General features: G+C 36.3%; 4 protein-coding genes, 5 long non-coding RNA genes and 1 other non-coding gene across 13 annotated transcripts; 5 read left to right on the forward strand and 5 right to left on the reverse strand.

The window, feature by feature from the left end:
• Positions 1–46,865: 46,865 nt before the first annotated feature.
• LOC147504360 (uncharacterized) lies at positions 46,866–47,303 on the forward strand. The gene has a single exon (XM_086605171.1). It carries the CDS (start codon positions 46,866–46,868, stop codon positions 47,301–47,303), a length of 438 nt encoding a protein of 145 aa, XP_086461297.1.
• Positions 47,304–50,367: 3,064 nt separating this feature from the next.
• Positions 50,368–56,648, forward strand: LOC147504361 (uncharacterized). 2 transcript variants are annotated; one of them, XR_015193038.1, is made up of 7 exons: positions 50,368–50,557; positions 50,806–52,294; positions 52,367–52,432; positions 53,750–53,811; positions 53,913–53,936; positions 54,431–54,626; positions 56,432–56,648. It is a non-coding gene; the product is annotated as an uncharacterized LOC147504361 (long non-coding RNA). The 2 variants fall into 2 exon arrangements; XR_015193037.1 differs by lacking the exon at positions 53,913–53,936 and having other exon boundaries at positions 50,369–50,557.
• Positions 56,649–58,651: 2,003 nt separating this feature from the next.
• LOC147504362 (putative xyloglucan endotransglucosylase/hydrolase protein 8) lies at positions 58,652–71,578 on the forward strand. Of its 2 annotated transcripts, XM_086557272.1 has the most exons (5): positions 58,763–59,684; positions 59,759–59,859; positions 60,408–60,610; positions 71,022–71,065; positions 71,132–71,578. In XM_086557272.1, the coding sequence occupies exons 1-5, from the start codon at positions 59,426–59,428 to the stop codon at positions 71,425–71,427; spliced, it is 903 nt and encodes a 300-aa protein (XP_086413398.1). In that variant the 5' UTR covers positions 58,763–59,425; the 3' UTR covers positions 71,428–71,578. The 2 variants fall into 2 exon arrangements, with proteins under 2 accessions (XP_086413399.1, XP_086413398.1); XM_086557273.1 differs by having other exon boundaries at positions 58,652–59,684; positions 71,022–71,578.
• Positions 71,579–72,899: 1,321 nt separating this feature from the next.
• On the forward strand, positions 72,900–77,574 carry LOC147504363 (uncharacterized). Its single transcript, XR_015193039.1, has 3 exons — positions 72,900–73,316; positions 76,921–77,347; positions 77,435–77,574. It is a non-coding gene; the product is annotated as an uncharacterized LOC147504363 (long non-coding RNA).
• A 24,350-nt stretch (positions 77,575–101,924) lies between these two features.
• Positions 101,925–103,352, reverse strand: LOC147504364 (nicotinate-nucleotide pyrophosphorylase [carboxylating], chloroplastic-like). 2 transcript variants are annotated; one of them, XM_086604058.1, is made up of 4 exons: positions 103,113–103,352; positions 102,758–102,891; positions 102,599–102,662; positions 101,925–102,376 (listed from the first exon to the last, which is right to left on the reverse strand). In XM_086604058.1, the coding sequence occupies exons 1-4, from the start codon at positions 103,306–103,308 to the stop codon at positions 102,360–102,362; spliced, it is 411 nt and encodes a 136-aa protein (XP_086460184.1). In that variant the 5' UTR covers positions 103,309–103,352; the 3' UTR covers positions 101,925–102,359. The 2 variants fall into 2 exon arrangements, with proteins under 2 accessions (XP_086460184.1, XP_086460183.1); XM_086604057.1 differs by having other exon boundaries at positions 101,925–102,662.
• Positions 103,353–103,500: 148 nt separating this feature from the next.
• Positions 103,501–104,167, reverse strand: LOC147504365 (uncharacterized). Its single transcript, XR_015220693.1, has 4 exons — positions 104,047–104,167; positions 103,883–103,959; positions 103,696–103,795; positions 103,501–103,609 (listed from the first exon to the last, which is right to left on the reverse strand). It is a non-coding gene; the product is annotated as an uncharacterized LOC147504365 (long non-coding RNA).
• A 133-nt stretch (positions 104,168–104,300) lies between these two features.
• LOC147504366 (uncharacterized) lies at positions 104,301–106,552 on the reverse strand. Its single transcript, XR_015220391.1, has 4 exons — positions 105,973–106,552; positions 105,761–105,889; positions 104,655–105,559; positions 104,301–104,420 (listed from the first exon to the last, which is right to left on the reverse strand). It is a non-coding gene; the product is annotated as an uncharacterized LOC147504366 (long non-coding RNA).
• A 627-nt stretch (positions 106,553–107,179) lies between these two features.
• LOC147504367 (uncharacterized) lies at positions 107,180–107,958 on the reverse strand. The gene is made up of 3 exons (XR_015193214.1): positions 107,858–107,958; positions 107,358–107,418; positions 107,180–107,275 (listed from the first exon to the last, which is right to left on the reverse strand). It is a non-coding gene; the product is annotated as an uncharacterized LOC147504367 (long non-coding RNA).
• Positions 107,959–126,725: 18,767 nt separating this feature from the next.
• On the reverse strand, positions 126,726–126,829 carry LOC147504368 (small nucleolar RNA R71). The gene has a single exon (XR_015194065.1). It is a non-coding gene; the product is annotated as a small nucleolar RNA R71 (small nucleolar RNA).
• A 14,729-nt stretch (positions 126,830–141,558) lies between these two features.
• LOC147504369 (uncharacterized) lies at positions 141,559–142,281 on the forward strand. The gene has a single exon (XM_086605172.1). It carries the CDS (start codon positions 141,559–141,561, stop codon positions 142,279–142,281), a length of 723 nt encoding a protein of 240 aa, XP_086461298.1.
• The last annotated feature ends 1,898 nt before the right edge of the window (positions 142,282–144,179 follow it).

Raw genomic sequence — 144,179 nt, forward strand, 5'->3', positions numbered from 1 at the left:
TAAAAGAAATGGAAATCGAAAAGATGAGGGGGTAGGGGAGGGGATTTATGTTTGATGTATTCCAGTTATTACGTTAAATGTCCAGAGTCCTTCGGCATGCAGTGGTGCCATTTGATAAAACATTAATTGACGTTATTAGTTTTATACTTACTTAAGTCCGAAGTCCACAGTCCAAAGTCCAAAGACCAAAGTTCAAAGCCCGTATAGTCGTTCGTTTAGTCAAGTTACCTTACTCACGTGGGTTTGGTAGGATAAGTCGAGTAAGGGATCGTCCAAACCTTAAGGCTCGGCAAGGTTCACAACTAGAATTACAACTTTTGGTGAGTAGGATTTTAGGTTTTTTAGTTGGTTTAATTAAATTAACGGTAATGTAAATAATATAAATTACTAACGGTGATTTTGATGTAAATAAACAAAGATAGAGAAACAGGGAAAGGGTTAATCATACTCATGCAAGAATCATTTTTTAACAGTTTATATTACCACATCACTACAGTTCTAATTCGTCTCGAGTTCATAGACAAACCCGAGACGACATCGAGTATTGATCCCTAGCAAAATGCCCACATCTCTGAGTCGCAACACACTAGCATAAGGAGTTGAACTAATATTTTATATATGGAATATCATTTCAGCTCCTGGTTCGATTCTAAATCAGCTTGACAAATTAGAGAGTTGTCTGACACCAGAAAGTCGCGCGCGAGACATTTTGGATCTCTCGCAAGACTATTATGGAGCATCAGCACTCCAAATTTGTACAGTCTCAATCATTTTGGGACCGGATGTATAATCTACACCTAATTCCTAAGCAGTGATTCTAGAACATTGAAGTATCAATCCGGATTCTCACACTAGCAGCATAACCCTCCCCGGGGGGATTAGCTCATGGTCATTGAAGGAATAATTAAACTTGTTGTATACAATAAATAAGTAAATGCAGGACAAGAATTAAACTTGAAAAGAAATTACTTTTATTAAGAAGAAATGACTTACAGTATTGAAGCTGCTGGAAGAGAAACTGACAGAATGTAAAGTACTGGAATGAAGCTATTGACTATAAATTTAAGCTAACTAACTAATGAGCGGAAGCTAAAGCATAAAATATTTAAGGGGAAATACCCTTTACATATATATATAGGCTGGTCTCTCGTGAAACCTTTTAATTGGGTTTTGTCCTTTTGTTAAATTGAGACATTCAAAACTTTGAAATACAAAGTTTTGTCTAGAAACTATTTTCTTTAGTTTTTGTCTTCTTGCTCCATATCAAACCAAATTTTATGTTTGGTTTTGTCTTTTAGCCCAATTCAATTCAAACTTTGAATTGGTACGTGTCTTCTCCTTTTGCAAGGTGGCACAAAATTGTGACCATCACTTGCCACCTGCCTATGCTGACTCGTCATGCCTTTTGGGTCCGCAGAGTGGGTCACTTAGTGTGTCCAGTGGCCGCGCCGATTTTGGCATTTTTATAACTTTCTGTCTTTGCGTAGAGTTCGTCGCCCTGGTCGCTCTGGCAGTTCACTAGCCAACATTGCGTCTAGATTTATAAGATGTGAGCTTCGGAAGTTTGCTGCTTCTTTACATGTGAACCCGTTCTGCACTGGTTTTGTTCCTTTGGAAACTTCGACTCTAGTCAGGCTCTGTTGGGCTTCACTGGGGATGAGTGGGAAGACTTCAAATATTCCAGTATTCCCGTACTTCGATACATGTTTTATCATTATATTCATGTTAAATGCGGAAACCTGCAAAAGTACGAAAATATAATTATTACATGATTATTAAACACATAATCGACCAAAATGCTATGTCTCTCGGGGTTTATTATTACAGTTTTGTGTGCTTATCACACCCTAAGTTTAATTTGCTCAGAACCTACGTTAGGATGATGTAATGTAGTGAGAACTTATTCTATCCTACGCATATGCTGATAAGGCTTTTTGTGGTCTAAACCATGAAAAATTGGTAACAAATTAAAAATATTCAGGGGAATTCGAAAATCCTCCATTGGGTCTGCAAGAACGATGCATGACTTAGGGCCATCGCTTAGGGTTTTATAAAAATCAGAGAGAGGAGTCTCTACTTCTTCAGCCATTGATGCAGGTGTAATATGTGATATTCTAAATAGATGTGTGCGTTAATGTTTACAATAGATAACGTTAGATGGTTTTTTCTTACCAGACCTTAATCTCATGCAAGGCTAAGTCCAATATGAAATAAACAAGAACAGTAGTCAAACAAGCCTGATTATAGTAGAATTTAAACTCCTTTAACATAAGAAACGATTAGCGAAAGAAGGAGAACCTGAATGCCTCCTTGCTATGCTTATGAATAGCATCTTTAATACGAATCTTAGTGTCCTGTAGAAGCATGGAACACCGAACCAGCAATTATTTCCAACGAAAATATGCTTGTAACTAACCTGTAAATCGGGCTTTCTCCAGAGGGAGCAGGCGCGCTCAATTTTAAAGTAACGAGGGCGGGTGCGCTGATAAGAGCCCAAAATTGTAGTTTTAACCCCTTAACAATAATACTTTTAGACCAATTATGCGAGTAATAAATAATAGTTAATGTTGATTACGTGCTTTTATGTATTTCAGGCATTAAAGTCAATTATGTGCAAAAATGTGCCACTTTAGCGAGATAAAGGAGCAAGGGTTGGTTGCTAAGGAGTTCTGTGATTAAAGGCCAAGATTCAAGGAGAAAAAGCCTTTGTAAAGCCCGGTCAAAACCTGAAAAGTCAAAGTTAGCATAAATTCCAAAGACCGTATCTTTGAACTCAGGCCTCAGAATTAGGCCTACCTTATGTCAAAACGACCGTCGGAAAGATCTTTCCAATGGTCCAAACCTTAACCCAATCAAAGGAGTAAAAGTGGACGAAAAGCCTACTAAAGTCAGATCCAGCTGAAAAGGGCCCTGTGGACTGAAGAGATTGGGTTTTGGGCTCAATTTTTCGACCCAAAACATGGCTCCTCAGCCCATTCATGAAAATGTGGATCTAGTCTCCTCCATTTCCACACAAAAAACTTAGCTCTTAAGTCATACTTAGTTTAGGTAGCAAGTAGCCATTAGAGGATAGGAATTCTAGATCTAGTTTTGAGTTTTGATTTCTATTAATTAGTTTGCATACCTTGTTTTAATTTAGATTATTGAATCATTGTTATTCCTTTGTTAGAGTAATAAAAATAGTTAGTTCTTCATACCTTGTTTAGTTTTTCATACCTTGTTTTAATTTAGTTAATTGAGTCATTGCTTTATTATTCATTAGATCAATAAAATAGTTAGTTCTTCATAATTTCGGTTTTGATTTATTAAAGTACTTAGCTCTAAATTAAATTACTTAGTTGTTAATCAATTCTTAGTTGTTAATTTAGATTTGAATTATTGAATTGAAGGTTTATATTAGTAAAGTTAGAATCTTTATATGATGTCTTGTTCAATTTCATTGGGAAATGATAGTTTTAGGAATCAAGGCTAAACCTCCATTAGAGGGGTTTGATGAAGCCTTGATGAAAACTTGATTGTGTAGTGTAGAATCGTTGTAAGAGTCTATTCCACTCTAGAAGGTAGTTGATTCGCCATGAGAATGGGTAGAATTTCCTCACATGTTAGGCATTAGTTGGTAGAGATTGTCATGAATGATTAGGGATTAGAACGACCAATTCTTATCGTAAGAACGTAAGAATTGGATTACAACAATCTATGCTAATTTATTAAGTTGGATTTAAGGTGGATTCAATCCCCCCTAATTCTTTATCTAGTATCAATTTAGCAATTCCGTCATTTCGTATTCGTATCTTGTTAGCATAATTGCATCGTAGTATAATCCCACCATTACTCTCATTAACTTTGGCTATGACTAATAATATATAGAAAACTTTGAATGCTAAAGAACTAGGAGTGGAACGAATCTTTTACTCCACTCTATTTCGATAGATTCGAGAGTATAATAATCTTTGATAAATTATTCTTCGTAAAGTTTTAGTTTTACTTACGTTTGAATTTCATCATTTATACGTAGGTAGAAATATCATTTTTACATTTATCAAATGGCGTCGCTGCCATCTTAGTTCCCTTTAGCATTGTTTTCTTTAGAATTGTTAGTCTTCCAAAGTCCCATAACCCACCCACCATTGTTTGATTCTAACTGTGGTTGTCCGTTTCAATATTAAAATTTTCCTCGCAAAATTACACAGAACGCGTCCCGCGCCTTAGGCAGCCTAAATTGGAGCGCCACCCGCGCCCAAACGCCTGGAACTCCAGTTTTTAGCTGAGCGCGACCAGTGCCTTGCCTAGGCAAAACTCGAGCGCCCTCCGTGCTGAAGTGCCTGGACCTTGAGTTTTTCCCTGAGCGCGACCCGTGCCCTACCAAGGCTAAGTTCGTTCGAAATGCCAAAAACGCTTAGAACTCCAAATTGACTGAAGCAACCCACGCCCTACCTACCTAGGCCTATTCTCGAAGCCACCTCTGCTGAAACTGCTTGATTTCCACAGGTTTGTTTCAAACTTTCATTTCTTCAAGGTTTTCAGTGTTCTAAATTGTTATATACACTGAGCACACGTATACAAGACACTATTCATAAGCGAAGCAAGGAGGCATTCAGGTACTTCTTTCTTCAAACACCTCGCATCTCCTGTTAGAGGTTCATACTAGCATATCAGGATTGTTTAGAGTGTTGTTGTGTTTCGTTAAGATTGGTCTTAGCCTTGCATGAGATTAAGGTCAGGCCGAAGAAAAACGCCTAACGTAATCAACCAGCAACGTCAATAAACATGCCTTTCTAGTATACCACTCACTACACCTCTAGCTAATATACCACACAACCTTAAAGCTTTTTGGCAACTTCCTGATTCGTTTTGGAAACTTAAAACCTATATAAACTTTCTTCATTCTACACTCACAACCCACACTACACCTCTTATTCATCTCTCACCTTTTACTCCCAACTTTTTCTTCTTTTTCCTTCTTTTCTTACGCATTTCAAAGACCTCGGGGCGCACTCCGCTGTGATGGAAGCGCCACCGCCGTACCCTACAGGCACTGTCAATCAAAATTTCTTTAGAGCGCGACCCGCGCCCTACCAAGCCCAAACCTGAGCATGACCTGCGCCCAAAACACTGGAATTCCAGTTTTACCACGAAGCGACCACCGCCATCCTGAGCAAAAAGTGAAGCGCCACTGCGCCCCAGTGCACGGAACTCGAAAATCACCAAGGCGCACCACATTGCCCCTACCCAAGCATAGGTTTAAGCGCGCCCGCCCTTCCCCGTGGACACAAAAATTCCAATTTTTTAGTGGTCGCTTCAAGATCGTCCTCAGAAGCTGTTCCAAATAGTAGTTTAGTGATGACATCCCTCAGATCATACCGAATAGTCTTTTGAAGACTTGTTCCAAAGTGACACCTATGGTGCGTGGTTTTGAAGTGATCATTCTAGCGGTAGGAGCTTATTGGTAAGTCATGATTAACTTTATTCTCCTGCACTTACATCTTATTTTTATGATAATTGTAAGTTCTTTGATAGACCAGATGGAGAACAAGTGTTCTCCATCACCATCGGGGATGAACCGATGGAAATTTCGAGGTTCTTGCTAGCCTTTTTTGTTCTTGGACTTCCTATGCCCGCTGAAATACAAGACTCATGGGCCTATTTGGTAGATAATATGTACATGTATAACTATGAGGATTTGCATGAGCATTATGGGGCAGGAATCTTTAGGATAGAGGACCAAGGGGATTATAACATCGCCCTTGGTAGCCTGTCTATGAACGTGGGCACTGTTAAGTTTTGGATCATGCTAAACATTAGAGGGGAATGGCGTTATTCTTCTATGAATGACAAAACTTGTGATATTTTCCTTGCTTTAGCTGGGGGACGTACACTCTATGATATTCCCCAGACCCTAATGTCTAGTTTAGCCCGAGCCCATAGCAAGAGGCATAAGTACCTTCTTATGCCTGTTTTAATTTGTCATATTATGCTATGTTTTTTCCCTGTTTTTTGTGCCCGTTTCACGGATTGAGTTGGGGTCGACATTGTGAGACCCATCAATTGTATTATTCGCTCGTTCTGTGCAATGACTTGGCAAGGGTGGAGGATACAACCTCATCAGGTTGCACCTTACACCCCATCCGACCAAGTGGCGCTTGACAGGTTAGCTATAGTAGACGATAAGTGGTGTGAAGCCTGGCAAATTACCATGGTGTGGCAGGATGCGAAGGAGCCTCAGTTCTTTATAAATGAGGATGAGGAGGATGACGCTTAAACGGGAGTTAAGGTTAGTTTTTACTTCAGTTAGTGTCTGCTTATGTCCCAAGCAATTTGATTCTTCTTAACCCCATAACGGGTGGAACTCATATCGAGTTGCGTCAGTTTTTATTTTCTATATTAGTATGTTTTAACCTTATTTTGCAGATGTTCTAGAATTTCACGTGTTTCCATGGTATTTCTCTACCCTTTTTATTTAAATACTTTGAGGACAAAGCATGCTTCTTGTTTAGGGGGGGGGGACATAGAAACACGTGTAATTAAGGAATCTGTTAGGATATAAATATGTATAATATGCACTTGTTTTCTAGTTAAAAATTCAAAAAATTTAAAAAAATATTAATAAAAAGTTTATGTTGTACACTAAGGAATATTGGTATTGTTTTCCTTCTCTAGGCCCTTGATAATCTAGAAATCTCACGTAGCTTTTGCATTAGAATAGTTTTAGAAACTTAGGTTAATATGTAGGTAATAATCCTTGCATCTATCTATAAATATGTTACATGAGTAGCTATGATTGTTTGGCAGTAAGTTTCTGAAATCTAGACTAGAGTACTTATTCTACAAATCATGTGAGAATATAGCCTAAAGCCTTATATGAGTGAAACATCTGAGAAATGACACAAGGGAGAAGTAAAATCCGGATAGAGAAATCACACGTGCACTTGCTTGATCACTATACCATATCCTAAGCGAGAATTTAGGCCCTCTTTGGATCGATATAGCCAGAAATTCAAGCCCTATGAAATTATTTTTCCGCTAGTCGCCCCTTTGAGCTCTTCTTTAGCCTTTCATAAACCATAATTTCTTTACCCTGTTACAAAAACAAAATAAAATATAATATATATATATATATATATATATATATATATATATATATATATATATATATATATATATATATATACCCATTCTTTGAATAAGTCTGAAAATAGAGATGAAGAATAGAAAAGAGAAAGACCTTTGAAATCAAAAATTTGTTAGTCGCTTCATATAAGAAAAGAAAGTTTCCATCCAAATAAAAAATAAATAAAAGAAAATAAAGAGTTAGAACTCCAAAAATATAATCAAAGGAGTCAAAAGCCAAAGAAAAAGAAAAATATGGCTAAGGATGGAAACAAAGTGTAGAAGCAAAAGTAAAGAATAAGGTTTTCTCTAATTACATAATATGAAGACTCTATTATCTCAGACTTGTCCTGTTTTAATATCCATTTCCTTCCTTCTTAACCCATCTCCTAATCAATAAAGACCTTTAGCTCAATTAGGAAAAGGTTAGTGTGATAGTAAGTGGCAGATGTGTTTGATCGACTCCGGCTTCCTTGTGTGTCATTGAGATTGTAAGGTAAAGTGTGCCCACTGCACACTGGAGTAGCGAAACTTGAGCAAAAAAATCAAAGTGGTTTTTGTCTTGACATTTATGTGATGACCTACTTAAGGACGCTATTCCGAGTTTTTAGAAACGGACCTGCTAGTGCATTTCATAGTATTACTCATTGTATATATGTTTATTCGTAGATGATTGATTATTATGCATATATTAGCTTAGGTTTCGACTTGATTATTCTTTATTCATTGCTAGTGAGATATATAGATAATTGGGAGCATAAAAGAGGAAACAATAGTTTTATTTCTTAGTTGTTGTAGTATAGATGAAGTTTGTGAGTACCTTCACTGGAAAACTCTCACGAGGCTATAACTCGTCCACTAGAGAATTCCTAGTGGTTTAGGGTCTTGTTATATATGGTCAATGCAATCGCACTCGGCGAAACGAGATTAGTTAGAACTCCATTTTTGGTCACTTATGCTAATTTCTCATATTTGCTTGAGGAGAAGCAAAATGCTGTTTGGGGGTGGTTTGATAAGAGCCCAAAACTATAGTTTTAACCCCTTAACCATAATACTTTTAGACCAATTATGCGAGTAATAAATAAGAGTTAATGTTGATTACGTGCTTTTATGTATTTCAGGCATTGAAGTCAATTATGTGCAGAAATGTGCCACTTTGGCAAGATAAAGGAGCAAGGGTTGGTTGCTAAGGAGTTCTGTGATTAAAGGCCAAGATTCAAGGAGAAAAAGCATTTGTAAAGCCCGGTCAAAAGCTGAAAAGTCAAAGTCAACGCGGGCAGAAACAGCACACAAAAGTCAGCAGAATTTCCGAAGACCGTATCTTTGGACTCATGCCTCGGAATTAGGCCTACCTTATGTCAAAACAACCAGCTCGGAAAGAGATTTCCAATGGTCTGAATCTTGACCCAATCAGAGGAGCATAATTGGACAAAAAGCCTACTAAAGTCAGATCCAGCTGAAAAGGGCCCTGTGGACTGAAGAGATTGGGTTTTGGGCTCGATTTTCCGACCCAAAACATGGCTCCTCAACCCATGCACGAAAATGTGAATTTGGTCTCCTCCATTTCCACACAAAGACTTAGCTCTTAAGTCATACTTAGTTTAGGTAGCAAGTAGCCATTAGAGGATAGGAATTCTAGATCTAGTTTTGAGTTTTGATTTCCATTAATTAGTTTTCATACCTTGTTTTAATTTAGATTATTGAATCATTGGTATTCCTTTGTTAGAGTAATAAAAATAGTTAGTTCTTCATACCTTGTTTAGTTTTTCATACCTTGTTTTAATTTAGTTAATTGAATCATTGTTTTATTATTCATTAGATCAATAAAATAGTTAGTTATTCATAATTTCGATTTTGATTTATTAAAGTACTTAGCTCTAAATTAAATTACTTAGTTGTTAATCAATTTTTAGTTGTTAATTTAGATTTGAATTATTGAATTGAAGGTTTATATTAGTAAAGTTAGAATCTTTATATGATGTCTTGTTCAATTTCATTGGAAAATGATAGTTTTATAAATCAAGGCTAACCTCCCATTAGAGGGGTTTGATGAAGCCTTAATGAAAACTTGATTGTGTAGTGTAGAATCGTTGTAAGAGTCTATTTCACTCTAGAAGGTAGTTGATTCGCCATGAGAATGGGCAAAACTTCTTCACATGCTAGTCATTAGTTGGTAGAGATTGCCATGAATGATTAGGGATTAGAACGACCAATTCTTATCGTAAGGACGTAAGAATTGGATTACAAAAATCTATGTTAGTTTATTAAGTTGGATTTAAGGTGGATTCAATCCCCATAATTCTTTATCTAGTATCAATTTAGCAATTTCGTCATTTCGTATTCGTATCTTGTTAGCATAATTGCATCGTAGTATAATCCCACCATTACTCTCATTAACTTTGGCTATGACTGATAATATATAGAAAACTTTGAATGCTAAAGAACTAGGAGTAGAACGAATCTTTTACTCCACTCTATTTCGATAGATTCGAGAGTATAATAATATTTGATAAATTATTCTTCGTAAAGTTTTAGTTTTACTTATGTTTGAATTTCATCATTTATTCGTTGGTAGAAATATCATTTTTACGTTTATCATGCGCAATCTGTTAAATTTTTTAGAAATAGGCTTTCGCGCGATTTCCTGATGGCTGGGCCTTGGAACTGGAAAAAATGCAAAACAAAGGTACTGGAGGTCAGGGTGTGCTCCGAGTTTACAAATTTGAATTTTTCTAGTAAGCTTCCCGTGAGTCCAGGAGCTGTTTTGAAACCTGTTTGCAAGAGACAGAAACACAATCAAGAATCGAAGAATATTGGCGGAAATACCCAAACACGTGCGAACAGTAGGGTGGGTGGGTGAATTGGGCTGTTTGTAGAATTGAAATACTAATGGAATTTATTTCTGAAGGCAACTAAGATGGCAGCAGCGCCATTTGATAAGATGAAAATTTAACTTTTACTCCTACTTATGCTAAAGACAGTAGGAAGAATTAAACTATAATTTCTATCTTTTTTTATATCAAAGTTCTACTCTCAATTAATCACATAATATAACTAGAGTAAAGAATTCGTTCCATTCCTAATTGCTTAGATATTAACTAATTCCACTAATGATGAACAATTAAACAACATGAGAGTAATGGTTCTAAATATAACTAATATGGAATATATTCTAAATTAAACTATGATAATTAAATATTAACTTGTGAATATGAAGAAGGAATTAGGGAGATTTGAATCCACCTTGATTAATCTATAACATGCTAGTATAGAGTTTGTCCCAAACCCTAATCTTTATGTTTTCACACAAGGTTCAACATAAAGGTTAGGTCCTTATTATCCCTAATTATTCATGATATCTCTAGCCAACTAATAATTAGCATGAGAGAAAGTTGAAACCCATTCTCATGGTGAATGATAACCCGTAAAAACTCAATTAGATTACTCTACTCTAATTCTTACGGTATCAATTATTTATTTCATACTCTCACATATATATTCATGCAATATATAGAGTACGGAATCATTTCACTCTTAAACTAGCAAGACATAAGTGAATTCAATTAATCAAACACAAAGAACAATGGTGAGAGTAATGTGTGAAGTGTTGTGATTTATTTAAACTAAAACTAATTATAAATTAAACTAATTTAACTAAGCAATTAAAAGGTGAATTTAATGAATTGGAAGAACATAGAGGAGGGAAATTCCACCATGCAATTCGATTGGCTAATAGTTAGTTATCGAATTGAATATTGATCCCTAGTGAATACCAAGTCCTCTCGAATCAAGGTTCCACTAGCATGAGAGTTTAGCTCCACCACAAATCTCTTTGATGGTGGCTCTAAACTCTAGTTCATCATTATGAGGTTTATCTATAAACACTCATAATAATGAACTTGAAATTTTATTCTAAATAACAACTATTCTAACAAGCAATCATCCTCACATGGCTTCTTTAACCTCCTCTAATAGAGTTTTTAGCCTAGTTTCATTGGATGAACAATATCAAAATAATAAGATGAAGACATTAAATTAAAGAGACAAGAATTGAATATTAAACTAAAGGTTTTTATTGAAGGATTTAATGGAGGCTACAAACTAAATTATTCTAACCTAAACTAAACTACAAAAGGAGAGAGAGAGAGAGAACCCTAAATTATTCTAAACTAAAGAGGGAGTAGCCCACTTTGTTTTAGCCTTAACCCTCTTTATATAGGAGAGGGTTAGGTTACAATTTCATGCATGGGCTTTTAGGCTAGGTTATGGACCCGTAAATCAAGTCCATAACCCAATTGGATAAATCCAAGACTTTTAATTTTTGGTCTTGTTACTATAGCATGCGATTTCACCAACTTATACTGCTCTGATCGAGTCAAGGCTTGGACCATTGGAAAGAGCTTTCTGAGCCGGTCATTTTGATATAAAATGGGCCTAATTCTGAGGCCTGAGTCAAAAAATATGGTCTTTTGAAGTTCTGTTGATTTTTCTTCAGCTTTCTAATCCGGTTTGACTTTCACTTAACAGTGTTGACTTGGGCTTTTTAAGGGCTTTCTTCATAGAACTTCTCTAGCAATCACTTTAGCTCCTTTTAGCGCCTAATTAATAACGAATTGACATTTATTCAACTTCGAAGCCTGAAATACTCAAAAGCACGTAATTAGTGATAAATCTATATTATTAATAACATAATTGACTAAATAGAAATACTATTAAAGGGTTTAAACTAGAGTTTTAGGCTCTTATCAGTGAATGACCTACCCTCTAGTCTAGGTTTATTTTACTTATTGCTAAATAGAAAAACCTAGACTTGAAGCTCTTCAAAACAACTACTCTATACTAACATATCAAGTCTTCATCAAAGCTTTAATCAAACCCCTCTAATGGAGATTTAGCTATGATTCATTAGACTATCATGAAAAAAATAATGAGAAGAAGAAGGCATAATTAAAGAATACTTGTATTAAAATAACTTGAAGTGTTTTAATGGTGGCTAGGCTAAGAACATAAACCCTAAAAAGGATATTGAACTAAAGAGAAAAGGTAGGAGAGAGATGGTTAGAGTTTTGCCTTAGTCCTCTTTATATAGGAGAGAGGGTTAAGTTTACAATTTTGTGCATAGGATTTAGAGCTGTGTTTTGGGCCACTAAATCAAGCCCAAAACCTAATTATATTACTTAAGTCCAAAACATGTTTCTCTATTGAAAATTATTGCAACACCCTTTTCGTCCACTTTCACTGCCCTGATTGGGTCTAGGCCTAAACTACTAGAAATCTCTTTCCGAGCCGATCATTTTGACATATAATAGGCCCAGTTCCGAGGTCTGAGTCCAAAGATACAGCCTGCGAAAGTTCTGTTGATTTTTCTGCTCTATTTCTGCCAGCGTTGACTTTGACTTTTCAGCTTTGACTGAGTTTTAAAAAGGATTTTTCTCCTTGAAACTTGGGCTTTAACCATATAACTTCTCTAGCAACCAAGTTGATTCCTTTCTCTTGCAAAAGTGACATATTTCTTCACATAGTTGCCTCCAAGACCTGGAATACACAAAAGTACGTAAATAGTACTAACTCTTATTTATTATAAACATAATTTGTTTAACTGTAATACTATTAAGGGGTTAAGACTACAGTTTTGGGCTCTTATAAGTTCCATAGAGTAAAACTGCTCAAAGCATATGCAAGGTATACGTGGACTCAAGGCTCCAGCACTTACAACCACACACTCCAAGTAGAAGGTTCGGTTACTTCTACACCATTTTTGTCTATCAGGAACAGTGGAAAACTAATCTGGAATGGACTATTGGGCGTTCTTGTTTTGGAAGGACTACGAGGTGTTCCAAACTTACAAACTATTTCAACTTCTCCCCACATAAGGGGTATTTGTGTCATTTAACCCAACTATATAAAATAGATCAAGAAAGAAGAGAGGAAGCCCCTCATTTCTCTTTTCAGCTCAGTTTGTCATCTTCATCTCCACCATCTTCTCCGCCATTGAAGCTCAATGGCGATTCGTACAGATCGTTTTTGTATAAGAAACCTCTCTCCCTCTTTTTCTGCAATTTCTCCCTCTTTTCTTCTTCTTGTTCTAGCTTACTCTATTCTTATGCATTTGCAGATAAGATAATTGTCATAGTCATCTTATTTTTATTCTTTTTCATGCAGTTAAAATTGTGAATTTGCATTGTTTTCTAGTGAAATTCCACATCTTTTTTGTTTAATTTTTGGTGTTAGTTGATTTAATGTTTTATAGATTTCAATTTTGTTAGCTTCATTTATTAATTGAAGTGTTTCGATGATCTTCGTAACATGAATCTGATCGTCTAAGAATGCTTAGATGACCTTTCTATAGGGAACTAAAATGTCACTTATGAGATTGGTTTTTCCCGTCAAGTTAAATATTCTCGTGATACATCATAGGCAATAGATTAAGATTCATGATCGACTTTAACCTTTCACCAGAGTATACAGTTTGCGTCTCATGTAGATAATCTAGCATTGCATCTGTTTTCTCCCTAAATTGCTTCTTGATGTTTAGTAACTAGTTTTGCTCACCTTCACTTGATTTTTATTAGGAGGGGAACAATTCCAATGTGCTTGGTTCAATAGTAAATATTAGGATATCTTACTTAGATGCTACTTTCACTGTTGGTGTGAACAATTGTGTTTTTGCTTCTCAAATAGGGCACTGAGGGCACACTTATAGAAATTCGACAAGTACTTTTGCAATGCTTGGATAGTAATGACTTAAATCATATGGATAGAGCACCCATCCAAGGTTCGTATGGACTTTCCTGGATTTTTCTTCTCTTTATATGAGCTAAATAGCTAGTATGGCGATGAAAATTTATTATGACAGAGATTCATTTCGAGAAAGGTATGAACTTATTTTTGCAATATAGTCACCCTTCTTATCATTTCCTTGTACATAGTTGGCTTTTGAACTTTTGTATGTTTTTGGATGGTTTTACTTACAATCAATGAAACTCGCTCATTATACAAGCTGAAGTGTCATATGTGTACTTATGATGTGTGTTCACTAGCACTTCTTTATGAATTGATTATCTACTATGTGTCTTATATAACTGCTTCAGAGTTATCGTTTTATAGGATCCACTGCCATGGCTCTCACTGTTGCGTCATGATACATAGAAGAGGAGTCTTAATTTCATGTATTTTCTCACTGTTTATTTTTATCACGATGTTTCAAGTGAATGCAAATTTTGGGCATCCTCCCATTTGGTTTTGATATTGAGGTATGCCTTTTTTGTAAGGTTGTCTATCGTTTGATTTTCTTCGTTCAATTTCAACACTACTATATTCAGCTAAACTGATTTGCCTGTTGATGAAAAAGGCGCTGAAAGTTAAGCACATCAAGGTGGTGAGATCAGTAGCTCAACATCTTAGACCAACTCAACTTGGTACATCCCTATCAAAGCTAAAGCTGTTGGAAATAGCAAGGTATTAACTACAAATCCACTTATATCGCGATAACTTGAAATTGTATCACTTGAGCTATGATGCTTTTGCATTATCATTTTTTCTATATTTGCTTTATACTACACCATAATAGGCTATTACTAACAGTCAAAAACCGTTACAAAAAATATTTGTAACGCTTTTTATCCGTAACAGTTTGGGCGTGGGTAATCTGTTACAAATATTTGTAACGGTTTAAAAGCGTTATAAAGAATTATTTTGCTAACGATTATTAAGTGTTTGTAAAAATATTTGTAACGGTTTAGGGGCGTTGGGAAATAATTTATGTTCGAAAAAAAATATTACTTTGTAACAATTTATAACCGTTACAAAGGGAATTGTATTTGTAAAAAAAATAATTATTGTTTTTCTTCGTTTCTTAGGAGACTTGCTGGACCTGCATAAAAATGTCTTCTCTGCATTGTATACAAGGTAAATATCACAATATGATTACACAAGAAATATTCATTTATGGTTTCCGATTCCAACTTACTCAAAAATCCAAAGTCTGTACATTTAGCATTTCACACCGGCCAAATAAAGAAAACTTTTAAAATGTGCAACAAGACAAAAAATACCATAACAATGGTGCAAGTACAAATAACCATCTAAATAACACTTTTAACATCTAAGACTCTTCAATTCATAGGTAACAAAGAATTTAGATGGCTACAAAGGCATTCTCCCACGAGCACCGGAAGACCATGTTAGATGACATCTACCTGATTGAGCTTGGCTGTTTTGAAAAACACCCTAAACAGTCTCATCAGATCACACAAAAGCTTGGGATAAATAAACAAAAATATATGTAAACAAAAATCTAGGAGAGTAAAAGGCTTGTGAGTTGAATTAGTAGTAACCTTAAACAAAAAAAGAAGCAACAAACGTGCACAAGTCCGCTATATCATATGTCTAATGAATAATGAGACCAAAGACAAGGTATATGACACAGACATAAATTCAAACAGGTCCAAGTCGTAAACATTACATTATAGCGGTACTAGAGCCACTAAACTAACTAAAGATTGTGAAAAACAAGCTAAGTGTAAATGCTAACATACGTACAAGATGACATTATATTTACGAGCAACGAATGAACTGAAAGGTAATTATAGTATAAATAAGAAAAGTTATATCATATTCTTAAGTAGTAGCTCTTTATACTCAAACTACGGAATTCAAAAAAGAAAGTATGGTAGCAGACTAGTAGCAATAGAAGCATAGTATAGATATGAAAATTTATGTAACTCCCCAAAACCCTATAACCTTGTCAGACGGCGAAAGACATAAAAATTTCGGCAAAATCTACTCTGTATTTTCAACATTTCATAGACATAAATCCCGTCATAACATGAAAATCAAATAATATACTTCCATAACATATATTAAAACCTCAGACCTCGGTTGTAAACCCAACTACTTAAATATATGTTGATTCGTAGAACCAACTATTTAACCATATCGACCAATACCAATTAAGTCAAATAACCAATCCTCAAATCAAAAGGACACTATAAATTATATACCAAAATTAAAATGAAAACAACATATACATCACTTCCACTTATATCAGTGCTAAACACCTCCATTAGTTCCAACCAAAGATACCACAGTACACTTTGAATATATATACACCATACCTTCACACTACTCACATGTAAGAACCCATCTTCCAAAACAAAACTCATGAATATTCCAACATCCGCATACAATTGTCACATATGAAATGAAAGAAATAAAAGAAAACTACACAAGGACCTTACCTTTCATTAACGGCTAGGTCTCCTGTTGCTGCTCTCCATCTACGTTCCAACATGGAACGCTAAAGCTAGTTCCTCACTCGGAGGCATTTTAGTTCCGTATTCCCCTAACAAAACAACTAAAGTAACATATATGTAATTATACAAAATAACTACATTTAACTTTACTTTTACTTTTAACCGAGTTAGTTTCATAGGGTAGACACAATATCAGCTTCGGTAGGGCTCCACTGCATGAAGGAATTTAGACAACTTTTAAAACGGAATAGACTTCAAATTGAGGACTTACCACATTAAAACACCCACACAAAAAAACAAATAAGTTTGTTAATCAAGTTAGAGTGTACCTTGAGATCCTCAACACTTCCGGCATGTTGACAAACTATTTCCGAGTGAAAAGTGATCTCCTTGCTTTGTCTCAGCAATGAAGAGACAAATCCATCTACTCAAACTCTAAAGACCCACAATTGGGATAGGGGTTGAATAGAGGTGAACCTACTCCGCACCGATGATTGATGAGCAAGCAGCCAATGACATAGGTATTGTGCCTAAAGAGATTAAGGAAGTTCTCAAGCAGGCTGAGGAAGAGATGCCACCTGAGCTACCGAAGACAACCACCTAAGAGGAGGTAGATCATACGATTGAGTTGGAACCAGGAGCCAACCTGCCAACCAGAAGAATGAAGGCAACTCAAGAAATTACTACATTCAAAATTCATTCAGCCATGCGAAGCACCCCATCGTTTTTAGATGGACAGATTCTCACTTTAAGGTATAATCTGTTTATGGGTTCACATATAAGATGGTGAAATAACCCATACTAGCTGCCAAATGATTAATAATAACATTATACGGGCGTATATCACTATTAACAAAAAGGCAACGGACAATATTCAATATTAACGAAGAGGAATCGGACAACATTCAACCCAATACTTACTGAAATAAGTCAAATAACTATATAAATTAGGCAGTCACAATTTAATATTATCCAGAGTAAACTAACATCAGGCCATAGCAGAGCTTTCAAGTAATGAGGCATATAATAACTCTTACCTCATTGTAATGATACAATGCCTCAAGATAGCCTTTTCTCTTTAGTGCATCTTCTCCTTTAGATTTTGCCTTCAAAAGCACCTCCTTACCCTTAAGCTTTATCTGTTTCAAATGTTCAATATTTTCAAAACAAAATTTCCACTATACATTGACACAAATGAATATGAACTACAAGACAAATAAACAGATGTCATTGGTGAATGTCTCTCAGAACTCTAACAAATGCCTTAACATATAAACTTAAGCCTAAGTGAATTGCAAAATGAAGGCCTAATTGCACTGTGCAAATGGAAATGGCTAAATGAAGAAACTAGTAAACTATGATATGAGAAACAGGGAAGAGTCTGAACGCTGAGATCTGGAGTCGATAGTTTGTGGAAGAGAGAAAAGAGAAAAGTAAGAAAGAAAAATATACCAGTTTCTTAACTTGTTCAGAATGTACATACTCCATTAATCATGTGATACTCCAGTCTGAACAAGTTGGAATACACAAGGTAACAGGAAAAAGATATTCAACATCTCCATGATACCCATTAAATGCGGCAAGTTTTATTAGCTTCAAACCCATCATTATTATGCGGTTAACATACAATGGTCAAAGGTCTATAAGTATCACACAATATTTTTAGCTTTTATTATGTATCTCTAGCCCCGCTCAAAGTATCGTTGGAGAAATTATGACCCTAAAAGCTTTCGATTTACATATTACTTGCTAACCAAAGTGGATCGATATGAAGTTCAAGAAAAGCAATAAAAATGAAATTAGAGAAACCCAATGTATCTTGAAGGTTCAAGTAAGACAATCTAGATTTTTATATTCCCCTGAATGGAGAATGAAATATCATATTCAATTATGTAAACGGATGAACAATTGACTTCAAGATCACATTTTGCCTCTCTTGGTTGGTTCCAATATGCTTGTTGTGTGTGCTGTGTACATAAGAAGTTACAAGGAGACGAGGGATGCATTTTTTTTTATTTTTCATAGGTAAAAATAAATATAAAAAATTAGATCAACACTTTAGCCTGAAACTAATTACTAAAGACCCTAAACCCCTAACGCACCCTACAAAAGTCCCAAAAAAGAGCAAAAAAAGCGAAATAAATCCCAAAGTGATTAAGCCAAATAACTGTCAACTCTCACAATCCAATACAGCCACAGGTGATAGGTCCAACGAAAACAATCTACCCTTCTGTCATCCCTCTCCACTACCATCAAAACCCAAATATCGCCGTCCTAACAATCCTCAACTTCCACCCATTGACCACATCCATACTTCCTGCTGCGCGATTTCCTTTTTCCTAATTTGACCACTTTCTTCTCCTACACCTCTAACTACATGAAGTATCTGATGCGGTAAGGTCCTTTATTCTTTTGATTTTTTTTTTCATCGGTAAAAGTATATGCATTATATTGATGATATGAAAATTTTAAGGATGAGATACCATATACATCAAGAGAAAAAATAAAAGCAAGTCTATGTTTATAGAAGAGGAAGTCAGAATAACCTGAGTAGCAATGGAATCTAGTTCATTGAAGAAAAGAACACGGTGCGGATCCCTGAGCCTTGTCAAAAATTTCTCAAACATTAGCCTCACTCTCTACAAACCACATTGTGAGCAGCTCAGGACCCTTGACAGTGATGAAGTTTGCTTGACATTCATTTGCAATTGCTTTGGCCAGTAGAGTTTTAACACATCCAGGGGTCCATAGAAAAGAACTCCTTTTGAAGGAGACATACCAAACTTTTCAAACTTCTCAGGATGCTCCATCGGATAGTGCACAGTCTACATGGATGGAGGACATGCAAGCATCAAAACAAGCAAAAAGAGAGTGAGAAGAGAAAAATAGAACAAGAAAAATAGAATAAGTAAACAGAACAAAGCCAACTATGTTCAAAGTTACCTCTTGAAGTTCCCTTTTTACATTGACAGGTCCCCCAATATCCTCCCAACTGACATTAGGTACTTCAACAACCTGTTCATCAAATTTCAAGGTATGAGACGACCACTAATTGATATACTAACAAATAAATTAGCTTAACCGTCAGAAACTAGACTCACTGTTTTACACAAAGCAAAGGGATATGCTTGCAAGGGTATGAAGATGTGCAAACAGCTTTATGTAAATGTAAATTTGGGAATGGACAATTCAAAGGACTGTTATATTTGAAAATAATGCAAAAACAGGATGTAATGGCAGAAAAATGATTGTAATTATAAAGAAGATAACAAATTTAGAAATTACATTCAAATTAAAAAATAAAAAGCAAAATCAATCAAAATATAACCAACATTGTACCAAACAAAGTAAATATAAATTAAACCACTTTGGTACGTGTTTTGTCCGATTAAGAGATGAAAATGAGATCTGAAAGAAAAATTAAAATCAATTCAACCAAAAAATCAGTAACATCACAAACCCCTAACTCAAAAATTAAAATTTGAAAATTATTGGAGAGAGAAACAATCGAAAATTATGATTGTAAACACTAATTCTCTCACCGGCATATCCTCTCAAACCATAAGTATGAAAAGGAAAAGCGAATTTAAAGAAGATCATACCTAGAACCCGAGATTTCTCCATTTCCCATAACCAAATTAACAAGAATATAGTGAAGGTGAGAAAGTAGAAAGAACCTTTTGTTGAAGACTGAAGAGTTGATGATTTGAGAGCTACCATCTCTGAAACTGACGAGAGTTTGAGATCTTATGTGGTTTTTTTTTTTTTTAGTATTTGTTTTATTTGTTTCCAACAGAAAGTGAGTGTTATAAACTTATAATACCGTGAGAAAATAATTCAATTAGTTTTTTAATATTTACAAACGGAAAAGGATTATGCCTTACGCTTAGATACCGTTAGCAAGCAACTAACGCTTACAAAACGTTGTACATATATTGAATATTCGAATTGTTTCTACAATATTTTTAAGTTTGTAACGAGTGTGTCATATATTCGTGTGTTGTGTGCTAGGGTATTGGTGGATATATTGGCAGCATACATTTTCAAGTTGTCATAGAAGATGGAGTGATCTGGATCAAATAGAACTTGGAAGGCTGAAAAGTGGATCGCCCCCAATAGTGAACCATTTTAACTTTTGTATCGTAACTTGTGTTATAAGTTGTAAGATACTTTTTATGTAAGTTGTGTTATAAAAATAAGTCAATGTGGTTGGGCTTTATGTGTTGATGTTTGGGTCTTGTAACTTTTTGTCCATAGTGGTCTGATAAGAGCCCAAAACTGTAGTTTTAACCCCTTAACAATAATACTTTTAGACCAATTATACGAGTAATAAATAAGAGTTAATGTTGATTATGTGCTTTTATGTATTTCAAGCATTGGAGTTAATTAAGTGCAGAAATGTGTCACTTTTGTAAGATAAAGGAGCAAGGGTTGGTTGCTAAGAAGTTCTGTGATTAAATGCCAAGATTCAAGGAGAAAAAACCTTTTTAAAGCCCGGACAAAGCTAAAAAGTCAAAGTCAATGCGGGCAGAAACAGCTCACAAAAGTTAGCAGAACTTCTGAAAACTGTATCTTTGGACTCAAACCTCAGAATTAGGCCTACCTTATGTCAAAACGACCGTCTTGGAAAGAGCTTTCCAATGGTCCAAATCTTGACCCAATCAGACGAGCAAAAGTGGACGAAAAGTCTGTTGAAGTCAAATCTAGCTGAAAAGACCTTTGTGGACTTAAGAAATTTGGTTTTGGGCTCGATTTTCAAGCCCAAAACATGGTTCCAGGCCCATGCACGAATTGGGGGTCTCTTTCTCTTCTTGAAAGGAGGAAAGGAGGCAGACTCATAAGCTAGACCTATATCAGAAATAAATTAGCTTAGGCTCCATTTTATAATTAGTGATTTACTTGTTTTTAATTTAGTTTATTGAATCATTGATAATTCTTCATTAGATTAATAAAAGTAGTTAGTTATTCATAAATTTAGTTTTGGCTTATTAAATTACTTAGATCTAAATTCAGTTATTAGTTGTTAATCATTTCTTAATTGTTAATTCAGTTGTGAATCCTTGATTAGATCAAATTAGTAAATTTATAATCTTTATATCATGTCTTGCTTAAATTCATATAGAAATGATAGTTTAATGAATCGAGGCTAAAACCTCCATTAGAGGGGTTTTAGGAAGCCTTGATGAAAACTTGATTGTGTTAGCTTAGAGATCGTTATGATAATCTATTCAATTTTAGAAAGTAATTAGTTCACCATGAGAATGGATTTGATTGCTTCACATGCTAGTTATTAGTTGGTAGAGATTACCATGAATAATTAGGGATTAGAAATACCAATTTTTTATGCGAAAGCATTGCAGTTGGGATTACAACAAATCTTCGCTAGTTAATTAAGTCGAGTTAAGGTGGAATCAAATCCCCCTAATTCCTCCTCATATAGACAAATTAGCAATTCCGTAGTTTGAATTGTCGTATCCTAATTAGTAGTTTAGTTTCCCATCGTAGTATAATCCTATCGTTACTCTCATTAACTTTGATAGACTAATAATTGTAGTTAACTATGAATTCTAAAGAACTAGGAGTGGAACGAATTTTCTATTCCAACTATATTGCAATAGCATCGAGAGTAGAAAACTTTGATAATATAAGCTAGAAAATAGCTTTAGTTTTACTTGCGTTTGAGTCTCGTTACTCATGCGTACGTAAAACTATCATTTTTACATTTTATCAAATGGCACCGATGCCATCTTAGTTCCATTTAGAATTGTTTTCATTACTATTGTTAGTCTTCCCAAAGTCCCATTAAACCCATCCACCTTTGTTTGATTCTAACCGTGATTGTCTGCTTCAGAAAATAAAAATAAAATCAAAGAACAAGCCTGAGCGCGACCCGCGCCCGTATAAGGAAAATTTTGAGCTCCACCTGCGCTAAAGCGCCTGGAACTCGAGATTTGACCTGGGCGTGACCCGCGCTCTATCAAGGCAAATTTCGAGCACCCCCTGCGTTGAAGCACTTGGAACTCGAGTTGGACTTGAGCGCGACCCGCTCCCTCTTCTTGAGTAACCCGATTTTCACAGGTCAGTTCAAACTTCCATTACTTCAAGTTATTCAGTGTTTCTAACTTGTTACACACACTGAGCTCGCGTATACAAGACGATATTCATAAGCGAAGCAAGGAGGCATTCAGGTACTTCTTTCTTCCACTCCTCGCATCTCCTGTTAAAGGTTTGTACTAGCATATTAGGATTGTTTTGACGGTTGTCGTGTTTAGTTAAGATTGGTCTTAGCCTTGCATGAGATTAAGGTTAGATAGAAGAAAAACGCCTAACGTAATCAAACATCAACGTCAACAAACAAGCCTATCTAGTATACCACTCACTACACCTCTATCTAGTATACCACACACCACAACTTGTAACAAGCACTCCTCCACAACCGGATCATTTTGACGCCTTTATGCAATCCCAACAACAGATTTTACAAGCCATCCAACTTTCCTTACAGCAGTTAGCACAAGAGAAAGTACAACCAAAAGGTGTGTTTCCAGGTCAAGCGATACCTAATCCTAAAACAACAAACACAGCTTTGAGGTAAACGGTAATACTAGTAAGGACAATGCAAACGTAGGTGAGCTAAATGCCATCACCACTCTCCGTTCTGGCAGAGTGGTTGATAACGCCATAACTATGCCTATAGTTACCCCACTAGTAGTACCTATACCGGATATTGAACTAGATACCAAAATAGAAACTGAAGATCCTACCCCTGTAGAGGTACCAATTAAACCACAACCTAAGAAACAGAAAGCCAAGGTTAAACATCTTGTTGATCCATATGCTAAATATAGAGAGAAACCACTGTTATCCCAGAGATTAGCTATGTTGAACAAGGATACAAATTTTGATGAGATTAGGGAGGTTTTTAAAAATCTAATGATAAACCTATCTTTTCTCAAAGCGATTAAAAAGTTATCTCACCATGCTAAGTTTCTCAAAGAGTTGTGCACTACTAGGCATAAGACAAATATTTCTAAAGACACCTTTTTAACTGAACAGTTTCCAATTTTAACATAACATAATGGAATCGTTAAGTACAAGGGCCCTGGTCGTCCTACTGTATAATACACCTTAGAAGATTCCCTCACGACGACCGCTTTATTAGACCTGGGGGCGAGTATTAACTTACTCACATATTGTCTATACAAACAAATTGGTCTACAGGAGATGCAACCTACTAAAATGACGTTGCAATTAGCGAATTGGTCTATTAAGTATCCTAAGGGTGTGGTTGAAAACGTGCTTGTTAAGGTTCAGGATTTCTACTATCTTGCTGATTTTGTCATCCTCAACACGAAAGTCGATTAACGACTCTATTCCGATCATCTTAGAGCGTCCCTTCTTGGCAACTGCCAACGCGCTTATAAATTGTCGCGATGGTTCGATGTTCTTGTCTTTTGGCCATCTTTCTATTGAGGTAAATGTTTTTAAAATGATGAAATAGTTACCAGATTCGTTTGTAGATGGGGAGGTTAGCATGTGATAGGGTTATATACTAAAAGCATTACTTTTGTATTAACTCTAATTCTTTATATTTTGAATGAGAATCATATGGGCAAATGTTATGCATATTATATATGTTATTAGTTATATGCATGTGTCTAATATTTTATGTTGTAGATGATATGGTGTGAACACACAGAAGATCATATCATCAGTACCTTATAAAGTATAAGTTCACAACCTAGATGGATTTGGACAAACCATTAGTACGGTTGTAGTATAATCTAGTATTAGTCTATCTTGACTATAGGATTATACTAGTACACTTTGTGTGTATTGAACAGGACCAAGTAAGGTTGTTTCTCCTTATACTAACTATATAAGAGAACAAACGCCTCTGTTATTATGGATGCTTGTCCTCCTAATCCGGATATAATAACGGGCACTTACATGTATTGTATATTGCTTTAAATCATCAATGAGTAAGATTCATATGTGAATTAACAAACTCAATTGTATGTAAGGTGTGCTGTTGATTATAGAAGAAATCCATGTCCCGCAAGAAGTCGGGTTGATGATGTCCCCTTGAGGAGCTTAAAAAGATTGTCATGTAAACCCTGCAGGTGGATTTATTCCGACATGATAGTGAGGTTAAGTGGTACTACTCAAGGACATAAGAAGTTGATTAATGTAGTTGTCAGTAACTTGACTTAATCAACAGACATTCGATATCTTAAACACGGGGAGATCAATAAGCATATAATATGAAGCCCATAAACGCTGACACGTAATTTGGGATTAGGGCGGTAGTGCAACAATGGCCTCTAGTGAGTAAGTCAACACCATCTTCGAGTCTACACCTATTGTAGACCCTTTTGTTGCTCCATCTACTGAGTTTGAAGACTTGCTGCCAAAGCAAGTTTTCACTACTCAAGATGAGGACCCTCTATAAGCATTTATCAACATTCCATCCACCCCGGTGCTTAAACCTGTTGATCCAGATGGTAGTCATCTGGTAATTATATCTTCTCTATTATCTGAGGAGGAAGAGACACGTTTGATTAGGGTGATTAGGGAACATCGTTCTGCGATTGGTTGGTCTCTAGACGACATTAAAGGTATTGACCCTAATGTTTGCACTCATCGTATCCATTTGGAGGATAACACAAAGACTTCTCGTGAACCTCAGCATCGCTTGAACCTTGCCATGAAAGAGGTGGTTAGGGAAAAAGTGTTACGGTTACTCGATGCGGGTATCATATACCCAATCTCTGATAGCGAATGGGTAAGTCCCATTCATGTAGTCCCTAAGAAATTAGGGATTACCATGGTACGTAATGCCAAGGGTGAATATGTTTCCACGCATGGTCCTATGAAATGGAGGGTCTATATTGGTTACAGAAGTTTAAATGCCATGACACGAAAGGATCATTCTCCTTTACCCTTTATAGATCAGATGCTCGAACGCCTAGCTGGTCATGCTTTTTATTGTTTTTTAGATGGCTACTCTAGCTATTTTTAAATTATTATTGATATTGATGACCAAGAAAAGACTACCTCCACATGTTCGTTTGGAACATATGCCTATAAACAAATGCTTTTTGGCCTTTGTAATGCTCCTGGTACCTTCTATCGGTGTATGCTTCATATATTTAGTGACATGGTAGAGCGCTTCATGGAAGTTTTCATGGATGATTTTTCTATCTATGGAGACTCTTTCACTTATTGCTTGTCTAAGGTTTTGACACGGTGTGAAGAGAAGAGTCTGGTTTTAAATTGGGAAAAATGTCATTTCATGGTGAAAAAAGGGAATTGTCCTAGGTCATATTGTACCTAGTGATGGCATCGAAGTAGATAAGGCCAAACTAGATAAGATAGCATCTCTACCCATACCACGGACTGTTCGTGATATTAGAGCATTTCTAGGCCATGCAGGTTTTTATAGGCGTTTTATCAAAGATTTTTCAAAAATAGCTAGGCCTTTGACTAATTTGCTTTTAAAGATGCCATCTTTGATTTTAATTTTAACTGTAACCAGGCTTTTAAAACTTTTAAAACTTTAAAAGCCACCTTAACATCTACACCCATTATACAGCCTCCCGATTGGTCTAAACCTTTAGAACTCACGTGTGATGCTAATGATTATGTTGTTGGTGCTGTCTTGGCACAGAAACTAGATAATAAGTCCACTGTCATTTATTATACTAGTAAAACTTTAAACGATGCTCAACAGAATTATACAACTACTGAAAAAGAATTCTTCGCTGCCGTTTATGCTTTAGATAAGTTTCGTCCTTATTTGGTTGGTTCTAAAACGTTAGTTTACACGGACCATGCAGCCCTTAGGTGCCTTCTCGCAAAAAAAATGCTAAGCAGAGATTAATCCGATAGATTTTTCTCTTACAAGAGTTCACATTAGAAATAAAAGACAAAAGAGGGGTCAAAAACATAGTTGCTAACCACTTATCTAGACTTACAAATGACGAGGATAGTGATTCTGAGTCCATACCTGACTCTTTTCTGGATGAGCATCATCCAGCTATTTTTTCTGCACCATGGTATGCTGACATTGTGAATTATTTAGTTTCAGATATTATTCCTGATGATTGGTCAAGAAATGAACGTAAGAAGTTCTTGGCCAGAGTTAAGCTATACTACTGGGATGAGCCCTACATTTTTAAGTATTGTGCGGATCAGATTATTCGTTGTTGTATTCCCCAGTGGGAATATAATGAGGTTCTATCATTCTGCCATGACAAAGAGTGTGGTGGCCATTTTAGTGGTATGAAAATAGCTGCTAAAATTCTTCAATGTGGGTTTTATTGGCCTACCCTTTTTAAAGATGCCCAAGTGCATTGCAAGACGTGTGTTCGTTGCCAACAACTTGAACGAATCACGAAGCATAATATGATGCCATTAAATCCAATCATGATGGCGGAAATTTTTGACGTATGGGGCATTAATTTCATGGGTCCTTTTCCTGTTTTCCACGGTTTCATTTATATTCTAGTTTTCGTGGACTACGTGTCTAAATGAATAGAGGCCATGGCTTGCCATAGCAAAGACCATAAGACAGTTGTGTTTTTCGTTAAGGAGTATATTTTCTGTCGATTTGGCATTCATAAAGCCATTATTAGTGATGGTGTAACACATTTTTGGAACAGAGTTGTTGCATCTCTGGTGAAAAAGTATGGAGTTACACATAAGGTAGCAACTCCGTATCATCCAAAAACTAGCGGACAAGTAGAAGTTTCTAATAGGGAAATCAAAAAAATCTTAGAAACAACTGTAAATCCTTATAGGAAAGATTGGTCTAAGCGTCTAACTGATGCCTTATGGGTGTATAGGACTACTTTTAAAACTCCTATAGGTATGTCTCCATTTAGACTTGTATTTGGGAAATCTTGTCATTTGCCCGTTGAATTGGAGCACCGTGCTATGTGGGCTATAAAAAGCCTTAACTTCAATTTTGATGAGGCAGGTGTCAAATGCAAGTTGCAATTGAATGAGCTTGAAGAAATCCGTAGTGATTCTTATGATCTCGCGAAGGATGATAAAGCTAACATGAAACATGTTCATGATAAGCAAATCTTGCGCAAAGAGTTTGTGGTAGGTCAAAAGGTCTTGCTTTACAACTCCCGTCTACATATTATTCCAGGGAAATTAAAAACCCATTGGTATGGTCCTTTTCTGGTTACTGAAGTCACCCCTTACGGGGCAATCACCTTGGTAAATTCCAAGGACAACAGTACCTTTCAAGTCAATGGCCAACGGTTAAAACATTTTCACGAGCTAATGTCCCCTGATATGGAGGAAGTTATTTTACAGGACCCTGTCTATGAGGACTGACCTTTGTTGCTTGGTGTACTTCCTTTCACTTCCATATTTTGGTTAGTGCACCATTCAGATAACCGAGCCCTCCCTATGGAGTGTGTGGTTGTAAGTACCGGATTCTAAGACCACGTTTAACATAATTCACGTTTTCCACTCCTACATGTTTTCTCGTTTTTTGAGCATGTTTCTCTATGGCGTGAATTATGTCTTTATTGCTTTTCATATTTCTTATATTAAATTTTATTCATAAAAAGAAAAAAAAAATCATAAAAATAGTAATCTAGGAAGTCTCGAGAATCTGACTTTAAAATACCCACGTTTAAAACAAATTCTCTAAACTCTGTCTATCAAATTTGTTTAGGGGTGGGGTGTTGGTTTTTCTGTCCTTGATTGTTCAAATTTCCATTTTTGTTGTTGCATATGCCGTTTAATCATATTTTGATTCGGGCTGACATTATCTATAAATTTAGATTTCATTCGATCGCATAACTTACGTCACGCACGCACATCGAGGCATTTCCCATCTTTTTATATGTCACCCACGATTAGAGTAGCGTGTTTTATGGATCATTGGATTGGAAATTCTCTCCTGATCGTTTCCATATCTCATTCACAAAAATCGGACCAGTAACAAGTCGAGAATTCCAATTTTAATTTTTGCGCATAGGGACAAAAATGGGCATTTCCGAATTTGATTGGGCTTGGGCCCAAGTCAACAGTACAACCCAAGAATGCATCGCGTTCTTCTTCTTCATCTTCTCACTTCCGCCATTAACGATTTTAAACCCTAACTAAAAAAAAAAAAAAAAAAACCACCACGCCAAAAGTTTTAACCCACTCCAAAACTTCTCCACAACATCTCCACCACCATTACCAACAGTTTAAACCACCAAAAATCCAAAAAAATTTAAACCACCACCACCACCACCGCGCCACCTCCCAAATTTTTAGTGAGTTTGGATCAACACCTCTCCTCCACCTTATTCAAACCCACAAATCAACTCCAAACTTCAATGGCTTAAAGACGAAGAATTTTGCCAGAACAAGCTTTTACTTCCGCCCGCTTTACGCCATTTTTTCATGACGAGATGATTAGGAGGGATTGGAATAGGTTGTGGTATTCGACAGATGATTTCTACCACTCCAATTTGGTCTAACAATTCTATAAGAAGAGGGAGTTGGAGGGTTAGAAAATTTTTGTGAAGGTGGCTGGGACCAGGAGAGAAATTTCTAGAGAGTTGTTGGCTGATATTTTAGGCATTACGCCTGAATGCCACCTCAAAGCCACCTTGCAGGAATCCCAATATACTGGAGTTCCTGCATTGGTGAAAGACACTATCATGGAGGGTCAGTACAATCCGAATTCTCATTGTGTTCGACAGTCATCTCTACGAAGCTAGTTGTAGCTCAGTGGATTGGTAAGAACGTCATCGGGAAGGAGAAAGTCAGCGACATCTGTCTGACATGTCTGCACGTTCTCTAGATATTATAGGAGAAGAGGTATAAATTCTGCATCCTTGAGTTTATTTTAAATATGATTAGAGGAGTAGGAAAGAGTATTGTGCCCTTCCCGGTATTGATCACCAAGATCATGATGTCTTTTAGAGCTATTACAAAATATGATCGTATTTTGTTAAAATTGCATTCAAATGCAATTATTTATACGGAGTGTATACAAAAGACTTGGAAGTTGCCGGAGGATGGGGTAGTTGATTCGGATTATGAGAACGAGGATATGACATGTTTGGATGAAACTGCCTTGGAGAGTTGTACTTCCGATTTAGAACGCATGTCAGTGCTGTATAGTGGCTTGCGTTGCGTTTTTGGTATTTGTGAAGATTTACAGACTAAACAGATTATAATTTAAAATAAACAAAAGAATCTTCAAACGAATTATGAGACTCGTGCCCAGCGCGAGGATGAGCGTTGGGAAGAGATGAAAATATTTATGTAGGTACAGCGCAAGTTCCAAGTAGAAATGCTAGAACGCTTGCCACCCCAGGGGGGTTGTTGTTCTGAGGATGTGTCTGAGAGGCATGAGTGTCGTCGCCGAAGGACGGATGGCTCGGGCCCATCTTCATTCCAGGCCCAATCTTTGTCTCAGGGCCCATCTTCATCTCGTGGCTAGTGGCTTAGGAATTTGTTACTTTGATGTTGTTTTTATTGTTTTTTTATTAGTTCGGATATTAAGTTGTTAAATTCAGTAGTTAAATTTGAATTCGGTAGTTAATTGTATTTTGAATTTCGATTTTAATTTAATGTGGTTTTTTTCTACGTATGCGATAATTTTAACATTAATCCCACCTTCCCGAATTGTTTAGGGGTGGTATTATTTCTTTTAGCATTGTTTTTATATAATCCATAAATTTAGAAGTAATTTTGCGATGAGTGTTGGGAATGTTATCGATATTGGCATGGCTATGATTAGATATTATGGTAGGATGAAATTTCAATGAGTTAGGAAGTTGCTATTTTAAATTCAACCTAAAAGATATTAGGTTTGTTTTGGAATAAGGAATATGGGTTGTTTCTGTTTTAGGTTTTGGAAATATTTTGTTTCCGGCAATTGCCTTAAATTTTTTTGGCAACTTGTTAATTCGTTTTAGAAACTAAACCCTATATAAACTTCCTTCATTCTCCACACAAAACCCACATATCTCACTTTCATCTCTCACCTTAAACCTCTAATTTTTCCTTTTATTTTTCACTTCACCCTGCTCAGAACACACGGAGTGCGACCCATGCCCTCCCAAGAAAAACTGTGAGCGCACCTAGTGCTGACACGCCTGTTACTCCATTTACACCTGAGCACGACCCGCACCCTACCAAGGCTAAATTTGAGCACCACCCGTGCCCTAACCTCCGTAGCCACGAAAAATTCCGATTTTTTGTAGGTTGTTCCAGGATGGTTTGCAGCTTTTCTAGAGAGTAGTTTTGTGATGACATCTCCTACAGTCATACCTAAGAAGTCTTTCAAAGACTTGTTGGGAAGCGAGACCTATGGAGGTTGGTTCCGCTATAGGATCTTCTAGTTAGGATGGCATCATCTACTGGTAAGTGATGATAACTCGTATTCACCTCAGCTTACTGCATATTTCTATAATAATATTAATTTCTATTGTAACCATGATGGATAACAAAAATTTTCCCTTGCAATTAATGACACGACAATGGAATTCAGTAAGTCTTTAGTAGCGTTAGTTTCGGGATTGCCTTTGCATGATCCTATACACACGTGGGGATATATGACCGATAATGCATACCTCTATGACTATGCATATTTCCATGATTATTATGGGGGAGGGGTGTTTCGTGTAATGGACCAAGGGCGATATAACATAGCCTTTGGTAGCCTGTCCCTGAATGTAGACACCACCATGTTATTCATCCTGATGAATATTTTAGGGGAGTGGCAGTTTACTTCTGCAAATAGTACCGCTGGTAACATTTTCCTTGCTTTAGCTGAGGGACGTCGCCAATATGACATTCCCAGAGTTTTAGTGGCTAGTCTTAAGAGAGCCCATAGCATGTGGCATAAGTATCTTCTTATGCCTGTTTTGGTTTGTCGCATCATGCACGGTTGTTTACCTGAATTCTGTACCCAGTTCATGGATTGGAAAAGGGTTGAAGTCATGAGACCCACCAATTGCGTGGTTCATTCATTTCGAGTTATGATTTGGCCGGGATGGTAGGTGCAACCTCATTTGATTGCTCCTTACACCCCATCAGACCGAGTAACACTCGACAGGTTAGCACGAGTTGATAACACATGGCGAAGAGCTTGGCAAGTTATTATAGCATGGCAGGACGCAAAAGAGCCTTGGTCCTATTAAGAGGATGAGGATGACGCTTAAACGTTAGAGATAAGGTAAGTTTTTAGTTTCAGTTCGTGTATGCTTATGTCCCAAGCAATTTGATTCTAGTTATCCCCATAACAGGTGGAACTCATATAGAGTTGCGTCTATTTTTATTTTCTATATTAGTATGTTTTAACCTTGTTTTGCAGATGTTCCAAATTTCACGCGTATCCATGGTATTTTTCTACCCTTTTTATTTCAATACTTTGAGGACAAAGCATGCTTCTTGGTGGCATAGAAAAACGTGTAATTAAGGCATCTGTTAGGATATAGATATGTACAATTTGCACTTGTTTTCTAGTAAAAATTCAAAAAAAAATTCAAAAATTCAAAAATATAAATAAAAAATTTATGATATACACTTAGGAATATTTGTATTGTTTTCTTTCTCTATGCTCTTAATAATCTAGAAGTCTCACGTTAGCTTTTGCATTAGAATAGTTTTTAGAAACTTAGGTTAATATGTAGATAATAATCCTTGCATCTATCTATAAATATATTACATAAGTATTTATGATTGTTTGGCAATAAGTTTTTGAAATCTAGGCTAGAGTACTTATTCTACAAATCCTATGATAATATAGCCTAAAGCCTTATATGAGTGAAACATTTGAGAAATGACACAAGGGAGAAGTAAAATCCGGATAGAGAAATCACACGTCCACTTGCTTGATCACTATACCATAACCGGATAGAGAAATCACACGTTCACTTGCTTGATCACTATACCATACCCTAAGCGAGAATTTAGGCCCTCTTTAGATCGATATAGCCAGAAATTCAAACCTTATGAAATTATTTTCCGCTAGTCACTCCTCTGAACCTTTCTTTAGCCTTTCATAAACAACAATTCCTTTACCCTTTTACAAAAACAAAACAAAATAAAAAATCAACCTACCCATTATAGAATGAGTTTGAGAATAGAATGAGTGAATAAAAGAGAAGAGAAAAACCTATGTAAACAAAAATTAGTTAGTTGCTCCAAAAAAAGAATAAGAAAAGAAAGTTCCATCCAAATAAAAAATAATAATAAAATAAAGAGTTAGAACTCCAAAAAAATAAAAGGAGTCAAAAAGCCAAAATAAAAGGCTAAAGATGGAAACAAAGTGTAGAAGCAAAAGAACAAGGGTTTCTCTAGTTACGTAATATGAAGACCATATTATCTCAGACTTGTTCTTTTTGAATATCCATTTCCTTCCTTCTCAAACCATCTCCTAATCTCCGCAACACCTAAATAAGACTTCTAGCTCAATTAGGAATAGATTAGTGTGATAGTAAGTGGCAGATGTATTTGATCGACTTCGGCTTCCTTGTGTGTCATTGAGATTGTAAGGTAAAGTGTGCCCACTGCACACTGGAGTAGCGAAATTTGAGCGGAAAAATCAGACTGTTTTTGTTTTAACATTTATGTGAGGACCTACTTAAAGACGTTATTCCAAAGTTTCAGAAACAGACATGCTAGTGCATTTCATAGTATTACTCATTGTATATATATTTATTCGTAGATGATTGATTATTATGCATATATTAGCTTAGGTTTCGACTTGATTATTCTGTATTCATTGCTAGTGAGATGTATAGATAATTGAGACATAAATAAAGAAACAATAGTTTTATTTCTTAGTCGTTGTAGTATAGATGAAGTTTGTGAGTACCTTCACTAGAAAACTCTCACGAGGCTATAACTCGTCCACTAGGGAATTCCTAGTGGTTGCCTTGTTGCATATGGTCAATGCAATCGCACTCGGCAAAACGAGATTAGTTAGAACTCCATTTTTTGTCACTTATTTTAATTTCTCATATTTGCTTGAGGACAAGCAAAATGCTTTTTGGGGGTGGTTTGATAAGAGCCCAAAACTGTAGTTTTAACCCCTTAACAATAATACTTTTAGACCAATTATGCGAGTAATAAATAAGAGTTAATGCTGATTACGTGCTTTTATGTATTACAGGCATTAGAGTCAATTAAGTGCAGAAATGTGTCACTTTTGCGAGATAAAGGAGCAAGGGTTGGTTGCTAAGAAGTTATGTGATTAAAGTCCAAGATTCAAGGAGAAAAAGCCTTTTTAAAGCCCAGTCAAAGCTGAAAAGTCAAAGTCAACGCGGGTAGAAACAGCGCATAAAAGTTAGCAGAACTTCCAAAGACCATATCTTTGGACTTATACCTTGGAATTTGGCCTACCTTATGTTAAAACGATTGCCTTGGAAAGAGCTTTCCAATGGTCCAAACCTTGACCCAATCAGAGGAGAAAAAGTGGACGAAAAGTCTGTTGAAGTCAAATCTAGCTGAAAAGACCTCTGTAGACTGAAGAAATTGGGTTTTGGGCTCGATTTTCCGGCCCAAAACATGGCTCCAAGCCCATGCACGAAATTGGGGATCTCTTTCTCTTCTTGAAAGGAGGAAAGGAGGCAGACTCATAAGCTAGACCTATATCAGAAATAAATTAGCTTAGGCTCCATTTTATAATTAGTGATTTACTTGTTTTTAATTTAGTTTATTGAATCATTGATAATTCTTCATTAGATTAATAAAAGTAGTTAGTTATTCATAAATTTAGTTTTGGCTTATTAAATTACTTAGATCTAAATTCAGTTATTAGTTGTTAATCATTTCTTAATTGTTAATTCAGTTGTGAATCCTTGATTAGATCAAATTAGTAAATTTATAATCTTTATATCATGTCTTGCTTAAATTCATATAGAAATGATAGTTTAATGAATCGAGGCTAAAACCTCCATTAGAGGGGTTTAAGGAAGCCTTGATGAAAACTTGATTGTATTAGCTTAGAGATCGTTATGATAATCTATTCAATTCTAGAAAGTAATTAGTTCACCATGAGAATGGATTTGATTACTTCACATGCTAGTTATTAGTTGGTAGAGATTGCCATGAATAATTAGGGATTAGAAATACCAATTTTTTATGCAAAAGCATTGCAGTTGGGATTACGACAAATCTTCGGTAGTTAATTAAGTCGAGTTTAGGTGGAATCAAATCCCCCTAATTCCTCCTCATATAGACAAATTAGCAATTCTATAGTTTGAATTGTCGTATCCTAATTAGTAGTTTAGTTTCCCATCGTAGTATAATCCTATCGTTACTCTCATTAACTTTGATAGATTGATAATCGTAGTTAACTAAGAATTCTAAAGAACTAGGAGTGGAACGAATTTTCTATTCCAACTATATTGCAATAGCATCGAGAGTAGAAAACTTTGTTAATATAAGGTAGAAAATAGTTTTAGTTTTACTTGCGTTTGAGTTTCGTTACTTATGCGTAGGTAAAACTATTCATTTTTACAATTCATCATGGTCTATGTCTTATTTGCTAATGGTACTTACAGATTTTGAAACACAGGTTTTCAAGCTTTAGGTGCAATTTGAAAGCTTAGCACCAATATATTTTTTTGGTTCCTGTAATTGATTTGGAACGGATATGGAGTGTTCCAAAATTTTCATTTGGAACGGATCTAAGGTGTTCCCTTGTTTTCATTTGGAACGATTGGAAAGTGTCCTAGAACAACTTTGTAACGGAGTGCATCCGTTCCAAATTGTAAAACAGGGGGGCCCCAGAAGTGTTCCCTCAATTTTGGAACGTAAGTAATAGGAACCCTTGTTGTCTGTTCCAAATCTCTTCAGGAATGGTTTTTGTCCGTTCCAAAATAGAAAAAATGGTGTAGTGTACCTTATATGATGTATTCCATTGAAGCAATTGTATGAGAATGAATGGATTGGAAATACATCATGGAAAAGAGGATTTAATCCTCATAGATAGGATCGTGGAGAAGGGTTTTTTCTACATCCATTGACCGTAACTCATGATCGTGGAGAAGGGTTTCGTCAGAGGCTCTGTTTGCTTGTTTAGGATTGGGAACTGCTTGTTCTGGAAACACACCTTTCTGGGTTTTTTTCTTGAGTTAATAGGTTTAGAGATTATTGTATGGACACCAAGATTTGAGATTGTTGTCATTTCAAAGATAGCATCATCTCGGATGTTTTATCTAAAGGGACACTAGTAGGTTGGGTAACTGGAACTAGGTCTCTTTGGTTATTGATTGGTGGATTTTGGTAGTTCTAGTTAAAATTGGATGGAACCATCGCTCTATTCTGAATGTTGTAGGTACCTTGTCCTTGTCTGAACTGATTGAATATATTTTGTGGTTTGACATGACTTGTAAACCCTAGAGGTGATTGGGTTTGTGGATTAGTATTCCATGTAAAATTTGGGTGTTGCCTCCATGGTGCATTTGGTACATTGAAAGCACATACTTCTTTTGGTTGAAGTGATATGATGTTGTTGAGCAAGAGACAATGGGTAGATATGTGATTTAAATTGAAACAGAAAGTGCATGGTGTTGTATTTATGTTCATGACAGGTTGAGGAGTATGGTCTTTTTGTTTAATTGCGAGGGCATCTATTTTTCTTGTGAGGGTTTCGATTAGTGTTTTAATTTCTAGATCAGATTTTACCACAAAGATACCATTGGTTTTAGATGTACTGGGCTGAGATGTTCTGGAATTGTTAGTGTTGCCCCAATGAGTACTCTTTTCTACTTGGTTCTCAAGAAAGGTTAGAGCATCTGTAGCACCTTTATCCAAAAGGTTTCCATTACTCATGATGTCTAGTATGACTTTGTGTTCTTAGAGAAGACCTTGAAAAAACATTGGACAAGAGTAGATTTTTCTAGTTTGTGGTGAGGACATGAATGGAGCAGGTCAGAGAATATATCCCATATATGCTTCGAAGAATGTCTCACTCAGACTCTATCTGAAGAACTATATCTTGCTTACTATTTCTTCTATTTTCTTTGGTGGAAAGTACTTCTTCATGAAGGAAAACACTACCTTTTCCCATGTATCAAAAGAATCGGGCTTCGGAAACAGAAGCCATGCTTAGCTCTTGCTAGCTAGAGTGAAGGAAAACACTATTACTTTAACTTGATCATCAGAAACGCCTTGATGACTGAAAGTATTGCATATCTTATCTATCCGGCGTTAGTGTTCGTACGGTAACTCGTGTGTCAAAATAGTGAAAGACGGGTAAGAGATTGAACACATTTGGTGGAATGCGAAAATCGCTAGTGAGCTGTATGAGTCGTATACAAGATAGAGGGACATCTTGTAATGGTATGTAGAAACTAGATAAAGTCTCTTCAGCTTGTACAACTTTGTCCGCCATCTTAGAAAGTGGGGAAAGAGAGATAGGAGTTTGTCGAGAATGATGTGCGTTCCTACATGAGTGTGTTTTAGTTGCGCTAAGTTTTTGATTACCTGAGCGTAGTCTCATGCATGTTTGCAAGACTAATACAATCTAACTATATGCACAATCAATGAGTTGGATGCTCAATAAATCGAAATACGTTTGTGCACGATGGGAATTTGGAAAATTTGTTTTGTTTGTAGATTTGATACTATGCCATATTCGAAACGGACAATTTGGGTGCAAAACTAGGTTTTAGGTCTCTACACGCTTCAAAAGAGAAGATCACTACTTCACCACGTGGGGTGCTACCAAGAATCTCACTCGCAATAAAATGAGGGGAGTGAATAAGGTAGTTGATCCACTCGAATCTGGTAGTTTTCCACTCTCAATCTTTGTGCTAAGTGTTTGTCCTATGGACGTGACTAGATTGGCTCTGCTTGGTTGATTTTAAATTTTTGTTTAGTCAATGTAGCATTTTAATCATACAACGTCCGTTACCTAAAGTGGGGATTAGTCCCACTTGTTGTTATGTTATGGCTCGGGTTTAGCCTTAAGCGCGTAAAGTAAATACAATACTGAATCTTAACACAGAGTCATGCAAGCATGCTGATAAACACCCAAAAGTGTAGTTTAAACCCCTTAATAGTATTACATTTAGGCCAATTATGTTTATAGTAAATAATAGTTAGTATTGTTTACGTGTTTTTGTGTATTTCAGGTCTTAAAGCTGTTTATGTGCTTAAAGATATCATTTTGCATGGAAAACGAGTCAAGATGATTGCCAAGGAAGTTCTACATTTAAAGCCCAAGAATCAAAAAAAAAAAAAAAAAAAAACCCTTTTCAAGCCCAGTCAAAGTCAATTCAGGTAGAAAAAGAATAGAAAAGTCAACAGAACTTCAAATAGGGCGCATCTTTGGACTCGGACCTCGGAATTGGGCCTACTTTGTGTCAAAACGATTGGCTCGGAATAAGCTTTCTAATGGACCTAGTCTTGTACTAATTAGAGCTGTAAAAGTGTACGAAAGGGGCACTAAAGTAATTTCCAGCAGCTATAGTCTATTTAGACTTAACCTAATGGACTTTGGGCTCACATTAGAGGCCCAAAGTCCCCTTTTCTGTCCCATGCACGAAAATATAATCCTAACTCTCTCCTATATAAAGAGAGTTAATGCTAAACAAAACTTGGCTACTTCCCTCTTTAGTTTAGTTGTAATTTCGGGTTCTCTCTCACTCCTTTTCTTTAGAATAGTTTAGATTAGTTTAGTTTAAGTTTAGTTTTGTAGCCTCCACCTCCATTAATAAAGCTTAGTTTTATTTTTATTTTTTTGATTGGTAAGCATGTTTTAAATGAGATCAGTAACTCTTTGATGCTGGCGGGGTTCGAGCCCCAGACCTCTGGTAACATCACCCAAAGGTTTTACCGACTTTGCTAGTCGGCACCTGCAAAATAGGGGTGCAACAGAAAGCTTAGTTTTATTCAATCTATTGTTTCAATGTCTTTTATTTACTGTTTTGATATTGTTCATCCAATGAATCACGGCTAAATCCTCCATTAAAGGGGGGTTAATGAAGCCACGTGAGGATGATTAATTAGTAGTTTAGTTATTGTTTTGCAATAAAGTTTCAAGTTTGATTCTTATGATGGTTTAGAAATAAAAATCATAAGAGTTGAACTAGAGTTTAGAGCCACCACCATAGAGATTTGTGGTGGAGCTAAACTCTCATGCTAGTGAATCCATGATCCGAGATGACTTGGCATTCACTAGGGATCAACAAGCAATTCAATAACCAACCTAATGGTCGATCGAATTGCGTGGTGGATTAACAATCTCTATGTCTTCCTTCCAATCTTTAAATCTACTATTTTAGCTTCTTAAATTTATTGTTTTTAACATATTATATTATTACTCTCATTAGTTAATAGTTAGTGTAGTCTAAATTCGTGTCAAGTACGTGCAAGCAAGAGTGGAGAACATGATTACTCCCTTTATTATATGATGTTGAGAGTATTATAATAACTTAATATGCATGATTTAGTATTGTTTTAACTACTATTTTTACATCTATTAAATCTCTCTTGTCACATGCTTTTATAAACAACCAAGTATCCTCTGACTGGGAGTTGCGAAGAGGTGAAAAAATTACCTCCCAAGTGTGCGTACACGTACTTGGGGATAGAGGTGATGTGGTGGGGTTTGACCGAGTGTTGGGTGTCTCGATACGTCAAACCCACCTTTCGAGCTTTACGTTATTTTGGTTACAGAATTTCTAAACTAAACCCACATTTTGGGTTGAAAAGGTGGCAAAGCCAATAGGTTTACAAATTTGTCTTCGTGGGCTCAATTAACAGAAATGTAAAACAAAAAGTAACTATGTTAAAAATACTTAACTTAATGTGATTTAACTATTAACTATGTGATTATGAAAATATAGCAAGATATGTCAAAGATTGAATTTTTAATTTCCAAGTTGATTTGTAATGCGCGAGCGTATTGTTACACTACTTGCCTCACGCATTCAAATGTCCCAAGTTAATCAAATATCCAACACTTGGTAAATTTAAAAACTTAAACCGAAAGACAACAAATTGATATTATCCTAATTAATAATGATAAAAGCAAAATATGAAATTTTTAAAAAAAACCTTAAACTTTATCTAATAATGACAATAAACTAAGTTGTTTTTATTTTATTTTGTTTATTTCTATTATTTCTTTATATTTTTTAATTTGAAGAACACTAAATATTGGAAATCTATCTTGTTTCAAACCATTAACATTTAAACAAATACGGGTTAAGCAGAGAGGTATACTGAACAAAGCCTTCAATCTGAGCCAAGGATTTTTCCTGGTTCAGCAAGGTAGAAAGGTGGGTCGTGCGTCATACTGGCAGGCACCGGGTCGTGGTCGGTGCTCCAACCACTTTTGACTGGCTTCCTCCAGTTGCTTCCCAAAGTTGTTGCCAACTCAGATTGAGACTTGGAATCATAAACAAAATGGATCAGTAGGATCCAACAAGAAGAAAACTTAAAAATAAGAAAAACAAGTTGAGAAATTTTAAGAAAAGAGAGAGGTACTCCCCTTTTGATTCACTCTTCTTCTCATATCAGTAGATCCATAACGGCAGCACCATTTGACATGTTAGAATCGTGGGGTATTGGGGTTTTGAAGTTGTTCATCTTAGATCTAATGTGGGAAGAATGGTGATGGAGAAAACCCCACTTTTTCTTGATTCCTCTATTGTTTTTGGGATGGTTTTTTATGTATGATGATGTTGAAAACTACCTATTATTGTTTTGATGATGAAAACATGAAAATAAGAGTTGTTTTAGTATGGAAAACATGAAGCTTAGATAAGAGAAAGGTAGTTTGGTTAGCAAGTTATACTCATTTGATTAACAATAGTTCTTCAAAACATCTTCTCAATCATTTATTCACCCAACCAAAGTTGGTTATACTCATTTGAATCAATCAAATGAGTATAACCAACTTTGGTTGGGTGAATAAATGATTGAGAAGATGTTTTGAAGAACTATTGTTATGAAAAGCAAGATAAAACACTTTGAATGGAAGAAAACCAACTAGATTCAACAAAGCTTCAAGCTTTAAAGTAATGAAAATGGAAAACAAATGAATTAAAAGTAAATAAAAACAATTAACTAATTCTTATCTCCTACTCCTACTAGAGTCTAGCTATTAGTTAACTAGCTCCCTTATTTTGTGGCCATCTCTATACTTATATATATGTAGAAATGTACAAGTTTGCCCTCATCTAATCTTATCCAATAAGCAACCTAATCTAGAAGCTTCTTGTGCCTTCTTTGAATGGATAGGGTCAAGCCTTTTGGGCCCAAGCCCATGTCTTTAAAAATTTGATCCTTTGGTCTTTTGAGACTTTTGTGCTTAGTACTTGTCTTACAAAGGGTTGAGTCCTTGGTCCTTGAAGCCTTAAAGTATTTCCTAAGCTTTTGAGTTTTTGGACCCTTGAGTTGACTTAGACTTTAACCGTTGACTTTTTGGCACTTTTTCTTAGTTGTCCCATAAGGGCCTTTTGGCTCTAGATCACGTCTTTTGAGGTATTTGGTCCATAATAGGCTTGTATCCTAAAAAAGCGATAAGAACATGAGTTTTGTAAGAGGATAAAAATGCATATTTGGGGACTGATCAGTCATGAGCCCCAATGGTTGTTATTGGCTTGGGTTTAGCCCTATGCGCGAAATTTAAAAGTCGGTGCAAAAATTTAATACAAACAATCAGGTAAGCATGTTTGTAACACTCAAGGATCAGACTTTGAAGCAGAAATTAAGTTTGTTGTAATGGGGTCGCTTTTAGGATAGACTGGGAGTGAGATTACTTAAGTTGAGCTCCTGATCCTATGCTCCTTTTTATTACTTAGAATAGGAAACCCACCTACTCGTCCAGATTTCTTATCCCAAACGTACAACTTTTCGTTCTTCTTTTGGTAAAATTCTCCGCTGTTCACAGCGAGAGTTCTTTGGTGGAAGAAATCTCTCTCCGTTTAGTTTTCAAGTTATTTGGCGGAGTAATAACAGTGCTGAGTTCGAAGAGTAACTAATGCTTAGTATCTCCATCATCTTTTTGGTTACACTAGTGGTAAAATCCTTCACTATCTATAGTGATAGTTCAGTAGTGTAAGCAAATCCTTCTTTTTTGTTTCTTCGCATCCTTTCTATTTCTCTCTACTGTTCTTCACTCGGTTTCGGTTCCTATGGCTACGGTACCCTTTGTTTTTGGTAGAGACAGACACCAAGCTACCTTTCCAAGTGGTAATGGTGTTGAATCATCAAGACAAGGTGAAAGTAGGAATAGAGTGGAAGATGATACGACCAGAGTATCTTATGCGAACATAGCTCAAGGCAGGATGAAGCAAATTGTCGATGTCTCAACTTTGCATCTGCCATCCAAGAAAGATGATAAGCCAACTATAAAGATTCCACTAAGCTCGGTAGAAAGAGGAATAGAAGCATTTAAGTTCACTCTTATTGCTCGCTTGGATTCTAAAGTGTTGAATTTAGACTCTATCAGATCGGAAGTCAGCAATGTTTGGGGGCTGACAGGAAATCTAAAGCTGTCACCTTTAGGAAAAAAATATGTGGTTTTTCGACTAAATAATGAAGGAGACTTTAATCAAATCTTTTTTTGGGGACCTTGGCATCTTCAAGGGAAATTGATTAGGTTTATTAGGTGGACGCCAAATTTTAACATAGAGACTCACAGACAAACCTCTGGTTTTGTTTGGATCAAGTTTCCAAGACTACTGTTTGAATACTGGGAGGTGGACATTCTTATGAGTATGGGCAGAGGTTTTGGAAGCCCTAATCGTGTTGATATGAATTCGCTGGAAGGCAATAATGGTTACTATGCTAGCGTACTAGTGGATGTTGATTTGTCCAAAGCTATACCAGATCAGATATATGTTGAAGTGCCAGAACGAGGGATCGAGTTTTGGCAAAAAGTTCAAATAGGATCGCTACCCAAGTTTTGTAACCAGTGCAAAATTGTTGGGCATCTAGTAGCAGAGTGTCGGCAGGCACCCAACAATAATGTACCAACTACTACGCCCCAACAGGTAGTATCCACAGCACAGCAGCAAGCTCAGGACAAAGGAAAGGAAACGATGACATAAGATGCTCAGGGGCAAGAAAACTATGTAAGATTGTCTAAGAGCCAAAGACGAAGGCTGAAGAGAAGGAATCAGGCCATAGAGTGGAGACATGTAAACACTACAACTAACTCTGATGTAACCACTGTTGCAGCAGGCAACTCTGAAGTAAGCAGGGGTTTAGTTACAAACATGCAGCAACCAAGTGAAGAAGGATCAGGTTCGTCTATAATAGTGTAGACTCCATCTATTTCTTGCCAGGTGGAAAAGGTAGTACAAAGAGCTCCAGAGCCCATAGAACCGAGTATCTCTCCTTGCATTGTGGACGAGCCTATTGAGGCAGCAGAAAATGGAAGTAGTGACATTGTTGTATGGAATGCGCAGCGGCAGAATTCAGTTTTAGTCGAGGAGCAAGCTCTAGTCCTGCATGACCATGAAAGATGCATGAATGCGATATTAGAACAGGAAATGGCTATGGCTTTTAACATGGAGGCTAGTAGGTTCCACGTGCTAACTGATGTTACTGAGGAAGAGGAAATATCGGACTTAGAGGAAGTGCAAGAGGAAAATTCAGTTTTTCCATGACAAAGTGCTAGAGATGGACAATACTGAAGCTAAGCCAGCTACCCCATTGATGGTCAATGGTGTTGTTACACGATCGGGTAAAGTCTATAGTGCAACAAGTAAGCAATCCAGCAAAAAGCACAAAGAAGCACCAGCCAAGAATCAAAGCAGTGGTAAAAAGGGAAGGGGTAGACCAAAGGGCTCCAAGAACAAAAATTACAGATGATTACATCAATGTGTTTTTGGAATGTCAGAGGTATTAATGACATTGAGAAAGCGCGGGAGATAAATAAAGTAAGAGTAAATAAAAAGCTTAGTGTTTTCTGCCTACTTGAGACCAAAGTTAGGCAAGACAAGTATGACTATATAAGAAACATTTGTTGCCCTCTGTGGGAACATACAAATAATTATGGTAAACATCCAGCAGGCAGAATTTGAATTTGTTGGGATTCTTACTTGATAAGTATTGAGAAGATACAGGGCCCTGACCAGTTTATCCATTGTCAAGTTACTTTCAAGCCTACCAATGAAGTCTTTTTGCTCACAATGGTGTATGCTAGAAATTCTAAAGGTCTCTGACAAGCTCTTTGGCGAGATATAAATGTTCTTCAAAGCTCAATTATGCTTCCTTGGGCGGTAGTTGGTGATTTCAATAACATAACTAAAGCCGAGGAAAGGATGGGGAAGTCCTATGCACCCTAGAGAAGTCGAGGGCTTTGTGGAATGTCTACAAAGGTCAAGATTGTTTGATCTGAGTTTTATTGGGTTCTTTTTCACTTGGAATAACAAGGTAAAAGGTAAAGGCAGAATACAGTCCAAGATTGATCGTTGCCTAGTGAACAGTTTATGGACTGATGTGTATCCGTTATCAAAGGCATAGTTCTTGCCCCATGGGGTATCGGATCATTCACCAATCCTTCTCTTTTGGCATGATTATGACAGGAAAGCTTTACCTTTTAGATTCAAGGATTATTGGGTAGAACAAGAGGAATTACAAGGCATGTTGCAAGAGGTTTGTGAGGTACAATTGTTTTCAAATTCAATGTACGTCCTCATGCAGAAACTAAAACTTTTGAAGGCCAGAGTTAAACCTTGGGCTAAAGCTCAGTTCTCATATATTCATGGTAGAGTTCAGCAAGCTAGGGAAGTGTTGTATGATGTGCAAAGCCACACCTTAAGATTTGGTGGTGGGACAAAAGGAAGAGGAAGCTTTTCAGAAATATAGTGACTTGGCAAGAATAGAAGCGGTTGAAATCAAAAGTAAACAAGATGATTTATGGGCTAGAGATGGAAACAAATGCACTGCGTATTTCTTTAAATCATTAGAGGAAAAAAAAAAGCTAAGAATGGCATATGGTGCATAGAGAATGCAGATGGGGATACTGTAACTGGGCAGGCTGAGGTTATACAATCGTTTGTAGGCTACTATACTGAGATTCTGGGGTCTGAGGCAGGGGAAATCTGTGGTATGGAGTTCTTCAACAATCTTCAGGTTAAATCTATCATCTCACCTTCCATGAATCTTCTTCTAGACTCTGATATTACTCCTGCAGAAATTAAAAAAGCTCTTTTTGGGATGAAAGAGAACGCAGCTCCTGGGCCAAATGGTTTTACTCCGTTCTTTTTCAAGAGTTGTTGGGAAACAATTGGTGGCAATTTTACATGTGTTATCCTTAATGCATTTAAATTTTGTAGATTTCCTAGAGGTGTCAATGCTACCTTTATATGTCTCATTCCCAAAGTTAACAACCCCTCAAAGGTTGAAGACTTTAGACCTATAGCCTTGTGTAATACCATATATAAATGCATCTCTAAGGTTGTATCGAACATAATAAAGGTAGTCATTAATGACATAGTGTAGGCTAATCAACCAGCTTTTATTCCTAGCAGATCTATACAGGACAACATTTTGCTTTCACATGAACTTCTCTGGGGGTATGATAGGAAGCATGGCACGCCTAGATGCTCAATCAAATTGGATATCAAGAAAGCGTATGATACAGTGAGCTGGGATGCTATCTTAGCTATGATCAAGGTTTTTCACTTTCCTCCTACAATGGCTAAATGGATGTGCATTGCAACCCCTTCTTTCTCCGTCATGATCAATGGTGCCCCAGAAGGTTATTTTGCAGGAAAGAGAGGTATACGGCAAGGAGATCCTTTATCACCCTATCTATTTGTTCTAGTGATGGAAATTCTCAGCTCTGTTATAATGCAGAACATCAACAACAAAGCCATCTCTCTTCATTCTAAATGTAACAGAGTGAGACTGTCACATCTAGCATTTGCGGATGATGTACTCTTATTTTGTAAGGGAGATAGTGCCTTAGTGAAAGCTATTAAATAGTGCTTAAAAACTTTTAGAGAAGCGACGGGGTTGAATATCAACAAGCACAAAACATCCTTATTAGCCGGAGAGTTAAATTATCAAGATGCTCTAGCTTTGGCGAATATCTTGGGGGTGGAACTTGTGAAACCTCCGGTGAGATACTTAAGCCTTCCACTCATTTCAGCCAGATTGGGAATAAGGGAGTGCCAACCTCTTGTCGAGAAGATCACGAAGAAGATTACAAACTGGAAATCAAAGTTACTCTCTCATGCAGGTAGATTGCAGTTGATTAACTCAGTTCTTATTTCTTTCCACACTTATTGGTTGAGAACCTTTATTCTCCCAGTAACTGTTCTTGAACAAGTGGAAAAGATATGTGCACAATTCCTATGGACTGATACGACCATGAAGAAAGGCCATCACCAAGCAAGTTGGAGTACAGTGTGTCTCCCTAAGGATGAGTGTGGCTTGGGAGTTATGAATCTACAAAGGTGGAATCTAGGAGCATATTGTGGATTAATTTTCAAACTGGTGACAAGAGAGGATACCATTTGGTTTGATTGGACTTGGAAGCAACATATTAAGGACAAATTTTTCTGGTCCATGAGTATACCAAAAGACTGCTCGTGGACTTGGAGGAATGTGTTGAACACTAGAGTGGTGGAAAAGAAGTTTATCAAGTATTCGATAGCAAATGGGGTAACACTCTCCTATGGAATGACATATGGTGTTCTCGATCTCCATTGATCCAAGACGTCGAAGCTATGGCTACGTGGAATTTTCCCCTGAACTCTAAAGTGAGTGTTCTCATAACTGATGGAAGCTGGAATAATGAAGTACAAGGGATACAATCTCCTGCACTAAAGGGAAGCATAATGGCAGTGGAGATAAATCAACACCTTAACACTGACTTCGTAGTCTGGACACCTCATCAGAGTGGAAATTTTACCTCCAGCAGTGCTCAGCTTTGTCTTCTGAGCGAGAGAAGAAAAGATGGTGTAAAATGGTGTGGGGACGATGGGTGATGCCACGACATTCCTTCACCACTTGGCAGCTATTTTCGAATAATATGCCCACACAAGACAGGTTAGTCCGCAAGAAAATTCTCACACAGTCGGCATGCTGTCTTTGTTCCTCCAGTAGGGAGTTCTCTGCTCACTTATTCTTTGAGTGCCAATACTCTAAAGATTTCTTCTCAAGAGTAAAAGGACTGCTGGGCATCTATACAGATAATAGTAATGCAGATAGGGAATGGGAATCTATGTTTAGATTGTGTAAAAAAGAACCAGAAGTGGGTGAGATATATAAGGTATTCTTTTGTGCTTCGGTCAACTACATATGGAAGGAGAGGAATGACAGGAAGTTTTGCCAAACTACTAAGCCAGCGGAGGCAGCGTTTCACAAGTTAGTTCGTGACTTAAGGAACTATCTCCAAGTACTAAGACCAAATGTCAGAGACACCGATGGTTAGAAACCTTTTCCTCAGGCTTAACATAACCACTCAATTTAAGTAGCAAATGGAATCTAATTGCTCTTGGAACCCTCTTAGGGGCAATAGAATCAAAGTGAATGCTGATGGGGCCTTGGACAAAAATGGGCCGGGGGGGTGTGATGAGAGACAAAGATGGTTTAGTTGTTACAGCTTTTATGGGGGGTGGAGGACATAGATCAGTGATATTCCAAGAACTAAAGGCGATAGATGCTTGCTTGGAGAGATGTGTGCTCGAGGGCTTTATGGAGGTTGAAGTGGAATCAGATTCCATGGGAGCTATTAATGCAATCAACAAGATAGAGAAACCTCCCTGGTATTGTAGAGATGTGGTGGATGTAATTGAAAGGAAAAAGGTTAATTTTGGGTCCATAACCTTTTCACATGTCTTTAGGGAAGTGAATAGGGTAGCTGATTACCTTGCTGGACTAGTCCATAATCATGAGCTGAATATTGTACACTTTGCTAATCCTTTAGATTTTGCTTTACATAACATTGTAATTGAGGATGCAAGTGGAAAAATCTATGTAAGGAAAAATTGATCGAATACAGGTGGGGGTTTGTCTAACCCTAGCTTATTTGGCTTATTTGGGGGAAAAAACACTCAAGGTATCCTCTTATAGGGGATTTGGGGAGGTTAAGAGCTTACCTCTCAAGTCGTGCTTACATGCTGCTTAAGGTGGAGTCGACGTTGGTTAGGGCGTGATCTGAGAATCAAGCCCAACCGTTCGAGCGTTTCCGTTTTCACTCACAAAAGCCTACTTAAAAAGCCCACATTCCGGGTTTTAATAATTATACAACTTTGCCTTCAAGGGCCCAAAACATAAAAGTAAAACTAATACTAATATACTAATGAGATTAACTAAAGAAAATCGCAATTAGAGTGTTGATTACCAAGTTGATTCAAAGTGTGGGAGCATATGATACACGACTCACCTCGCACACTCAAACTTCCCAAGATAATTAAAACTCTAATTCTTGATAAGTTGTTTAACTTTAACCATGTGATTAACTTATCCTAATATAAACATAAATATTAACTAATTATTATTATTATTATTATTTTTTTATATTTATATTTAAAAACAAAGTTTACTGTTGTGCACTACTCTATTACAAAATCTGGATCTATTGTTGAAACAACTAGATCGAGTAGACCTGACTGACCGGAAACTGTTGCTCTGTTGTTGAAGTGGCAGGGGCGGGCGCGACTTGGTGGATGCGCAGTTGCGGCTTTGGTTTGGGTGAAACAGCTCCTACTTTCATCGACAACTCCAGCTCCTCTCCAGCTATTCAACAATGAACCTAGATTCAAAACACAATAGATCATTAATGAAAACTATATGAAATAAAATGACGAAAAAAAGAAAAAAAATGAAAATAAGAACTTGAGTGTGGGAGAAGGATGCTTTCCTCTTAGATTCTCAATCCAAGCTTGAAACATGTTCAATCCATGAGGACGACGCCATTTGATGTTTGATGATTGTGGTAAGTGTTGAGGTTCACCATGGAAAGTTGTGTTTGGAGTATGGAGAGTGTTTGGTGAAGAGGGGAAGATAGATTCTTAGTTTTGTAGTGTCACTCTACGTTACTTACTGGAAGGATTTGAAAACATGTAAATGAAGACAAGATTGAAAAGCTTGAAATGAAGAAGAATAACTTGATTGAAATGATTGAATAAAGAAGAACTTATAGAGAATGAGAAACAAGATTGAAAAGCTTGATAAACAATTTAGATTGAAGAACTTGATAAACAACAAAAATGAAATAAAGCAAATAAAAGACTTGAAAAATAAAGGACTCGAATTAAAATTCTACACTACTCCTACATGACCATAAATTAATTATAGGTGCTCTCTCTCCTCTCACTTTTTGGTTTATATACTACACTTTTTACAAGTTACATATTTGCCCTCCTCCCTTAGATTCAAGCTACCTCATGAGTTTGCCTTATGTTTTTTCCTAGATGCAAGACACCTCATTAGTTTGCTTTTTTCTTTTATGCTTTATGCTTTTGGTTTTCTTCTTGAGCAAGCTTTGGTTATGCAAGACTACTTTTGAGACTAGGCCATACTCTTCAGTCTTTTGGCTTTGAGTCCTTGACTGCTGACCGTTGACTTTGACTTTGATTTTTTTCGCACATCCTCACATAAGCTCAAGTCTTCCTAATTAAGCAGCATTAATAGAGCTTTTTTTGGCGCTAAAGTGCATCTTTTACGATAAGTAGTCTGAAAAGGCCTATAATCTGCAAATGGTAGCAAAAGCTATGAGTTGTCTATTTATGAAGCATAAGAAGGGCATATTTGAAGTATTGTAAAGGTAATAAAATACACATTTGGGGTGATCACACACTGGCATGAGCGAAACTTGGGTGTAAAAATTATGAGAGAATTTGTGTCTTGACACATACCTGTGAGGACCTAACTTAAGGACGCTCTCCAAAATTTCCATAAACAACTATGCTTATGCATACTCATTGTATAGTTTATTGCATAGATGTTTATCTTTAGATGATTTAATTAGAACAATGTGGGGAAAAATCCAAAATTATTTAATCGTTTTTTATAAACTCCCGGAAGTTTAGGGTATCTTCTATGGAAAACCCTCACGAGGCTATAACTCGTCCATTAGGAAATTCTTAGTGGTTTAAGGTCTTGTTGCATTCAGTAAATGCAACTACATTCTGCGAAACGAGTTAGTTATGACATATTTTTTGCCACTTTTTTTTCTCGTCTTTGTTTGAGGACAAGCAAAGTTCTGGTTGGGGGTGGTGCAATAAGTATTCAAAAATATAACAATAAACCCCAAATAACACCTTGTTTGGACTTTAATTTTGGTCGATTATTTTTTTTCCTCCATTCTTTACTTGGGGACAAACAAATTTCTTTTTGGGGGTATTTTGATAAGTGTCCGAAAGTGTATATTTAGCCCATTAATAATATATAATTTAGTCCAAAAATGTTAGTAAATACAATGAATAAACACTATTTCTTTGCCTTTTTAGGTTTTATCTTTTATTTCATGAAATTCCCGTAAAAAATGGCATTTTAGTAAGAAATATGGTGTATGCCAAGCCTAGGATAAAAAAACTCGAAGAGAAGCCTAAAAGAGCCAAAAATATCAAAGTCAAGCCTTAGAAGCCTGGTCAAACGCGGGTCAACCCGAAGTCAAACTGGTCCTTATATGTGAAAAAAAATGGCGAATCTTCCAAATGCCCTATCTTTTGAATCGTAAGTTTGTTTGAGGCATGTGACCTATCAAAACGATCAACGTGACAAGCTCTATGCTATGAGATATCACAATACAATGTTTAATGGAGAATGTTTGGTCAAAATTCCATACAGGTCAGAAAATGGTAGAAGTAGGCCCACAAGGCCCATCCTTTTTATGGTTTCTTCCTCCTTTGGGACTTTCTAGAAGTTAAAAGAAGATAGAGACGGAAGATAAAAATAAAGATTGAAGATAAGGATCAAAGATAAGGATGAAGAATCTTACTCTATCCTTCCTCTACTATGCTTAGCTCCTAAGGAATGTATCTAGCCATGATTATGGCATTGTACTTCTTCTCCTATATTCTTTATAAATAGGGAAGGAGAATTTTGGCCATGTATAGTTTTAAGGTAGAAAAAATAGCTTAGTTATTAGTTTAATTCAATTCAATTTCTATTATTGTCTTCTTAAGTAATTTAATTCATGTTTTTCGTTATGTCTATATTTGGTTTCATTCCAATGATCATGAACTAATCACCCTTTAATGGGGAGTTGAATGAAGCCTCTATGATGACTTAATTAGCAGGTTAGTTTAAAGTTGTTTGCTTGTTTTATTAAGATTTCCTCATGCTAATATAGAGATCGATAGAAAGTAGGAGGATAATCTATGAATTGCTAAGTCCATATAGAGATAGAAGGCTTAGTAGTTCCACATACCTAGATTCAATTGACATAGAGATAGATAATTAAATGTAAGGGATTAGTTTATTCGATATTAGGTTGTAAAACAATTGGTATTGAATAACTTATAAAAGGTTTGGTTTTTCTTATTAGGTTTTAAAGCAATTGGCAAGTCGCATCAAATCATACAACGATGAGTTTTGTAATTAAGTTGTAAAGCAATTGGTTTCAGAATGAGTCATTTGTATTGCGAACACCTTTATGTCAGTCTATTAATGAAGTAATATCGGATGGTGGAGTTCGTCTCTCTATTATCTTATCCATCTTCATACATCTTCATACATCTTAAGATGACCTCAAGATGTCACTTTTGCCACCAAGCTAGAAGAGGAAAGGATTACATTAAGGTCCGAGAAATTGGGCATGGCAGGACAAATGTTCGAAGTAACATTCTCTGAATTCAATTTTGGGGCTCTTCTGAGAGTCACAAATAACAGCAACACCAGCTTTCAAAACTTGTGGAACACAACAACAATCCACATCATGGTGCAGGTGTTGAAAACTCGTAACAAAGCACCCTGCATCAAGAGAGAGGTTCTCAAGGGCATCAAGGTCTCAGGTTGGCTCTCAAAGGGTAGGAAGCACAATGACACAACTGAATCCCAAATTCTCAAAAGACTTGACATACAAGTGAGAAGCGGTCTAGCATAATCAATACAAGAAGTGCAATGGGTGGCTCCTATGCGAAATGTTATTAAATGCAACACTGATGGTTCAGCCCAAGGAGTACTTAGTACACTACAACAAACAAGCTTTTTAGCGACAAAACTTTTACCGATGTTTTTATTTCGTTACTATAACAGACTCTTTGGCACGTTTAAATCGTCCCTAGTAATCTGTTAGGTTCAACTGTGAAAATTAGTATTTGCGATGTTTGTTTTTGTCGGCAATTGTGTTTTAATTATATTTCAAAAGCAAATTACTAATTTAAGAGTTGGAATAATGCATTACCGAAGATAAAAACTTCGGAAATAGGTTTATACATTGGGCGACGACTGTTTTCGTAGCTAGTGGTTTAATATTGGCGGCGTTTTTGCTGATAGTAGGAAATAATATTTTATGCCGATGTTTTATATCGTCGAAAATTATTTTTTCAATTTCGAGCGAATTCAATAATTAGTAGCGCCAAATGTTAGATTTTTCACGAAAAAAAAATGAGGGAATTGAAGAAAAAGCTAGCTTTTTGGGAAAACTAATTAGAGAGGAAAGATACCCTAAACTAAAAAGAAATAAAAGATAGAGAACGTTTCAATGGCTGTTTCATTCTCTCCTCACCTACTAAATTAAGAAACCCAACTCTAACCAAAGTTTTTTTCTCAAAAAACAATCAAAGATTACTGCCAAAGCTTGACAACTTCAACTGTAGGGTACCCTTTTCTAATTTTTTTTTTTCTTATTTTTATACCCTTTGAATACCATTTTTTGTTAATAAAGATTAAATCTTTATGGGAAGTCTGTTTGTGTTTGTGGGTTTAAACGGTTTTGAAGTGGTGCTTTAATTGTGAAAATTTAGGAAGTGGAGGTGCTAAACTCTGCTCACCTCCTAACTCTCCTACTTCATTCTCTTCCCTTCGATTTTCAGGTACTCCCCTTGCTTATTATTTTTATAATTATTCTTCTTCTCCGCGTTTATAATCTTCTGTAACTTTTACAGGCGGTTTATTTTAGGTTCGGGTTTATCATTCTCCTTCATCCTTCATTGAGGAAAAGGAAATCTTTGGTAAGTTATGATTTTTCTTTTTGTTTCTTCAAGAATTATTAATCAAACTTGTTTGTAGAAATAAAAGAAACAACTTTTTTTGTTATTAGAAAACAAAAGCACTAATTTTTCAGTGTGAATTCCTTAATGAAATGACTTTTGATATCAGTTGAAGCTATCAGTTCAGGTGATTTTTTTTTCTTCTTCTAGTTTGGACTTTGGATATGTACGTGCTCAGGTTAAAAAAATTCTTTACGAGTGTGTTCCATTGATGAGTTTTTGGTTAATTATTGGCGTGTTTGATCCATGATTTTGTTGTTTCATTTCGAATATGTTAGGTTGATCAGTACTTGAATGCTTGTTGGTATGGTTGTGTTGCTTGCTCATTAGACAAAATGCCTCTGTCTTGATGTTTTTATATGCATGAGACAATGTGTAAACACTTAGGAATACAACTAAGGGTATGGTATCTAGATAGGTGTTTGGATTGTTGTGCCTACACTGTCAGTTGTACTTACTAAATTTTGATTATCTGTGGGCTATTTAGTATGTTTCTTGTTATATCATTTGGTATGTTTGAACTATTGGTTTTGTGTGAGTTTGGAAATTCGGTCTCCATAGATTATGTTAAGAAATAGTACAGAGAAGATAAACCTAATATTTGATGACAAGTGCTTTGCATTTTAGACATCCTTGTGTCTGTGAATGTTTACATTTGATATAACCTTCCTTTGCTAGGCAGTTGATTAACCTTGTTTACATTGCTTAGAAAATTTTGTCCTCTGATCCTTAAGTTTCCCATAGGAGCTTTTGGCACTTATGGCTCCTACTTAAAGATTAATTGCTAGAAAAGATTAACTCATGTCTTTATTGTTGTTAAATATATTGCTGGTAAAATCCCAAGGCACATCTCACCCATGCTTCTTGTGTCGTCATAATTAATAAAGTATTTTTCCATCCTAGGTGTTTCTTTTTGCAAACTTGATCAAACTCTGTAATTAACATGTTAATTAAATTGAGTTTTCTGATTTTTATATGGGTGTTCGACTTTTTTCGGGGGGAAGCAGACTAAGAGATATATGTCTCCGGAGTGGTTAGTTTGCTAGTGTCTATATGATTTGGACCGGTCTTAAAAATTAGAACTAGCTTATTCCATGTAACGTGTGGTGGTTTATGTATACCAATTTTTGCCAATTTATTACTTATTAATATTGTAGGAATGTATTATTTGCATTATTGACACTTATTTGACAAATCTATATTTCTCGCACTTAATTTTGCACTAATTAACATTATGCATTTATTGTTTCTAATAAACCCTTCCTGTTTCCTGTGTAGTTATGGCACTTGGTCGTCTCCTCGACGTGCATATGCTAGTGTGCAGCCTCAATCCTGTCAAGGTGGTTCTTGTAGTGGACTCATTCTTTTGTTTTGTTTTATTTGTTTAATACGTACAACAACCTTAGCTTCTTCCTGACTGTTTTTTTTGCCTTCTAAGTAGGCTTCTGCAGTCGTTGCTAAAAAGGTTAGAGGGAGGGCTAAAAATAAGTTTCTTACAAAACATATCAAGCGTGGGGCAGGAAAGCACATCAAATGTGCTATTTGTTTTAATGAGTTAATTAGTTTATTCCTTATTAATTGAGTGGTAGTTGTCATTTATTAGTCCATTTATGCAAGTTTCAATGAGCAACACTGAGCTTAATGTTATAGGAAGTTAAGCACACACCAAACAAGTTTCAGTAAACAACTTTTTATGAGTTTGAGTGTTTTGATAGTGTTCATATTGAAATCCACACTTGTCTTTCAAGTGAGACTCTTTAAATATGCAATATGACTCTCTTGGCCGGTTCAACTCAAGTTTGAACATAGGTGAAATGATAATGAGAGAAATCATTGTGATCACAACCTTATTTAGTATGGTAGCTGAAATTTGGATAATTTGGTGTTAGTTGTTTATTATTGTCTTCCTTACGTTTTATCTTTCTTTTTCTTAGAATTATTTTTTCCCCCTTTCTGTAGGATAAGTTTGAAATGGATATGAGTCAACCACATGTAGTGTCAGCTCTATATGGATATTTAAGGGACCACTTTAAAGATTTTAGGTGCAGCCTTCACATGCACTATGTGAACCTTCCCAACAATGTAAACAAACAACGGTATTTCACAAGAAGCGTGGGAGAGTTGGTGTGATTTCTGGGAAACTGAAAAGTTCAAGGTAATTTATAAGAATTTTGAAAAACTCTTATATTGAAGTAGATGTAGAAATTTTATATTGAACTAGATGTGTGTGCTTGATAATTGGTGTGCTTCTAATAAAAAATGCATGCATTTGTTTGAATGTAGAATGTCAGTGTGAAGAACAAGCATAGTCGTTCATGCTTAACAACTGGCCACTGTGGCGGTTCAAAATATTTTATGCGTATTCTTGTGGATATGGTATATATATAGAATTTCTCATCTCTTAGATCATTATGTCTTTGTTTTACAAATTGTTTGTTGTTCCTAAAAACAGACTTCTCAAGCTTTCCAATGGTACTAACCTTGTTTATAACTCCTACTGGTTTAGTACATGACTGCCATCTATTTTGAGAGTATTTTTAGCCTACTGTATTTTCTGTTTTTCTATTTTGAGTGTTGTCCAATCTGGTTCCTATGACTGCAGCTGTTCTAATGTGTTTTTGCATTTTCATATCTGTTCTTGTTTGTTCAGATGTCTTGGGTTGTTGACTTGTTGTGCTACTTGAGATTTTGAAGTTTAGGATATGTTTGAGGTTTTCTGGACGCTTGCGTGTGTTGTTCATTCTTTGTTGTCAATCTTCATTCCATTTCTGATGGAGCTTTTATAACGTCTGCAGGCATCGTCACACTACTGAAATTGTTTGAGCTTTGCCGATGTTTTTTTACAAAGGTCTAGGTAGATTTGGTTAAGGGAGGGATTGCATTGGCTTAGGGGGAGTTTTATATATAGCATGTTACATAGGATGCATTTGTGAAGGGGGATTTTGTGTTGCATTGTTTGGCTTTGGATTTCAATTGGCTAGAATGGTTTCTGCTTAATCGGTTTGTCGGGAGTGTTTCCAGTCCTTGTTTGGGTGGAAGTTGTCCCTGTGAGATGCCAAGTGCTTCGGTTATCTTGGCTCTTCTAACTTTTGTCATAACTTCAAAAAATAGTTTACTGTTCTGTCATAACTACATTGACTGCCATACACTTTCAATAGTTATGCTAAAGGAATAGTTTGTATTTTTTTTTATGGAAATTAATGGCTTGTTTGTTAAAGCATGGTACTACCATTGATACCACTTTAATTGCAAAAAAGATTATTAGAGTGTACTTATTTTGGGTTATTGTGCTACAAATGTTCTGTGTGCATTGTATGCTCTTTCTCGCGTTGCTGTCCGTTTTCCACATGGTGAAAGGGTATAAACCATTTCCCTCACTTTGATTGATTTGTCATTCTAGGGACTGAAGAAGGTAGGTAGTTGTGAGTTGGGACAGACTCATCCCATCCTAACGATCATTTGAGCAAGCGTCACCCGTAATGGTAGAAACATAGGCAGAGGTTAAGAGGGGAGGACACCATAGGCAGGGGTTAAGAAAGCAGTTAAGCAAATCTTGAAACATAGCCAATAGGAGATCCAGAGACAAGGAAAGCTAGAGTATGCTAGACAAGGAAATCCGACCCAAATTTTTATAGTCATAGCTTATTCTAGGTCCCATTGAAGTTGACTTGAAAAGGCGGGTTCATTTATAATGAGTGTTCAGAGTGTGTTTAAAACTTGAATGTGTTGCACACACTCGATGATGCTTATTTGAGTTCACATTGGTTCATTTGCTATGGTTATTATTGTGCAATTACACCCATGTATTGTTTGTGCTAACTTCTTCTCAAGCATTATTATGTAATTATATGAATGTTTATGATGATTGCCCTCAATGAGTTGTACTCTAAATATATGTTTCCATATCTTGGTTTTACATTTCATTAGAGGTGAACTAAATGTTGTCATATCTGTTTGCAGGTTTTGAGAGTCACGCGGTTTGGAAGAAGTTGTGGGTTTGTTTGAGATTACTTTTTTGGATAGAAGCTTTGGATAGGATTTTGGGAAAATGTTGGATGTTAAGACAATTTCATTTGTGTTTTGTGGTTTATACAATTATTATATATGTAATGAATCATATTATACTCTTAAACATGGAAATGATGATTTTTATATATGACTTTTGGGTATGTTGTTAGTTAAATTTAATGTGGTTAAATTGATTTTATTTATATGTTTCTTTTAGGTTTTGTGATTGGAAAAAAAAAGTATATTAAAATTTTGAATGTGTGATTGAAAAAAATAAGGAGAAGAAAAAAATAAAATAAAAATAACGACGCTTTGTTGGAGGCTTTGTTGGAGCCGCTAAAAAAATACTTGTAGTGACAAAACAAAATGTTCCTATAGCTTTATAACCTGTGACATATTTAAAAAATGTCACCAAAAATTCATCTCTAGCGACGGTATATAATGTCGCAATATGAATTTTAGTATCCAAAGTTTGGGGTTGTGCCACGAAACATAACATCGGTAGTGTGAACAATTACCGACGTTTTCCTATATCGTTCCCAAAAAATACTTTTTGCCATGTTTTGAATAATCATATAAAATGTCGCTAATGTAATCCTATTGCCGACGTTTTTGTTTCGTGGCTTTAGAACTTTTGCGACTCTACAATTTGTGACGACCTAGTGACGATAAAAAAAACGTCGTCATTGACCATTACCGACGTTTTTTTATCTTTTTTCGACAGTTTTTTTTCGTCGCTAAAAATCTTATCTATTGTAGTAGTAGAGGTGGGGCTGGAATCATCTGTCGGAAGAAAGACTCAGTAGTTCCTTGCTGTAGGGCGAAAGCCGAATGTATGACAATAATCATAGTAGTCGAGAAAGCAGTGGAGATGAATTGGAATGGAATTTGAATCGGAGCCGACTTCGAAGTTGCTGTTAAGGCCTTCAACGGGGATGCTATCTCATGGATGTTTAGCACAAGATGGAAGCGAGCAATTACACTTCTACAACACTACAAACTAACCCATGTTTGGAGGGAATGCAAACTAAAATTGTTTGGAAATGGATCCACCTTCCACCTTATTATCTGAAAAATTAGTCTAGAGGACTTAGTTATAAATATTTAGTAGTCCTAAGACTCCTCTTAAATTTGTTTAGAATTTAATACCCCAATTTGACAATATAGTGGGATACAAAATAAAAAATTAAATTTCACACAAAAATTCACTTATAACTACACCTGCCTTCACATTTAAAAATGCATATAATGAAAAGAGGGCATCTAGGGTGCATCAAAGTGTATGAGAGAATGAGAGCCCTGAATTGCCTATATGAGTGGCCCATATGCTATATGTTGAGAATGGAATGAAAAAACTAAAAATATTATGTCTCCATTTGACACTAGTCGTTAAGTCTAAACTCCAAACCACTAGACATTAAACCCAAAATCTTTATAAACTAGACCCTAAGCCTAAACCCTAAACCTTAAGACACTAAACCCTAACCCCTATAAACTAGACCCTAAGCCTAAACCCTAAACCTTAAGACACTAAACCCTAATCCCTATATTCTAAATTTATAAACAATAAACTCTAAACCAACCCGCCTTAATAGTAGTTAATCAAACCCACAAAATAAATAATCAAATGCATTTTATATGCTATCATCTTTTTAAAATATATAAGTTTATAACATGGTGCATCTGCATTTTTAAAATGTATAAGTTTATAACGCCCACATTCGGATGAAAATGTAGTAGTGTCAAATTTAACTTTTGGAGCAATACAGCAAATTATATTCAAACCCAAAATCTCTACTTATCTAAAAGTAGTTATCTTATTCAATCTTTATTCTAATCTTATCTACATGTTTTTTTTGGAAGGGAAAAAAGCATTTATATTAAAAATAACAGGTGGCACCTAGTCTCGAGTCAAAAGCTTAGATTCTAAAGATTTTCAAAAAAACACTTATGGCGAATAAAAACAATGTAAGGGTATTAAAACCCAAAAAAATTATGGATAGGGCTTTAGAGTTGTTTTTTTTTTAAATGAGACTCTCTAGCCCAATTTCTTGCCTTATTATAGGGCACTTTGATATGGAGCACTAGTAGACCAGACTTTGTAACAGCATAGAAAGTCCTATTAGGACCTACTATAGATTCAAATGTGTAACTTGTACTGTCTTCGACAATTCCATTCTTTTCTAATAAAATTTCCATAATTGTGTGCAAAAAAACAAAAGAAGGTTTTGAAAAACACCGCCATTCTCAAAATCAATTAAGAAATCCAATGGCTTTTCCCATTAATTATGACCCAATCAGACCACTCACGTTCTAGCATGCAGCCTATGGATCCCACTTGCTGGCTAAAGCCAAAAATGCAGCCTGGAATTAGATGTTCACTCACCAATCAACCAATCACCACCTGTCTTTCATTCTTTCTCATCTGTAAATCTTCGATACTTGAGTCTTTTTTTTGGATCGGTAAGACGAAACTTAGCTTATCATTTGAATTTGGTTGGAGTTAGTATTACAGGTTTCGCATCAATTGTTTCCCAAATGGACCTCAGAAAAACCAAATAGAAGCCCAAATTACTGATTTTATGTATGCTAATGATAATCATAGCGTCGGAATAATATTTTCCAGAAGCTAGCAAGATTTTAAGATCGTCTTCCATTTAGTCATGCACTCATGCTACAAATAGTCAATTTCCAGTGAACTAATTGTCCCTAATTTATATAAGTAAAAGAAATTATCATGTCAAACAAAGCTTTTTGAGGGTAATAAATACTTTAGTAGCTTTCAGCGGTGTACTTGAGTGGTGACTTTAGCATGTAATGTTGGCATGTTATGCGCCAATAATGAAAAAGGTCGGGTTTCATTTTAAATTCCACCCGTACACAGAACTGCATTTTTAACTATTAAGTAATGTTAGATGTTGGCTACTATCACGGAGAGTTGAGTCCATGACCATTTATAAGTTACTCTCGTCCCAGAGATCTATTAGGAAACCTCTTCTTTCCTCAAAACCAGAGGCCAAAATGGCAGTAGCCTTTCTTATTTTTACCATCGCGGCTCTCATGGCTTCCTTTTCTTCATTGGAAGCGGCGGAGTCTAACTATGGTTCTTCATTTGGAGAAAACTTTGATATAATGTGGTCTGAAAACCACTTCAAAACATCCCCAGATGGACAAATCTGGTATCTTTCCCTTGATAAAGAAACAGGTAAGAATAACCAGTCCATTATCTCTATTAATTTTCACTTTACTTGATTTTGATTGGTAAATTTAAATAAACAGGATGTGGATTTCAAACAAAGCAGAGATACAGATTTGGGTGGTTTAGCATGAAACTCAAGCTAGTAGGTGGTGACTCTGCCGGCGTTGTTACTGCTTATTATGTGAGTCTACGGAAATTACAAGTGTATCCCCTGTCTGATTAAATATAGTTGATCTGTAATTTCTTACGCAGGTTTTTAACTAAATGAGAGCTAGGGAAAGCGCGACCCTCAAGATCTGATATTGTTAGTGTAGCACTGTTGCTAATGGGTTGTTGTCCTGTACCGTCAAAAAATAGTGAGTTTAGATTAGGGACTGATCTCATTACATTAAGATGGTCTCACTACACCATTCCTTCTAGCATATGCATATAAGCCAAAAGAAGTCCACATCACCTTATACTGTTTACTATAAGTATATGATTAAATACATTAATTTACTGAAAATATAATAACTTAGCATGTATCAATATCCACACAGAAATTAGTCTGCAGACTGCACTTAACCAATCTATTCTCGTGCTTTGAAACCCCTCCTAACATAGGTCAGAATGTCAGGTACACATTTTACATTTGAAACTCAAGAATTGTTTTGGGGATTTTTTTTTTCAGTTAGTCTATCTTGTCAAAAATTGGTTAGAAGGTGATTAAGCTGGAATTCAACTTTGCAGATGTGCTCGGACACTGGGGCAGGACCAGAAAGGGATGAGTTAGATTTTGAATTCTTGGGAAACAGAACAGGGGAACCATATATCATTCAGACTAACGTATATAAGAGTGGAGTTGGGAGCCGCGAAATGAGGCACGTGCTTTGGTTTGATCCCACGGAAGAATTCCATACCTATTCCATTCTCTGGAACAACCACCAAATTCTGTAAGTGCCTATTATTTTCTCTGTTATTTCTTTAATTTTAACGATCAAATGGCCTTACTCTTTTTTGGATGCCTTGCTTTTTCTCTTCTGTTTTTTTCATTTTTCCGAAATACTTATTTATTCCACTAAATAATGCAACCCACCCCCACCCCCCCCTCCCCCTTTGCCAGATCTGAATAACTTTTGGGAACTGGGAAGGGATAAACATATATCCTTGAGTTTACCAAACAGGAACATGCCACATTGGCATGTATGATGTATCTACATCAGGGTTCTATATTGTAAGTGCAGTGAATGTTGCTGTTTCGACCAAATATGGTAAAAACACTAAGTGGTGACAAAAGAGATAAATTATATAGAAAAAGTAGTTAGAAAAGTGACGGTGATTGAGAGAATGATGAGACTGTACCTTGTGGTCTACCTATCCAAATATCAGATGGAATCAAATCTCTAGAACGTATTTCTTTATGAAAAATAGTTTGGTATTTATATGTGCAGAGTAGAGAGTTCTTGTAAGTAATACATTAACATACTATTCGAGTTATAGAACATACCTCAGTCTAGCGGAAGAAACCCGAATATAAAGAATGATAACCTTGAGAGTTGTTACTAGCCTTGTCTCTAGGGTAGGATTGTTACTATAATCAATCCTTTGTATCCACACCTTAAGCCCCACTTCTCGAGGAATTGAGAAAAGAAGAGAGTTTGAATATTTCCCTTTTCTTCTACTTGTTGTGTTTCTAATACCTACATAAGGTATATAAAACTAACCAAGCAAATAGCTAACTCCCACGACTCTTGCGTAACAAGAGATTCAAGATAGATTCTATTCTATCCAGTAGGACTACTATCCTATGATCTAGGGAGTAGTTTATATTGGGGATGGATCCTTGATCCATGTGGGCAGACCTAAGTGGTCCAACCCACTTACATCTCCCACTCTCTCACATAAGGCAAATCTCAATATCTCTATTACTCATATTTGCATACAGGGAATAAGGTGTGCGACCTCATGAGAAGAACAAAGAGCAATAGGAGCGATATTATTAAGTTTTCACCCAACTAATAAAAATACATCACCCAGAAGCATCTCGTATATGCCTTAGACATTTTTTATTACACCGGAATCAACACTCTTAATCCCTCGTATAAAGCAGTGCTACATCCTCTCCTTGTTTTGTACTCATGACATATCAAAAATAGTCGTGGGCCCGATATTAGTCACAAAATAGATGTAATATCAAAAAGTCTTCCCTAAGCATTCATGCTATTTCAATTATATTCAGTCGCTTTCCTAGAAATGTCCCTTAATACGGTAAATATCGTCGTACTTAAGAAGCACACTAATGTAGTGTCACCAAATATTTACTTCCTGACATAACCTTAGGTTAAGAGGTTAAGAAAGGCATACTATAGGAAAATGTTTTAATAATCCCAGTGGCTCACATAACAATGAAGAAAGGATTCATTCATTGTTCTCACCATCGGTCGGTAAAGCACATACAATATGTTATGTATGTTGGTATTATCCCATTAAAATGGGTATGTCACTTGCAAAATTGTAACACCATACAAATCTTAGTCTAGTCGCTAACCAAGCGCCTAACTTGAGTTTTATCCTAGTCATTCTCTAGTGCCTGTCAAGAAAAACACTCATATTCAGCTTAACTATAGGCTACATAAAATTGTGGATAAATTTGATGTTCGACATTTGTTTTGTAAGGTCTCATCTTAGTTCAACTAAGGTGACATTCAAGAATTAAAAAAAAAAAAATTCTTTTCGCTCTTCTAGCGCTAAGAATATAGATGTCTCATCTTGCTCACTCTCCAAGCGCCAAGGTGAATCACCCGTGTGAGTAGGTCGATTCAAGCCCAGTGACAAAACAAATCAAGAATGTGTAATTAAAAGAATATTCCAAAAAATCTGAATTAATGAAATATATCATAAACAATGTCAATTACATAAAAGATGTCCAAACATATCAAATCCTACGAAGTCCCATACTCCTAACATGAGATTTAAACGCATCTCGTGCAATAGGTTTAGTCATGGGATCAGCCAACATGTTAAGCGTGGAGATATGTTTCAAGACCACTTCTCCTGTTGCAACCTTATCTCAAATGTAGTGAAAACGAGTCTCTATGTGTTTGGCCTTCCCATGATACTTAGGATCCTTTGCAAATGTCAGAGCTGCAGTGTTATCACTATAAAGTAATACTGCATCCTTTGCATGAGCTGTGATATCTAAGTGTATCAAGAATTTTCTTAGCCAAACGGCTTCTTGGACTGTAGCTGAGCAAGCAACATACTTTGACTCCATTGTAGACAAAGCAAGTCTGCATCGGTGTAACCTTTCAGTTTCCAGTCTCCACCATGGTAACTTAGGACAAAATCAGTACTCCCTTGTAGATATCTGAGTATCCTTTTCATAACTTTTCAATGAGCTGGACCAGGATTACTCTGATAACGACTGACTAACCCGACTGCAAAGCTGATATCTGGTTGAGTACACATCATGGCATACATCAGACTACTAATTGCAGTCGCATATGGCACATGGGACATTTGATTATTTTCTTCATTAGTTTTGGGACACTGATCAAGGTTTAAGACATCCTTTTTCCAATGGGGTGTCTGTTGGTTTGGAGTTTTGCATACGGAAACACTCAAGAATCTTTCTAATGTAAGTCGCCTAAGACAAACCAAGAAATTTCTTTTTGCGATCTCTCGTGATCTTAACTCCTAACACATAGTCTGCTTCACACATATCCTTCATATCAAAATTGGAGGACAACCACTTCTTAGTGGCAGCAATGGAATCCATATCATTCCCAGCTAAAAGAATGTCATCAACAATGGAATCCATATCATAGTCTGCTTTATGCTTGTCAATTGAACCATTTGCCTTGTGTTTAACTTTAAAAATCCATTTATTTTCAACAGTTTTATGCCTAGGCGGAAGATCAACTAACTCCCAGACCTCGTTTGTCCCCATTGAGCTCATCTCATCTTGTATAGCAGCCATCCACTTGTCTCGAGCAGGAGAAGAAATTGCTTCTTTAAAATAAGTAGGTTCTTCCTCATCTAATGGAGTACACATAAAAGTATCCCCTTCAATCTCGAAATGACGACGGGGAATATTTCCACGTTTACTCCTACGCACTTGAGGATCTTGTGGAGGATCTAGTGGTACACTCCCACTCGGTTGAAAACCACTCCCACTATCTTCAGTGATTATAGGATGAGAAATTAATTCTCCACCCTCGCTTGAAGATGGTAGGATGTCTTCGTACTCCTCTATCTCATAAAGGTCAAAATCTTTCTTTGCGTTACTTATGCTGGGAAAATCATTCTCAATGAAATCTATATCGCGAGACTCTATTTCTGTCATTCCTCCACTAAGATGTTCATCATACATAACATAACTTTTTGAGCTATCAGAATACCTTACAAAGATACACTTTCTAACTCTAGGGCCTAGTTTCCCATACTTATGAGAGATGTTGTGAACAAAACCTGCTGAACCCTATGGGCGTAAATGCTCCAAACGGGGCATTTCACCTTTCCAAAGTTCATAAGGTGTTGAAAGAACTGACTGAGAAGGCACTCGGTTAAGTATGTAAGCAGCAGTCAAAAGTGCGTCCCCCCAAACTGATATAGGGATATTACCTTGCGCCATCATTGATCTAACCATATCTAAAAGAGTTCTATTTTTTCTCTCCGCTACACCATTTTGTTGCAGAGTATAAGGAATGGTTAATTGTCTGTGTATCCCCTTTTCCTCACATAGTTCCTTGAATTAATCAGATAAGTATTTACATCCTCGGTCAGTTCGAAAAGTTTTTAAGCTCCTCTCTTTCTGTGTCTCAACCTCTGATATAAAGCGTTTAAAATAATTCAAAGCTTCATAGCGGTGAGCTATCAGATAGACATAACCATATCGTGAGTAATCATCTATAAGAGTGAGAAAATAAGAGGTGCCATGACGTGACTTAACATTCATAGGCTTACAAATATCTGAGTGGATTAGCTCAAGCGGCTGAGTAGCTCTTATTGCCTTTCCAAAAGGTTTTCTACATGCTTTACTAGCTAAACATGGTTCACATATATGTAGGTCAACCTTAGCGAGTGGGCCCAATAGGCCTTCTCTAGCTAATCTGGTCATCCTATCTTGTCTTATATGACCTAGTCTAGCATGCCGAGTAACAGAATCAATATTTCTACTTGCTCTAGCCATGTAAGATAATGAAGAAACAGAATCATTCAATTCAACTTTAAAGAAATTATTCATAAGGAATCCATGTCCATAAACAATACCATCCAACTTAATATCCAACCTATCAGCCTTAAAATCAAAAGAATATCCGAAAGAAAGAAGTGCTAAAACAGAAAGCAGATTATGCTGAATTCCAAGAACATAAAACACATCATGTAGAAGAAGTACGCGCCCAGTGCGTAACGAGAGTTGGTATGTACCAATTCCTAATGCATCTTCACTAGTGCCATTTCCCATATAAAAGCCTATAAGTATTTGTTGGAATTCGACGATAATCTACAGACCCTTCTCGCTCTCGAGCTACATGCATAGTTGCTCTTGTATCTACAATCCATTCAGGGAGAGAATATTTGGTGACGCTACTTTAGTGTGCTTCCTAAGTACGACGATATTTACCGTATTACGGTTCGCACCCTGGCGCTCCGCCTCAAACTCACAATATCGAGAAATATCAAAAAAATTCTTAATACTCATTGTGAGTCATGATTTGCTTCATATGCATCCAAGAATCAAGGAGAGATCTTATCATAGCTTGGACTTGCTGCTCATCAGTAAGGACATTTCCAACGGCCTTTAACTCGTGAATCATGCTTGATAACACCCTTAGGTGTTCAGGCATGGTTGCCTTCGGATCTTTCCTGAACATCTCAAACTTTAAAACTAGACTTCTAAGTCTAGTAGTAGATGTTCCACCGAAAGCAAATTTCAGTTGATCCCACATGTCCTTAGCTATCTAGAAAGTCTCATATTCTCCAATCAGATCATCATGCATGCTGCTCAACATAATGTAGCGCGCACAACGATCCGTTTTGGTCCATGCTTGATAAGTCTCAAGGTCACTACGATTTTGGGCTGTAGTCCCAATTTCAGGCTAGGCCATCGAAATGATTAAGTGTTCCTGGAGTTCTTGCTCATTTAAGAGGTATTGAATTTTCTTATGCCATATATCAGAGTTTGTCCCATCAACTTTAGTTCCATGGTTAAGGTCTGCAACTACGGCCTTGGTGGCCATCACTACATTCAGATTGCGCAAGGATTGACTTATGCCAGCAATTAAGTTTTCTGCATCCATCTTCTACATATATGCAATGGTGGATATAACATTAGTCTACACATTCTTTAAATTTATTCCAAAAAATCCAATCCAAAAAATATTATCTTATTCTACATATTGGGATCGAAAACCTGCAAAGTTCATAATCATCTCCCAACAATGTAAATAAAGAGTATATCTTCTAATTGATTTTTGAACAAATTCCATATTAGGAGGAACAAAACCTCTACTAATCATTTTCCACTTAATACGTTAAAAAAAAAATATGCCAAAAAAAAACAAAGAAATGATTGCTAGTCCCATGTGGACCTCAATAGATATTTTAGAGCCTATGCCAAAAAAAAATATACGCTCCATTAAAAATATCAATTTGCATAATATCTATAATTTTATGGCATAAAGAATCATATGGTTCTACTGTAACTATATGTAATGTTCGGAATCATGACCTGGGATCTATTCCAATGGATTCAGAAGGGTTAAAAGCCCTTGTATACAAAAAATCAGATCATTTGGCCCTCTCCAAAGGCCTAAACCGGCTCATAAACATTATACCGGCTCATCTAAGATATACTGTCACAACAATTTATACCTGGAATTTCGATTAACCGATGATTCCAACAGATTCAGAAGGGTCAAAAAACCTTTGGGTACAAAATTTCAGGTCAACCAGTCTTCAAAAAAGGTTTGAACCGGACCAAACAAAATAACTGGTTCACACTTAACCGGATCGAACCTGGTTCAGTGACCGGGTTGGTCCAAGTGCAGAAAATGAGTTACTAAACAGGAACCAGGAACGAGTTAACTCATATTACACTGATTCGAAACAGATCTGACCGAGTCAACTCGTGAGCTAACTCTGTCATCTTTTTCAGTAAACATGCATAAAGGTATGACAAGGTAGGCATGTTTAGAGACGTGTATCTATCTCATTATAGATCCAAACGAAACATACTTTATACTGTTACGAAGATCTCACAACATAGATTACTAACATGGAAACTTTAAGCATTAATAAGATCTGTAAATCGATAAAAAAACAGGACAAAGTTCTGAGTTTTTATCAAAAACTTTGATTTGAGCTTTCTCTTATTCTACTCAACGGTTTTCCATGAAATTTTGAGAGAACGTTCCTCTCACTAAGAGTAACAAACCATATTAATTAGTTGTTAAAAAACTTGTCATATGTAGAGATAAAAAATCAACAAATTGTTTATTAATGGTTTTCGAGAAAAATCTAACAAAACTTACAATGGCGAATCAACAAACATGAATAGCTCTGATACCAATGCAAGTAATACATTAACATGATAAAATTGGTATACAAGTCTCCTTTACACAAAAGAACCCCAGCTGGTGCTCTTGGCTTAGGCCTAAACTAGGTGAGTTGTTGATAAATACTGATAGGTCTGTTACCGAGAAATCAAATGGATTTGGGGGCGCGATTAGAGATGAAATAGAGGCAGTTAAACTTGCATTCACAGGCAGTTCTGCTAAGAAGTCAGTTATGACTCAGGAGCTCTTAGCCAATGAAGTTGGTATGAAGGGTGCGGTAGACATTGGAGCTATAAGAATAATCATTAAGTCGACTCACGGTGTCTTTGTTCAGGCATCATAGGCAAAGAGGAGCCCCCTTGGTACTGCCTTAATATTGTGGCTTCCATTATTGCTTTGAAATATCAGTTTGAAGTAGTTGAGTTCAAACATGTGTATAGGGAATCTAATCGGGTAGCTGACTATTTGTCAAAGCTATGTAATGTCTTACATGACTCTGTTTTGGTTTTCCACCCTCCTTTGGATGGTGCCCTGATTAAACTTGTAATGGAGGATGTGCAAGATAGAATGTATCTAAGATTATGATTAATACAGGTTGGGGTATGTCGAACTCCTAGCTTCTTCTTCAAAAAAAAAAAAAAAAAAGTTATAGAACATACCTTAGTCCAGTGGAAGAAACCCGAATATAAATAATGATAATTTTTTTTTTTTTTTGGTTGGCAAGCGGGGTTTTTAACTAGGTCCCCTACCCTTTTATTAATAAAAATAAAGCTTGGAGTCAATTACATCTCATATGCTGTTTTCCACTAGCATCCTCATATACAATTTTCCTAATATCTTTTGAGAATGAACTAGGGATCAGTTAAATAAAACTAACATTAGGCACATTTGCCGCTAATGCATCAGCTAATTTATTACTCTCCTTATACACATGTACTATTTCAAACTTTTCTAACTCTTGTATAATGTGCTTCACTTCCTTGATGATGTGTCTCACCTGCCACGGATGTGTCCCCTTTAGAAATGATATAACATTTTTGAATCAATGCTTGTAGCGCACCGCTTTTGATATCGACAGCTTCAATCCTTCATGCAATCCCTGTAGCTCAATCATTGCTATCTCACAAAATGACGATTTTCCATGTGCTGCTGCAACCACTTCTCCTGTCTCGCTTCTAATCACAGCAGCCCACCCTCCAATCTGTCCTTGCAATGTTCCATCAGAATTTAGATTGTACATACCTTCTCCTCCTCTTTCCCACACACACATCCTTCTCGTCTCCCTCTTTATGCTGGTGTTCACGTTCCATTTTTCCATAAACCTTTGACGCTCTGGCCCTTCTTCCATTTTATAGTTCGCTGGACTCAGCTTTATCTTTACATCTCCAAGCATCCTGTGAATGAGTTCTTGCGAAGTTCTGTGCTGATTTTCGAAGATTCGCTTGTTTCGTTCCATCCATATCCAGTAAAAGAATGCATTGACAATGAGCTTCAGTGCATCTTTCTTCCCTCCATTACCTTTACTCTCCTGCAACACCCATTCGCACTCAGCTTCCCACGTCATGGCTAGCTGCCTTGAGTACCCTGCATAAGTAATCAGTTGTGACCATATATATTTGGAAAAGTTATAGTGAAAAAACAAGTGTTTCTCCGTCTCATCTTCCCTCCAACACAACACACAATTTCGATTGCACTACTCTCCAGTCATACATCTTACTTAGCGTTTTTAGCGCTCCTTTCATTACCATCCACCCAATGAATGAGTGCCCCGGGATGTTGTTACGAAACCATATTGTTCTGTACCAATCATTATTCTGTATCTTTCTCCTCATCGTCTGATAAGTTTCTTTTCGGTTTGAACTCACCATCGTATAGCACATCAGTCCACACTACCTCATCTGCTCCCACCTTTATTGTTACTCCCTCTTTCATCTCCTTCACTATCTCTGGACATTCTCTCACCAGCCTATTTGTTATACTCCATTCTCCATTATTAATAAAGTTCGCAACTGGTGCATTCATATGACAACTTGTGTCATATGTGAATGTTTGTGGGAACACATTCTTTAAAATACCTCTTGGATGCCAAGGGTCCTGCCAGAAGAGTGTATCTCTGCCATCTCCTATCTGATGCCGCACTATAAGTTTTGCATCATCCCTACTGTTCAAAATAGTACGCCAGCTATATGAGCAATCATTCGGAATCTTCATGCTCCAGAAATTCTTAGTTCTGATAAGATTCTTACAAATCCAAGCAACCCATAAGTTATCCTTTTTACTAACCAAATTCCACACATGACGCATAATGGCAGCTTTGTTCACAGTATTAACATTATTCCCATTCCCACCCCCTTTCTTCATAAGGATAACACACTTCATCCCACCCAATCAGTGCATGAGACGGTAAACAATCTGTCCCAGTCCAGAGAAAATTTCTACATAACTTATTTATCTCATCCAAGATGCTTTGAGGCATTATGTATGTTGCAAACCAATATACACTCAAGTTGCTGAGTACCGACTTAATGAGTTGCACTCTACCAGCATAAGACAACCTCTTACCTCGCCAGCTCTGTATTCTCTTTCCCACTTTATCTATCAACGGCAAAGCATCCGTATGTGTGAGTCTAGTCGTTATCAAAGGCAATCCCAGATATTTTACAGGCAAACTCCCCCTAGCAAATTGCATAGAATTGGTTATAGAATCACATAGCTCCTCGCTCATCCATGAATGCTATCAATAATGATAAATTGATAACCTTGAGAGTTGTTACTAGCGTTGTCTCTAGAGTAAGATTGTTATTAGAATCAATCCTTTGTATACACACCTTAAACCCCACTTCTCGGTGAATTGAGAAAAGAAGAGAGTTTGAATATTTCCTTTTTCTTCTACTTGTTGTGTTTCTAATACCTACGTAAGGTATTTAAAACCAACCAAGCAAGTAGCTAACTCCCACGACTCTTGCATAAACAAGAGATTCAAGATAGATTATATTCTATCCAGTAGGACTATGATCTTACGATCCAGGGAGTAGTTTATATTGGGGATGGATCCTTGATCTATGTGGGCGGACCTAAGTTGTCCAACCCACTTACAGTTCTTATAGCTTATGTAATTGTAATGGAGTATGACTATTAGTTGATGAGTACTTTTTTTTCTAAGAAACGAATCTAAACATAAATTAATGTGCGTAAGTGGCAAACCATGAACCCTAGACACGAGTTAATAGGCCTATGCATTTATCTATGATATTGCAAATTGGGTTTTAGCCCTGTCGATTAAACGACCCCTACCAATAGACGTTTGCCACGTAGGTAGAGTCAAAACAATTGCCAAGTGAAATCTTGGAAAATCGCAATGCAATACTGACTTTAGTTGCATTGTCAAACTAAATGGCGCTTCCATGCGGCGGTTTGTGTATTTCTAAGAAACAGATGTACAAAATCTAAGTTGTTATTCGTCTATATAGGGTCGTTTTGACTTCTGAGAGTTGTATGAAGTGTTGTTCTAAACTGTGAGCGCATACATTCGAGCCCCAAAAAAGTAGACATACATGTACGAATATATCTTGAACAAAAATATGTCATTTCTCATGTCTAAGAGTAGTCTTACTACCTGAAATAGATAACCATCCTCCTCTAGTGTAACTTGTTGAAATTGATTGATGTGGCTCTAGACCATAAGTCAGTACTGTGCTACCTAAACCTGTAAAATTTGTTTGCCAACTGTTAGAGTGGACTTTTATGATAGAACTTTAATACGAATAAAGTTGTGTTGTTGTTTCGGGGGTTTTTTTTTTGGCAGATTCTTTGTCGATAGAGTCCCGATACGAGTCTACAAGAACACAGGTAAATCAAATGATTTCTTTCCCAATGAGAAGCCCATGTACCTATTTTCCAGTATATGGAATGCAGACGATTGGGCCACCAGAGGTGGACTTGAGAAAACAGATTGGAAAAGGTCTCCATTCGTTTCCTCCTACAAGGAATTCAAAGTTGATGGTTGCAAGTGGGAAGAACCTTACCCTGCATGTGTCTCTACTACAACCAATAATTGGTGGGACCAGTATGGAGCTTGGCATCTCACGGATTCTCAGAAAATGGATTTTGCTTGGGTTGAAAAGAATCTTGTCATCTATAACTATTGCAAGGATACAGAGAGATTTAGTAATAAAATGCCTGTGGAGTGCTCTTTGAGCCCTTGGGATTGATAATCGAGAAGGATATTTTTCATTTATTTAGTTATTTATGTATTTATTAATTATTTTTTTAATCATTTTATTTGTGTTGTAGTATAGAAACACATAGTTTACTACAAGTTGTCTAACATAATCGAAAACCAGTGAGTGGTCCAATGTGCAATGCTTGTTGTCTTGTTGCATCTACGTGTGCTTCTTTGAGTATGTTTTAGATGTGTGAAGGTGTCTTCAATGTCCCAAGGACAAATGAGTCTGAAATATTTGGGAGATCTACATTCGCGACGAGTGTGCCATAATTGTAGGGTAATTTTAAATACACTCTCAATTTCTAAGAGGACACTCTCCATTCGGAAATTTGTTATTACATTAGTGTCCTAATTTAAAATCTATGTTTTCTAAGAAGGTAACCCTATAAAAAATAGTAGTAATCTCCTATTGTCTTTAACTAACTAATTTGTACTATACAACTCTATACACTATCAAAATATACTATTTTTCTTCTCCAATTATCTATATCCAACTCAATTTTTCTTAACTCAATTCAACTCAACTCAATTTTTCTTTATTTCTCAACTCTCAATATCTCCACATTTGTACTCTCAATTGGGGTATGTATTATTACCCAACTCTCTAATGGGCGATTTGATTAGCTCTCAAATGTGTGTTTTATTTTATTATCTTTACATTATTGCATTACAACTTTTCTTACACATAATAAATAGACAACTCATAGCTTTTACTGTCTTTTACAGGTTATATGCAATTTTAGATCACTTATCATAAAAGATGTATTTTAGCGCCAAAATGCACTTTATTAACGCTTCTTATGAGGACTCAAGCTGCTATGAAAAAGTGCTTAAAAAGTCAAAGTCAAAGTCTCAAACCCAGAAGATTGAAAGTCATGTTCTTAACTCAGAAGACTGGAGATGGATGACATTGTCACAAAAGAAGACTTGCTCAAAACCTAGCTTGCTCAAGAAGATAGAGAAAAAACAAAAGCAAAAGCATCAAGGAAAAGTAAAAAAGCACGATAGCGAGGTGTTTTGATTGTAGAGGGAGAGGGCAAATCAGTCATTGTAAAAGTATGAGTATAAAAGCAAAAAGTAGGGAGAGAAAGCATTATCCAATTTAACCCAAAACTTGAGATCAATTTTATCATGCTTTCTTAGGTAGATTTACATAATTGCATTTTATTTTCTTGAATTGTTATTTCCTTATTTTAATCTATCTTGTTTTTTTGTTACTTGTTTTAATTTCATTTCAATACTTGTTTTCAATACTTGTTATTTTCAATCTTTTCATTCCAATCATCTTGTCTCTACACTTCTTGTCATTCAATATCAAGAACACTAGTTGCACTTATTGAAGTTATCAATGAGTGTAACTTGGTGAATAAGCTATCGCCTCTTCATTCTTCATGTTTTAATCCTACAAACTTCATGTTTTCAATGCTTTTCATCTCTTTAAACACTAGTCTTTTCATACTCATTAGGAATAAAAGAAAATGATGAATAGGAAAAGTTAAAAAGTTGTTATTTTCACTCATCAATCATTCCTCCCATCTTAAGATTTAGGATAGAAATTTCAAACTAAACCACAAACTACACCAAATGGCGCCACCGTCATGGATCTAAGCTTGGGAAGAAGATGAACAAAGACAACTATTTCTAAACTCTTCTCCTTCATTTTTTTCATTTACTTTCAAGTTTTTTTTAAAGTTAATTATCTTTATCTTTACTTACTCGTGTTTTCTTGTTTTACTGCAGATTTAATCAAACGGAACCCACCATTAGAACACCGCGAAGGAGTGAGAGAAGCTGTCAGAAGCTCAGAGCAAACGAGAAAAATTGACCCGCACCTGTGCCCTCGCCCGCGCCTCCACTTCCATGGAACAAGATTCAGTAAGTACAAGTTCTTTTTCGTGTTTTGTAGATTAATTTCGTAGGATTTGTTTAAACAAACTGTTAGCCATTTGAAAATAGTTAGGTTTTGAATGTTTAATGTTTTGAAAAACCAAATATATATATATATATACAAAAAAATTAGTTTATTTTCAGTACGTCTTAGATAAATAATAGTTTTACGATAATATCATGATTTTACTTTACTATTATTATTTTTCCAAAATATTAAAAAATTAGGATAATATCAACTTAGATAAGGTTTAGGATAACTAGGATAAGGTTTAGGATAATATCAACCTTTTTCCTAAAGTGAAAAGTCATTTGTCTTTTGGTTGAAATTTAATAACTTACCAAGTGTTAGAAGTTTGATCTACTAGGACCATTTGGATGCGTGAGACGAGTAGTACAACAATTCGCTCACACATCTCAAATCAACTTGAAGATTAAATTTCTAATTATTGACATTGTTCTTTTTCATTAACCTTGTTAAGTAGTTATATAATTAAGTAGTTAGTCTTTTATTTACATTGTGCAAGTTAAGCCCACCAATGCAAAGTTGTAAATTATTGGTTGCGCCACATTTTCAACCCGACTTGTGGGTTTAGATAGTCAAAATTTGTAACTGAACAAAACCCTCGAATGGTTGGGCTAGATTCTTAGATCACGCACCAACTAACGTCGACTATACCTCAAGCAGCATGTACGCATGGCTTGAGAGGTAAAACTATCAACCTCCTCGTCAACTCCTAGTCAGAGGATACTTGGTGTTTACAAAAGCATGCTTGTGTGACTTTGTGTTTAACTTCTGCACTGTATTTACTTTAACACGCATAAGGCTAAACTTGAGCTACATAACAACCATTGGGAAGTCATTACCCAATGTAGATAAATCGGACGTTGCTTGTTACTTGAGGCCCAACCAAACAAATAATTAAAATCAACCAACTAAAGCCAAAAGTAGTCATGCTCCTCCATAAAAAGACAAAATTATAGCCACGAGGATTTAGAATAATCAGTTACCATATTCCGGTGGACCAACTACCTTCCTCACTCCCCTTCCCCATATTCACCATGAGTGAGTTTCTTGGTAGTACACCACTTGGTGAAGTGATTGCTTACTCTTCTGAGCTGTGTAGTAGATCCCACCTATTTTCGCACCCAACTGTTCGTTTGAACAGGGCATAGTAATCTATAGACCAAGTAAAGATTTCAAAACTCCAACTTGCAAAAATGAATTTCGATTGTTTGAGCATCTACTGCACTGTTTGCACATTTTTAGGTAGTTTTGCTAGTCTTGCTAAAGTGCATGATACTGCGTTCAAGCACTACAAGGTTTAATGAGCATAAAACTTACTCACGTAGGAGAGCACGCCGTCCTAAACAATCTCTTATTTCTCGTCTTCCACTTTCTAAGATGATTGACGAAGTCTTGCAAGCTGAAGAGCCTCTCTCCAACTTCTATACACTATTACAAGATGGACCTCCATCTTGTATACACCTCATACCGCTCACGAGCGATTTTTGCATTCCACCCAACGTGTTCAATCTCTTACCCATTTTCCACGGGTTTGAACACGAGTTACCGTACAAACGTCTATGCATGATACATGAAGTATGCAATACTTTCCACCATCCGGGGGTCACCATTGATCAAGTGAAGCTACAAGAGTTTTCTTTCACTGTAGCTGCTGGTAAAAGTCACGCATGGCTTCTTTCTTAAAAGCCCGATGTTTTGACCAAATATGATCAAAACACTAAGTGGTGACGAGATACATGAATAATGTAGAAAAGTAGTGAGAAAAGTGATGGTGATCGAGTGAATGATGAGACTGTACCTTTCGGTTGTCTACGTACCCAAATTATTGATGGGATCAAGTCTCAAGAATGTAGTTCTTTATGTAAAATAGTTTGGTATTTATTTGTGTAGAGTAGAAATTTCTTGTAGCTCAAGTAATTGTAATTGAACATGACTCTTAATTGATGATTATCTCTTTGATAAGAAACATAAGAAACGAATCTGGACATGAATTAATGTACGTAAGTGGCAAGTCATGTGGCTAGGGTTCAGCTCTAGACACATGAGTTAATGTGCATGTACATCAATCCATGGTATTGCAAATTAGGCCTTCGCCTTGTCGATTAAACAAATAAAGTGGAGACCCCTACCAATGGACGTTTGCCACGTAGGTGGGGGTCGAAACACTGCCTCTTCTTTGGCATGAAAACGAAGTTCATATGGCAAAGAAGGGAAAAGAAAAGTTGAAGAGAAAATTGAATAAAGATATAAAAGGTGTAATGAATGTAAGGGGTTGGGTTAATACAAACAAAAAATAGAAACGTGTAAACGTAATTCTTGGAAATGGTGCATGATAGAGTGTGAACTAACCAAAATATTTGTGGAACCCAATATGAAATAAACTTAATTTTGTTTAGCTAATAATGGTGCATAATGGAGCAAAAAAAAATAAAGAATAATTGCAATGAATAGAAAATAATTGTGGTACCAATGGTGTGGATCAATTAACATGGTATGATGGAAAGAAAGAAATATGGTCATCGACCAATCTTAGCACATTTGCTAAAGGTATAGAATTGTAGTGGGACCGAATTGTCTAAAAAGTAAAAAGATTTATAATGTGAAATGGACTTGGATTAATTTATTTGGGGGAGTTGGAATTGACTACAATCCAAATTAGGTAAGACTTTGGATTTTAGTATAAGACATGGATTGGGAAAAGTAATGCTAGCAGAACTAGAGCGAATTGCGAAGATGTTTATGTACGATATAATTAATCTATTGAACGTAACTAGTGCCTTCTGAATGAACAGTAGCAAAAAAGAAAAAACTTAAGTAAGAAAAAGTGTATGATCGAAAGCGAGAGGTTTACATAAAAGAGAATTTGAGAGGTGAAAAAGATAACAGGCCGATGCGATCGTCAAAGTTCGAACCGGTTAGCATTAGTGTTACAAGGGATTGAAGGGAAATGAGTCGCGAAGATGAATAACAAGGTTAGTACTGTTTTTTATGTTGGTATAACAAACAAGGTCTTAGATCCGGTAGTAAAGCAATCAAAATTTTTTATCCCTCAGAAGGGGTCGTTCATCAAATTTATCTGGTGAAAATAAATCTCGCAATGACATTGGCTCGAAAAATTGGTTAGGGATACCAATTAAAGAATTAAACTAAAAAATTGTAAAAAGCACACAAACTGAAAAATCACGTTGATGACATAGATGAATAAAAGGAAACGAAGTTTAGGTACTTGTTTGAAATTCTTTGGTTTTGTCCTTCGGATACAACTAAAGCAGAATTCCTGAATATATCAAACTTGAAAAAGGTATATTGAATTCTTGGCGGTTAATTAATTGATTTGAGTATGGGTCTGTCATCTAAAGCTTAAAAAGATGAGAATACACCCAAGAGAGTGCAATGATCATCAATGTTCGGTAAAGTGATTAAGTATGTATTATAGTATTATTATGGTAAACAGTAAGCTTTCAACTAAGGTACATGCCAGAAAAGAGTTTGTTATGTGTTTGTTTATGACATGTGGCCCTTGATGTTCTTGACTGGAATTTGACAATGGTTTTATTTGTACAGGACACACAAGCGCAAGAGATTTGGAATTTGAAATAGTGCAACAATATGTTAGCACAGTAAGACCGGATCATCGGGGAAAAAATACGCTCCTAATCCGCGGATTTGACAGTTAGTCTCTAAAAAAAATTGTGGTATTGTAATAAACGTCCAAGGATATAGTGAAAGAAAGTTTGAATAAGAAGTCAGTAATGAAAGAATTCGCCGGAACACGTGCAACGATGGAGTCGCAACCCAAAAAGAAAGTAGCATAGAATAACCGAGATGAAGTGGGGCAGATATGGGGACTGCTAGCCAAAGAGCAATAGATAAATAAAATGTGCTGTACACAATGGATGGACTCGGAAAATATTTTAAGTGTGACCAAAACACGGAAAATTTTGAAGAATATGACAAAACGGTATTAATGATTTTCGACAGTACGAAATAGGTATGTTAGTGTTTGTTATCAGTTATCTTAAAATTTTGGTTAAGTCTGAAAGACTGACGAAAAGATTTGTATGTATTTTTGTCGCAGGTTGATACGGTGGAATTTCGAGCAAAAGATATTTACGAAAAGTTTCGAGCGGAAAGATCTCAATGTCTTAGAAAAAATAAAAAAGCTGAAGAAAGGTTTTGCTCAGGGTGATCGCGCCACGATGCTGTAGAAGAAATAAAGAAGCCGGAGAAAATTTTCGCTCAGAAAAACCGACGAAAAGTGTCTCAGAAATATCGGCCTAATGCCTTAGAAAAAATAATGAAGTTGACGGAAAGTTTCACTCGGAAAGTTCACTCGAAAAGATCGGTTTAATGTCTTTGAAAAAATAATAAATCTGTCAGAAAGTTTAACTCGGAAAGTTTCGCTCAGAAAGATCGTCTTAATGCATTAGAAAAAATAATGAAGCTGTCAAAAATTTTCGCTCGGAAAATTTCCCTTAGAAAGATCGGCATAATGCCTTAGAAAAAATAAAGAAGCTGGAGAAAGTTTTCGCTAAGAAAGTTGACGTAATGCGAATTTTCGTCGCACGTAGAAACGGTGGTATTATGAGCAAAATATATTCACAAAGAGTCGACGGAGAAAAGTTTCGCACAGAAAAGTGTCAATTAATGTCGTAGAAGAATTAAAGAAGTTGACAGAAGTTTCGTTGAGAATGATTGACTCAATGTTTAGAAAATAATGAATTCAGAAGATAGTTAACCGAAAGCGCTAAGCGAAGCGAATGCAAATTTCAAAGAAGAAAATGAAGATTTAATCGAGCGACCGTAAGACAATTGACAAAGACTTTAACAGACATGGGAGAACTTGAACGTGAAAAGATGAATTACAAAGATTTGTACGAGTTGTCTATGCGAAAAACTGGTAAGGAACCATTGGATTTTACCAAACTAATGATTATGTGATTGTGTGAATGTAATACCATAGAGCTAAAAATTCTATTGATGAAAAATAAAAATAAAGTATGGGTTTCGGTATTGAATATTGTTGTTGTGTCAGAGAACATACCTGCGGAAAACTGACAGTGTTGTTGATTTATGTAGTTGAAATGGAATAGAACGAGACGTCCCCAATGCTAACTTAACTTTGCAAAATTAGACTAAGCGAGTGTAAAAAATATTCAAACTTAGACTGACGAAGTTAAACGTGGTAACTTAGTCAGATTTTGTCGTAGTGATAGTAACTTACTAATCGAGTTTAAAAACATTCAAACTTAGATTGACGAAGTTAAACGTGGTAACTTTGTCAGATTTTTTTTCGTAGCGATAATAACGTACTAAGCGAGCGTAAAAGCGTTCAAACTTAGACTGACGAAGCTAAATGTGGTAACTTCGTCAGATTTTTTCAGAGTGATAGTAACGAACTAAGCGAGCGTAAAAACGTTCAAACTTAGACTGACGAAGCTAAACGTGGTAACTTCATCAGATTTTGTCGTAGTGATAGTTGTTTCGACCAAATATGATCAAAACACTAAGTGGTGACGAAAAAGATGAATAACGTAGAAAAGTAATGAAAAAGCGATGGTGATCGAGAGAATGATGAGATTGTACCTTTCGGTTGTCTACATAGCCAAATTATCGATGTCATCAAGTCTCAAATAAAAAATAGTTTGGTATTTATTTGTGTAGAGTAGCGATTTCTTGTAGCTCAAGTAATTGTAATTGAACATGACCCTTAATTGATGATTATCTCTTTGATAAGAAATGAATCTGGACATAAATTAATGTATGTAAGTGGCAAGTCATGTGGCTAGGGTTCAGCTCTAGACACATGAGTTAATGGGCCTGTACATCAATCCATGGTATTGCAAATTAGGCATTAGTCTTGTCGATTAAACGAATAAAGTGGAGACCCCTACCAATGGACGTTTGCCACGTAGGTGGGGGTCGAAACACCCGATTCTTTTGATATATGGGAAAATGTTGTGTTCTCCTTCATGAAGAAGTATTTTCCACTGAAGAAAATAGAAGAGATAAGAAGTAAGATATAGTTCTTCAAACCGAGTCCTAGTAAGACATTCTCCGAAGCATGAGATAGATTCTCTGACCTACACATTCATGTCCTCACCATAAACTAGAAAAATCCACTATTGTCCAATGTTTCTTCAAAGGTCTTCTCCAAGAACACATAGTAACCCTCGAAATCATAAGTAATGACAATTTTTTTGATTGAGGTGCAACCGAAGCTTTAACCTTTCTTGAAAACCAAGCTGAAAAGAGTACCTATTGGGGTGACATAAACAATTTTAGAACAACCCAACCCAGTACATCTGAGGCTAGTGGTATTTTTTAGGTGAAATCCATTCCAGAAATCAAAACATTAATTGAATCCCTCACAAGAAAGAAAGATGCCCTCACAACCAAACAAAAAGACCAAACTCCTTAACTTGTCTTGAATATAAATACCTTACCATTCAATTTCTGTTTAAGCCTAAATCATTTAAATACCAATTGTCCCTTACTCACCAACATATCATCACTTCCACCATAAGAAGTTTGTGCTTTCAATATGCCAAATGCACCATGGAGGTAACACCTTAATTTCGCATGTACTAATACTAGCACAACCCCAACTGCCTCCAGGTTTCAATAACCACATCATGCCACCAAATACATTTGGAAAAGGTGAAGTTGTGTATATTGATGAGTATCTTCAAAAGAGTTTTAAAGTGAGGTTCACCATAGATTGTTTAGAGTTTGAATGATTGGGAGTTTTAGAAGGAAGGAAGGTAAACTTCTTTTAGGATTTGTTTAGTTAACTAGTTGATTGAAGAACATTGGAAAAACTTGTTAAATGAAAGATTGAAATACAAACATTAAAGATATGATATGATTGATTAAAAGAAGAACAACAAGAAGAAATGATTGATAGACTAAAGAACAAAAAGTAAATAACAAGATTGAAAATGAAGAACAAAAAGTAAATGACTTGAATGAAAAAATGACTAGAAAATAAATCCTACATGACACTAGAATAAGTCTAGGTGTATTATCTCATCATACTTTTAAGTTCTTATACCCCTACTTTTGCAAAAGACTGATTTGCCCTCCTCCATTACATTTGAGACACCTCACCAAGTTTGCTTTATGCTTTTGCTTTTTTCCTTTTGCTTTTCTTCTTGATAAAGATAGGTTTTAGAGAAAGCCTTCTTTTGAGTCAAGGACATTTATCTCTAGTCTTCTGAGTTAAGGACAAGACTTTCAACTCTCTAGTTTTGAGTCCTTGACCTTTGACCTTTGGCTTTGACTTTGACGTTTTCAGCATTTTTTCATAGCAGCTCCGAGTCTTCATAATAAGCATAAATAAGGCTCCTTTTGGTGCTAAGACGTAGCTTTTATGATAAGTGATATGTATTGCTCTGTAACCTGAAAAATGCAATAAAAGCTATGAGTTGTCTTTTCATTATGCGTAAGAAGGGCTGTAATGCAATGATATAAGAGTAATAAAAAGCACATTTGGGAGCTGATCAACCACCCCCAAATAGGAATTTTCTTGTCCTTAAGCAAAGATGAGAGAAAAAACTAAGATCACAAATGAATGATTTATTATTATTTATACTAATCTCGTTTCGTGGAGTGAGATTGCATTGACCATATGCAACAATGCCTTAAACCACTAGAAATTCCCTAGTGGACAAGCTTTAAGCCTCATGAGAGTTTTCAAGAGAAGGTACTCACAAACTTCTTCTATCTAGTATAAAGAGTCTTGTTTCCTTATTTATTCTCAGAAGTCTATACATCTCATTAGCGGGGAATAAGGACATGCTCCTTCGAACTTAGAATAATATATGTACAATAATTTAATCATCTAAAGATAAATGCACAAACATGAGCAGTGAAATCCAAAAGCAGATTCGTTTTCGAGACTTTTGGAGAGCGTCCTTAAGGTGGGTTCTCACAGGGGTATGTTGCAATCACAACTCTCTGATAGATTCACTCAAGTTTCGTTCTCTCAAGTGCAGTGTGCACTTATATTCCTCACATATTCAAATGACGTCCAAAGAAATCGGGGTCGATTGATCACGCTTGCCATTTACTATCACACCATCCTATTCCTAATTGAGCTAAAGGTCTTTTATTAAGAGTTACGGGGCAAGGTGATGGTTTAGAAAGAAAAAGGAAGGAAAAAAAAATCTGATAAGTTGAGAAATTGGGTCTTCAAGATACTTATAACTAGAGAAGAACCTCGTTTTGTTCTTTGCTTCCGAATTGTGATTCTTTAGCCCTTTGGCTTTGTGACTCGATATGATTTTGAATTTTGGGAGTTCTAACTTTGTTTTTGTTTCTTTTTGCTTTTGTTTATGATATCGTCTCCTTTTGATTTTGAACTTTTAGGAGATTCAATTTTCGGCTCCTTTGATTTTTGGAGTTTTGGTTTTTGATGGGTCTTTATTTTATTTCTTTCTTTCTTTTCATTTCGAAGCAACTAACTGATCTGTTTTTGTACAAGGTATTCTCCTCACTTTTTCTGGTATTCATCCAATTCTCAACTCGTCAGCTAGGTAAGCTTTTTATTGTTTGTTGTGACGGGTCAAGATTTGATGGCGGAGAATAAAAAAGGCTTTTAGAAATTGTGAAGGCTCAGAAGAGATAACTAGAGGAAAACCTATCTTTTTGGATTTTTAACGTTTATTTGGCTATATCGATCCAAAAAGGGCCTAAATTCTCTCCTAGGATATGATGTGGTGATCAAGCAAGTGGACGTGTGGTCTTTCTTTCCGGACATCCTTTGTGTCATCACTCAATAATCATTCAGATGAAGCTTTTGGCTAGATTCTCACAGGATATGGAACTTAATTGTTCTAACTTTGGTCTCGGAAACTCACTGCTATATACAATTAAATGTTTATGCATGTCATTCATGAAAAGATGCAAAAACTATTGTATGTATATTAGTATAAGTTCGAAGAATGAATCCTTACTCTGTTTCTATATTGAGACTTCTAGACTTTTTATTCATCATAGAAAAAAGAAACAAGACTTTTTAGTACTAAACAGAAAAATATTTTTGGTATTTTTTGATTTTTTTTAGAAAGGAATAACTATAGTAATATATATAATATAATAAATGCCTAGTTTTTGAAAAATGTTACTATACCACCCCTAAATAGGAATAAGCTTTGTCCTCAAAGTATGAAAAGATAAGGAAAGAGATTACCATAGAAACATGAGCAGAAACAGCGATACACCTATATTCTGTTTTTCATGATGAAAATACGCCACCCCTAAATAAGTTTGGGGCATGGGTTATTTGATATAGAATGAGAAATACACGGTTTATTGTACTAGGGATAATTATTCTACTATGAAATATCTTTTTGGGTTTTTGTATTTTTGAAAACATATGCAAATGCAGAAAGAAAAATGGAAAATTTTGGCATGATGTATTTGTATTACCTTCTACTCTTATACCATATTCCATAACAAAACATAATATATTAGACATATATTAAAATCATACTAACGTTATAGAAGGAAAGAAAAATAAACATACAACAAAAAATACAAAGAAAAATAAAAATGTCCAACTATATGGACACTAGGGAACTTCCTATTTAGAATCCATTTGTGACTCGTCTTGACATCGAGATGATCCTTCTCCTCGCTGACGTCGGTTCCTAGCATGTCTATCACTACATGGGAGTGCATCTCTAATGTTGTGTAGTGTTCTAGTGACACTGTGCTGAAAGCGTCGCTGCTCCTGCCAGAAGGACTGCTGCGCCTCTCTGATGTTCTACTGAGCTGTCATGATAGCTTGCTATGTTTGCCTGAGCTGGTGGACGTACTGGTGCAGAATCTTCTGGCCTTCATGGAGAAAGTGAATTCCATCCATGGGCTGAGTGAACTGTCGAGTGGCACCTTCAGCGAAATAGTCCACTTGCTAGGTAGGGCGTGCTTGTTCAGCGGCTCTGACGGAAGGTGGGTACCAGAACTGCTGGACGTAGTGGGCATAGATAGGACCTATAGTAGCGTCCCTTACCTCCACTAAAGCGTCAGCAGCCTTGAACCCCCAGTGTTGCATGATCCTGGTGACCAGCACTGGTAGAGGGGCGGTGGACTTCTTGGGTTTGCAGAGTTGCCCCCATACGAAGGTGACGATGCAGAAGTTGTTCTTCTGCTCTTGAAGAATCCATAGAATATGGAGCATCGCCTTGCTGATATAAGATGGCTTTACTGAGCCTATAAAGTTGTAGGTTGTCCATTGAGAAACCGCCAACTGATTCCTTCGTAGAGAGTTCTGAAACACGTAGTGTGACTTGGGGTTCTTCATCCCTTCAAGAAGCATTTCAACCATTATCACATTGACGGTCTTGTCGTCTGGGGACTGTTCCGTCTGAGCATTGACCTTCAAAGGAATCCCCATAGCCTCACTCACCAACTCCTTAAGTGAGCTCCAAAACACGTCCATCCCGTTCAACCATGGTGTGGTCATCCTCCCATCACTGCATATTATTATAAAACGAAAGAGTGAGAGAGGGAGAATAACTCACACCTTCCAACAATGCCAACGATTCCCATCCTCTTCTCCTAATCTCAGCCTTGAAGTGCACTTCAAATAGATTGGAATTGAAGAGGATTTGAAAATTTTGCTCCGGAATGATTTTTAAAGCTCGAGCCATTTTAGAGTGGGAATTGATGAAATCGGGTTGAAAATAGAGCTTGCTGTGAAAATTTGGAGTGGTGGTGTTTTGGGCTAGCGGGTGGCCGCGAGTTAAAAGGGGGCGGGCGCGCATGTGCCTCTTTTAAAGGTTTTGAAATTTTGGCCCAAGCCCAAATGAAATATGGTAATTCCGATCTTGTCCTCAGTGCCTTGCCAACTTCAAAAGCCGATCCCCGCTTCGTTACTCGACCGATCTCGACCCATGAGGTACCAAAACGATCAACATTGAAAATGCTATGCAATGATATAGGGTACACTTATATCCAATGGTGGATGAAAAATAGATAAAGGAAAGAAACGAAAAAAAATCTAAAGGGAAATATATACAAACAGAAGAAAGAAAAATTTTAATTAATTTTTTTTGGGTTTTGGATAAGTTTGAACTGAAATTAAAAATGTGGGTCATTATAAGTCAAATTCCCAAGACTTTTCAAGAACGGAGTTTAATCCCAATCTGAAGGTTGAATAACTCGATGAAACTGATCGCGATGCGCTGGAGGAAAACACGTGTAAACTTTATAAACAAAATTATTATGAGGTTGAAGACCGGGGCAAGTTGGTGTTTGACAATTCAAGCACCAGCCTTCTCTCATAGTGCGTCTCTTACGTGCGTATGAACTCTTTGATAGGGTTATATACTAAAGGCATTACTTTTGTATTAACTCTATTTCTTTATATTTTGAATGAGAATCATATGGGCAAATGTTATGCATATTATATATGTTATTAGTTATATGCATGTGTCTAATACTTTATATTGTAGATGATATGGTGTGAACACACATAGATCATATCATCAGTACCTCATAAAGTATAAGTAATCGTTCACAACCTAGATGGATTTGGACAAACCATTAGTACGGTTGTAGTATAATCTAGTATTAGTTTATCTTGACTATAGGATTACACTAGTATACTTTGTGTATATTGAACAGGACTAAGAGAGGTTGTTTCTCTTTATACTGACTATATAAGACAACAAACACCTCTGTTATTATGGATGCTTGTCCTCCTAATCCGGATATAATAGCGGGCACTTACATGCATTGTACATTGCTTTAAATTATCAATGAGTGAGATTCATTTGTGAATCAACAAACTCGATGGATTGGGTAATGACATTGTATGTAAGGTGTGCTGTTGATTATAGAAGGAATCCGTGTCCCACAAGAAGTCGGGTTGATGATGTTCCCTTGAGGAGCTCAAAAAGATTGTCATGTAAACCCTGCAGGTGGATTTATTCCGACATGACAATGAGGTTGAGTGGTACTACTCAAGACATAAGAAGTTGATTAATGTAGTTGTCAGTAACTTGACTTAATCAACGGACATTCGATATCTTAAACATGGGGATATCAACGAGCATATAATATGGAGCCCATAAACGCTAATAAGTAATTTGGGATTAGGGCGGTAGTGCAACAATGGCCTCTAGTGAAATAAGCCATTTGTTGACGGACTTGGGCTGTGTGTTCTGGGCGAACATGGGAAGCCCAAGCCCGTCAGAAGGCCCAACCCTAATTTCTCCTCTTGGTCCCTGTTGTAGCCTATAAATAGAATACTATTTCTCTTGGCCGAAATTAACCTATTCACTATTCACTGGATTAGAAAAAGAGTCAAGGAAAGATATATCCAAAATTGGATCTAGCTTTGTGAGAAAGAAGGGGATTGGTAGATCGTTGTCCACACAACGTCCAATATATTTTAAAGGAATACAACAGAAGATCAAGGGGTTGATTTTGGATTTCATAAAGCTTGGATTCTCAGAGATTACATCTAAACCGATTCTCAAAGGTATGTTCTCTAATCCAAAATCGTGAGAACCCATTAATTCCGCTGCGCGTGGTTCTCGCGGTTTGTAGAAATATTCGTTCTGAAAATAACGGTTCCTACACTCTTACCCAAACCAGTGATGGTTTTTGGTATAAGTATCCATATCTTCAGCTGCAATTATCTAGGAAATACTTGCACACGATCATTGAAACTTATCCATCTAGTCTTGCTAGGTGGAGGGTTTTTGTTCTTAACAGCAGACATTTTGAGAAAGTTTTTGAATTTTTTTAGAAAGGGAGATTGGGAAAGGGAAATAATTTGAGAGGAAAGGGAGAATTTTTGAAAATTTGTACAAGTTCGAGTCTTTTAACGTCAGATTCTCGAGACAAATAGAGAGGTGGAGGCAAAAAAATAGAATTAAACAGAGAATCGTATCACTTTGAGTTACTTTTTTAGTTTAATTCTCGTTTGGAGATGTCTCGTTTTTTTTTTCAAAGTTGATTTTCTCATGCAAAAGATATCTCTAACCATATAGAGGTTTTGACAAGAAGATAAAAATTATACGTGAATCCGGTATCATTTTGGTTACTTCGGCGTATAAGTTTCATGTTTACATCCTCTAGTTTTGAAAACTATAGAGAGGTGTTTTAAGGTACTTATATTCAAAAAGCTGTGAGACTTGACTTTAATTTTAAAACAAACCATGATAGGTAATCTTAAGCAACTTTCGTGTCGGCTCTGGGGCGAACTCAATCTAGACAGACAAAGCTTCAATTACACGAGTTGGGGGATTTACTGGGCAAGACATGGAATGTCCTGACTCGTGCGAATAACTCGGTGATATAGGCAACCTTTAGTAAGCAAAATTGATCTCAAACCGCCCCTAGATTGCGTTTTTATAGAGGTTGGTCTGTGTATAATCCGTTGCCCGTTTTGTTTTTGAAAATTTCACACAACTATATTAAATATCGAGAATCTTGCATTAAAAGATCGGAGAAAGCAACTATTTATTTATTTTTATTTTATTTACTTATTTTTATTTTTGTTCCTAAATTACTTAAAACAATAACAAAAAAAGAAAACTATTAAGAAGAATCACTATGAGGAGAGTGATCCACGCAATAGAAGGAAAAGATTTTTGAATTTAGGTGACTCAAATTGCGAACCATCCCATGGTTTGGCCTTCCTAGATTTTCCACCTCTTGTTTTTGCAAGTAGGCAAATCTAGTGAAGAGGACTAGCTCTATTTCGAGATAATCTAGTCTCTCTTCTCCTATTCTCTCATTTGCCCTATTTAAAGCCATTCCAACTAGATTGTCAGACGAAAATCGAAACAACTAGAAATCTCCCACAGAAGGAAAAAAAAAATTGAATTAAAAGGGCTACAATTGCCAACCATCCCATGGTTTGGCATGCCTATAAAAGACGAAGCATGCAAACCAACCATGAAAAGCAACCGTAAGACACTTCCACTCAATCACCATCTCACCTCTACTTTGTTTCACATCTCTTTTTTATAGAGGAAAAACTACTCAAGCATCAATAGTGAAGATTGAAGGAAGAACTTATGTAAGACAGAAAACAAGGAAAGAAAATTATTTTGAAAAAGAGTGTAAAATAAAGAAAATAAAAATTGTATACTCGATCCATAGGGTCACACTTATTCGAACGACGAGTAAAAAGTGTTTTACAAAGAATATGCTAGATATACGTGGACTCAAGGCTCTGGCACTTACAACTATACCCTCCAAGTGGAGAGGTCTGGTTACCTTATTGATGTATTCCCTTTAAGAAAAGATGGAATGGAAAGGGAAAAGGAAGGAATACATCGAGGAAAAGAGGCTTTAATCCTCATAGATAGGATGATCATGAAAGAGTTTTTAGCGCTCCAGCTTCGTTCACATCACTTGTTGCTTTAATCCTCATAACATGTTTTTTAGAGAGAAGTTTTTTAGAAAGAGAAGCTTTGCCTTTCTCACTCTAGATAAAACATAAACCTTATATGTTCGAACCCACTTATAATAAAAAGCCTTTAGGTGTAGTTTACCCTATCCTTTCCGAAAAACTCTTTTTTCCTAAAGAAGTAAGTTTTCTGCTTCTCTGTCCTCTCAAGCTCGAACCTTTTTCGTCCTCCTCCCATATGGCTTCAACCAGCAACCACCCTCCTCAGTCGACAACCTCAAATAGAAACTCAGGATCATGAACTGATTCGTGGAGTGGGCTGTTTAGAAGAAATGGAGCACATGAAGCAAATGTTGCTTTCAAAGCTTTCTCTCTGATCATTGTTGATGGAGTAGCTGAATTCCCACAAGATCTGTAGGAACAAGGTATACAACAATGGGATGAATATGTGGTGGGTTACTTCCTAGGTTCCAGACTATCTTTTCCTATGGTTAAGGAATTCCTGGAAAAAAAGTGGAAACTCAAAGGGTCCTTTGATATTACCACCGATAAGGAGCTGTTTTACATGAGTTTATAAGTTCGAAAGATCGTCAAATGGTGTTAGAAGATGTGCCTGTTTTCATTGTTGGAAGAGTGTTTGTGGTAAAGCCATGGACTGTTGAAGTTGATAATGATAAACGATAAAATTGAATAGTCTACCTACGAAATGAACGATGAAACTCAAAACGTAAGTAAACTAAAACTATCTTATGATGCTTATATTTATCAAAATTTCTCTACTCTCAATCCTATGAGATATAGTGGAGTAGGAAGTTCGTTCCACTCCTAGTGCTCTAGCATGGAATGTTTTCTAATCTAATTAGTCGGTCTTAAGTCAATGAGAGCTTTACGAAGGTGATATGCTACGATACTTACTGAATTTGATTACTTGACTTTTAAACTACTAATGCTATGGAAATATGATTGTTTTGAATCTAGATAAAGGATTAGAGGGGAATTGAATCCACCTCGAATCCAACTTAATAGCCTAACATAGATTCTTGTATCTCGATTCTTACGTTCTTACGGCAAGAAATTCGAGTTCTAATCCCTAGTGTTCATGGCATTTCTACCGAGTACTAACTAGCATGTGAGGTCATCCACCCATTCTCATGGCGAATCACGACCTTCTAGATTGGAATAGATTCTACAATGTTTCTACACTATACCACCAAGTTTTCATCAAGGCTTCATCAACCCCTCTAATGGAGGTTTTAGCCTTGAATCATTCCACAATCATTTCCATATGAATCTAAACTAAACATATTATCAAGATTCGAAAATTACTAATCTAAACTAAACAATGATTAAAATTCTAATTAACAACTAAGAGATGGTAACCAACAATAATTGAAACTAGATCTAATAAATTGAAATAACACAATTCGAAATTGAGAAAACAACTATGTTATTTATCTAATCAATCAAGAACAATGATTCAAAGACTTAATCTAAAACAAGAATTTAAAATGGAACTAAAGCTTAATTTAATTAATGAAAACAGATCTAGAATTATCTATATTATTTTAGGTCTAACTAGCTACCATTAACAAAGAGCTAAACTTTGGTTTTTATACTTTCAGATCCAAAAATCGTGCATGGGCTTGGAGCCATGTTTTGGGCCAGAGAATCAGGCCCAAAACCCAATTCTTTCAGTCCAAAAAGGCCTCTTCAGCTACAGTTGGTTTCCACAGACTTTTCGTCTACGTCTGCTTCTCTGATTGGGTCATGGCTTAAACCATTGGAAAGCTCTTTCCGAGCCGGTCGTTTTGACATAAGGTAGGCCCAATTCCGAGGTCTGAGTCCAAAGATACGGCTTTCGGAAGTTCTCACGACTTGTGTCTTTTTTCACCCGTGGTCGACTTTTCAGCTTTTGACCGGGCTTTAGGAAGGCTTTATCTTCTTGAATCTTGGCCTTTAATCACGGAACTCCTTAGTAACCGATCTTTTCTCCTTTATCTCACTAAAGTGGCACATTTCTGCACATAATGGACTTTGAAGCCTGAAATGCATAAAAACACGTAATCAGTATTAACTCTTAATTATTACTCATATAATTGGTCCAAAGGTATGACTGTTAAAGGGTTAAAACTACAGTTTTGGGCTCTTATCAGATAACTACAAAAATAAGGTGGCTTTAGCACTGGTGTGGGTAAAGTTGATGAATGTACCAAAGGAGATGTGGACCTATGATGGATTGTCGTATCTAGCAAGTTTGGTAGGTACACCAATGTTTATGGATGATGCTACCGTAAAATGAAAAAGGTTATCTTTTGCTCGGTTTTGCATTGAATTCACTGTGAATCATGTTTATAAAGACAAGATAAAAGTGAAGGCTGGAAATCGAGAGGTGGTCATTCCTCTAGAATACCCATGGAAGCATGTGTCCTGTAATAAATGCAACAAATTTGGGCATACAAGTGATAAATGCACAGGCAGAACCACAAGGGTGTGGGCTAGGAAAACAACACAGAATGTGGACGCACAAAGTCCTGAAGATGCAAATGAAAGTAACATAGAAAGCCAAGAAGAAGGAGAAATCAGGAGTACTCAAGAAGAAGAGGGGGAAGGTGTAAGAACACTTGCAGTGGTGGTTGCTCCTGCCAATGAGCAAGAGATAATAAGCAGTACTGAAGGAAACCAAGATGAAGCAAATTTACAAGCACTGGGTACAGAAGTGAGCACCGCACAACAACAAATGTGGCCACTGTTGGAAGAAAATGAGGAAGTTGTGCAAATGTATGATAGTATGGTTTCCCTAGGAAGAGTAGAGTACATGTACTTTGAAGTAAACTAAGGAGTTGAAGCACATTCGCAAGTGGTTATGCAAACTCCACTGCAACAAATCAGGCCGTCCCATCCAGATGCTGAATTGTTCCAGGCTGAGCGAAATATTTTTGAGGAATAGCTGATCTGGAAGATGATGACTTATCTGATGTAGAGCCAAAATTATTTGGCGATAAAGATTCCACTCTAGCCCCTGCTAGAGTAACTATCGAGAGGTCCTCAGTACAGACTAGAGCTCAGAAGAAATGAAGCACAACTCAGCAAACAAAATCTGGAAAGAAAAGCAGGGGAAAACCCAAAGGAAGCGGGAAGAGGAAACACCACTAAACATTCCAAATGATTAAAGCATGTAGCTGGAATGTAAGGGGAATAAATGGTAGTACAAAGGCAGCACTGATAAATAAGTTTATTTATGAAAATAAGATAAGATGTATGGGGCTACTAGAAACAAAGGTAAAGATGGAGAAGTTTAGTAGTATATCAGAGAAGGTCTGCCCATCATGGGCAGTGGAACATAATTATTCAAGCAATGAGTATGGCAGAATATGGTTTTCTTGGGATATGAATTATTTGGATGTGCATAAGGAGGTGGAAAGAAGTCAATTCATCCATTGTAATGTTCACTTTTGCAATATGGCCTCGCTTTTTTAGTTACCATTGTATATGCTAGTAACCACAGAAATGAAAGGCTGATTATGTGGGAGGAATTGAAGATAATAAGTGCTAGTTTGCAAGGACCATGGTGTGTAATGGGAGATTTTAACAATGTGTTGTTCTCTTATGAAAGAATTGGTGATATGGCTGTGCATCCTAGGGAAACACTCTCTTTTACAAATTGTTTGAATGTGGTTGGACTCTTTGGCCACTCTACTTTAGGATGTTTCTATACATGGAATAGTGGAGGGGATAGTGTAAGAAAATGGTCAAAAATAGACAGATGTCTAATAAATGCTGCATGGGCTTCTATAGGCTGGCGACAAAGGTGGAATTCCTAATGCAAGGAATTTCAGATCACTGTCCTCTGGTTATGACTTTTCTTTTTACATTCAAAAGTCATCCCCCCTTTCGATTCTGTAACTTTTGGATGCTTCACCAAGATTTTGAGGCTACATTGAAATTTTGTTGGGACATAACAAATCATGGTAGTCCACCCTTTATGTTAACCAGAAAACTTAAGAGTTTAAAGGGAGTGTTGAAAGGGTGTGCAAGATCCTTTTGTCATGATACTCAGAGGCTAGTAACTGATACAAGAGTTAAATTGGATTCAATACAAGCTAGAATGCAACAGAATCCTCAAGACTGTTCTCTTAGTGCTCAAGAGTATCTCATTAGAATGAAGTTGTGTGATTTGCTCAAATTGGAGAAGGCTGACATTCTCCAGAAAATAGATATTGATTGGATGGCTTTTGGGGATAAATGCAATAATTTTTTCTTTAATTCTCTGAAGGAAAAAAGAAGAGAAGCCAAATATGGGAGGTCATAGATATACAAGGAATCAGAAAATAAGGTAATGAACCAGTAGCAGAAGCTTTCTTGAATTATTATACAGACTTGCTTGGGGTGCTTTCTAGTGCTTCGTGTGGGACATATTTCCTGAACAGTTTGAATGTTTTGGAGGTTAGCAATGCTTCAAGCCAGTTCTTAGAGTCCCTAATCAGTGAAATAGAAATAAAAGAGGCCTTATTTGGTATGGAGGACAATAAGTCACCGAGACCTGATAGGTTTAATGCTTGTTTCTTCAAGAGGTGTTGGGATACTATTGGTGAAGACTTCATTAAAGCTATAAAGCATATATTCACACATAAGCAGTTGACTGGAGGTATCAACTCCACTCTCCTTTGTCTTATTCGGAAAATGAAAAATGCTTCAAATGTCAGTGCTTTTAGACCCATTGCTGCTGTAATATTATATACAAATGTGTATCAAAAGTACTAACAAACAGGATGAAGACATGCATTCCATTTTTTATCTCTAGCTCCCAATCTGCATTCATTCCAGGGAGATCTATTCAGGACAACCTTCTTCTTGCCCATGAACTTCTCAGAGGATACACAAGGAAGAAAGGGTAGAAAAGATGTGCTATTAAACTTGACATCAAGAAAGCTTATGATTCAGTCTCATGGCAAGCACTTGAAGCTATTCTACAGAAATTCAAGTTCCCCCAGTGTTTATTGAATGGTTGTACATGTGTTATGCATCTCCTTATTTCTCTATGATGGTAAATGGGACACCGGAAGGTTACTTTCAAGGGAAACGAGGGCTTCGACAAGGTGATCCAGTTTCACCTTATCTATTTGTGCTTATTATGAAGGTCTTGAGTTCGTTGCTTCAGCAAGGTTTTCAGTCAAATATGATACAAGCCCACTCAAAATGTAAAAAGCTGGCCATCTCTCACCTTTGCTTTGCAGATGATGTTCTTCTCTTTTGCAAAGGAAACATGGAGTTTATCCTAGCAATCAAAGACATCTTAACCTCCTCTCAAGCAACGGGCCTTCACTTGAGCAATGATAAGACCACTATCTTGACAGGAAGCATGACTGAAGAGGAAGGTTTAGAACTAGCAGCTGTAATGAACATCTCCAGAGTCACTCCACCAGTTACCTACCTAGGCCTTCCCCTTATAGCATCAAGACTGGGTATAAGGGACTACCTGCCTCTCATTGAAATGATCACAAGTTGAATCTCGAACTGGAAGAATAAAGATTTAAACAGAGCAGGCATAGTACAACTAGTGAAGTCTGTCCTATCCTCTTTTCAAACATATTGGGCAAAGACATTTGTTTTGCCTAAAGCAGTTTTGGAAAAGGTGGGTAAGATATGCAATAAATTTATTTGGGCAGGACCAAATATGGCAAAGAAGATGCACCACTCGAGTCATGCAACTCTCAGGATGGAGAAAGAACAAGGGCCTTGGGCTGATTGACCCAAAATTCTGGAATCAAGCAGTGTACTGTGAACTAGTTTTCAAACTGGCACAGAGATCATAGAACTTGTGGGTTAAATGGTCATGGGAACATCACATCAAGCAAAATCATTTTTGGACAATGAAGATACCTTAGGACTGCTCCTGGGTCTGGAGAGGGATCTTGAAGCATCGTGAAGTTTCATGGAAGTATGTGAGGTACGTCATTGCAAATGGAAATGAGACAAGCTTTTGGCATGATCCTTGGTGCTTGGGTCCTCTCTTTCTAAATGAACAAGCTAAAACACTGCTAGCTGGCATGATCACTCAGGATGTGAAAGTAGCTGAAGTGATCTCGGATGGTTGCTGGTCGAGGAGTATTACAGAGTTACCTGACAGTGAACTGAAGAAGTGGATCATGGGAACTGAGATGAACTCCTACTTAAATTCAGATCAGGTCATTTGGACTCGGACAAGCTCTAGAGATTTCTCAATTTCCTTTGCTTATGCAGCTCTCTAGAATGTGCGAAGCAAGGTCAAGTGGTATAAGATTGTGTGGGGAAAGCTCTCAATCCATAAACATTCCTTTACAATGTGGCAATTATTCTCAGGGGCCCTTCCTACACAAAATAGACAAAAGGTAAAAAAGGTGATTGAACATTCTCGATGCTGCTTATATGATTCCCATGAGGAGAGCTCGGCCCACTTATTCTTTGATTGTTCGTACTCGAAACTAGTGTGCAGTATAAAAAAAAACAATGAGATTATCAGAACTGGTTCGAAGTTCGTATGTAGAGTGGTACCAGCTCATGCGTATCTGTAGAGCAAACACAACGACAACTGAAGTTATAAGGGCCCTGATATGTGCGGCAGTTCAAGCTATTTGGAATGAGAGAAACTGGAGATTAAAGAAGCAACGGTACAGAACACCTGATGCAGTCAGTTTATGAGCACTTAATAGAATGAAACTCTATTTGGGGAAGATGCTGGAGATGGTGAAAGAGGATGCAGTGCTGAGAGCACTGTTGCTGAAATTGGGAATTGGAACCAAATTCAAACAAAAGGATGGGAAGTGGGTGCGATGGTAGAAATCAGAAAAGGAAATCCCTACTCTTAACTCTGATGGGTCTCTGCAAGGTGGGAGAGCAGGTTTTGGAGGAGCTTTGAGGGATTGTAATGGAGAGGTTCTACTTGCATATAGTGGAAGTTCGACAAGACTATCAATTTTATACTAGGAGCTGCTGGGGATTCATAAAGGGCTTGAAGGTGTGAGAGAACTAAATGTGCAGAGAGTTGAAGTCCAGTCTGATTCTCTGAGAGTGATCCATATTATGAATTAGAAAGAGGAACCACCATGGTATTGTAGAAACTTGGTGGCACAAATATGGGCAGTGAGAATGAAGTTTGATGAAGTAATTTTTAAGCATATTTTTAGAGAAGGAAATCAGGGCTGATTGCCTATCAAAAGTTAATAGGTCCTTGTGTAATGATATTTTGTACTTTATTCCCCCTATGGATCAAAAACTCAATGTATTGATCAAAGGGGATAAGGAAGGAAAAATGTACTTGCGTTCTTGATTAAATAAAAGGTTATTGGGGTATCCTTAACCCCTAGCTACAAAAAAAAAAGGGTTGATCAACCCACGTACATGAGTAAGTTTTATGCTTGCTATAAACTAATACACTAAATATCTGAGGATCAATCCATAAAAACATATAAAAGCATACACCCCCAAACAGAATGAGATGATGCATGTGAAGTGTAATATGCAGAATGATAAGATAAAACTTATGTAACTTATCATGAAACTTATGCAATAACCCGTCATAGTTGAATTGTCCAAAAGAGTGAGAGGTTGGTAATAGATGTCCTTCATGAAACTAAGATGATGGGGAATAGAGCATACCATGTTTCTCAACTACTGAAATGATGGACTCTTATGTTTGTATATTGGGCAAAGTCTCTTTACTGGGAAGGTTTAGAAAATTATGAATGATCTCAAAGGTGATTGGCTTAAGTGTGAATTTGAGGTTTCTTTGAAATGGTTTCGTGACGTGGTGCAGTCCTCTGAATTTGGTTTATTTTTTTTATGAATGGAGGTTGGATTTCAAGAGGTGTTAATTTGGGGTGGTGATGGTTGATAGGGTTATGTCCTAAAAGCATTACTTTTATAATAACTCTTATTCTTTATATTTTAAATGAAAATCATATGGGCAAATGTTATGCATATTATATATGTTATTAGTTATATGCATGTGTCTAATACTTTATGTTGTAGATGATATGGTGTGAACACACAAAAGATCATATCATCAGTACCTTATAAAATATAAGTAATCATTCACAACCTAGATGGATTTGGACAAACCATTGGTACGGTTGTAGTATAATCTAGTATTAGTCTATCTTGACTATAGGATTACACTAGTACACTTTGTGTGTATTGAACAGGACCAAGTGAGGTTGTTTCTCTTTATACTGACTATATAAGAGAACAAACGCCTCTGTTATTATGGATGTTTGTCCTTTTAATCTGGATATAATAACGGGCACTTACGTACATTGTACATTACTTTAAATCATCAATGAGTGAGATTCATTTGTGAATCAACAAACTCGATGGATTGGGTAATGACATTGTATGTAAGGTGTGCTGTTGATTATAGAAGGAATCTGTGTCCCGTAAGAAGTCGGGATGATGATGTCCCCTTGAGGAGCTCATAAGGATTGTCATGTAAACCCTGCAGGTGGATTTGATCCAACATGACAATGAGGTTGAGTGGTACTACTCAAGGACATAAGAAGTTGATTAATGTAGTTATCAGTAACTTGACTTAATCAACGGACATTCGATATCTTAAACACGGGGAGATCAACAAGCATATAATATGGAGCCTATAAATGTAACACGTAATTTGGGATTAGGGCGGTAGTGCAGCAATGGCCTTTAGTGGAATAAGCCATTTGTTGACGGACTTGGGCCGTGTGTTCTGGGTGAACATGGGAAGCCCAAGCCCGTCAGGAGGCCCAACCTTAATTTCTCCTCATGGTCCTTGTTGTAGCCTATAAATAGAAACCTTTTTTCTTAGCCGAAATTTACTATTCATCTGGATTGAAAAGAGAGGCAAGAAAAAATAGATCCAAAATCGGTTCTAGCTTTGTGAGAAAGAAAGGAGTTGGTAGATCGTTGCCCACACGACGTCCAATCTATTGAAAGGAATATAACAAAAGATCAAGAGGTGGTTGCTGATTTCATAGCTATTAGATTCTCAGAGTTATCTTAACCGGATCTAAAAGGTATGTTTTCCTATCCAAAATCATGAGAACCATTAATTCCGCTGCGCATGGTTTTCACGGTTTGTAGAAATATTCATTATGAAATAACGGTTCCTACAATGGTTGGGTAGTGGTTATTCACATAATCTCAAGGACTCATAGAATTCTTCATCTGGTTTTGGCATTTCCACAAGATTGTGGTTCAAATCTGCAATAGTAAAGATGTCACAAATTTGTTCTATCGATAAGTCTTTAACGACCAAACTAAATTGAAATCCACTTTCCACCATAGATTTTACTCTCTCTTTCCAAGCACTTCATTTTCTTTGTCCTCTCTGCCTAGATCTTCATAAATTTTCTCAATGCCATTTTTCAAGTGTGTCGAGTCAAATATATGCTCTTGAGTTTCTTCTGTCGGAGTTTTCTCATTTATGGGTGATGATGCATTAAGGCATGTGAGAGAAATTATAACTTTGGGAATATAGTCATCGTCATAAGATCTAGAATTTACACGATAGTCAGGTGGATGGTGATGGGGATTTGACTGGTCATGAGTATCAAGATGGGCTTTAGCAAATTATTTTGTTATAGTAACACCTTGTTTCTCTTGTTGTTTGGGTTATGGACTGGTGGGAAGAATATTAGTCTCAGCTGTGGAATCTTTTGAATCGGATTGGAGAAAACATAAGGTAGTTACTACTTGCTGATTTAGTATTGTTTGCTTGGCCATTTCCTGGTAGAGTTGGTTTGTGATGGATGGTGGAGTGGGATACGAATTTGATATGGATGGTGATGTGAATGGTAATGGGTTTTGGGTGAAACCATACTCTGACTGACCAGGTGGATACATGAATGGTGTTTGACTATTTGTGGTGGAACTCTATGAATTGTCGGCATGATTAGAAAACTCTTAAGTGTATGGGGTACTAGGGAAGTTTGAAAATTGAAGTGCATAATCATAAGGATTTCCCATAGTAGACTCGAATTCGGTATATGATGGACAATGTGATAACCAGTGGTAAGGACTACCGCAAAAAGAACAAGCTTCTGGGTTTGCATTGTAATTCCATGACGGTTGCGATGCATATTGATGTGACATGAATGCTTAATCAATGATGATGCACAAACAATGGAAATTCATTTATGTGGATTTTTGAAAATATTTGCTTGGTCTATAATTTACTATGCCCTGTTCAAAGGAACAATTGGGCTCGAGACTAAGATGACTCTACTACACGTCTCAGAAGAGTAGGCAATCACTTCACCAAGTGGTGTGCTACCAAAAATCTAACTCACGATGAATCTAAGGGAGGGGAGTGAGGAAGGTAGTTGGTCCACCGAAATCTGGTAACTGATTACTATAAATCCTTGTGGCTATATTTTTGTCCGTTTCTAGAGGAGTACGATTACTTTGGGCTATAGTTGATTGATTTTAATTCATTTTTTTGGTCTAGGGCTTCAAGAATCAAGCATCGTCCGATTTATCTACATTGGGGAATGGTTTCTCAATGGTTGTTATGTGGCTCGGGTTCAGCTTTATACGTGAATGTAAATTGCAGTACGGAAATTAAATTTCAAACAATCACGTAAGCATGCTTGAACAAACAAGTTATCCTCTTACATGGGCCTTGAGGAGGTTTAGAATTTACCTCTCAAGCCGTACTTATACATTGCTTGAGGAGAAGATGACGTTGGTTAGCGCGTGATCTGTGAATTAGGCCTAACCGTTCGAGCTTTCCCTATTTTAGGTTATATAAAAGGTCCACTAACAAAATAGGCCACAATCCGGGTTTTTAATAATTAAACAACTTTGCCTTCAAGGGGCCAAAACATAAAAGTAAACTAACACTAAAACTAATCTAATAGATTAACTAGTTTAGATAGATTATCTAGATTAATTAGAGCTAAACGTAGTTAGAGTATTGATTCAAAGTGCGCGAGCGTATGATTCATGACTCGCCTTACACACTTGAACTTCCCAAGGCAATGAAAACTCTAACCCTTGGTAAGTTGCACAACTTCAACTAAGTTTAAACTCATATCAATCTACAAAATCAACCAAAACTCATTTTTTTCTTTTTCTTTTCTTTTTTTTAAAAAAAAAAAAAATATCTATCACAACAAAGTCCACTGATTTATACTACTCTATTACAAAATCCAGAGCTTTAGTTACAATCATGAATAAAAAAATCAAGTTGTGAAAACATAGGACGGTATGCTGAGGTGGTTGGGCGGTCTCATCCGGTTCTGACCAAGTCCGTTCATATTCCGGCAACAGCTTCAGCTCCTCTCCATCTGTTGAATGTTGAACCTGGATTTGTAAGAAAGTAAGTCAGTAATTAAAAATAACGAAATAAATCAACAAAAATTAAAAAAAACAATAAGTGAAAAGGTGAGAGTGATGCTTCCCTCCTTAGATACTCAACCAAACATCCTTACTCCTTCAATCCATGATGGCGGCACAATTTTAAGTTGTGTATATTGATGAGTATTTTCAAAAGAGTTTTAAAGTGAGGTTCACCATAGATTGTTTAGAGTTTTAATGATTGGGAGTTTTAGAAAGAAAGAAGGTAGACTTCTTTTAGGTTTTGTTTAGTTAACTAGTTGAATGAAGAACATTGGAAAAACTTGTTGAATGAAAGATTGAAACACAAACATTAAAGAAAAGAAATGATTGATTAAAAGAAGAACAACAAGAAGAAATGATTGATTGATTGAAGAACAAAAAGTAAATAACAAGATTGAAAATGAAGAACAAAAAGTAGATAACAAGATTGAAAATGAAGAACAAAAAGTAATGACTTGAATGAAAAAATAACTAGAAAATAAATCCTACATGACACTAGAATAAGTCTAGGTGTATTCTCTTATCCTACTTTTGAGTTCTTATACCCTTATTTTTGCAAAAGACTGATTTGCCCTCCTCCATTATATTTGAGACACCTCTCCAAGTTTGCTTTATACTTTTGCTTTTTCCTTTTGCTTTTGTTCTTGATCAAGATAGGTTTTAGAGAGAGCCTTCTTTCGAGTCAAGGACATCTATCTCTGGTCTTCTGAGTTAAGGACAAGACTTTCAGCTATCTGGTTTTGAGTCCTTGACATTTAGCCTTTGACTTTGACTTTTTCATAGCAGCTCCGAGTCTTCATAATAAGAGTAAATAAGGCTCATTTTGGTGCTAAGACGCAGCTTTTATGATAAGTGGTCTGAATTGTTCTATAACCTAGAAAAGGTAATAAAAGCTATGAGTTGTCTTTTCATTATGCATAAGAAGGGTTGTAATGCAGTAAGTAAGGGTAATAAAATGCACATTTGGGAGTTGATCTCAAGGACAAGGTACCTATAACAATTAGAATATAGCATTGGTTCCATCCCATTTTAACCAGAACTACCAAAATCCACCAATCAACAACCAAATAGACCTAGTTCCAGTTACACCACCAACTAGTGTCCAAACAGATAAGCCAACCGAGATAATGTTATCGGTAATGCACCAACAAACTCAAATCCTAGCATCCATGCAACAATCTCTAAACTTGTTAGCCCAAGACAAAACCCAGAAAAGTGTGTTCCTAGGACAAGCAATTCCAAATCCTAAACCAACAAATACAACCTTTGAAGCAACAAGTGATGTTAATGAAGCTGGAGCGCTAAAACTTCTTTCATGAGTGATCCTGTCTATGAGGATTAAATCCTCTTTTCCATGATGTATTTCTTTTCCTTCCTTTCCCTTCCATTCCATATTTTTCTTAAAAGGAATACATCATTAAGGTAACTGAACCCTCCATTTGGAGTGTGTGGTTGTAAGTGCCGGAGCCTTTATCTACGTATATTTCGCACATTCTTTGTAAAACACTTTTTACTCGTCGTTTGAGTACGTGTGACCCCTGTGGAGTGAGTATATAATTTTCCTTTTCTTTATTTTACATTTCTTTTTCAAAACAGTTGTTTTCTTCGTTCTTTTAATGCAAGAGCCTCGATACATTAATAGTTATGTGATTTTCCAAAAACAAAACTGGCAATGGATTATACACAGACCAACCCCTAGAAAAAAACAATCTAGGGGCGGTTTGAGATTAGATTTGCTTATTAACCGCCTATATCACCATGCTATTCGCACGGGTCAAGACATTCCATGTCTTGCGCAGTAAATCTACCAACTCGCGTAGCTGAAGCTCTGTTTCTCTAGATTAATTGGGTTTGCCCCAGAGCCGACACGAAAGTTGTCTAAGATTATGGTTTGTTTTCAATCATAGCTTTTGAGTACGAGTATCTTATAACATCTCTCCATACTTTTCAAAACTAGAGGATATAAAAAAAAAGTTATACGCCCCAGAGTAACCAAAATGATACCGAATTCACGTATAATTTTATCTTTTTGTCAAAACCTCTATATATGGTTAGAGATATATTTTGCTTGGGGAAAAAAAAAAGACGAGGCGTCTCCTAATGCGAATTAAACAAATAGTGTAACCTAAAGTGATACTAGTATCTGTTTAATTCTATCATTTGCCTCCACCCACTACTAAAAAAAGGGTTTATAAGCTCAGCTAAAAGGTGAGATGTTAGAGTTTTTACCTCGGTTTTCTAGGGAAAAAAAACGAGGTAAAATCTATTGAGATAATAGAGTTCTATAAAATCAAGATAATAAGGTACTAAATTATCTCAGAAGTGTGACATCTTATCTAAATATATTATCTCAGTTTTGTAAATGAAATCGATATTATATAAAATAAAACCGAGATGAATTGTTGATTAAAACCAATTAGTATAGAAGACAACCGAGTTGTTTTTTTTATTGAAAGCGAGATAGTATAAAAAAAATAAAAAAAATAACCATGATAAATTCTTTTGGAAATGGAGATTATTGGACAACCTTTTATCGCACCCTTTGTCATTTTTGTTGGTATTGCTCATGACAATTGACCAGCAAATAAAAACCTGTCCCAAACCACCACATTCCCTTTCATATTCAATTCATAAACATCAACACCAATTAACAAAAGCAACCCAACATAAGTAAATTATTTGAAGAACTTATTTCATTAAGATAAGAAAGAACAATGTCGAACATGAACTTAACTTTCAAAGAGTACTAGTGATCAGTCATTTATTTATAGAAACTCAAATATTGTATCAACTACTATTCTTTGAACTATAATAAGACATTTTTTTAACCTTTCTCTATATATTCAAGAACTAAGATAGATGGTTCCTGTTGAATTTCCTACTAAAAAAAAATTTGAGAATCAAAAGTCGACCTATTCACGTCGGTCGTCAGCTGTGAAAAATTATAGGCTCTAGGACTCCCTTCGTCAACTTTAGTAAGTGGAGACGAATATCCAAGATGGTCCTGATCTATAAGAGAAACATCATTTCTAACAAACTCATCGTATGCAACTTCTGAAAGAATGACCAATGTTTAGGATCATGGTTTTCCATGTTCATGCTTAATCCAGTTCCATCACTATACAATGGACTTATGCTAAAGGAGTCTTCAGTCAATCTTTCCTTTGAAAATATATCTGACAGGAAATCCCGAGGGAATCGGTCATTGATGTCAATAAGAATATCTCCACACTCTGGAGTGGAACGCTTGGCAACCGAGGACTCAACTTGAGGTGCATCTTTAGTGGAGGCCCCTACCTGAACAAAATTATTTGATTGCTCAAGGACATCATTACTATATGTGTCACTGGAAGCTATCTCACCCTAATGAAGCTCTGGTAGGATAGATGTAGGGTCCACACATTGCTTAGAAGTTACTTCTAAGCAATAGAACCACACAATAAGAGAGAATATAAACAAAAGAAGGACACAAAAGGGAAGGGTTGAACAAGTATAAAAATGTTACAGCAGTGACCTTACCAGAAACTTTGCCAAACTGTGTCCCTTTACTTACAGAATCTCCATCTTTCTTAAACCACTCGACCTAAGAGCGAAAAACGTTGTTAATAAATAGATGTTTTTGTGCATTTAAAATAAATATAATAGATATAGGAATTGCATAAACGACTCCCTACATACCTCCAATGAAGGATCGACCTTGTCAAATATCATCTCTGCAAGAGAAATTTCAGCAATGATGTCGTCCTCCTTGGCGAAGAAATGTGCTTCTACTTTCATATCAATTGGAACGGTGGCCAAACAAGTGATGCCCCCTAGAAGCAATCCGATAAATAGAACACATAAATTAATGGCACTAAAGATGACATCAGAATCCAATAAAAAGCCAACAATTTTTTGATTTGAATAGTTTTTATAAACATTTAAGGAAAGGACATATTTATAATATGGTACACTATGAGTGGGGTTTGTGCTAAAAAATGAAGTATAAAAAAAAGAGTGAAGCAGAAGTGAATTATTAGAGAGAGGAGAGTACCTCGATCGTCGGTGCCTTCGGAAAGGGCAAGCTTGATAAGGGCATTGAAGTGATCTACTAATATAGCTGTGCTTTTCCCATTAGCCTGGTTTGCTTGTGGGCTAAACACTGAGTCAAATTTATGGACCTTCTTGGATGCTCCATTAGCTGTTACCATAAGCTCACCATCCTTTGTTGATTCGAAGTCAATTTCCATTGAAGCTCCTATAGCAATTTCTTATGAATTTAAAGGTTTGCATCTGCAAAAGACTCTTATATCCCCTACAAAAAAAAAAGTAAAAAATAAATAAGCAACATTGTCATTGCACCATCTGCCTAAATTTGTGTCTATTAGAAATCACCAGCTCTCTTTTATAATGTGTCATTTTCTAAAGGCAGAATTAACTAACCTTTCAGCTCAAGAACCTTATTGTATAGTTCTTTTCTTTCTTTGGACCTTTCAATGAATTTGAGCTTAAGATCCTTGTGCTCCTTTTCCAACGCTTCATTTTGGTTAACTACAATAAAGATAGAAAAACTTAAACAAAACACATACTAAATCTAAACAAACAATCTGGCTACAAGTAACTTTCTAAAACTTTACTTGTGAACTCAATCATAGTAGTCACTTGGGTCATGTCTTCAAGGCCCTTCTTGTATTCCAATGCTTCTTCCAACAGGTTCTTGTGTTCCACTTTTAACATCTATTTTCAAATATTGAATAATTAATCTATATTTTTAATTCATTTCAAGAAAGAAAGAATGTATATAACACTAGTAGAATATAATACCTTAAATTTCTTAGTCAGGTCTCTTAGAGATAAAAACCATCAGCTCTTCTCCTTCACTTGTCCTTCGATAGCATATGCTGAGAAAGGTGGAGATACGGTCCCAATTTTAGTCTTGAACACACATCAAAAGTTACCATAATATAGGAGTACAAGATATTATGTACCTAGAGACCCGACGTGCATGGATTTGTGCATGAGCTCATTTTGCAACTCCCGTAGGGATTTCCAAGCTTCTTGACATTCTTTACTCTTCAATTCATACCCTTTTTTAAACCACTGTAAATTTCTCTGTTAGTTCTTTGAACTGATATTCTGGAAAGAAATTGCATACTGAAAATCTTAATACTTACTGTTTTCTCACATTTATAGATGTAAAATATAATAATATGTGAAGCTTGCAAAATAAATAGACTGTTACCTGCCTGAAGGTATTTCCTTACTGAGATGCCAGAGATGACGGGTTTTATAGTCACCCGGCCCCCTCATCCATCTGCGAGAGATTGATTCTTTGATCATCAGCTTCACTCCATCTTGGTAGCTGATGGGGTCAAGAAGAAACTAAAATAGCTATTGGTCAATTTATTCTAGAAATTGACACTGATCAAACTCTAGTAGCCTAGGTCACCTTCTGAAGCGACAATTTTGTTCGGTCAAATATGTCAAGACTCTAGATTCGAACCTAAACAAACTTTTCAAACCATGTATATAAAGCTATGAAAAATAATTTAAAAGAAATTTAGAATAAATTGATGAAAATAAGAATAAAACATACGTTTGGTTAGTTATTAAGAAACTCTAAGCCTCCTTGCAGCAAGTTCCTCATCCTTCTCAGAGTTTATTTGCTGCATCTAGCCAAACCGCAGTAGCACTAGTAGCTTTGGCAACATGAGGAGATTTGGGCACCTAAGGTTAATGAATTTTTTTGCATTGCAGACAATGCCTATGGCAGAGCACATATACTTGCAATGGAGAAGCTGATTCTGGGAAAGCTTGAATAGAGCTTAACAGTCCCAACACCATATGTCTTCCTTGTGCGATATATCAAGGATGTTGTGTCTGATCACGAGATGGAGAACATGATATTCTTCTTGGCAGAGCTGGCCTTGACGTAGTATGAGTTGATACAGTACTGTTCATCAATTGTAGCTGCTTCTGCAGTCTATGTTGCATGCTGTACCTTGAACAAAAGCCCTTTTTGTGATGAAACTTTGAAGCATCACACTGGTTTCTCTGAATCACAGCTTTCTAGACTATGCCAAGATGTTGGCTCACTTCCACTCGGTGGCTAGTGAGGACAAGCTCCAAGCCTTTTTCAAGAAGTATACACATCCTCTTCGGGGCACAGTTGCTCTACTGCCACCAGCTAAACACCTTTTGAATTGATCCAGTTTACTACTAAATGGCGTTTGTAGTTGATGACAGGTCATTGTTTCTGTAATGACCAGACTTAAGTTTGTGTCCTTGTACTGTGCAGTCAGTAACACTTTCTTTTTTGTATGATAGGCGCAACACCAACGCTCTAGATAACTGTAAGGAAGTAGTAGGTATTGAAGTGGATCATGGGTATTGTAATGACCAGAGTTTTCTTTTCTAGTGTGCGTGTCCGTGTGTAAACAATTCTTTGTGTATGTTTGATATCCAGATCACCTTGCTTCAGTAATGATGTCGTACCAATGCCTGAAAGGAACTAAACAGAGTATATGATATCCGAAATATGGGAGGAAGGATTCTGTAGTATATCTTAGGGAATATATGATATCTGAAAAACAATGTTTTACATTACACACAGAGTAATAAAACTATGGGCTTACATATATCACATAAGTTGACTTATGAAATGCTACATCAATAGCCATGAGCACTAAAGATTGAAATCACCTTTGACGAATTTTCTCAAGTTCCCTAGGATTAGAAACGAACTAGTACTTGGACAGCCATTTGCATTTTTCTCAAGTTCTATCTTCAGTCCTTTCTTTGCCTTTCAGATTCCCTTTTCACGATATCCACCTAACAAAGTGGATGCCCAATCAAAGCATGAGAACTAGAAAATGACTGACTAAACAAATCATAGGGGAAAAAAATTACTTCACCTTGCCTGCCAGTACATTGACCATACTTTCTAGCTTTTCCACAGACCTTCCTAGAAGCTTCACTTCCTTTTGAAACATATAAGCCTTAGACCATCTACCATTTGAGATCACATCAGAAACCATAGATTGCTCAGGCAGATATTGGGGGACTTACACCCTTCTGTAGGGCTCCATGAAGTTGAAGGGAGTATAAGACATATGGGGTGCGGCAAAGCACTTTTTCAGTCTTCCTTCACGCCTGGCATAGCTTTCTTGCGCTTTTTCGTAGTCTTCCTCCAAGGAAACAAAAAAGAGAAGAAACTGACCTGTATTAACATGCCATGTCCATGTAGTATAACTTTGCCAAATGCCATTGAAATACAAATTATTTTTGACATCAGCTTCCAACAATTTCTTGACATTCCCGCATAGTTTGCATGGACATAGTATATGCTTTCCCTTACCAGCATCACATTGATCATCAAAACAATTAATACAAGCAATACGACATACATAAATTCCTTACAAGAATTTATTTACAAAGAAAAAAGTCTAATATTTCGAATACGAATAAAAGTAATAACTTCGTCAAGTAATAACTGAAAGTGATGATCCAAAACCTACAAAGCCAAAATGAACACATTAAAGAGTCTGACTTTATCATTTATCCTTGATAGGTTTGATTGTTAGCAAAACAAATGCATACTATTTAGCAAAAAATTTCTAAAAAAGAAAACCAATGTAAAAAAATACTCACCATGCACCAAAAGTCTTGCTCCCAAATGCCATTAACTACTTCAAATTGTACTCAATGAGAATTGTTGAATAAAGTCAAGTAGAAAGAACGAAGGTCTTATATTTCATATTTGGTATATGTTGCTATCTTCCCCAACTCTTGGATCTAAATTAGAGAAGGAACGAAAATGCAACTAATATATTATAAGGCATTAATATATATTCTAATTTAATTATAGGGTTAACTAGTATTACCCCCCCACTAGATGAGCCAATTAGGATTTCCCCCCCACTAGATGGGAAATTAGGGTCTCCCCCCTAAATACACACAAAAAAAAAGTCAAAGTGGGTTGACCGAAATTGTTTTGTGTGTATTTAGGGGGGAGACCCTAATTTCCCATCTAGTGGGGGGGAAATCCTAATTGGCTTATCTAGTGGGGGGTAATACTAGTTCACCTTTTATTATATGACAAAGAAGTATATATGTGTTTACCTTATTTGTTAAAGATTGAGAAGGATCCCTAAGAAAGTGTCTCATAAACATCATAACGTAGTAGGCACATTCTACACCTCCTGGTTGTTTTGGGCACTACACAAGACAAATAATAAGATAAGTCATACTTACTTGGAAGGAAAAAGTAATAAAAATATACGAATTTGGCTTTGTTTACCTTGACCACTTGCCATTTTGGTCCTGCCATTATTCTTTTCCCTCCAGTATAAGTGAAAGTTCTAATAGCACCACAGAAAAAGAAATTAAGTTGTATTAGAATAGATTATATCATACGCAAATCGAATTTGGACCAAAATCACAAGACATCAAAAGGAAAAGCAAAATAGAAGCTTGACCATCCAAGCAGCTCGCATGGTGCACATGTAAAACAATCACATTCTGACCAAAATAATCTAGATGAGAAATGATTGGGTATACACATATTCATATAAGACCTTGCTGCAAACATTTTGAGATTCAAGCTCACATTGCATTCACTTCGGCCAGGGGTACACGCATTAACACAACATATACTAAAGGAGGATGCTAGCGAGAAGCATAATGTAAGACAACACGAGTTTGAATATGTTTCTAATAAAGTCGAGAGCTTAAAGGGTTGGCATTTAAAAAGAAAAAGATTATAATCATACAAGAAAATACACGAAACATATAACTTACTTGTCAACAATAACTTTTATTATGAATATTGGAGTCGGATTTCCAGAAGAATCCAACCAGTAAACTTGTTGTGATGATATATCAATAACAATCAATACCCAATGCCTCCTACAATGAAATAAATAGATAATAATTAATCCATAATGTATAGGGTATAGTCATTTAAGTAATAAATATGATTAAGAGACAAACAAAACACTTACCCCAAATTGTAAGAAATCAATAAAATTTGATTCCGCTTTACATAACCTAATCTGTGTTGCAAATGCTGAACTTTCTCCTGATCAGAACCCAAAACTGTAGTTTTAACCCCTTAACAATAATACTTTTAGGCCAATGATGTGAGTAATAAATAAGAGTTAATACTGATTACGTGTTTTTATGTATTTCAGGCATTGAAGTCTATTATGTGCAGAAATGTGCCACTTTTGCGATATAAAGGAGCAGGGGTTGGTTGCTGAGAAGTTCTGTGATTAAAGGCCAAGATTCAAGGAGAAAAAACCTTTGTAAAGTCCGGTCAGAAGCTAAAAAGTCAGAGTCAACGCGGGCAGAAACATCACATAAAAGTTAGCAGAACTTCCGAAGACCGTATCTTTGGACTCAAGCCTCGGAATTGGGCCTACCTTATGTCAAAACGAACGGCTTAGAAAGCGCTTTCCAATGGTCCAAGTCTTGACCCAATCAGAAGAGCAGAAGTGGACGAAAATCCTGCTGAAGTCAGATCCAGTTGAAAAGGGCCCTGTGGACTGAAGAGATTGGGTTTTGGGCTCGATTTTCCGGCCCAAAACATGGCTCCTCAGCCCATGCACAAATATGTGGATCTGGTCTCCTCCATTTCCACACACAAGACTTAGCTCTTAAGTATCACTTATCTTAGGATAGAAGGTAGCCATTAGAGAATAATCTAGATTTAGTTTTGAGTTTTTGAATTAGTTAATTAATTAGTTTTCATTCCATTAATTAGTTTCATTTCCTTGTTTTAGATTAGTTATTGGAATCATTGTTTATCATTCATTAGATAAATAAAATAGTTAGTTCTTGAAAATTTTGATTTTGTTATTTAAAATTGCTTAGATCTAATTTCAATTCTTGTTTGTTAATGATTTCTTAGTTATTAATTTAGATTTCAATTATTGTTTAGTTGAATTTAATAAAGTTAGAATCTTTATATTATGTCTTATTCAATTTCGATTGGAAATGAGAGCATAATGACTCTAGGCTAAACCTCCATTAGAGGGGGTTGAAGAAGCCTTGATGAAGCTTGATCGTTGTTAACTTAGAAATCGTCGTGATAATCAATTCAATTCTAGAAAGTGATTAGTTCACCATGAGAATGGGTTTGGTTGCTTCACATGCTAGTTATTAATTGGTAGAGATTGTCATGTATAATTAGGGATTAGAAATACCATTTTGATATGTGAAAGCATGGAAATTTGGATCACGATGAATCTTTGGTAGTTGATTAAGTCGAGTTAAGGTGGAATCAATCCCCCCTAATTCCTTATCATATAGTATCAATTTAGCATTTCCGTAGTTGAATTAGCGTATCTTGTTATTTGAATTTGCATTGTAGTATAATCCCACCATTACTCTCACTAACTTTGGATAAACTGATAATTATAGAAAACTTTGAATGCTAAAGAACTAGGAGTGGAACGAATCTTTTATTCCAACTCTATTTCAATAGTATTGAGAGTAGAAATTTTTGATAAGAACTGTCTTCGTATAAAGTTTTAGTTTTACTTGCGGTTGAATTTTATCGTTTATTCGTGAGTAGAGTTAATCAAATTATACGATTATCATCTCCCCATCATCATTCCCATAGTTTGTGAAGTTAAAAGGATTAGCAAATGTGTATCTTTCTTGAGAACTCATGAAACTCCCATAAAGATATCTAAAAGAATTAAAAATTAAAATGTTATGATAATTGCATCTACTAATCAAATACAAATGTTTAAAGCAACATGCAACTTTAGCTCACTTCATTTATGTAGTCATGCAGTTGACACTTAGCCAATCCATGCTGCAAATATCCAACAAATAGAATTTTTCAATGGAAAAGTGGCCTAGCTCAATCTCTTCCCCGAAAAGCTCCCTTTCTATAGGGATGACAATATTATCATATGATTCTATCGTGTTGTCAAGCATATCGCCATATTCTCTGATACTACGTTCCATCTCATCAAGTGTTTCCTCTTTTTCTTATATGAAATAATCAAAATATTGACGTGCATAACATAGATATGGACTTATATCACTAACGCTACAAGAAAAAAAATAAAAAGCACTAAACCATACAAAAGACAATGTGTGTGTGTGTACCACCAAGAAATGGGAAGATCATATATGCAACATGAATTGGGCGGCTGGAGTAACATTGCATATGGGATTGTGATCATATGAAATAACTGTATAAAAATCCAAGAGAGGGCAAATAAGAGATTCAAGAAATTAAAACTACTCAAAACAGGCATGTCAAGATTAAGAAGCTAATCATAAGAAACTAATCAAGCAACAAGAACAACTAAAACTTCTTAGACTGTGAAGCATTCTTGATCATAACTTTGTTAGGAAGCACTCCATTAGTCCGAATCCCAAAATTATTCTCTACTTGAGTGCAGACTATCATTTGACTCAGTAGGTCCAACGATTAATTTCCAATCCTTATTGTCATAATTATTATCAACGCCATAATATTGTAAAATCTTACACACTAGCACAGGAAAAGGACAAACATTGGGTTTACAATAACTATTCACTGTAATTCTCGGAGGATGAATGCCCATTACCAAACCCAACAAATAACATATATCCTTGGACACCTCATAACTACGAACAACACCAAAAACAATTCGAATAAGCCAATGAATTACAAGAGCCTGATTTTTCCAAAACCCCTTGATAGATAAACAAGTTTTCTTCGCACCCCCACCTCCATACTGAACACCATCAATCATAATTCGAGGAGCAAGTTCAACCACAGGGGTAACTGTAGAATTAGCTTTGTGATTACGCAAAGGAATGTCTAAAACTTTAGAAATTACCTCAGGTGTAATATCCAAAATTATGCCTTAAAGAATAACGTGATATATCCCATCCTCAAGTTTATGCAAAAGTTTATAAATAACAATTAGTAAATATATGGGATTGTGATCATATGAAATAGGCTAAATACTTGTGGAGTACTAATTTCAAAGTTAGGCAATGCCTTCTTACTTTTAGCCACAACACCAAAATCTTTTATCTGCATGAGTATAGTAATAAATCTAAGTCATATATTAAAAGTACAAAATGCATATAAAAATACAATAATGTAAACTTTGACCTGTTTGCCTTTGTTATCCTTTCTAGCCTTCTCTGATCCAAGTAAATCATGTTTTTCTTCCTACATGAATAAGGAGAAAAAAAAAAATTAGTGTATGCATGTCAACACCAATAATCATTACTTTTTGTCTAATAGTTTACCACATTGCCGATTATCACAAATTCTTTTGCCCACTCCACAAAACTATGCCATGCATCCTTAACAAATCTCAAGTCACCAACCGGTACTGGGAGAGGGAGCTCAGGTTTGATTACAGTGTCAATTTGTACTCGAAAATTGGTTTCTCCTAAGGGAATATCATTAATATTTTCTTGAGGTTGAGTATTCTTGAAAACTAAGCCTTTAGCAACGATGTTGCTTTCCAAAGTCAAAGCCAAACTACACTTCACACCTTACAAAAAAAATAAATAATGGTAAATCAATATATCAATATATGTACACTAAAAGTGTAGGAACCGTTATTTTTAGAACGAATATTTCTACAAACAGCGAGAACCCACGCGCAGCGGAATCAATGGGGTTCTCACGATTTTGGATAGAGAACATACCTTTTATAATCGGCTAAAATGTAATCTCTGAGAATCCAAGCTTTATGAATCCGAATCAACAATCAACCCCTTGATCTTCTATTGCATTCCTTTAGAATAGATTGGACGTTGTGTGGACAACGATCTACTAACCCCCTTCTTTTTCACAAAGCTAGATCCAATTTTAGATCTATCTTTCCTTGCCTCTTTTTCTAATCCAGGTGAATAGTGAATTTCAGCCAGAGAGAGAGTATTCTATTTATAGGCTACAATAGGGACCATGAGGAAAAATTAGGGTTAGGCCTCCTGACGGGCATGGGCTTCCCATGTTCGCCCAGAACATAAGGCCCAAGTCCGTAAACAAATGGCTTATTCCACTAGAGGCCATTGTTGCACTACTGCCCTAATCCCAAATTACGTGTCAGCGTTTATGGGCTCCATATTATATGCTCGTTGATCTCCCCGTGTTTAAGATATCGAATGTCCGTTGATTAAGTCAAGTTACTGACAACTACATTAATTAACTTCTTATATCCTTGAGTAGTACCACTCAACCTCATTGTCATGTCGGAATAAATCCACCTGCAGGGTTTACATGACAATCTTTTTGAGCTCCTTAAGGGGACATCATCAACTCGACTTCTTGCGGGACACGGATTCCTTCTATAATCAACATCACACCTTACATACAATGTCATTACCCAATCCACCGAGTTTGTTGATTCACAAATGAATCTCACTCATTGATGATTTAAAGTAATGCACAATGCACATAAGTGCCCGTTATTATATCCGGATTAGGAGGACAAGCATCCATAATAACAAAGGCGTTTGTTCTCTTACATAGTCAGTATAAAGAGAAACAACCTCACTTGGTCCTGTTCAATACACACAAAATGTACTAGTGTAATCATATAGTCAAGATTGACTAATACCAGATTATACTACAACCGTACTAATGGTTTGTCCAAATCCATCTAGGTTGTGAACGATTACTTATACTTTATAAGGTACTGATGATATGATCTTTTGTTTGTTCACACCATATCATCTACAACATAAAATATTAGACACATGCATATAACTAATAACATATATAATATACATAACATTTGCCCATATGATTCTCATTCAAAATATAAAGAATTAGAGTTAATATAAAAGTAATGCTTTTAGTATATAACCCTATCAAAAAGTACGAAGTGTTAAGAAGATATCGGTGAAAATTAAATATAAATGTTGACCTGTTTATTTGATTTTTTTATCGTTGCTAGCCTTCTCGGGTGCATCAAAATCACCATCTCCTTCTTACATAAATAAGTGGGGAAAACAACATAATAAATCAAATGAATGAACAAGTGTAAATCAACCAAATACGTCACCATCTCCTTCCTACATAAATAAGTGGGGAAAACAACATAATGAATCAAATGAATGAACAAGTGTAAATCAACCAAATACACCATTAATATTTCTATGATTCTTTACCACATCGCCGACTATGACTAATTCTTTTGGCCATGCCACAAAACTGTGCCATGCATCGCTAATAACGCTCAAGTCACCACTTGGTACTGGTATTGGGAGGGGGAGATCAGGTTTCATTATTAAGTCAATTTGTACTCGTACATTGTGTTCTCCTAAAAGAATGTTGTTAGAGAAGTAAATGTCTCAAATAGACAAGCTTGAAAAAAATCGACCTCTTCCTCCAACAATGTGTAACACCATCCTGAACAATATTTGCTCTTAACCTTTTTGACTCATCACTTTTGCCCCAAAAAGTTATAAGTGTTTTAAACTTCTTCCGTATACACACACCGGTGAGTGGTGTTGGTGTGAATCAAAACTCACATTTACCATTAAACGCCTTTTTTTTGTTTTCGATACGGATGCTCTTCCGGAAGATATCTTCTGTGAGCCATGCACACATTCTTCATGCAATGTTTCAATTTGAAAGAATTTGTGTGTTCACCAAATATCGGGCAAGCGTAATAGCCTTTAACACAAGCACCGACAAATTACTAAATGTAGGAAAATCGTTAATTGTCCACAAGAGAATAGCCTTTAGTGTAAATTTTTGTTGTTGGAAAGCATCATAAATCTTTACCCCTTTCTTCCACAATTTTTTCAAGTCCTCGATCAAAGGTGCTAAGTATATGTCAATGCCATTTTCAGGTTGATGTGGACCCAAAATCAACATTGTCAACATCATAAACTTCCTTTTCATGCACAACCACGGCAGAAGATTGTAAGTAACCTACACAACAGGCCAACAACTATATTTACTACTAAAAGAGCTATGTGGGTTGATTCCATCTGCCGAAAGTGCTAAGCAAAGGTTTCTTGGTTCTGCTCAAAACTTTGGCCACTTATCATCTACTAGCTTCCATGCGGGTGAGTCTGCCGGGTGACGTAGTTGCCCATCAAATTCTCTCTCATTGGCATGCCATGTTAAATTTTTCGCTGTCTTTGCTGATTGGAACATCTTTTAAAATCTAGGGATCGGTGGAAAATACCACAAAACTTTTGCAGGCGAACTAGTACTTTGCTCAATCATATTATCCTTGAACTTATATCTTGAAGTCCACATGTAGGGCATGTCTTTCTGCTACTAAACCCATTCCAATATAGTATGCAAGCATTGGGACACACATTTATCTTCTCAAATTTCATTCCATACACTACCAATGTCTTCTTAACCTCACGCATATTTTTGGGTAGTATATTCTCTCCGCTTGGTTGCATGTCTCTCATCATTTGTAACATCTTTGTGAAGCTTTTGTCAGACCACCCACTCTTCGCTTTCAGATTGAACAAGTTAACAGTGGCAGATAACTTCGTATACTTTGAACATCCTCTATACAAAGGTTCCTCAGCATCTTCAAGCAACTTCTTAATCATTTCAGGGTTACCCGCATACTGATCTTGCGCGGCCTGAGCCAATTTTCCTGTTTCTGCTGCATCCTCTACAGGCTCCCACTCAAAATGATGATGGGAAGGCCCATCGGTATCCAAATACGAGGGAGCTACACTTGGTGTTCTTTCCCTATGTCATGTCCATGTAGTATAACGTTGGCACATGCCATTGAAATACAAATGATTTTTAACGTCAAGTTCCATCAATTTCTTGACATTCCAGCATAGTTTGCATGGACATCATATAGGATTTCCCTCACCAGCATCGCCCCGTGAAAACTGTAGAAAATTTTGAACCTCTACTCGAAATTCAATAGATAACTTATCCTTGGACATCCAACCCATATCCATTTTGAATGTGTCAAAGAGTAATATGAATGTAAACAATATTGTTCAGTTAACAAAGTAATCAAAAGACAATTTTTAATCCCCCACGAATATGCCAGATATGAAATCTAACAAGAACACTACATGACCAGTCTTTATTTCTAATAAAACATTAATGCTACGTATTATATGGTAAGGGGTTGCTCGGTACTAACTATTTAATGCATACAGACAAATAATGAGGTGAACAAACTAGAATTCATGCGTAACCATGTTACTTCTTCATTTTATAGCTTAACTAGATGTACAAAAAACAAGTTTTCTTCTTTTTTAGGTAAAACTATATATCAACATCATTGAAAGTAAAACGTATGCTATGAGAATCAAAGTTAACTTACTGAATTAATAGATATTCATGCATATACACAGTAAAGTAACAATACTTGAATTCAATAGTGCAACATTTTAAGTGAGTAACAACTAAAACTATAAATGTATGGACTATTGACCAGTAAAAAAATGGTTTGACTATCCAAAAACAAAGGTGCATAACATAAAACATGTCTCCTCACAATTATGTACACGAAAAAAAATTGATATAGTCATAAACACATGAACAAAGGTTAATCCAAAAAGATTAAACTCAATCAGAGAAAGAAGATAGAAGTGTACCAACTCTAAAAGCAACCCAAGTTAGAGCAAAGCAATTAGTACCTTCTCTTGTCCAATTCAATTCTAACAAGGACTGGGAAGTGATAAAAGATCTAAAAATAAATAAATAAAATGTTTAGCCGCTAATTCACTACTCAGGATATAACAATGGCAATAAACAAGCTGAAAAAACAAATAGGATGTCATACATATCAGGACAGACTATAGTATGCCATGCAATAGATTATTGCCAACAACTTAATAACTCACTTGTTGATCTCTCTACAAGAACCTTAATATTTCTTCAAAAGAAAATACTTCTCTACTATCAATCAATTAAAAAAATGCACGCAATCCAGCACCTCCCAACCTTAATCTAAGTTGTAAGAGGAGCTTCTTTTTGTAAGAGGACATCTCTTATTAATTACTAACTTTACTTGTTAGCACAAAACCTATCACTAGAGCTAAATGCTTTAACTATTATTTGACTGAAAAACATTAGAACTACGCTAAAGTTTCAAGCGTGATTGCTGAAATGATTGGACTCTTCCAGCTATTATTACTGAAGTTTTCAACAAATTAGGTATTCAAATGGCGGACTTCGAATTGATGAGTAGACAGAAGGATTTGGTGTCCAAGTAGAGATGGAAACATCTACATTTTATAACATTCTACAAAGGGAGTAGCAACGCTTGTGGTTTAAACTTTAAAGTGGTTTGGGCATCTAGAGGGTAGTAGACTCAGCAACTTGCAAGAAAGTGAGGCAGTTTTGTGTGGTATTACAGAGACAAACCTGCTATCAACAAAGCAAATAAACAAAACAGGACATGACTTTGGTATGCAAAATATAATTAACTTACATGAACTAAAATAAACACTACAAGGAATAAATTTATTCCTGGTACCTAGATGTCACTTTCGGAGGATCACACCTAGATCAAGGAAAAAATTTATTCCCTCTACACACAGCTAGACGCAATCAGTTTTGCCCATCAAGTAAGAACTAGATGAACATCTACGTTCCTCAATCACATAATGGCATTAGCAAGATCCCAATGAAGTTACATGCACTTCTTGTAAGTTTCACTCATGGCAGATCTTTCCACATAGCCATTGCTAAAGAAAGCAACACATATTATGGAATTATTCATCTAGGTCTAGTAGGTAGGAGTCCAAAATCTGACATACAACCTCATTGCTTTAATTTTCTTTTTCTAAAACTAACAAGAAAAAACATCTAAGTTACATGAGCTACTTAAAAAAGACCAACCAAATAATACATATTTAAGATAGCTAACATCATTCAGTTTAATGCTAAACTTAAGGCTAGCATAATTTTTCCGAAAAATAAATAAAAATAAAAGGCCATTTTCAAGCTCATACCACTAGAAGGCAAAAACAATACAAGTGAGCATCAATATGGAAATAGCAATAATACTTTAAGTTACATGCACTCAAAACAATGAAATACTATAAGTAAAATGCACTGGGTGCAAGTTTCAATGACACTAAACCTCCCCACATAGGCCATAACCCCATACTACTAGGCTATATCAGTTATTGTCAATCCCAAGGGTGAAATGAATGGATATTCTATAACTGATTCTGTTAGGAAGGATCAGACTAAGGTCCAACAAAAACCATTTCTAGTATGCCTTCCATCGAAATGCAAGCAAATCATCATCATTTCATATAATAGTCACACCAATATCAGTTGTTAAACTCTTGCTAAAACTTTATGTGATGAAGATAAATGATTATTATGATTTTTGTGCGAGGATGATAGATTCTCATTCACTTATAGAAATTCTCACATGCGAGTAACAAGAGTGAACCTATTTACAATTGAGAAAGCATATCAAATGGTTCTACTACCCAAATAAAAAATTGAAAAAGCATATCAAATGTACATAAAACCAAGTTGATATAGTCATACATACAAGAAAAAAGCTTGCTGCAAGAAGGCCTTATCTAAAAAAAGATAAGAGTAAGACCTGCTCAAAAGCAAATCAAGTTGAGGCAGGATGACCAGAACCTCCTCAGATCCAATTTGTTCTAACAAGGAATGAATAGCTGATGGAAGAACTGCGAATTAGATTATAAAGGTTAGGCACTAACTTATTTATACATGAATAACTTAGATTCAATATTCTAAGTTTGATTAATCATTTTTCAAAAATCTGATTAGTTTTGAACACTATATAATCTCCTAGTTTAATCTAAGATCATTTTAGTACCTAAAAACCCAGAAGAGTTATTGAACTACTGTGGAGTTAAAATGGGTAGTGGAAATCATTTTTGAGTTGGTGCGAGGTGAAGAGAGGGAAATATAGACGAAGAGATAGTGGAGAGGCGAGATAGTTGGGATTAGAACGGCAGTTGCCATCGTGAGTTCGTGCTAGTCATGAGAGAGTACTGTAGAGCGGGACTTCTATTTTTTTGGGACTTCTATTTTTTTTGGGATTTCTGTTTTCTTTGCCAAATTTATTCCGAGATATTTGGTATAATAGCAATTATATCATTTGTGTGCCAAGATATTTGGTTTAATATCAATTATATTAGTTCAATGTGAGATATATGAAATTTTCTATTATATTAGTTCCACAATGGTGAGATAAATGAAATTTCCTATTATATCAGTTCCATACCACCAGTGGTAAAATCCATATATTTTATCTCGGTTAAATAAGAGGCGAGATAACATATTTATACTCAGAGTTAGTACCTAAATTATGGGACATATTATCTCATTTAAAGGACATATTATGAGATAAGACTAATTTTAGAACCAAGATAAAACCCTTTTTTTTTAGTAGTGACCTCTCTATATTTGTCTCGATAATATGACGTTAAAAGACTCTATCTTGTACAAAGTTTCAAAAATTTCCCTTTCTTTTTAAATCATTAAAATATTTCCCCTTCTCAACCTTTTTTTTTAAAACTCTCCCGATTTTCAAAAATGTCTTCTGTTCAGAGCAAAAACCCTCCATCTAGCAAGACTAGATGAATTAGTTTTAATGATCGTGTACAAGCATTTCCAAGAGTATACACAGTGATGACATTCGTACACACTTGCTTTCTAGTTTAACACACTCTATTTCTTTAGAGTTCCATCGTGTTTGACCTTATGTCATCTATGCACCTCTAGGCGTTCTCCATTATCTTTCATGTCATACGACCTCGGATAGAAGCATGTGATATACCGTTGGATAGGATTTTTTGTGTTGGTTGTTTAGGCGGCTTGTTTGTCAAATTCCGACCGGTAACAAAGCAAGGATGAACGTTTTACAAGTTACGAGACAAGAAAAGACATCTTGGGTATTTCGGATATTCATTTGGGCTTCGGCCAAAAAAATTCAAAACCCTAAAAACCCAACATCCGACGGTCATACGTGGGTATAAAACCTAACCACGCGACCGCTCGACCTACTTCTTCTTCCTCCATAAAATCAAGCCCACAAAGACTCGTACCAGGCGCACCCACCCCTTGATTTTCACCAACTTTGATTTCCATCTGTCACCTTGTAGCAAATCTTCACCCCTTCTCAACCCAACCTTCAATTTAAGAAAACCTCCACTCATGGCTGCCGATCGAACGATGTTACCCGAGATAAACTTTTCCTCTCTCTTCGATGAGGGCGCTTATGACGTGTTCTACAAGGCACAGATCTTAAGGAGAGGTTGGAAACCTCTCATGTTAGACTTTACAGCCCGATACTCTCCTACTCTCGTTCAAACTTTTTATCGCAACTTAACTCGCGATAACGAGGCTAGTGCGACGGTGATGGTTGGAGAAGGGTTGTTTGAGCTCAAAAGAGCAGTGGGTATTCCTGCGAGGCACGGGATTCTTGAAAGTCAAGAGTTCCATGGTTTGGTGTTTGACCTGATGACCGCTACGGTTATCGAGGGGCAATACTGAACTGGTTCTACATGCGCTAAGCATAGCTCCTTGAGGAAGAACCAGTTGGCAGTAGCTACGTGGATAGCCCATAACTTGGTGGGGACGACAATACCTTCAGATATAGGTATGTCGATTCTCCACATTCTTTAGATCTTACAGACCCGAAGCAATGGGTTATGTATTGTTACGTTTCTTTGGGACCAGCTTATGCAGTCTAGGCAATGTACTGCTCCCCTTCCCGTCCTTGTTACCAAGATTATGCTTGCTTGGGGAGCAGCAGAACCTACAGACTACATGACAGTTCGGACTGCCACAGTCACAATTATATACCGTCATTGTGTGGCGCTCGACTGGTCGCCAATAAAAGAACGTGCTGCAGAGAATCTCCCGCCACCACCTCCGGTTGACTACTTCGCTCCTAGAGCGATTTCTCAGTTCACGCGCCCGCTGGATGTGATTGCATTCATGTACGCGAGGGTCAGCGACGCCTGCACCAGCGTGTCATTATCATGCATGACGAGCAGCACGCTTCTAGAGAGGACCAGGATACTTTTTAAGATTGCGTCACTCGAACTCTTAACAACTTACGAGATGCGATTATTCCTGAATACAGATCTCAGAGAGTCTGTTGAGAGCCAAGAGAAGGTAGCTCGAGATAGCCTCGACGTTAGATATCACACACGGATTCTGACTAGGCAGTTCCTTAGTGTCCATATAGTTGGATGTTTGTTTTTATTTTGTTTTGTTTTGTTTTCCTTTTCAGCACTTACGTGTATAACATTTAGTATAATTTTAATTCTATATGCTTGTTTTAATTTTTTGTATGTGGAATTTGGTGTATGAGTAGAAGGTAATACAAATACATCATGCCAAAATTTCCATTTTTCTTTTGCATTACATATATTTTCAAAAGTACAAAAACCCAAAAATTTCATAGTAGAATAATTACGTAACTCCCTAGTTAAATAACCCATGTATTTCAACCTGATAATTGCACTTTTGTATATGTAAGATTTTAATCTCATACACACACTCAACACGACTAATTCAAGTACCTCGCTCACGCTCACGTTGAAATATAATTGGAGCAAAAGTTTTGTCCCATACTAAGAGACCGGAACACTTGTTAACCACTAACTGGAACTTACTCTAGAAGGAACTTTTGTGAGCAGGATTTTTACGGGTGATTTAAACTACTTTTACTGAGTTGCTTGGAAATCAAATTACTAAAACTTACAAAAAACCGATTTTCTTAACACAAAATGAATAGAGAGAAAGAAAGGTGGAGATTTGGTTCGACTCATGTGAAATCATTCTCATAACTAAGAAGCCTAAATTATGCTGTCTCTAACCTGTTTTGGGTTCATGGACAAACCCAAAACAGGTTGAGACGTCGATCCATAACAACACAAACCTATCATTAATCCCATCTTCTTAGCATAAGGGATTAAACTGATATTCATCTTTGAAATATTTTTTCAACCCTTGGTTCTATTCTACATCAGCCGTTCAAATTTTAGAACATAGATTCACCTGAGACTTGTGTGCGCGTGACTAGCCCCAGTGTCACCTGGGTCCTGCACACGAGCTCATCTCGAGGTCCAGGCTCCAATCTTGGACGATCACTGTCATTTTGAAACAGGATGCTAAATATAAACTAAGTCCTAAGCCATGATCCAGGACTCCTAAATCGTAGTTTGATCTTCACATGAGCGTCATTAACCCTCCACCAAGGAGGGTTTTAGCTCATGATCCTTAGATTCTATAAATTACAGTAAATTAAATTGATTGGAAAAAAAAGAAAATAACAAATAAAATCCTAATTATACAAGAATGTATTTTTATTCGAAAGTTATGTGAAAATTAATACAAAATTTATTACAAACTTAAAACTAGAAATTATAACTTATCTAACCATGGAGCAAAACAAAAACTAACCCAACTTCCGGATGCAAAAAGTTGTTTGTGCCTTGAAGACTCTCTCTATTTATGCAAATGAAAGTGCTCTTTTTTTCCTTTCCTTCACGTGAATATCAATTGTCCCATTTAATTCATTTTTGATTTTTTTGTATCATAATTAAGTTTGATTTCAAACCTAACCAAGACTTTAGCACCAACTAATTCTTATGCCACCTATCAAGACTTTTGTGCCAAATGCACAAAAAGTCTTCCATAATTAATAAGGGAGCAAATTATGAGAGCGTGACTTGATAGAGAACCAAATATTATGGGCCCACATAGTGGACCTACGTGCTCTATCTAGTGGCGACTCCTTCGCAAGTCAATTACTTTAAAATCTGGCGTGAGATAGAGCTTGTCGCACTGATCGTTTTGATGGTTCGCTTGCTAGATTTGAAGTCCAGGTTCAGAAGATATGGGCTTCAGAAGTTTAATGTTTTCTGCAACGTTGATCCTATTTTGACATGGAACGGTCTAGTTTGAGTCCTTGGGCTTTAGTCGAGCTTCATTGAGCTTTGCATGGGCTAAATCGGAATGTTTCATGTATACACACTATTCAATGCTTAAATACTGGCTTTATCTTCATTTTTACGTTGATTGCTTAAACTTGCAAAAATACGAAAATACAATTATTTTATTTTATGATTATTAAACACATAATTAACCAAAATGCTATGTCTCTACGGGGTTTTATAGTACAATTTTGTGTGCTTATCACACTACCCCCAAATAACACTTTGCTTGTCCTCAAACAAAGAAGAGACATTAAAACAAATAAGTGGCAAAAAATGTGTAGTCCCAAACTAATTCTTGCTTCGCAGAGTGCGGTTGCATTGACCATATGCAACAAGGCCTTAAGTCATTAGGAATTCTCTAGTGGACGAGTTATAGCCTCGTGAGAGTTTTACAGAGTAGATACTCACAAACTTCACTTATACTACAACGACTTAGTAACAAAGGCTTGTTCCCTTAATTAATCTCAGATATCTAGACATCTCATTAGCGGGGACCGAGGATTAATTCCTTTGAAACTCAAGTTAATATTGATAGGGTTATATACTAAAAGCATTACTTTAGTATTACCTCTAATTCTTTATATTTTGAATGAGAATCATATGGGCAAATGTTATGCACATATGTTATTAGTTATATGCATGCGTCTAATACTTTATGTTGTAGATCATATCATCAGTACCTTATAAAGTATAAGTAAACGTTCACAACCTAGATGGATTTGGACAAACCATTGGTATAGTTGTAGTATAATCTGGTATTAGTCTATCTTGACTACAGGATTACACTAGTACACTTTGTGTGTATTGAACAGGACCAAGTGAGGTTGTTTCTCTTTATACTGACTATATAAGAGAACAAACACCTCTGTTATTATGAATGCTTGTCCTCTTAATCCAGATATAATAACGGGCACTTATGTGCATTGTACATTGCTTTAAATCATTAATGAGTGAGATTCATTTGTGAATTAACAAACTCGATGGATTGGGTAATGACATTGTATGTAAGGTGTGTTGTCGATTATAGAAAGAATCTGTAACCCGCAGAAATCAGGTTGATGATGTCCCCTTGAGGAGCTCATAAAGATTGTCATGTAAACCCTGCAGGTGGATTTAATCCGACATGACAATGAGGTTGAGTGGTACTACTCAAGGACATAAGAAGTTGATTAATATAGTTGTCAGTAACTTGACTTAATCAACGGACATTCGATATTTTAAACACGGGGAGATCAACGAGCATATAATATGGAGCCCATAAACGTAATACACGTAATTTGGGATTAGGGCGGTAGTGCAACAATGACCTTTAGTGGAATAAGCTATTTGTTGACGGACTTGGGTCATGTGTTCTGGGCGAACATGGGAAGCCCGAGCCCATCAGGAGACCTAACGCTAATTTCTCCTCATGGTCCCTGTTGTAGCCTATATAAATAAACCTTTCTTCTTGGCCAAAATTAATCAATGATTCAGTGATTGAAAAAGAGAGGCAAAGAGACAAAGAAAGGGTTGGTAGATCGTTGCCCACAACGTCCATTCTAAGGATAGGAATATAATAGAAGATCAAGAGGTTGCTGATTCGTATTCTCAGAGATATCACAGCTAATCTAAAGGTATGTTTCTAACCAAAATCGTGAACACCATTTATTCCGCTGCGCATGGGTATTCGCGGTTTGTAGTAAATCATTACATGAAACCATAACGGTTCCTACAAATATACACACAGTAATTAAAACATTTACATATGATCATGCATGCAGTGAATTTTACATTGAAATTTACAAGCAGGGCCATTTCTGGATCCTTTGGATAACGTCCCTAAATAGTTTTCATAGGGATGTGTTGAAACACAAATTCGCTCATAATTTTTCCACTCAGGTTTCGCTAACTCTAGTATGCAGCGGCACACGTTTCCTCACATCTCAATGACAATCAGAGGAGTCGAGGTCGATCAATCACGTATACTACTTATTATCACATCATCCTACTCCTAATTGAGCTAAAAGTCTTTATTAGGTATTATGAGGCTTAGGTGGGGGTGTAGAAGAAAATGGGAATGGAAAATAAAAAATAACAAGTATGAGAGAATAAGGTCTTCGAGATATTTACTGATAAGAGCCCAAAACTGTAGTTTTAACCCCTTAACAATATTACTTTTAGACCAATTATGTGATTAATAAGTAAGAGTTAGTACCGTTATCTTGTTCTTATGTATTTCAAGCATTGGAGTCAAAGACGTATAGAAATGCGTCCTTTTTGCGAGATAAAGAAGTAAAGGTTGGTTGCTAAGAAGTTCTATGATTAAAGGTCAAGATTTAAGGAGAAAAAACCTTTTTAAAGCTCGGTCAAAGCTGAAAAGTCAAAATCAAAGCGGGCAGAAATAGCGCACAAAAGTCAATTGAACTTCCGAAGGCCGTATCTTTGGACTCAGACCTCAAAATTGGGCCTACCTTATGTCAAAACGACCGTCTCGGAAAGAGCTTTCTAATGGTTCAAGCCTTGACCCAATCAGAGGAGCAAAAGTGGATGAAAAGGGCTGTTAAAGTCATTTCTAGCTGAAAAGCCCTTTGTGGACTATAGTACTGAGGTTTTGGGCTCGATTTTCCGGCCCAAAACATAGCTCCAATCCCATGCACGAAATTGTGGATCTTGTCTCTTCTATATCAAGAGACAAAAGTTTAGCTCTTAAGTTACCTAGTTCTAGATCAGAAAATTTGTTTTAAACTTAGTTTTTACTTAGTTAATTAGTTTTTAGTTAGTTTTTAATTAGTGAATGATGAAAAATACTTAGTTTTACTACATTAAATTAGTTTTTATAGATTAATCTAATTAGTTATTAGAACAAGATTTGAGTTTTAGAATAAAATACTTAGTTTATATTTCAAGTTTTAATTTCTAATTCAATATTGAATTCATAGATTTAGTTTGTCTTAAATTTATAATTAGTTATTCATAATCTTAGTTCTACATTAGTTTTAACTTCAGTTTTAAGTCATTTTGAATATTATCTTATTGTTCAATTAGATTTATAAGTAAAATCACTTATTCAATCATGACTTGTTCTTATTGCTCTTGTTTTAGAAATGATAGTATAATGATATTAGACTAATACCCCCATTAGAGGGAGTGATTATGAAACCTAATGAGGAATAGATTGCTTAGTAGAATTATTTCATGTGTTTGTATTTTAATGAGTTTAGTTTATTGTATGACTTCCAAAATAAGCATATGATAAATTAAACTAGGGATTGTTGTAATTAAGTCGAGAAACTTGGTTGTAATAATCCTACATGCTAGTAATAATGACTATAGAGATGTAGGTTGTTGCTAGGGATGATAAAGGTTGAGGCTTTAGGTTGAATCGTTGCGTGAAAACCTAAATATGATATGTTTTCAATGAATAATTCGATTCTTGCATGAAACTAGTTATTAGGTGGATTGCTTACTCTTCTCTATAACTTTCTCTTCCATCAAAACCCTATTTTTATTAGTTTAGTTAATTTTTATGTATTTGAATCCATAGTATAATCGTAGAATAGAAATTTCACATCACACATTACTCTCACCATTGCTTCTTTGTGTTTGATTAGTTGAATTCTATTGAGTCTTGGTAGTTTAAGAGTGGAATGAATCCATACTCTTATTTATATATTGCATAATGAATTGAGAGTAGGAATATTGATTAAACACTTATTTTGTTAATTGATTATTTGTGTTTACGCATAGATAGTTAGTTTAACGTAAATCTGTCATTATCAAATGGCGCTGCTGCCATCTTAAACTTTTTCAGGACAAGAATTCAATTGCTTGAATCCAAGGGGCAATCCCCCATTCTCAACCCACCTACCCTTGTTTGGTTCTAACTGTGGTCGTTTGGTTCAGAAACTAAATTTTTTTTGCAAGAATAGCCTGAGTGTGACCTGCGCCCATACAAGGCTACTTTTGAGCGTGCCTAGCGCTGAAGTGCCTGGAACTTAAGTTCGACCTGAGCGCGACCCGCGCCCTATCAAGGCAAATTTCGAAATTCCCCGGGCAATAGCCTGAAAACTTCGAGTTGAACCTCGAAATGACCTGCTCTACTAAGGCCATTTTTTAGTGCGACCCGCGCCCTCTTCTTGAGTAGCCCGATTTTCACAGGTTAGTCCAAATTTCCATTTCTTCAAGTTATTCAGTGTTTCTAACTTGTTAAATACACTGAACTTGCGTATACAAGATGCTATTCATAAGCGTAGCAAGGAGGCATTAAGGTACTCCTTCTTTCACTCTTCGTTTCTTCTGTTAGAGGAGTTTAATTCTAGTATAATGAGGCTTGTTTTTTGTAGACATAAATACCACACGCCTATCTAGAATTTCACACACTACACCTGCATCAATGGCTAAAGAACAAGAGATTCCTCTCTCTGATTTTTATAAAGCCCTAAACAATGGCCCTAAGTCGTGCATCGTTCGTGCAGACCTAGTGGGGGATTTTCGAATTCCCCCGAATATATTTAACTTGTTACCGTTTTTCCATGGTTTAGATCACGAGAAGCCTTACCAGCATATGCGTAGGATAGAACAAGTTCTCACTACATTCCATCATCCTAGTGTAAGTCCAGATCAAGTTAAACTTAGGGTGTTTCCATTCACCCTAGCTGACAAGGCGGCGTCTTGGTTAACTGCCCAAACACCAAACTCTATGGACTCATGGGCTACTCTTGTTGAATTGTTCATGGAACAGTTTTACCCACCCCTGAAGACAGATGAAATGCTTCAAAAGATTCATTTCTTCTACCAGAATCCTCATGAATCCTTTTCAGAGGCTTGGAATCGTTTCACTGGTCTTCTCATTGAATGCCCGCATCATAATCTTGCGAAAGACACGCTTTGTTCGTGCCTTCTTCAAGGGGCTTTTACATCATCATAAGGAGGTTCTAGATATCATGACTGGGGGTAGTTTTCTTAGTAAAGGAGCCTTGGAGGCTTATAAATTCTTAGAAGATCAATCTAAGAAGAACAATAATTGGGGAGGTAACGAATCTTCCCGTTCCACTCCTTTTTCTTTTGAGGTTAAAATTGATCCTGAGCTTAAAACTATTATTGATGCCCTCACTAAAAAGGTAGATGCCCTCTCTATTCAACAACAATCCACTCCAGTTATGGAGATTAACTCTACTCATTGTAATGTCTATTTTAGTCTTGAGCATTCCGACTTCTATTGTCCTCTTGTCTATGCATAACCACCACCACAACCATCACAATTTAACCAGTTAACTCAACATCAAGTACAAGGAAACTTAGGTGACCAGAATAGAGGTTTAGTGCCCATGACCCAGAACTATCAACATCAAGACATGAACGATCAACAAGCTTTAATTCCAATCTGACCATCTACAAACAAAGTAGTAGTGACCTTGTTGGAGAAACAAAATCAAATTATGCAATAAAACTCCAACTTGATGAAAGATCAGCATGATCAAAACTCTAATATGATGAAACAAATGATGCGGTCTTTGTGCCAAAAGGTTATTGACATGTCTCCTAACCAAAATAATAACCAAACAGGCGTGTTTCCAGGTCAAGCAGTGCCTAATCCTAAGTCAAAAAAACACCGCCTTCGAAATAAAAAGTATTCAGTGTAATAGTAATATAACCCCAGGGAACCTACAAGCAGTCACTACCCTTCGTTCAGGGAGAGTAGTTGATAACAAAGTAACTATGCCTAAAGACCACCCGCAAACAGAAGCTGTAAATAAAACCATATCGAATACTGTCATAGAAATTGATGATCCTACACCTATAGAGGTTCCAATATGGACACCTAGATGGAAAATGGCTAAAGATAAAGCAAAGACTAATAATACTTTGGAACCTTATGCTAAATATAGAGATAAACCACCATATCCCGAAAGACTAATTGTGTCTAAAAAGGATGAAAATTTTGATGAGATTAGGGAAGTGTTTAAAAATCTGACTATAAACCTACCTTTTCTAGATGCTATAAAAAGTCTACCTGGACACGCTAAGTTTCTAAAAGAGTTGTGCACCAAGAAGAGGAAAACCAACATACCCCACAAAGTATTCTTAACTGAACAATATCCCTCTTTATCTGAACATAACGGAATCGTTAAGTACAAGGACCATGGTCGTCCTACTGTACAATGCACCTTAGGTGATACCTTCATAACAACTGCTTTATTAGACCTGGAGGCGAGTGTTAACTTACTCCCTTTTTATTTATATAAACAACTAGGCCTAACAAAACTTCAACCAACGAAAATGACTTTGCAGTTAGCCAATCGTTCTATTAAGTATCCTAAAGACGTAGTTGAAAACATTCTCATTAAGGTTCAAGCTTTTTACTACCCCATTGACTTCGTTATTCTCGACACAGAAACTGCTCATGATTCTATTCCCATCATCTTAGGGCGTCCTTTCTTGGCAACCACCAATGCCCAAATCAATTGCCGGGATGACTGAATGACTCTTTCTTTTGGAAATCTTTATGTGGAAGTTAACATGTTTAGACAAAAGCAGAAACAACTAGGTTTTCCTGTACAAGGTGAAGTTAAGTCTATTGAGAGTTTTGTATATCACATTACTGCTTCCAACGATCTTGTCCCCACACTAGTAGATACCCCTCTTATGGAAGAAGACAAAGATCACAATTTTGACTCCTTGAATATAACTGAACTAGCGAAAAAAATTTCCACCCTGCCTTCCGACATTACAAGAGATAGAGTAAACCTCACAATAGACGAGATAGATGAATTCCTCAAAGATGGAGATAAATACCATACTTATATACATGCGAACAGCCTAGATGAGGAATTCGACGAGTTTCTAAGAGCCTGTGATGATCCACCCTCTCAAGAACTACCTAAAGAGCTACCTGATACCTTCATTTTCAGATGTGTGCTAATACCAACTCATGCCACCAAAAGTTTTATGCTAAAACCACGCACTCAACTTTTCCATTCCTTCAATCTAAAACTTATCTCAACTTTTCCATTCCTTCAATCTAAAACTTATCTATACCCTACATATCTTCCACAACCATCCATTTTCTCATGATCATTCACTTGGGCACCTTTTCGTTCAAAGAAAAAGAAGAAACTTTATGCTCGATTAGGTTCTAGATCCATCAGAATTCACTCCCATTCTACTAAGCCATGCCATAGGAAATCTTGGTGCTTAATTCTGTTTGATGGTGCATTCCATGTTAACTATTTATGGAAAAATCCACAATTATTTAGATTATGGATATATAGGAAACTGCATGTTAATACATATATAGCACATTAAGTCTAGGGAATTTGACTTTAAAAGACCCAACTTTTTGTACAATACCAACTTTCAGGAGTATAGGCCAAACAAAAATTTTCAAACTTAAAAAAAGTTTTCCAATTTTGTTTGGGGGTGGTGTATTTTGGTATTTCATTTCAAATCTTTTTGGCACCCTTTGCCTATTATGTTTACTCTAGTATAGTTTGTGTTAGTTAGTACGTAACAGTTTAATTGTGCTTCATGTTATCATATCATCTTTACAATATTTTTGTTATAGGTACTGCCAATTTTTGCCACGTTTCTATGGTAAATTCTTTCCTCATCTCTTGACACTTTGAGGACAAAGCATTCGATTGTTTGGGGGTGGGATAGAAACATTTGCAAATATATATTAGACACTTTTAGGATGTAAATTACGCACTTTAATTTCTTTATAAAAAATTAAAAATCATAAATATTGTTTATACTAGGCACTTAGTGATAATGGTATTGTTCCCTTCTCCATGATAATATTAGTCTAGAAATCTCACGTAGTACTTGAATTAGGATTTAATTTTTGAAACTTAGATTAATATATAGGTAATAGTCATCGCATCTTTTCATGAACATCTTACATGATCATTTTTTATTGTACTTGGCAGTATTTTTCTAAGACCTAGGTTAGAGTACTTAATACATATCCTGTGAGCATCTAGCCTAAAAGCCTCATAAGAGTGAAATATCTAAGTAATGACACAAGGGAGAAGTAAATTCCGAGTAGAAAAATCACACATCTACTTGCTTGATCACCACACCATATCTTAAGCGAGAATTTAGGCCCTCTTTGGATCGATATATCAAGAAATTCGCACCTATATGAAATTTATTATCCGCTAGTCACCCCACTGAGCCTTTTCTCAAACCACAAATCCTTTACCCAATAAAACAAAATAAAAAAATAAATAAAATCAGCCTACCTATCTGGATAAGTATGAAAAATAGGATGAGTGAAGAAAAGAGAAGAGAAAAACCTGTGTAAACAAAAATTAGTTAATTGCTTCAGAAAAGAAAAAGAAAATAAGTTTCCATCCAAAGAAAAGAAAAGAAAATAAAATAAAAATAAAAATAAAATAAAAATAAAATAAAAACTCCAAAAATAGAATAAAAGAAGTCAAAAAGCCAAAATAAAAAGTCTAAGGATGGAAACAAAGTGTAGAAGCAAAAGAACAATGTTTTCTCTAGTTATATAATATGAAGACCCTATTTTCTCATACTTGTCCTTTTGAATATCCATTTCCTTCCTTCTTTAACCAATACTTATGCCCTGTATCACCTAATAAAGACCTCTAGCTCAATTAGGAATAGGTTGGTGTGATAGTAAGTGGTAGATCCATGTGATCGACCTCGGCTTTCTTGGATTGTCATTGAGATTGTGAGGAAACGTGTGCCCACTGCACACTGGAGTTAGCAAACTTGAGTGGAAAAACCAGAGTGTTATGTGTTTTGACACATTCCTTATGAGAACCTACTTAGGCACGCTACCCAAAAGTTTCAGAAATAGACTTGCCATTGCATTTCATATCATAGTTCATTATATAGTTGTTTATCTTAAGATGATTTGATTATTATTCATATATTAGCTTACGTTTCGACTTGATTATTCTGTATTCATTGCTAGTGAGATGTATAGATATTTGAGAATAAATAAGGAAACAACAGTTTTATTTCTTAGTCGTTGTAGTATAGAAGAAGTTTGTGAGTACCTTCACTAGAAAACTCTCACGAGGCTATAACTCATCCACTAGGGAATTCCTAGTGGTTTAAGGCCTTGTTGCATATGGTCAATGCAATCGCACTCGGCGAAATGATATTAGTTAGAACTCCATTTTTGGTCACTTATTCTAATTTCTCATATTTGCTTGAGGACAAGCAAAATACTGTTTGGCGGTGGTTTGATAAGAGCCTAAAACTGTAGTTTTAACCCCTTAACAATTACTTTTAGACCAATTATGTGATTAATAAGTAAGAGTTAGTACTGTTATCGTGTTCTTATGTATTTTAGGCATTGGAGTCGAATACGTGTAGAAATGCATCCTTTTTGCGAGATAAAGAAGAAAAGGTTGGTTGCTAAGAAGTTCTATGATTAAAGGCCAATATTCAAGGAGAAAAAAACTTTTTAAAGCCCGGTCAAAGCTGAAAAGTCAAAGTCAACGCGGGCAGAAATAGCACACAAAAGTCAGTTGAACATCCCAAGGCCGTATCTTTCGACTCAGACCTCGAAATTGGGCCTACCTTATATCAAAACGACCGGCTCGGAAATATCTTTCTAATGGTTTAATTTTTGACCCAATCAGAAGAGTAGAAGTGGATGAAAAAGGCTTTTTAAAGTCATTTCTAGCTGATAAGACCTTTGTGGACTGAAGTACTTAGGTTTTGGGCTCGATTTTCCGCCCAAAACATGGCTCCAAGCCCATGCACGAATTTGTGGATTCTTGTCTCTTCTATATCAAGAGACAAAAACTTAGCTCTTAAGTTACCTAGTTCTAGATCAGAAAATTTGTTTTAAACTTGGTTTTTACTTAGTTAATTTGTTTTTAGTTAGTTTTTAATTAGTGAATGATGAAAATACTTAGTTTTACTACATTAAATTAGTTTTTATAGATTAATCTAATTAGTTGTCAGAACAAGATTTGAGTTTTAGAACAAAATACTTAGTTTATATTTCAAGTTTTAATTTCTAATTCAATATTGAATTCATAGATTTAGTTTGTCTTAAATTTATAATTAGTTATTCATAATCTTAGTTCTACATTAGTTTTAATTTCAGTTTTAAGTCATTTTGAATATTATCTTATTGTTCATTTAGATTTATAAGTAAAATCACTTATTCAATCATGACTTGTTCTTATTGCTCTTGTTTTAGAAATGATAGTATAATGATATTAGACTAATCCCCCCATTAAAGGGAGTGATTATGAAACCTAATGAGGAATAGATTGCTTAGTATAATTATTTCATGTGTATGTATTTCAATGAGTTTAGTTTATTGTATGACTTCCAAAATAAGCATATTATAAATTAAACTAGGGATTGTTGTAATTAAGTCGAAAGACTTGGTTGTAATAATCCTACATGCTAGTAATAATGACTATAGAGATGTAGGTTGTTGCTAGGGAAGATAAAGGTTGAGGCTTTAGGTTGAATCGTTGCGTGAAAACCTAAATATGATATGTTTTCAATGAATAATTCGATTCTTGCATGAAACTAGTTATTAGGTGGATTGATTACTCTTCTCTATAACTTTCTCTTCCATCAAAACCCTATTTTTATTAGTTTAGTTAATTTTTATGTATTTGAATCCATAGTATAATTGTAGAATAGAAATTTCACATCATACATTACTCTCACCATTGCTTCTTTGTGTTTGATTAGTTGAATTCTTTTGAGTCTTGGTAGTTTAAAAGTGGAACGAATCCATACTCTTATTTATATATTGCATAATGAATTGAGAGTAGGAATATTGATTAAGCACTTATTTATTTAATTGATTATTTGTGTTTACGCATAGATAGTTAGTTTAACGTAAATCTATCATTATCATATACACTAGAAAAATCCTTGTTTTCTTTTCCTGCTTCTTTTTTGGTCTGAAATTGGGAGGTGCATCATGTTGCCCTACCCTATACCCTTTGTACCTTTTTTCATTTTAATGCAATTCAATCTTACCTAGCAAAAAAAAAAAAAATTCTACATGAGATTCCATACTTAGCACTTTTAAGCTTTTGGATTTTTGGAAACACATTTCTATTTTTTTTTTCTTCTTGAAGCAAGTAACTAATTTTGATTTGGGGCAAGTCTTTCTCTTTATTTTTCCACTTTTCATTCTATTTCTCATACTCATCATTTAGGTGGGTTTATTTTATTTGGGTTAATAGATGGGTAAGGAATTGTTGGTGAAAGTGAAAGGTTTGATGAAAGGTTCAGTGGGGCGAGTAGCGGTAAAGTTTGTAACAGGTGTGAATATTTGGCTATGTCGATCCAAAGAAGGCCTAAATTTTCACTTAGGATTTAGATGGTGATCAAGTACGTAGACACATGATTTTCTCTATTCGGAAAAACTACCCCTCTCGTCATTACTCATATATCACACACATCGAGGCTTTTTAGTTAGATTCTCACAGGATTGATAATTTAAGTAGAATAACCATAGGTTCCAGAAACTTTTTACTATGTACAATCAATGACACTCAGTGCATGAATGCTCATGAGAAGATATAAAAACTATTGCGTTGGTATTATCTTTAGTTTATAAGAACAAATCCTAATTCGAATGCTAATGTGATATTTCTGGACAATTTTCATAACAGATAAAGGAAACAAGACTTTGTCACTAAGTACATTTGTTTAAAAAGAAAATAAAAATTATATAAAACCTACAAGTTGCCTAATTTTTGCTACAAGTTTAAAGCACCACCAAACTGAATGATGCTTAGTCCTTGAAGTATCAAGAGATGAAGAAAGAAATTACCTAAGAACCGTGACCAAAATTAGGGCTGGACATCTACAACAAAAAGTTATTCTAACATAATATATAATACAAAAAGAAAAAAAAAACGATAGCACACCAAACACAACTATATACAGTTAGATATATATACACAGTGGCCTATGATTAGCTCCCAAATGTGCATTTTATTACCCATATATTGTTGTATTACAGTCCTTCTTACACTTAACGAAAAAACAATTTATAGCTTTTACTGCCTTTTTCAGGTTAAGGAGTATTTCAGACCACTTATCATAAAAGCTACGTCTTAGCACCAAAAGGAGCCTTAATCACGCTTATTATGAAGGCCAGTAGCTGCTGTGGAAAAGTGCTGAAAAAGTCAAAGTCACCTAGTCAAAGTCAACAGTCAAGGTCAAAGGTCAAAGCCCTCAATTCAAAAGACAAGAGATGGAGGCCCTTATCTGAAATTATGAAGACTTTCTCCCTAAACCTACCTTGGTCATGAAGAAAACAAAAAACAAAAGAAAAAGTGAAAGTGTGAGGTGTCTACTTTGTAATGGAGAAGGGCAAATCTGTAAAAGGCAAAAGTAGGTATATAAGCTAAAAGCAAGGGAGAGAGAAACCATCCATTGTCTTAGGATCCAAACCATTTGGTTTGTTTAATTTCTTGTCTAGTTTTTCAATTCATGTTTTACTTGTTGTTTTATTTTATTTCAATCAAATTTGTTTATTTGTTGTTTGTTTTAATCTTCAATCTTGTTTACTTGTTCTTTGTTTCAATCTTCAATCTTGTTTGCTTGCTTTTATTTCAATGTTTTAATCAATCTTTCCCTTCATGTTTTCAATTCATTTCAATACAACAATCAAAGCTTTCAAGTTTTCATTAGCTTAGAACCATTCTAATCCTAGAAGAGTTTACCTTTCTTCTTCACATCTCCATCACTCAAACTTTAAACAATTTAGGATGAACCTCAAGTCTTAAACCAACTTTTTGAAGTATACTCACTACAATGTAAAACCTTCAAATGGTGCCGTCGTCATGGATTGAAGGAGTAAGAGTGACTAGTTGAGAATCTAAGAAGGGAGCATCATTCTCATATCTCCATTTCTATTTTTTTTTTCAATTTTTCGTCATTTTATTTTATTGTTTCTCTATACTGAGACACTTATTTACAAATCAGGTTGTGGGACAACGAAGCTGGAAAGGAGCTAAAGACACACAAAAAAAAAACGACTATCGTTCACCGGCGTCGGCGGGCGACTGCCCAGGCACCTCCAGTGAAAGGTGTCCAATTTTGTTGCAGTCCAGTTGATTTGTGATGAACAGTTGTACTCCGAGCCCAGATTTTGTAAAAGAGTAGGAGAAAATAGTAGAACTTGTTTGTAATAGGTAATGATCAAAAGAAAAACGAAAAAAAGAAAAAAAATTTGGTTTTTGATTGATTTCTTATGATGAACATGAGTTAAACTTGGTTTAAGTACGTTTTATACTTACCAAAGGATTAGAGTTTTAATTGCCTTGGGAAGTTCAAGTGTGTGAGGCAAGTTGTGGATCGTAGCTTACCCACTTTGGATTAACTTGGTAATCAACACTCTAAGTCCAATTGACTCTAGTCAATCTAGGTGATTAATCTAAAACTAGTTAATTAGATTAGTATAATCTTAGTTTAGTTTTAAGTTTGAGCCATTGAAGGCAAAGTTGTATAAATTGTCAAACACCATCTTGTGGGATTTTTAAGTGGGCCTTTATTGTAACTTAAAACATGTTAAAGCTCGAAAGGTTGGGCCTCATTCTCAGATCACACGCCAACCGACATTGTCTTCTCCTCAAGCAGGGTGTAAGCACGGCTTGAGAGGTAAATTCTAAACCTCCTCGAAGCCCAAGTAAGAGGATACTTGTGTGTTCAAGCATGCTTACGTGATTGTTTGAAATTTACTTTCCACACTACAATTTACATTCACGTATAAGGCTGAACCCGAGCCATAACAACCATTAGGAAGTCATTACCCAATGTAGGTAAATTGGACGTTGCTTGATTCTTGAAGCCCTAGACAAAAAAAAAAAAAAATTAAAATCAATCAACTAGAGACCAAGTAGTCACGCTCCTCCAGAAAAGGACAAAAATATAGCCATGAAGATTTAGAGTAATCAGTTACTAGATTCAGGTGGACCAACTGTAGGAACCGTTATTTTCAGAACGAATATTTCTACAAACCGCGAAAACCCATGAACAGCAGAATTAATGGGGTTCACAGTTTTGGATAGAAAACATACCTTTGAGAATCGGTTTAGATGTAATCTTTGAGAATCCAAACTTTATGAAATCCGAAATCAACCCCTTGATCTTCTGTTGTATTCCTTTAGAATAGATTGGATGCTGTGTGGACAACGATCTACCAATCCCCTTCTTTCTCACAAAGCTAGATCCAATTTTGGATCTATCTTTCCTTACCTCTTTTTTTAAACCAGGTGAATAGTGAATTTCGGCCAGAGAGAGAGTATTCTATTTATAAGCTACAACAGGGACCATGAGGAGAAATTAAGGTTGGTCCTCTTGGCGGGCTTGGGCTTCCCATGTTCGCCCAGAACACATGGCCCAAGTCCGTCAACAAATGGCTTATTCCACTAAAGGCCATTGTTGCAGTACCGCCCTAATCCCAAATTACGTGTCAGCGTTTATGGGCTCCATATTATTTGCTCGTTGATCTCCCCGTGTTTAAAATATCGAATGTCGGTTAATTAAGTTAAGTTACTGACAACTACATTAATCAACTTCTTATGTCCTTGAGTAGTACTACTCAACCTCATTGTCATGTCGGAATAAATCTACCTGCAGGGTTTACATGACAATCTTTTTGAGTTTCTCAAGGGGACATCATCAATCCGACTTCTTGCGGGACACGGATTCCTTCTATAATCAATAACACACCTTACATACAATGTCATTACCCAATCCATCGAGTTTGTTGATTCACAAATGAATCTCACTCATTGATGACTTAAAGCAATGTACAATGCATGTAAGTGCCTGTTATTTTATCCGAATTAGGAGGACAAACATCCATAATAACAGAGGCGTTTGTTCTCTTATATAGTCAGTATTAAAAAAAAGAACCTCACTTGGTCCTGTTCAATACACACAAAGTGTACTAGTGTAATCCTATAGTCAAGATAGACTAATACCAGATTATACTACAACCGTACTAATGGTTTGTCCAAATCCATCTAGGTTGTGAACGATTACTTATACTTTATAAGGTATTGATGATATGATCTTCTGTGTGTTCACACCATATCATCTACAACATAAAGTATTAGACACATGCATATAACTAATAACATATATAATATGCATAACATTTGCCCATATGATTCTCATTCAAAATATAAAGAATTAGAGTTAATACAAAAGTAATGTTTTTAGTATATAACCCTATCACCAACAACCTTCCTCACTCCCCTCCCCTAGATTTATCGTGAGTGAGATTCTTGGTAGCACTCCACTTGGTGAAGTGACTGCCTACTCTTTTGAGACGTGTAGTAGAGCTATCGTAGTCTTGTACCCAACTGTTCCTCTAAATAGGGCATAGTAAAATATAGACCAAAAGCAAAGTTTTCAAAACTCCATACTTGTAAAAATGAATTTCGATTGCTTGAGCATACATTGCACCGTTTGCGCATGTTAGGATAGATTTGGGGTCTTGCTAAAAGTGTATGATACCGCGTTTAGGCACTTCTAGTATTAATAAGAATAAAAATTACTCATGTCGGAGGGCTCGTCACCCTAGACAACCTCCTGTTTCTAGTCCTCTATCTCTTAAGATGGCTGATGAAGTAGTGCAAGTTGAAAAGCCTCTCTCCAACTTCTACGAACCGTTGCAAGATGGGCCTCCATCTTGTATAAGGCTCACACCGCTTACGAGCGATTTTAGGATTCCACCGAACGTGTTCAATCTTCTACCCATCTTCCACGGGTTAGAACACGAGTTACCATATGAGCATCTACGCCGGATACATGAAGTATGTAATACCTTTCGTCATCCGGGCGTCACCGACGATCAGGTTAAGCTACGATTCTTTCTTTTCACTGTAGCTGGCAAGAGTCACACTTGGCTTCTCTCACAGAAGGCTAACTCTTTCGATACATGGGAAAAGGTTGTGTTCTCCTTCATGAAGAAGTATTTTTCACCCAAAAAAACAGAAGAGATAAGAAGCAAGATACAATTCTTCAGATAGAGTTCGAGTGAGACATTTTCCGAAGCATGGGATAGATTCTCTGACCTACTCCATTCATGTCCTCACCATAAACTAGAAAAATCCACTCTTGTCCAATGTTTCTTCAAAGACCTTCTCCCATAACACAAAGTAACCCTTAACATCATGAGTAATGGTAATTTTTTGGATAGAGGTGCAACCGAAGCCTTAACCTTTCTTGAAAACCAAGCTGAACAGTGTATCCATTGGGGAGACATAAACAATTCCAGAACAGCCCAACCCACTACATCTAAGGCTAGTGGTATTTTTAAGGTGAAATCAGATCCAGAAATCAAAACCCTAATAGAAACCCTCACAAGAAAGATAGATGCCCTCACAATCAAACAAAAATACCAAATCCCTCATCATGTCATGAGCGTAAATGCCTTACCATGCAATTTCTGTCTAAGCTTAAATTATATAGATGCCACCTGTTCCTTGATCACAAACTTGTCATCATTTCAGCCCGAAGAAGTATGTGCTTTCAATGTACCAAATGCACCGTGGAGACAACATCTAAACTTTGCATGGACCAACATTCCACAAAACCAAACATCACCAGGTTTTAACAAACCAACAAATACCTTCAGACAAGGACAAGGACAAGGTACCTATAACAATCAGAAACGAACATTGGTTCCATCCCAATTTAACCAGAACTATCAAAACCCACCCATCAACAACCAAAGAGACATAGTTCCTATTACACCATCAACTAGTGTCTAAATATATAAGCCCACAGAAATAATGCTATATGTCATGCAACAGCAAACCCAAATCCTAGCATCCATGCAACAATCTCTGAACATGTTAGCCCAAGATAAAACCCAGAAAGGTGTGTTCCCAAGTCAAGCTATTTCTAATCCTAAACCAACAAACACAGCCTTTGAAGCAACAAGTGACATGAACGAAGATGGAGCGCTAAAAACTCTTTCTTAATCATCCAATCTACGAGGATTGACTCCTCTTGTTCCGATGTATTCCTTTCCCATTGCATTCCATCTTTTGCTTTAAAGGGATACATCAATAAGGTAACCGGACCTCTTCACTTGGAGGGTGTGGTTGTAAGTGCCGGAGCCTTAGTCCACAGTATATCTCGCATATTCTTTTTAAAACATTTTTTACTCGTCGTTGGAGTAAGTGTGAACCTGTGGAGTGAGTATACAATTTTTCTTTTCTTTATTTTACACTTCTTTTTCAAAAATGTTTGTTTTCTTTGCACTATTAATGATAAATTCTCGATACATCAAAAGTTAAGTGATTTTTTAAAACGGGCAATGGATTTTACACAGACCAACCCCTAGAACAACACAATCTAGGGGCAGTTTTAGATCAGCTTTGCTTACTAAGTGTCGCCTATATCACTGAGCTATTCGCCCGGGTTAGGACATTCCATGTCTTGCATAGTAAATCCCCCAACTCACGTAGCTGAAGCTCTGTCTGTCTAGATTGGGTTCGCTACAGAGCCGACATGAAAGTTGCCATAGAATATCTGTTATGATTTGTTTTAAAGTAGTAACATCTAGAATCACAGCTTTTGAGTACGAGTTTCTTAAAACATCTCTCCATAGTTTTCAAAACCAAAAGATATAAAAATGAAAGTTATATGGCCGGAGTAACCAAAATGATACCGGATTAACGTATAACTTTATCTTCTTAGCAAAACCTCTATATGGATAGAGATATATTTTGAATGAGAAAACCAACTAAAAAAAAACGAGGCGTCTCAAAATGAGAATTAAACAAATAGAGTAACTCAAAGTGATACTATTCTCTGTTTAATTCTATCTTTTTGCCTCCACCTCTCTATTTTGTCTCGAGAATCTGACGTTAAAAGACTCAAAATTGTCCAAAATTTTCCAAAATTTCATTTCTTAAAAATCTTTCCCCTCTCGTTTAAATCTTTTCCCCTTCTAAATCTCTCTCGTTTCTGAAAAACTTTTCAAAAATGTCGTCTGTAGCAAACAAAAACCCTCCACCTAGCAAGACTAGATGGACCAGTTTAAATGATCGTGTGCAAGCACTTCCTAGAGAACTGCAGCTTAAGATAAGGACACATATACCAAAAATCATTCCTGGTTTAGGTAAGAGTTCAGACGCACGTAAGAGATGAGCTAAAAGAGAAGGCTAGTGGAAATATGGCTATTTTGAGCAGAGTTCATATGTGTGGACAAGCATACTTTGAGCAGAGAATATGGCTATTTTGCACAGGTTCTAGTGGAAATTGATCTTGCAAGCCCCATCCTGAAAAAAAAATGTGTGGAGGAGGATGCAGGCAAATCTTTTCTACAAGAGGTAGTAGTGGGAAAATTGCCTAAATTCTGCACACACTGCAGAATTGTAGGGCATCTTATGGATGAATGTAAGGTGAGGGGAAAAACTCGAGAATGATAAAATACTGACATGAACACTGCAGTTAAACCGACAGAACACATCGGTAAGGCAGTAGAAGACACAGTGCCTCTGACAAGACAGCAAAAAAAGAGAAGAAATAGGAAGATCAACAAAAATGGCCCTCAAGAAACAATTGGAGTGAGTAGAGCCAAGGACTCTCAGGGGACTCCTATTGAGGAACAAGAACAGGGAGAAATTTTCCAAGATTCAACATCTGAACTGGAAGAAACTACCCACCTCATAGACATTATAGAGGAACAAGAACTAATTGTGGTCCCTACAACTTCTATCCACTCTCCTGGGATTCACAGAATAGGTAAGATGACAAAGACTTTTAGGGAGGCAGAAAATACGGTCAATCAAGTGATCGTATATGATCAATCAAAGGAACAAGCTGATGGTATCTTCAATGAAGGAGAGCACGCGGGATGTGAGATCAGGTGCACTGAGGTGAGCCAGAATTTATAGATTGTGGTTGCGGTAGTGAATGAGCCCATTGCTTCTTTGTAGTCACCGAAGAATACTTTTAGAGTTCTGAATGAAGCTAACTTATTGCTGGCATCCACCAATTGGGCGGATATGGCTGAGGAGGAATAAGAAAAGGGGAAAAATGGGCATGAGGAAGAATGGCAAACTCAAAAAAAGAAGACAACCAAGTCCAAGTGGATGGAGCAGAACCCTCTCACCCCCGTCCACAAGGGCCAAACTGGCTTCTAAATCTTATCAATGAATATATGCTTTTGGAACATAAGGGGAGTGAAGAAAGAAAAAGCAATCACTTACCTGAAGGAGATCATAGTTAGTCATAAGCTGGACATCTTATGTCTAGCAAAACCATTAACTCTCCTACCTACTAGGACCCCAGAGTTTCTTTGTAGGTTGGGCTTCGAAGAGGATTTTGTTCATAATAATATTCCCAATAGAACAGGGAATTTATGGATTTTTTGGAGGAAGGGAATAACAATGAATATAGTGGACTTGTCTCATTAACAAATCACTATTAAAACTGGGGGACTGCATATTTCGCTGATTCATGCCAGATCACCATATGTCTAAAGAAGAGTACTATGGGAGGAATTGTCACTGCTGGGTTTAACTACTGAAGCTTGGGCTGTGGCAGGAGACTTCAATGTGGTGACTTCCATTGCGGAAAGAAAAGGGGGCAGGCTTCCTTGTCAGATGACAGTAAATGAGTTTGTGAGCTTCATAAATGTGAATGCACTTCTGGACTCTGCGAATCTTGGCTTCAATTTTTCATGGTCAAATAGAAGACATGGGGATAGTAGAATGTTACAGAAACTAGATATAATTTTAGTGAATAAAAAATGGTTGGATGCATCAACAGGGTGGAGGAGTAGGATTCTACAAAGAAGATTTTCTGATCACTCCCCCATAATAGGATGGTTCACCTCCATTCCTAAGCCACACAATATCCCTTTCAGATTCAAGAAGCAATGGATCAAGCATGAGAGCCTGAAAGCAGTAGTGAAGAAGAGTTGGGATGAACCACTAGAGGATGTACCGATTAGAAAAATCATGAAAAAGCTCAAAATGTTGAAGGAAACTTTAAAAATTTGGAGTTGGGAAACTTTTGGGAATTTGAGAAATAAGAAAGAGCGAGCAGCAGAGGAACTGGAACTGATTCAGAAAGAACAGGAAGAGGATCCTTTTAATAACAACCTTCAAGAAAGAGAGCTGAACAAAGAGTCGAAATTGAACAATCTTCTGGATATCGAAGCATCACAATGGAGGCAAAAATCCAGGGCTAGTGATGCCTTCGAGGGAGATAGAAATATAGCATATTTTCATGCCCTTCATAAGCTGAGATTGAACAAAGCTTTGATTCTTGAGATTCAGAAAAGTGACAGAACTGTTCTTAAGCAACAAGATGACATTAGGTAACACATTGTCTCTTATTTCGAAGCTAAGTACATGCCACAAGAAGTCTTCCCCAATGCTGAACTAATAGAGTTGATCCCCAAGCTTGTGATAGATGAGGACATTGACCAAATCTCATATATTCCTTCCTTCGAAGAGGTCAAAGAGGCAGTGTTTAACATGGATCTCAGCAGCTCACCAGGTCCGGATGGGTTCCAAGGAATATTTTTCCATACATATTGGGATATAGTGGGATGGGAGGTCAGTAGAGCTATTATCTCATTCTTCAAGGATAATAAACTGCCACAGGGTTTGAACTCTAACTTTTGGTGCTCCTACCAAAGGTAACACAAGCTAAAGTGGTAAATCATTATAGACCTGTTTGTCTTAGTAATTTATTGTTTAAAATTATAACAAAAATCATATCTCTAAGGATTAAACTAATGGCAAACAAATTGATTAGCAGTGAACAACTAAGCTTCATCAAAGGCAGAAACAGCTCCACAGGCATCTGTCTAGCATCATAAATGATGAATGAACTGAATCACAAAAGAAAGGGTGGCAACACAGGGATTAAGCTGGATATTGCACAAGCTTTTGATTGTGACTGGATTGGGACAATTCTTCGTAGTGCAAGAATCTCGATTATGATAAATGGGGGACCGAGTGGTTTCTTTTCGACAGGAAGGGGGTTGAGACAGGGGGATCCCTTGTCGCCACCTCTTTTTGATTTAGCAGAAGATGTGTTAAGCAAAGGAATAAACCACCTGTTCCAAGCAAGTAGTGTGAAGCACATGGTGACTCTCGGTGATACTCCTGGTCATACGCATCTGTTATTTGCAGACGACCTCTTTCTTTTTGCAAATGGCGACATCAAAGGCCTTCGAAAGCTGAAGTTAGGCCTTCACTCCTATCAAAAGGCAGCATGACAATTTTTTAACACAGAAAAAAGTAAGATTTTTCTAGGCAACATGACTCCTATGAAGAAAAGGAGAGTGGAGGAGTTATTTGAGATTAAAGAAGGAGAACTACCTGAGCAATATCTAGGGGTGCCACTTCTCAAGGGAAGAGTGAACAGTAGATCCACGCAATCACTAGTGGATAGAATCAAAAGGAAAGCTTCCGGGTGGGAAGGCAGAATGTTGTCCTTTCAGGGGAGAGTAATCATGGCCTAAGCGATCTTATCAAGCATGCCAATCCATAATATAGCGGTGTACAAATGGTCCAAGAAAAGTATCAAAGAAGGAGAGGCTGCTATCCGCAACTTCATTTGGTCAGGAGATCCCACCAAGAGAAAATTTGTTACTCTTAAGTGGGAGAATGTATGTAAGCTGAAAGACGAAGGGGGTCTAGGCATTCACAAGCTGGAAAAGATAAACAAAGCACTCCTTCTGAAGCTTGCATGGGTTTTCTGAGTAGGAATGATGACAGGAGTAGATTTATGAACAGGAAATTTCGAAAAAAAGAGATGGCAGTGTTCTTACATATCACAAGCCTTCATTTGTTTAGCCTGGACTTAGAGGTACACTTCAAGATATAGAGCCGTACACAGGATGGATCATAGGTCAAGGACACAAAGTAGACCTCTGGAGAGACAACTGGGCTGGAAAATCAGTCATGGAACTATTACCACAAGTAATCTGGTCTGGGTACAAGGCAACGGTAGCTGACGTGATTGAAGATAACAAATGGAATTTTCCTGCTGCTGTCTCCGAAGTGTTTGGTCGTCTGGGAATTGATTTGACTAACATCCCACAACCTAGTGGGGAAGAAGATGTTAGAATTTGAAAGCCAGAGTCTGATGGGCTTTTCTCGGTCCAGTCAGCTTATGAAACAATCAGGAGAAAGAAGAATAAAATATTAAGGAGTCTGAAGATTTGGACAGCCCACATACACCCCAGAACTGCCTGCATAGCTTGGAA

Source organism: Coptis chinensis, chromosome 4, assembly GCF_015680905.1.
Source record: "Coptis chinensis isolate HL-2020 chromosome 4, ASM1568090v1, whole genome shotgun sequence".
NCBI lineage: Eukaryota > Viridiplantae > Streptophyta > Magnoliopsida > Ranunculales > Ranunculaceae > Coptis > Coptis chinensis.

Coding starts and splice junctions, on each gene's coding strand:
- LOC147504364 (XM_086604057.1), bottom strand. CDS start 103,308: ATGGAAATTGACTTCGAATCAACAAAGGATGGTGAGCTTATGGTAACA. Junction 102,892..103,112: donor CGAAGGCACCGACGATCGAG/GTACTCTCCTCT, acceptor GATTGCTTCTAG/GGGGCATCACTTGTTTGGCC. Junction 102,663..102,757: donor AGGTCGATCCTTCATTGGAG/GTATGTAGGGAG, acceptor TTTCGCTCTTAG/GTCGAGTGGTTTAAGAAAGA.
- LOC147504369 (XM_086605172.1), top strand. CDS start 141,559: ATGACAGTAAATGAGTTTGTGAGCTTCATAAATGTGAATGCACTTCTG.
- LOC147504362 (XM_086557273.1), top strand. CDS start 59,426: ATGACCATTTATAAGTTACTCTCGTCCCAGAGATCTATTAGGAAACCT. Junction 59,860..60,407: donor GCGTTGTTACTGCTTATTAT/GTGAGTCTACGG, acceptor TCAACTTTGCAG/ATGTGCTCGGACACTGGGGC. Junction 60,611..71,021: donor TGGAACAACCACCAAATTCT/GTAAGTGCCTAT, acceptor TTTTTTTGGCAG/ATTCTTTGTCGATAGAGTCC.
- LOC147504360 (XM_086605171.1), top strand. CDS start 46,866: ATGGGCCGGGGGGGTGTGATGAGAGACAAAGATGGTTTAGTTGTTACA.